Source organism: Manihot esculenta, chromosome 5, assembly GCF_001659605.2.
Source record: "Manihot esculenta cultivar AM560-2 chromosome 5, M.esculenta_v8, whole genome shotgun sequence".
NCBI classification, from domain to species: domain Eukaryota; kingdom Viridiplantae; phylum Streptophyta; class Magnoliopsida; order Malpighiales; family Euphorbiaceae; genus Manihot; species Manihot esculenta.
This window is the reverse complement of record NC_035165.2, coordinates 15,710,829-15,855,007: the sequence shown is the minus strand read 5'-3', so window position 1 is coordinate 15,855,007 and position 144,179 is coordinate 15,710,829. Positions and strand designations below refer to the sequence as shown.

The window sequence follows — 144,179 nt, the reverse complement described above, 5'->3', positions numbered from 1 at the left end:
GGACTTCCTCTTAAACATAACATAACATATCCAACTGTGCCAGGGGCGTAGAATGGGCCTCGACCTGGACTTCCATATCATATCATATCATATCATATCGAGGGCTAGTGGGTCATCCAATATCCATCCACATCAACAGCAAATTATGCAATGCAGCATATTCGTGAATTCTAATGCAAACAACCTATAGTATAATATGACATTCATGATGCATGAACATGCTTAAAAGTTTGATTACTTTAAAATAATAAGTAGTTCTGTTCTACTCGCCTATGGCTGACTCCGGAACAGCTAACTCACTGCTGGCCTCCTTGGTTCCTCGGGTCCGATCCTACACAGGTGGACTCAAATGAGGGACCGAACCAACTCTAACATGACACTACACATCTCCCCAAAAACCCCCTAAAACATCATAAAACATGCATAGAAAACAAGCAAAGGAAGGCTGGACAGAGGACTTTCGGCGGCAGCTCCGGCGGCCGAAAGCCCCTACAGATCCAAAAGTCAGGCACTTTCGGGGGCAGGTTCGGCGGCCGAAGGCCTTCATAGATCCGAAAGTCACTAACCTTCGGGGGCAGGTTCGGCGGCTGAAAATCCCCCACAGATTCGAAAGTCCATCTTTCGGGGGCGAGTTTAGGCGGCCAAAGCTGCCTCCCCTAGCAGGTTCGGCGGCCGATCCTTGCTAGGGCGGCCGAACCTGGGTCTTCCTGGGTGACATAACCCGATTCTACCACCATGCCCAAGCCACCAAAACTCTCAAAAACACACATCCAACTATTCTAAAACATGCATACACATTTCAACATACATAAGGGGCATAAAACTAGCCTAAACCCCTACAAACAACACATAACATCACATTAAGCATAAAGCTAACATAAACCCTAACATAATATCCTACTAAAAAACATGAAATATATGCCCTTAACCCCTTTAAAACTTACTTAAAACATAAGAATAGATGAGGATCTACACTTACCTCTTGAAGATCAAGAGTAGATGTGATCCGAACTAGGAGATGAGGAGAAAATGGTCTCCGGAGGTCTCCAAGCTTAAAAACTTTTATTTAAGCTTAAAATCTTCAAAACAAAGCAAAAACTTATAAAAATCTTGAAGGAAAAACATAAAATCAACCATGGAAGGGCAGAACCTCACCTATACTCGAAAATGGAGAGAGAAAACTCGTCCATTTTCGGATAGGGGGCCTTTTATAGGTGGTTGGCCAGACCACCTTAGGGGAAGAGCTTCCGCAACCGCACCATGTTCGACGGCCAAACATGAGGTTCGGTGGCCGAACCTGGGCTTTTCCCTCCAAGGCTGTAACGACCCGAAAATGGGACCGCTACCGGCGCTAGGATCCAGATCGGCATAAGGCCTCCGGGACCCGTAGCAAGCCTGACATATAACCTGTAAACCTATTTAATCCCATACATGATCAACAGCATACATAAAAATTTGAACTTTTCTTTTCTTTTACCAAGCTCAACCTGTGCATGCACATAAGCATATACATAAACATAAACATAAACCTCACACTGGAGCTCTAACTAAATGCTCCAATGGGGTATCTCATCATACACAAGCTTGGTGGAACATAAACATCATAAAGCATAGATCATGTTTACAAAAGGGATTACTATACAAACTCGGTCAAGCACAATTTCTAAACCTCAATCTCAAAATCAACATTTATATCATTTTACAATTTATCATGTCCACATTTTAACTATTACATACACATGACTTCATTCATCTTGACTTCTCTGTCTAGCCCGTACCTGCAAACCTGGGGGATTAGAGAGAGGGGTGAGCTACTAGAGCCCAGTGAGCAGAATAATAAAAACATTTAAAATACATGCTATCATGGAATGCATCACATCACAGGTAAATCACATCAAGGATGGTATTGTCACCTATAGTCCTCTACATTCCAAAGTGCCGGGACGTAGAATGGGTCAACCGGTCTTTCTCTTACATAGTGCCGGGACGTAGAATGGGTCAACCGGACTTCCATACCATACCATACCATATCATATCACATCGCATCATATCGAGGACTAAGGATCATCCAACATCCATCCACATCCATCATAGAATTATGCAATGTAGCATATTCGTGAATTCTAATGCAAACAACCTAGGATATCACATGGCATTCATGATGCATGAACTTACTCAAACTTTATAATTTATTTGCTTTAAAACATAAAGGCTTATTCTACTCACCTCAGCTAGCTCTGACAATGACTGAAGTAGCTGACTCACTGCTGGGGTCCTCGGTTCCTCGGGTCCGAACCTACACAGGTGGACTCAATTGAGGGACCAACATACTATAACATGACTCTAAGAACATCCCCTAAAAACCTCCTAAAACACCTCAAATCAAACATGCAAAACATACAAAGGAAGGCTGAACAGGGCACTTTCGGCGGCAGGTTCGGCGGCCGAAAGTCCCTCCAGAGCCGAAGGTCAGGCAAGTTCGGCGGCACCTTCGGCGGCCGAAAGTGCCCTCTAGAGACGAAAGTTCATTTTCGGGGGCATGCTTCAGCAGCCGAAAGGCTTGCCTCCCAGGCAGGTTCGGCTGCCGAAGGACTTTCGGCCGCCGAACCTGGTCTCTGCCAAAAGGGCAGAAACTCGGCTCCTCATACACATATGCCTCCCAAAAACTTCAATCAAGCATACAACTCATCCAAAACATGCATAGATACATACATCAGCTCCTAGGGGCTTCAAACTATCCTAAACCCCATCTACAACACATCAAACATGCAAAACCAACATACATTGTCCATAAAACACATAAAACCTAACAATGCTCAACTAACATAAACATACATTTCTACCCCATGAATCAACTTAAAACTTGTTTAAAACATATAGTGAGCTCAAGATCGGCCCTTACCTCTTGAAGATCGAGAGGAAAATGACCCTAGCTCGGCGATGGGAGGGATTGAGTTTCTTGAACCTCAAAGCTCCAAAACTTGCTTTATACTCGAAAATCTTCAAAACAATGTGAAAACTTGTGAAAATCTTGAAAGATTTGAAGGAAGAAACTCAAGATCGGTGAGGGACGGCGGAGAGCTCACCTTGGCCTTAAATGGGGAGAAAAGCTCGCCCATTTTCGGCTAAGGGACCCCTTTATAGGTGGCTAGCCAGGCCACATTCGGGAGCCGAACGTACCCCCGCATGCATGCCATGTTCGGCGGCCGAACATAAGGTTCGGCAGCCGAACCTGGTTTCCCTCACTTATGCCTTCAGGGGCCTAAGGCACACCCGAAACGCCTGCATGTTTGGCAGCCGAACTTGAGGTTCGGCGGCCGAACCTGAGTTTTTCTCCAAGGCTATTTTCATGCAAAAACTCATTTTCATTCTTGATTAAAAACATAAAACTCATTCAAACATTTTATGAAAACATGGTTTTACCCTTCTAGAGGTCTCTAACACCCGAGATTCCACTGGACAGTAGGAATTCCGATACCGGAGTCTAGCCGGGTATTACATTCTCCCCCCTTAAGAACATTCGTCCCCGAATGTTCACCAAACAACACATAGCATGGCATACACATAACATACATACAAAGCACATAAAACTTACTTTAGAAAAGATGGGGATATTGCTGGAGCATGGACTCCCGTGTCTCCCAGGTACATTCCTCAATATTGTGGTGATTCCAAAGGACTTTCACCATCGGGATTTTCTTGTTCCTTAGTTTTCTGATCTGGGTGTCTAGGATCTGTACTGGCTGCTCAACATAGGTGAGATCTTCTTGGATCTCCACATCAGGCTCACTAAGAACCTTGCTCGGATCTGACACAAATTTCCTCAACATAGAAACATGGAAAACCGAATGGATTCTCTCAATTGAAGCAGACAAGTCCAGCTTGTACGATACATTCCCAATCCTTTGCAAGACTTCAAAGGGTCCGATGTATCGTGGAGCCAGCTTACCTTTCTTCCCGAACCGAATCACCCCTTTCATTGGAGACACCTTGAGCAAAACCAAATCCCCCTCCTGAAACTCTACCTGCCTTCTGCGGATGTCTGCATAACTCTTCTGTCTGCTTGCAGCAGTCTTAATCCTTTCTCTGATTATGGGTACCACCCTGCTGGTGATCTCTACTAGCTCAGGCCCTGCCAAGGCCTTTTCTCCAACCTCTTCCCAGCAAACAGGTGATCTGCACTTCCTCCCATACAAAGCTTCATATGGAGCCATCCCGATGCTAGCATAATGGCTGTTATTGTAGGCAAACTCCACCAAAGGTAGATGCTGCCTCCAAGAACCGCCAAAGTCCAGCACACACATTCTGAGCATATCCTCTATTGTCTGGATGGTCCTTTCTGATTGTCCGTCCGTCTGTGGATGGAAGCAGTGCTAAAATCCAACCTGGTACCCATGGCATTCTGCAGACTCCGCCAAAACCTGGAGGTGAACTGGGGTCCTCTATCGGACAGTATCGAAACAGGAAACCCATGCAGCCTGACAATCTCATCAACATACACCTGCGCCAACTTGTCCACAGAATAGCCACTCCTGACAGGATGAAGTGAGCAGATTTGGTGAGTCTGTCCACAATCACCCATATGGAGTCCAATCTGTTGGATGCCGCCGGTAACCCCACTATGAAGTCCATAGCTATATTCTCCCATTTCCACTCTGGAATAGGTAGCGGGTTAAGCATTCCAGCCGGCTTCTGATGTTCCAGCTTCACCCTCTGACACACTTCGCAGGCTGACACAAACTGTGCCACTTCTCTCTTCATAGCTGGCCACCAATAAACCTTCTTCAGATCTTGATACAACTTGGTGGCTCCGGGGTGAACGCTGTATCTTGCATTATGAGCCTCTCTCATAATGTCTCCTTTTAGCCCTATGTCGTCTGGTACACACAATCGGCTCCCATAGCGGAGGATTCCCTTGTTGTCGAATTTGAACTCACTATCCTTGCCTGACTGAACAGTCCTGGCAATCTTCACTAACTCTGGGTCCTCATGCTATTTCTGAGCCACCTGCTCCAGAAACACGGGTGCCACTCTCATCTGGGCAACTAAAGCACCTATACCAAACAATTCCAACTGTAGACCTTCATCAATGAGCTTGTAAAACTCCTTCACCACCGGTCTCCGCTCAGCCGTGACGTGGGATAGACTGCCTAGTGATTTTCGGCTTAGGGCGTCTGCCACAACATTCGCCTTACCCGGATGGTACTGAATCTTGCAATCATAATCACTCAGCAGCTCTACCCATCTTCTCTGTCTCAAGTTCAAATCTCTTTGACTCAGGATGTACTGCAGGCTCTTATGATCTGTGAAGATCTCACATTTAACCCCATAGAGGTAGTGCCTCCACATCTTGAGTGCAAAGATTACTGCTGCCATCTCCAGGTCATGTGTGGGGTAATTCAACTCATGCTTCTTCAGCTGTCTAGAAGCATAAGCAATCACCCTTTCATTCTGCATTAGCACACAACCCAATCTCACTCAGGATGCATAACAGAAAACTGTGAAATCCTCATTGCTAGCTGGCAAAGCTAACACTGGTGCTGACGTTAACCTTTTCTTAAGCTCTTCAAAACTCTCTTCGCACTGGTCAGTCCACACAAACTTCTGATTCTTCCTGGTTAGTCTGGTCAGAGGAGCTGCAATTTTTGAGAAGTCCTGAACGAACCTCCTGTAGTAACCTGCCAAACCCAAGAAACTCCTGATCTCTGTCACTGAAGTGGGTCTAGGCCAATTATCCACAGCTTCTACTGATAGAGCATATTTTAGTCCATATTTTCATGATCTTATTGATGTTTATTTGCACCTATTCTACCTAATTTTGTGGTTTTAATCATGTTTTGCAAATATTAGGTGTGAAGAAACAATTTGAAGAAAATGCTCTTAAAAGTGCCAAAGAATGCCCAAAAACAGCCACTTTCGGAAGCACCTTCGGAAGCACTTTCGGAAGCCAAAACTCAACCACTTTCGGGGGCACCTTCGGAAGCACTTTCGGAAGCCGAAAGTCACCCACTTTCGGGGGCACTTTCGGCGGCCTAAAGTCCAGTCCAGAGGCGAAAGTCACCCACCTTCGGGGGCACCTTCGGCCGCCGAACCTTGGCTCCAGAGACGAAAGTCCTGCCCCTGAAACTTAACTTAGGCGGCCGAACTTGCCCCCGAACATGCTCTTCCCTATTTAATGAGCCAAATCTTGGAGATCACATGTTTCCTACATAGTTCCATGCTCATTCAAAATTCAAATCAAGGCTCCACCTTCCTCTTTAGTGCATGAATCTTCTTGGACACACCTTGGACATCAATCAAAAGACCAAAAAGGGCTTGCAACTCCACACATGCACAAAGAAAACTCAAGGGCACTATGGGGCAATCACTCAAAGATACATGGACACTAAAAAGGAAAAAGGCAGCCTCTCAAGATCTATTTAAAGGCCTCAAGAAGACCAAGAATCATAATCTTCCATCAAGGGATTGATCAAGGCTCTCCAAAGGCTCCTCCACCTTAGTTCTTCATCTTTTCTTCTTCTTTTCTTTTATTTTCTGTTTTGGTTCAGCCATGAGTGGCTGAAACCCCATTTTTAGTTGAAGTTTGGTTGAAACTAAGGTTGTTTAAAAGGTTGTGCGATCTGAACATAAAGTGTTTGCTTTTGATTTATTCAATATTCATGCAATTGTGCTTAATTATAAAGATTGCTTTGTTGTTTTGATCAAATTGGCCACTTGACTCTTAATTGCAAAGTTAATTGATTGTTGATTAGGATATTTGTTAGTCCGTAATTGCTGGAAATATTCTGATCTAAGAACACTTGGTGTAAAAACTAAGGAATTGCATGATCTAACATCATCTCATGCGTTTGAGTAGTTAGGGTTTGGATCTTTCTTGTTCTTCATGCAATTGGCAATTGTTTTGATGCCTATGGCCCAAGGACGTTCCTTGGCAATTTGTTGATTAGTAATTGGTTAGAGGACGTTCCCTAATCAATTTGTTCATAAGGAAAGACATGGTGGTGAGAAGCGTCTTCCACCCCCATAACCAACCTATTGAGTTAATCAAGATTACCATGTTTCAATGATCAACCCAAACAACCAAAGTGGATCCATATCTTCAACTAGACCTTTCTCTTATTGATTTCCTCTTTATTTTTATTACTTGTTGTTTTAATTACTTTCATTAGTTGTTAATCAAATCATCTCAAAACCCCCCTTTTTACTTTCCTTGCACTTTACTTTTGTTCTATTTGCAATCACTTGCTTTCACTTGTGCTTTCAATTGGTTTGATTGGTCTTGATTAAGATAAATAAATAGGTAATCAATTCTCTGTGGATACGATCCTTCACCACTGTCTACAGTTGTATTTGTAGGTAACCAAGAAGGTTATTTTTGACCGGCTTCGACAACCGCTCCTGTCAAAAATTGGCGCCGTTGCCGGGGAGTTGATTTCACTTGTTTGTTTATTTTCTTTCATGACCAGATCTGATTCATGGATAAAGCTCGACGACTTCAGCAATCTCAACCATATGAAGGATTCTATGAATAGCCAAGACATGATCTCCACCATGGCTCATACAATCCATATTGGGGAGACCCTCAGAATTATGGCTATGCAAGAGACCAACCAGTTCATGCATATGGAGGATACTATGAACAGCCAAGGCATGATCCATACTATAACACATATAGTTCATATTGGGGAGACCAACCGAACTATGGCTATGTTGAGGCTAACAACTACCAGGATTATCAAGAATATCAAGCCCAACCAGCACCTCCAGTGGACAATAACACTATGAATGAGGTAGTGAAGACCTTGCAAATGATCCAACAACAAATGGATCAAATGGCCATCTCATTGAATGCACTCATGTTAAGAAGAGAGCAAGAACTTCAAGATGTGGAGGATGATGAGGAAAGTTGGCAAGTACAAGAACAAGCTGCTGAAGAGACACAACCAGAATACTGTTTGTCCAAACAAACGGATCAAACAGAACTTGTTGATAATTCAAATATCATTGATTGTTTGAGCAAAGATAATTTTGATATAAAAGATGATACTCTAACCAATGATTCATGCAGCATCCAGCAGATTGAGGTTGTGCAGACAGAAGACATTCGGCCGCCGAACATGGACAACTTTCGGCCGCCGAACCCTACTGCCCTTCAAACACCAGATTCTGTTGCACCACTTCAGGAACACATTGAGCAAGACGTCCTTCGGCCGCCGAACATCTTTCGTCCGCCGAACCCAAGCAATCTTCAGACGCAGAATCCATCGCCGCAGTTCACTCCACAAACTGAAGACCTTCGGCCGCTGAACTCAGACACTTTTCGGCCGCCGAACCTTGTTCCACAGATTCCAACACAGATCAGTCTTCCACTTCAGTTAGGTCCTATGCAAAAGGAGGATACTGAACCCAATTACACAATTCATCCAATGCAAACAGCCCATGCTCACAAGGAACAAGTGGAGGTCCAAGAGCCAAAACCAAAGGAGCATGCAGATCAATGCCTTCCCAAACCTCCAGATAAGGTAGAGTTTGTTTTGCCAGATTTTAGTACTAAATTGCAGCTACACATGGAGAAACATGAATTGGAATTCAAAGTTCTGCCCAATCATCTCCAAAGTACAAACATAAAGGCTAGAGGCACACCTCATCTAAAAGAGGAGAAGCTAATCATGTTACTTCATGAGTACATGGAGAAAGTAGGATGGTTCATGATCAAATCAAAAGGAGTGCTACACTTTTTGCTCAATGCAGTTGGAACGCTTTTCCCTTCCCCAATTACTTGAGCCTTGATCAAGAGGATCGGACCATGCACACCACACCCAGGGAAGTACTCAGTTTCCTTTGTTCTTTTATGTTTCTTATACATTGAGGACAATGCATGATTTAAGTGTGGGGGTGCATATCTCTGAATTTTTACTTTTAAGTTTATTTTCGCTTTAATCTTTTTTAAGTTTATTTTTGCTTTAATCTTTAGTTTGCTTGCATTAGGCAAAAATTTTTCTTTTTTTTTAGTTTATGCTTTCAATAAAACACACACAACCACAACCTTCTTCTTCCTTTTTGTTTTGCTCTACTCAAACGGATGAACTATGTTGGATGAGTTTTTCTTTCCATGACCCCATTAATGTGATAACTCTTTAAACTTATGTTGAATCACTTGCAGTGAGTTGTATTCATGTTTGAGAATTGCCTTTTGAATTGAATCTTTGAGTTTGCCATGGTGAAAAATATATTGATGACCCTCAATCGATTGAGAAAAATCAAAATTGTGTGAATGAACTTAACATGACTTGCTTTAGCAATTGGTGTTGATTTGCCCAAATCATTGAGAGAGAAAATTCAGCAAAGGCAAAGACCTCAAAAGCACAAATTGAAAATTGTTTCAATGGTCAAAAGACTATGAACAAGGCAAGTAGCCACTTGGATAGGTGACCAACTGAAAAATATAAACCATGACATCAAAAATAGGTTGGTGACCTTTCCAAGCAAGATCTAAAGTGCAAAAGCCTGAATAAAGTACTTCAAGGTAAGGGCAAGTCAATCCAAAAGCTAGGAAAAGTCTTAACATATTAATGTGCATGATCTCTCTTGAAGAAAACAAATCCTAGCCATGGTAAGCAAAGGGAGACAAGGAAAAGAGGTAAGTAATCTTCATGCATATATTCTTCACTGCAATGCTTCAAAATAGGTGTCTAGAGTAAGAGCTTAAGTGGAAATAAGGATCTAGAGCAAAGGAAACTTATTTGACTATGTTTGTTTGCTTGGGACAAGCAAAAGCTTAAGTGTGGGGGTATTTGATAGAGCATATTTTAGTCCATATTTTCATGATCTTATTGATGTTTATTTGCACCTATTCTACCTAATTTTGTGGTTTTAATCATGTTTTGCAAATATTAGGTGTGAAGAAACAATTTGAAGAAAATGCTCTTAAAAGTGCCAAAGAATGCCCAAAAACAGCCACTTTCGGAAGCACCTTCGGAAGCACTTTCGGAAGCCAAAACTCAACCACTTTCGGGGGCACCTTCGGAAGCACTTTCGGAAGCTGAAAGTCACCCACTTTCGGGGGCACTTTCGGCGGCCTAAAGTCCAGTCCAGAGGCGAAAGTCACCCACCTTCAGGGGCACCTTCGGCCGCCGAACCTTGGCTCCAGAGACGAAAGTCCTGCCCCCGAAACTTAACTTAGGCGGCCGAACTTGCCCCCGAACATGCTCTTCCCTATTTAATGAGCCAAATCTTGGAGATCACATGTTTCCTACATAGTTCCATGCTCATTCAAAATTCAAATCAAGGCTCCACCTTCCTCTTTAGTGCATGAATCTTCTTGGACACACCTTGGACATCAATCAAAAGACCAAAAAGGGCTTGCAACTCCACACATGCACAAAGAAAACTCAAGGGCACTATGGGGCAATCACTCAAAGATACATGGACACTAAAAAGGAAAAAGGCAGCCTCTCAAGATCTATTTAAAGGCCTCAAGAAGACCAAAAATCATAATCTTCCATCAAGGGATTGATCAAGGCTCTCCAAAGGCTCCTCCACCTTAGTTCTTCATCTTTTCTTCTTCTTTTCTTTTATTTTATGTTTTGGTTCAGCCATGAGTGGCTGAAACCCCATTTCTAGTTGAAGTTTGGTTGAAACTAAGGTTGTTTAAAAGGTTGTGAGATCTGAACATAAAGTGTTTGCTTTTGATTTATTCAATATTCATGCAATTGTGCTTAATTATAAAGATTGCTTTGTTGTTTTGATCAAATTGGCCACTTGACTCTTAATTGCAAAGTTAATTGATTGTTGATTAGGATATTTGTTAGTCCGTAATTGCTGGAAATATTCTGATCTAAGAACACTTGGTGTAAAAACTAAGGAATTGCATGATCTAACATCATCTCATGCGTTTGAGTAGTTAGGGTTTGGATCTTTCTTGTTCTTCATGCAATTGGCAATTGTTTTGATGCCTATGGCCCAAGGACGTTCCTTGGCAATTTGTTGATTAGTAATTGGTTAGAGGACGTTCCCTAATCAATTTGTTCATAAGGAAAGACATGGTGGTGAGAAGCGTCTTCCACCCCCATAACCAACCTATTGAGTTAATCAAGATTACCATGTTTCAATGATCAACCCAAACAACCAAAGTGGATCCATATCTTCAACTAGACCTTTCTCTTATTGATTTCCTCTTTATTTTTATTACTTGTTGTTTTAATTACTTTCATTAGTTGTTAATCAAATCATCTCAAAACCCCCCTTTTTACTTTCCTTGCACTTTACTTTTGTTCTATTTGCAATCACTTGCTTTCACTTGTGCTTTCAATTGGTTTGATTTGTCTTGATTAAGATAAATAAATAGGTAATCAATTCTCTGTGGATACGATCCTTCACCACTGTCTACAGTTGTATTTGTAGGTAACCAAGAAGGTTATTTTTGACCGGCTTCGACAACCGCTCCTGTCATCTACCTTCTTGGGGTCCACCTCTATTCCATTTTCCGACACCACATGCCCCAAGAATGAAATGCTCCTCAGCTAGAACTCACACTTGGAGAACTTGGCATACAAGCCATGTTCCCTCAAGGTCTGCAGAACTAACCTCAGATGATGGGCATGCTCCTCTGCATTCCTGGAATACACTAAGATATCATCTATGAAGACAATAACAAAGTGATCCAGGTATTGGCTAAACACTCTGTTCATGAGATCCATGAATGCTGCAGGGGCATTGGTTAACCCGAACGGCATAACAAGGAACTCAAAATGCCCATATCTAGTCCTGAAAGCAGTCTTTGGCACATCTTCCTCTCTTATCCTCAGTTGATGGTACCCAGATCTCAGATCTATTTTGGAGAAACAACCCGCTCCTGCTAGCTGGTCGAATAGATCATCGATCCTTGGCAATGGGTACTTATTCTTGGTAGTGACCTTGTTCAACTACCTTTAGTCGATATAAAGTCTAAGGGATCCATCCTTCTTTCTCACAAATAATACTGGAGCACCCCAAGGTCAGGTACTCAGTCGGATGAAGCCCTTGTCTACCAGCTCTTGCAACTGTTCTTCCAATTCTTTCAACTCAGCTGGAGCCATCCTGTAGGGAGGGATAGAGATCGGTCGGGTTCCAGGCATCAATTCTATCTCGAATTCTATCTCCCTAGCAGGTGGTAAACCTGGCAGCTCGTCTGGGAACACATCTAAGAACTCTCTGACCACTGGCACCGAGGCGGGCTCTCTAACCTGACTGCTAAGCTCTCTCACATGAGCCAAATACCCCTGACATCCCTTCCTAAGCAACCTACGAGCCTGAAGAGCTGATATCAGACCTCTAGGTGTACCCCTCCTGTCTCCTCTGAAGACAACCTCTGACCCATCCTGACCTCTGAACCTGACTACCTTGTCCCTGCAGTCCAAGGTAGCACCATGGGTAGATAACCAGTCCATCCCTAGAATGACGTCAAAATCAGTCAAATCTAGAACCATCAGGTCGGCGGACAAGCATCTTCCCTCAATAAATACTGGACTGCACTGGCAGACTGACTCTGCCATTGATGGATCACACTTGGGTCCACTGACCCAGAGAGGACACTCTAACCCAAAGATCATTAGACCCAACCTCTCTACGGCTCTCGGAGCAATAAAAGAATGAGATGCACTAGGGTCCATCAAGGCATACACATCTGAACAACCAATGACTAAGTTACCTGCCACCACGGTGTTAGATGCATCTGCCTCCTGCTGAGTCATCATGAAGATCCGTGCTGGAGCTGATGGACCTTCACCTCTGAAACCTGCTGAAGAAGAGGCTGACCCTCTCCCTCTGCCTCTGCCATTGGCCTGAGTCGTGGCTGGAGCTGCTGGCTGCGCTACACTACCTGAAGCTGTCTGCTGGGACTGAGCCATAGGTACTGTCCTAGGACACTCCCGAGCCATGTGTCCCTCTTGCCCGCATCTGAAGCAGGCTGCTATCCCAGCCCGGTAAACTCCCTTGTGTGGCTTACCACACCTTGCACATACTACATTATCCGCACCAGAGCTTAAGCCACTCCCTAGTCCCAGACTGGACTTGATCTTGTTCCAGAACTTGTTCTTCTTGGGCTTCCTAGTGGTGTTACCCCACCTTTTGCTACCTGAAGCTGCTGTACTTAGAGAAGAAGAGCCTGGGGTGTGCCACTGACTGTTTAACTGTCCCCTGAATGATGGCACTAGCCTCCATCTTCCGGGCCATATCCACTATGGCATGGAAGCTCTCCCTATCTGCTGACTGGATCAAGGAGGAATATCTAGAGTGGAGTTTCATGATATACCTCCTTGACTTCTTCTGGTCTGAGTCAAGATTTTGCCCTGCAAATGGCAACAGCTCCAAGAATCTGTCTGTGAACTCATCTACACTCATCTCTTCTGTCTGCCTTAACTGCTCAAACTCGATCATCTTCAGCTCCCTTGAACTATCAGGGAAAGCCCATCCTGCAAACTCGTTTGCAAACTCTTCCCAAGACATGCTGTCCATCCTCGGGTTCACATAATTCTTAAACCACTCTCGGGCCTTCTTGCACTTAAGTGTGAACCCAGCCATCTGAATGGCTCTACTGTCATCAGCCCCAATCTCATCTGTGATCACCTTGACCCTTTCAAGATACACAAACGGGTCATCCCCTTTTTCATACTGAGGAGCACCCAGCTTCATGTAGTCGGTCATCTTGACCTTGCACCCTCCAGATGAGCTAGGCTTAGGTACTGGGGTTTCTGGAACTGTGGGTTCTGCTGGTGGAGGAGGAGGAGCAGCATCCCCTGGGGTAGGGTTTGCTGGATTTGGATGGTAGGGCAGGAGTGGATACATTGGGTACTGTGGGTATGGTGGATAGCAAGGTGGGTATGGCATCTGTGTGGGATAAGGGTTAAAGCTATGGTAATCCGATGTGCCTCCCATCGAATACCCGGGGTTTTGTGAGAAGGGTGGGTAGTAAGGTGGCTGAACAAATCCCGAGGCTTGAGTGCCTCCTTGGGACTCTCCCATTCCCTCTTCTGACATGCTAACTCCCAGACTGCCATCCCTCCTTTGCTCCACATCCATATCATCCCCCATGTCCTCTGACATTCCTCCCTGAACTGTTCCCCTCACTGATCTGCTCCTACCCATATCCAAAGACCTTCTAGGGTCTCTTACTGCTCTTTCTCTGCTGGACCTACTAGGCATTGCCCTAGGCAATGCAGGAGGACGGGCGCTCATGCCCTCAACCTCATGTGGTACTCCAATCAATCGTGCAGATCGACGAGTTCCTCTCATCCTGTTTCTGAAAAAACAGTACACATCACATAAACAATAGCATCAAATGGTTCATGTGGAAACACATGAACCCGTATCACATACATCACATATCATAACATATCATTAATGCACATGCATATAATCATGGCATTTCACATCATCATGCAAGACAGGACTCCACATCCTATCCTAGTGGACATGATCTTTCCTATTGTGCTTGACCTCCTATAATATCTATAAGCCCGACACTCTAGGTCTGACCATATGAACCTGGGGCTCTGATACCATTCTGTAACGACCTGAAAATCGGACCGCTACCGGCGCTAGGATCCAGATCGGCATAGGGCCGCCGGGACCCATAGCAAGCCTGACATATAACCTGTAAACCTGTTTAATCCCATACATGATCAACAACATACATAAAAATTTGAACTTTTCTTTTCTTTTACCAAGCTCAACCTGTGCATGCACATAAGCATATACATAAACATAAACATAAACCTCACACTGGAGCTCTAACCAAATGCTCCAATGGGGTATCTCATCATACACAAGCTTGGTGGAACATAAACATCATAAAGCATAGATCAAGTTTACAAAAGGGATTACTATACAAACTCGGTCAAGCACAATTTCTAAACCTCAATCTCAAATTCAACATTTACATCATTTTACAATTTATCATGTCCACATTCTAACTATTACATACACATGACATCATTCATCTTGACTTCTCTGCCTAGCCCGTACCTGCAAACCTGGGGGATTAGGGAGAGGGGTGAGCTACTAGAGCCCAGTGAGCAGAATAATAAAAACATTTAAAATACATGCTATCATGGAATGCATCACATCACAGGTAAATCACATCAAGGATGGTGTTGTCACCTATAGTCCTCTACATTCCAAAGTGCCGGGACGTAGAATGGGTCAATCGGTCTTTCTCTTAAACATAACATAATATAACATTCCAAGATGCCGGGACGTAGAATGGGTCAACCGGTCTTTCTCTTACATAGTGCCGGGACGTAGAATGGGTCAACCGGACTTCCATACCATACCATACCATATCATATCACATCGCATCATATCGAGGACTAAGGATCATCCAACATCCATCCACATCCATCATAGAATTATGCAATGCAGCATATTCGTGAATTCTAATGCAAACAACCTAGGATATCACATGGCATTCATGATGCATGAACATGGTCAAACTTTATAATTTATTTGCTTTAAAACATAAAGGTTTATTCTACTCACGTCAGCTAGCTCTGACAATGACTGACGCAGCTGACTCACTGCTAGGGTCCTCGGTTCCTCGGGTCCGAACCTACACAGGTGGACTCAATTGAGGGACAAGCATACTAGAACATGACTCTAAGAACATCCCCCAAAAACCTCCTAAAACACCTCAAATCAAACATGCAAAACATGCAAAGGAAGGCTGAACAGGGCACTTTTGGAGGCAGGTTCGGCGGCCGAAAGTCCCTCCAGAGCCGAAGGTCAGGCAGGTTCGGCGGCACCTTCGGCGGCCGAAAGTGCCCTCCAGAGATGAAAGTCCATTTTCGGGGGCATGCTTCGGCAGCCGAAAGGCTTGCCTCCCAGGCAGGTTCGGCTGCCGAAGGACTTTCGGCCGCCGAACCTGGTCTCTGCCAAAAGGGCAGAAACTCGGCTCCTCATGCACATATGCCTCCCAAAACCTTCAATCAAGCATACAACTCATCCAAAACATGCATAGATACATACATCAGCTCCTAGGGGCTTCAAACTATCCTAAACCCCATCTACAACACATCAAACATGCAAAACCAACATACATTGTCCATAAAACACATAAAACCTAACAATGCTCAACTAACATAAACATACATTTCTACCCCATGAATCAACTTAAAACTTGTTTAAAACATATAGTGAGCTCAAGATCGGCCCTTACCTCTTGAAGATCGAGAGGAAAATGACCCTAGCTCGGCGATGGGAGGGATTGAGTTTCTTGAACCTCAAAGCTCCAAAACTTGCTTTATACTCGAAAACCTTCAAAACAACGTGAAAACTTATGAAAATCTTGAAAGATTTGAAGGAAGAAACTCAAGATCGATGAGGGACGGCGGAGAGCTCACCTTGGCCGAAAATGGGGAGAAAAGCTCGCCTGTTTTCGGCTAAGGGACCCCTTTATAGGTGGCTGGCCAGGCCACATTCGGGAGCCGAACGTACCCCCGCATGCATGCCATGTTCGGCGGCCGAACATAAGGTTCGGCGGCCGAACCTGGTTTCCCTCACTTATGCCTTCGGGGGCCTAAGGCACACCCGAAACGCCTGCATGTTCGGCGGCCGAACCTGAGTTTTCCTCCAAGGCTATTTTCATGCAAAAACTCATTTTCTTTCTTGATTAAAAACATAAAACTCATTAAAACATTTTATGAAAACATGGTTTTACCCTTCTAGAGGTCTCTAACACTCGAGATTCCACCGGACGGTAGGAATTCCGATACCAGAGTCTAGCCGGGTATTACAAATGCAGTTTTCTTCATTTGAAAACTTTAATTCAAAAACTTAGCATTAAAACCATAAAATCATTTCATAAAACCTTATTTTACCCTTCTAAGATGTTCCGACATCCGAGATTTCGGATTCCAACGGAGATTCCACCGGAAAGTTGGAATTTTGATGCCGAGGTCTAGTCGGGTATTACATTCTTCCCCCCTTAAGAACATTCATCCCCGAATGTTCAACAAACATGCATAACATAACATCAAGAAAGCACACATAACCTAGAACACTTACTTTAGAAGAGATAAGGGTATTGCTGGAGCATGGACTCCCGGGTCTCCCAGGTGCACTCTTCCATATTGTGGTGATTCCAAAGGACCTTCACCATCTGGATTTCCTTGTTCCTCAGCTTTCTGATCTGCGTGTCTATGATCCGCACTAGTTACTCAACATAGGTGAGATCTCCTAGGATCTCTACATCTGGCTCACTAAGAACCTTGCCCGGATCTGACACGAACTTCCATAACATGGAAACATGAAAAACAGGATGGATTCTCTCCATTGAAGCAGGTAAGTCTAACTTATATGATACATTCCCAACCTTTTGCAAGATTTCAAATGGTCCGATGTACTTTAGAGCTAGCTTACCTTTCTTCCTAAAACGAATCACTACTTTCATAGGAGACACCTTGAGCAACACCATATCTCCCTCCTGGAACACAACATGTTTTCTGCGGACATCTGCATAGTTCTTCTGCCAGCTCACAGTAGTTCTGATTCTTTCCCTGATAATAGGCACTACTCTGCTGGTGATCTCTATCAACTCTGGCCCTGCCAAGGCCCTTTCTCCTACTTCTTCCCAACAGACTGGTGACCTGCACTTCCTCCCATAAAGAGTTTCATACGGAGCCATCCCTATGCTAGCATGATAGCTGTTATTGTAGGGAAACTCCACCAAGGGTAGATGTTGCCTCCAAGTACCACCAAAATCTAGCACACACATTCTGAGCATATCTTTAATGGTCTGAATGGTCCTCTCTGACTGTCCGTCAGTCTGTGGATGGAAAGCAGTGCTAAAGTCTAGCCTAGTGCCCATAGCATTCTGCAGACTCCGCCAAAACCTGGAGGTAAACTGGGGTCCCCTATCTGACATTATTGATACTGGAGCCCCATGCAGCCTTACAATCTCTTCCACATACACTTGTGCCAATTTGTCCACAGAATAGCCACTCCTGACAGGGATGAAGTGAGCAGATTTGGTCAGTTTGTCCACAATCACCCATATGGAATCTAATCTGTTGGACGTTGCCAGTAACCCTACCATGAAATCCATAGCCACATTCTCCCATTTCCACTCTGGAATCAGTAGTGGGTTAAGCATTCCAGCCGGCTTTTGATGTTCCAGCTTCACCCTCTGACATACCTCACAGGCGGACACAAACTGTGCCACTTCTCTCTTCATAGCTGGCCACCAATAGACTCTTTTCAGATCCTGGTACATTTTAGTGGCCCCAGGGTGAACACTGTACCTGGCATTATGAGCTTCCCTCATAATGTCTCCCTTCATATTCACGTCATCTGGTACACATAACCTATTCCCATAGCGGAGGATCCCTTGGTTGTCGAATCTAAACTCCTCATTCTTGCCTGACTGAACAGTCTTGGCAATTTTCACCAACTCGGGGTCCTCATGCTGTTTATGCGCCACTTGTTCTAGAAACACGGGTGTCACTCTCATTTGAGCTACTAAAGCGCCTATACCAGACAACTCCAACTGCAGACCTTCATTCATGAGCTTGTAAAATTCTCTCACCACCGGTCTTCTCTCTGCTGAAATATGGGATAAACTGCCAAGTGATTTCCGACTAAGGGCATCTACCACAACATTTGCCTTACTCGGATGGTACTGGATCTTGCAATCATAATCACTAAGTAGTTCTACCCATCTTCTCTGCCTCAGGTTCAACTCTTTCTAACTCAAGATGTATTGCAAACTTTTATAATCTGTAAAGATCTCACATCTTATCCCATACAGGTAATGCCTCCACATCTTGAGTGCAAAGATTACAGCTGCCATCTCTAGGTCGTGTGTAGGATAATTCAACTCATGCTTCTTCAACTGTCTAGAAGCATAAGCAATCACCCTTTCATTTTGCATCAATACACAACCTAGTCCCACTCGGGACGCATCACAAAACACTATGAAGTCTTCATCACTAGTGGACAGAGCTAACACCGGTGCTGACGTCAACCTTCTCTTTAGCTCTTCAAAGCTTTCTTCACACTGTTCTGACCAAACAAACCTTTGATTCTTTTTGGTCAGCCTGGTCATAGGAGCGGCAATTTTAGAGAAGTCCTGAATGAACCTCCTGTAGTACCCTGCCAAACCCAAAAAGCTATTGATCTCTGTCACTGTAGTGGGTCTAGGCCAGTTAGCTACAACTTCTACTTTCTTGGGATCTACCTCAATTCCCTTTTCTAACACAACATGTCCCAAGAAAGAGATGCTTCTCAACCAGAATTCACATTTGAAGAACTTGGCATACAAGCCATGCTCCCTCAGAGTCTGCAACATTGTCCTCAGATGATGGGCATGCTCCTCTGCGTTTCTGGAGTACACCAAGATATCGTCAATGAAAACGATAACGAAGTGATCCAAAAACTGACTAAAAACTCTGTTCATGAGGTCCATGAATGCTGCAGGGGCATTGGTTAACCCGAACGGCATCACTAGGAACTCATAGTGCTCATATCTGGTCCTGAAAGCTGTTTTCGGCACATCTTCTTCTCTAATTCTTAACTGGTGATACCCGGATCTCAGATCTATCTTAGAGAAACAACCTGCTCCTGCTAGCTGGTCGAATAGATCATCAATCCTGGGTAATGGATACTTGTTCTTAGTAGTGACTTTGTTTAACTGCGTGTAGTCGATACAAAGTCGTAGGGATCCATCCTTCTTCTTTACAAACAAAACTGGAGCACCCCAAGGTGAGGTACTGGGTCGGATGAAACCCTTATCTACCAACACTTGCAACTGCTCTTTCAACTCTTTTAACTCTGCAGGTGCCATCCTGTAGGGTGGAGTAGAGATCGGTCTGGTTCCAGGCATCACTTCAATTTCAAACTCTATCACCCTAGCAGGTGGTAAATCTGGCAGCTCGTCTGGGAAAACATCTTAGAACTCTCTGACTATTGGCACTGAGGCTAGTTCCTTGACCTGACTATTCAGCTCTCTAACATGAGCTAGATACCCCTGACAACCCCTCCTAAGCAACCTACGAGCCTGTAGGGCTGATATCAAACCTCTAGGCATACCCCTCCTGTCTCCCCTGAAGACAACCTCTGACCCATCCTGTTCTCTAAACCTGACTACCTTGTCTATGCAGTCCAAGGTAGCACCATGAGCAGATAGCCAATCCATCCCTAGAATGACATCAAAATCAGTCAAATCTAGAACCACAAGGTCGGCTGGAAGGCATCTACCCTCAACAAAAACTAGACTGAACCTGTAGACTGACTCTGCTACGGATGGATCACACTTAGGCCCACTGACCCAAAGGGGACACTCTAATCCAGAAGCTATCAAACCCACTCTATCTACGGCTCTCGGAGCAACAAAAGAATGAGAAGCACCAGGGTCCATAAGAGCATACACATCAGAACAACCAATAGTGAGATTACCTGACACCACGGTGTTTGACGTGTTAGCCTCCTGCTGAGTCATAGTGATGATCCGAGCTGGAGCTGACGGACCTTCTCCGCGGGAACTTGCAGAAGAAGAGGCTGACCCTCTCCTTCTGCCTCGACCACTGCCCTGAGCCATGGCTGGAGCTGCTGGTTGAGCCACACTGCCTGAAGCCGTCTGCTGGGGCTATGCCAACAAGGTCGCAGGGAGACACTCATGTGCCATGTGCCCCTCCTGTCCGCATCTGAAGCAAGCTGTAGTCCCAAACTGATAAACCCCTTTGTGTGGCTTTTCACACCTCATGCATCCTGAACTGTCTGAACCAGAGCTCGAGCCACCACCTAATCCCAGACCAGACTTCAACCGGTTCCAGAACTTGTTCTTCTTTGGCTTGGATTTATTCCACTTTTTGCTACCTGAGGCTGTTGCACTCAGAGAAGAGAGATCAAACTTTCCTGAACATGGGGTCTTAGAACCCGAGGGCTGTGCCACCTACTGTTTCACTGTTCCTTGGATGATGGCACTAGTCTCCATCTTTCTGGCTGCATCCACTATGGTGTGGAAGCTCTCTCTCTCTGCTGCTAGGATTAAGGAGGAATACCTAGAGTGAAGTCTCATGGTATACCTCCTGGCTTTCTTCTGATCCGTGTCATATGCCTGTCCCACAAACTGCAGCAACTCCAGGAATTTATCTGTGTACTCATCTACACTCATGTCCTCCGTCTGTCGCAGCTGCTCAAACTCTATCACTTTAAGCTCCCTTGAACTATCTGGAAAAGCCCATCCAGCAAACTCATTGGCAAACTCCTCCCAGGATAGGCTATCCAGCCTTGGGTCCACATAATTTTTAAACCACTCCTTTGCTTTCTTGCATTTTAATATGAACCCCGCCATCTGAATGGCTCTACTGTCACTTGCCCCCAGCTCATCTATTATCATCTTTACCGTCTTGAGGTACTCAAACGGATCATCACCTGTTTTGAACTTGGGAGCATCCAACTTCAGATAATCTGTCATCTTTACCTTGCTGCCCATAGATGAGCTAGGTTTGGGTGTTTGGATTTCAGGGACTTTTGGTTCTGCTGGTGGAGGAGGAGGTGCAGCATTCCCTGGGTTAGGGTTTGTTGTATTTGGATAGAAGGGTGAGGGTGGAAACATGGGGTATTGTGGATATGGTGGGTAAAAGGGAGGATAGGGCATGAAGGAGGGATATGGGTTATAGCTAGAGAAATCTGATATCCCACACATCGGATACCCTGGCCCCTGTGGGTAGGGTGGATACTAGGGTGGGTGAGCAAACCCTGAGGCCTAAGAGCCTCCTTGTGACTCTCCCATATCCTTTTCTGACATGCTCACACCCAAACTCCATCCCTTCTCTGATCATCTTCCTCTATTTCCCTCACCTCTGCTGACATTCTACCCTGATTTGATCTCCTCCTGTTTACATCAAAAGACCTTCTAGGGTCCCTTGATGTTCCTTCTCTGCTTGTTCTACAAGAACTTGCCCTTGGAAGAGCAGGGGGAAGAGCATCCATGCCCTCATTCTCAGGTGGAGCTCCTGTCAATCTAGCGGGTCGACGTGAGCCTCGCATCCTGTTTCTGAAAAACAACGTATACACGAAACATTAGCATCATATGGTTTATGTGAATACACATGAACCCACATCATACGTAGCATATCATTAATGCACATGCATATAATCATGGCATTTCACATCATCATCAAGGCAGGACTCTACATCCTATCCTAGTGGACATGATTTTTCCTATTGTGCTTGCCCCTCTATGACATTTATGAGCCCAACACTCTCTAGGTACGACCATATGAACCTAGGGCTCTGATACTACTCTATAACGACCCGAAAACTGGACCGCTACCGGCGCTAGGATTCAGATCGACTTAAGGTCGTCGGAACCCGTAGCAAGCCTACTATGCATCCTGTGTACCTGATAAAATCCCAAACATGAACATACATTTTCATAAAAATTTTAAGCTTTTCATATACCAAGCTTGACCTGTACATTCTCCATATACTATAAACATAAAACCCACACTAGAGCCCTCATCAAATGCTCTAGTGTGGTCAACATCATATACATCAAGCTTGGATTAACATAACTCATCATTAAACTTTTACATAATAATCATGTTCAAAGGGATTTTACAAAAACATAAACTAGGGCAAAGCACAAATCTAACCATTACATATTACATGTCCACTACTATCTATTACATCAACATAAACATCACCCTTGCTGATTTTCTGTATTATCTCTAACCTGCAAACCTGAGGGTTAGGGGGAAGGGGTGAGCTACTAAAGCCCAGTGAGCAAAACAATAAAAGCAATTTAATAAACATATGCTTTTAGGAAATGCGTCACAACACAAAAAATTTACATCAAGGATGGACTTGTCACCAGTAACCCTCTACATATCCAAATAATGCCTGGCCCTCGATGGAGCTCCTCAGAACTTCCTCTTAAACATAACATAACATATCCAACTATGCCAGGGGCGTAGAATGGGCCTCGACCTAGACTTTCTCTTACATCGTGCCAGGGGCGTAGAATGGGCCTCAACCTGGACTTCCATATCATATCATATCATATCATATCATATCGAGGGCTAGTGGGTCATCCAATATCCATCCACATCAACAGCAAATTATGCAATGCAGCATATTCGTGAATTCTAATGCAAACAACCTATAGTATAATATGGCATTCATGATGCATGAACGTGCTTAAAAGTTTGATTACTTTAAAATAATAAGTAGTTCTGTTCTACTAGCCTTTGACTGACTCCGGAACAGCTAACTCACTACTGGCCTCCTTGGTTCCTCGGGTCCGATCCTACACAGGTGGACTCAAATGAGGGACCGAACCAACTCTAACATGACACTAAACATCTCCCCAAAAACCCCCTAAAACATCATAAAACATGCATAGAAAACAAGCAAAAGAAGGCTAGACAGAGGACTTTCGGTGGCAGGTTCGGCGGCCGAAAGCCCCTACAGATCCGAAAGTCAGGCACTTTCGGGGGCAGGTTCGGCGGCCAAAAGCCTTCACAGATCCAAAAGTCACTAACCTTCAGGGGCAGGTTCGGCAGCCGAAACTCTCCCACATATCCGAAAGTCCATCTTTCTAGGGCGAGTTTAGGCGGCCAAAGCTGCCTCCCCTAGCAGGTTCGGCGGCCGATCCTTGCTTCGGCGGCCGAACATGGGTCTTCCTGGGTGACAGAACTCGATTCTGCCATCATGCCCAAGCCACCAAAACTCTCCAAAACACACATCCAACTATTCTAAAACATGCATACACATTTCAACATGCATAAGGGGCATAAAACTAGCCTAAACCCCTACAAACAACACATAACATCACATTAAGCATAAAGCTAACATAAACCCTAACATAATATCCTACTAAAAAACATGCAATATATACCCTTAACCCCTTTTAAAACTTACTTAAAACATAAGAATAGATGAGGATCTACACTTACCTCTTGAAGATCAAGAGTATATGTGATCCGAACTCGGAGATGAGGAGAAAATGGTCTCCAGAGGTCTCCAAGCTTAAAAACTTTTATTTAAGCTTAAAATCTTCAAAACAAAGCAAAAACTTATAAAAATCTTGAAGGAAAAACATAAAATCAACCATGAAAGGGCAGAACCTCACCTATACTCGAAAATCGAGAGAGAAAACTCATTCATTTTTGGACAGGGGGCCTTTTATAGGTGGCTGGCCAAACCACCTTCGGGGGCCAAAGGAGCTTCCGCAACCGCACCATGTTCGGTGGCTGAACATGAGGTTCGGCCGTCGAACCTGGCTTTTCCCTCCAAGGCAGTTTTCTTCATTTGAAAACTTTAATTCAAAAACTTAGCATTAAAACCATAAAATCATTTCATAAAACCTTATTTTACCCTTCTAAGATGTTTCGACATCCGAGATTCCAGATTCCAACGGAGATTCCACCGGAAAGTTGGAATTCCGATGCCGGGCTCTGCCGGATATTACAGTCAGCATTGCAGATCTGAATCATGGATGAGGTAAGTACATCTGTTCTCTATTCTCAACTCACATCTGTTATGAAAGATTTTACCATAGGACTAGTTAGACAGGTTCAAGCATCCCAGCCACCTAGGCCATATGGGATTTGTGCATATGTGCGGCACCAAACCGATCAATGTCCTACACTTTATGAGTATAACCAATCAGTGCATGCATTTGGAGGATTCTATGAACAGCCAAGACATGATCCCTACTTTAACACATACAATTCAGGTTGGGGAGACCATCCAAACTATGGCTACGCTGGAGCTAACAATTACCAAAATTACCAAGGATATCAAGCCCAACCAACACCTCCAAGTACCAACCAACACCTTGAGAAGATGATGGAGACATTGGCAAGTTCTATGCAAAGCATCCAACAATAGATAGAACAAATGACCACCTCGTTAAATGCAAATATGTTAAGAAAAGAGGAAGAGTTTCAAGATGATGAGACAGATGATGAAAGTTTGCAAGTACAAGAACAAGCTGCTGAAGAAAAACAACCAGAATACTGTTTGTCCAAACAAAGTGGTCAAACAGAACCTGTTGATAGTTTAGATATCATTGATTATTTAAGAAAAGATATTTTTTATATGAATCAAGATGATATTCTGAATAATGATCTTTGCAGGGAAAAGAGCCAGAAAGAGCCAGAACTAAAAGAAACTGATTGTTGCATCCAACAGATGGATTGCAGCCATGCGCAGAATGAACAGAAGCAGACCACACCACTTCAGCTTGGTGCGCAGATCAACCTTGCACAGACAGAGAGCATTCCAGGCATGCCTCTTCAGCTTGAACCGCAAGACAGTCATCCCTTTCAGGTAAGTCCTGCGCAGAAAGAGGAACCGAAAACCAATTTAGCCAGATAGCCAACACAAACAGCCCATGCTCACAAGGAACAAGTGGAAGTCCAAGAGCCCAAACCAAAGGAGCATGAGGATCAATGCCTTCCCAAACCTCCGGATAAGGTAGAGTTTGTTTTGCCTGAATTCCGTACTACATTGTAGCTAGCTGTGGAGAAATATGAATTGAAGTTGGAAATGCTCAAGAATGCAAACATGAGAGCTAGAGGCACACCTCATCTGAAAGAGGAGAAGCTAATCATGTTACTTCATGAGTACATGGAAAAAGTAGAATGGGTTATGACCAAATAAAAAGGAGTGCTACACTTTCTACTCAATTCAGTTGGGACCCTTTTCCCTTCCCCAATTACTTAAGCCTTGATCAAGTGGATCGCACCATGCACACCACACCCAGGGGAGTACTCAGTTTTCTTTTGCATTTTAATATTTCCTATACATTGAGGACAATGCATGATTTAGGTGTGGGGGTGCATATCTCTAAATCTTTTCCTTTCAACCTTTCAGTTTTTGCGAAATTTTTTCTTTTTTTTCCTTTCAGTTTTTTGCAATTTTTCTTTTTTTTCTTTCAGTTTCTGCATTTTTTTTCCTTTAAGCTTTCTTTCAGTTTTTGCTTTCAATAACACACACAACCACAATCCTCTTCTTTTTGTTTTGCTCTACTCAAACTGATAGACTATATTGGATGAGCTTCTCTTTCCATGACCCCATTGATGTGATGACTCTTTAAACTTATGTTGAATCAACTGCAGTGAGTTATATTCGTGTTTGAGAATTACCTTTTGAACTGAATCTTTGAGCTTGCCATGGTGAAAAATGTATTGATGACACTGATTAGAGAGAATGAATTGAAATTTGTGTGAATAAACTTAACATGAGATTCGGCGGCCGAACCTGGATTTTCCTTTCAAAAACATTTTTCTTCTTTTAAAAAACTTTAATTCAAAAACTTAGCATTAAAACCATAAAATTATTTCATAAAATCTTATTTTACCCTTCTAAGAGGTTCTGGCATCCGAGATCCCGGATTCCAATGGAGATTCCATCGGAAGCTTGGAATTCCGACACCGGAGTCTAGCAGGGTATTACAGTAAACATCACATGCCTCAAGCTTAGTTCAAACATAACTCATAATTAAAACTTTTACATAAGAATCATGTATACAAGGATTACAAGGACAAAACTAGAGCAAAGCACACTTCTAAAACCATAGAATAATACATATCCACATCTATACTATTGCATTTGACTATACCAGCAACTATGTTGACTTTCCCGAGCTATCTTTGGCCCTACAAACCTAGGGTTAGGGAAAAGGGATAAGCTACAAGAGCCTAGTGAGCATAACATAAAAAAAATAGTTTAATAAACATATGATCGAATGAAATGCATCACAACACAAATAATACACATCAAGATAGACTTGTCACCAGTAACCCTCTACATATTTCAATAATGCCCGGCCCTCAACGGGAGCTCCTCAGGACTTCCTCTTAAACATAACATAACATATCCATCATGCCAGGGGCGTAGAATGGGCAGCTCTAGTCTTTCCCTTACATAGTTTTAGGGGCGTAGAATGGGCAGCCCCGATCTTTCCATATCTATTGTAACGACCCGGAAACTGGACCGCTACCGGCGCTAGGATCCAGATCGGCTTAAGGCCGCCGGGACCCGTAGCAAGCCAAACATTCATCCTGTAAACCTATTTAATCCCATACATGATCAACACATACATAAAAATTTTGAACTTTACTTTTCATTCAATCACCAAACTCAACCTGTGCATGCACTATTCATAATCATAAACATCAACCCCACACTGGAGTCCTCATCAATTGCTCCAATGGGGTAACATATCATAACTTAAGTTTGGTTTACATAAATATCATTAGAATCATGTACTCAAGGGGATTAACAACATACTAGGGTCAAGCACAATTCTATCCTCAATAACACCATTACATTACATAACTGTTTAACACTACTCATTACATTTCAACATTTATCATGTCCACCACTAGTTATTACATGATTATAACTTTACTCTAGCTGACCTCCTGGTCTATCCCGTACCTGCAAACCTGGGGATTAAGGGAGTGGGGTGAGCTACTAGAGCCCAGTGAGCAGAATAATAAAACATTATATTTAAAACATATGATATCATGAAATGCATCACATCACAGACAATTCACATCAAGGATGAACTTGTCACCAATAGCCCACTACACATTCCAATAGTGCCAGGGGCGTAGAATGGGCCTCCCTGGTCTTTCTCTTACATTAACATAACATAACATTCCAATATGTCAGGGGCGTAGAATGGGCCTCACTGGTCTTCCATACCGTATCATACCATATCATAACATAGTGCGGGCTAAAGGATCATCCAACATTCATCCGCATCAACAACATATTATGCAATGCAACATATTCGTGAATTCTAATGCAAGCACCCTAGTATATCTCATGGCATTCATGATGCGTGAATCATGTTAAGAACTGATTTATTTACTTAAAAGCATAAAGAGTTATTCCACTCACCTTAGGCTAGCTCTGACAAGACACTGAGGCAGCTGACTCACTGCTGGGGTCCTCGGTTCCTCGGGTCCGAACCTACACAGGTGGACTCAAATGAGGGACCAAACATCCATGAACATGACTCTAAAATACTCCCCAAAAACCTCCCTAAACACCTTAAAACAATCACATAAATCATGCAAAGGAAGGCTGAACAGGGCACTTTCAGCGGCAGGTTCGGCGGCCGAAAGTCCCTCCAGAGCCGAAAGTCATGCACCTTCGGTGGCACTTTCGGCTGCCGAAGGTTTCCTCCAGAGACGAAACTCATGCATGTTCGGCGGCACCTTCGGTGGCCGAAACTCCCTTCCAGAGCCGAAAGTCCACTTTCGGGGGCAGGGTTCGGCAGCCGATACATGCTACCACAGGCAAGTTCGGCGGCCGAAAGGGCCTTCGGCAGCCGAACCTGGGTCCTCCCAAAGTAGCAGAACCCAGCTCTTTTCATGCACAAAAGCCTCCCAAACTCATTCAACATGCATTTACCTATTCTACAACATGCAAACTCAAGCATATAAGCTCCTAAGGGCTTCAAACTATCCTAAACCCCAACTACAACACATCAAACACACAAATATAACTCACATTGCTCATAAACACAACATAACCAAAAACTCAACATAAACCTATACATGCATTTCTATCCCATGAAACAACTTAAAACTTACTTAAAACATACAAGAAGGGTAGGATCTAGGCTTACCTCTTGAAAATCGAGAGGAAAGATGATCCTAGCTTGGAGATTGGGAGAAATCAACTCTTTGGTCTCCAAGCTCTCAAAACTCGATCTTTGCTTGAAAATCTTCAAAACCAAGTTAAAAACTCATGAAAATCAGAAGAGATTTGAAGGAAGAACTCAAGATCGGCATGAGGGCGGCGAAGACTCACCTTAGGCCGAAAATGGGGAGAAAAGCTCGCCCGTTCGGACATGGGGACCCCTTTATAGGTGGCTGGCCAGGCCACTTTCGGGAGCCTAACGTGCCTCCGCATGCATGCCATGTTCGGCGGCCGAACCTGGGTTTTTCCTTCATTCCCTTTCTTTCTTTTCTTTAACACTTTAACTCAAAATAATCTTTAAAAAAAATCATGAAAACATTTATAAAAATATGATTTTACCCTTCTAGAGGTTTCCGACATCTGAGATTCCACCAGACGGTAGGAATTCCAATACCGGAGTCTAGCCGGGTATTACATCTATCATAACATATCATACTTGAGGGCTAGTGGGTCATCCAACATCCATCTACATCAACAGTAAATTATGCAATGCATCATATTCTTAAATTCTAATGTAAACAACCTAATACATATACATGGCATTCGTGATGCATGAGTATGTTTAAACAGTTTGATTTCTTTATAGAATAATAGATCAGTATAGTTCTACTCACCTCTGGCTGACGCTCGCCTAACACTGACGTAGTTATATCACTGTAGGCCTCTATGGTCTCCCAGGTCCGATCCTACACAGATGGACTCAAATGAGGGACCAAACATAACTATCACAGGACTCTAGACAACTCTGCAAAAACCCCTAAAACATACCAAAGCATGCATATAAAACAAGTAAGAAAAGGCTGGGCAGGGGACTTTCGGCGACAAGTTCGACGGCCGAAGGTCCCTCATAGATTCGAAAGTTAGGAACTTTCGGGGGCAGGTTCGGTGGCCTAAACTCCACACAGATTCAAAAGTCAGGGACTTTCAGGGGCAGGTTCGGCAGCTTAAATCCCACACAGATCCGAAAGCTGGAACTTTCGAAGGTGGGTTAGACGGCCAAAAGGCTACCTCCACAAGCAAGTTCGGTGGCCGAACCTTGCTTCGGCGGCCGAACCTGGGTTCTCCAGCAAGGCAGAACCCGATTCTGCCCTATGTACACAACCATCAAAACACTCTGATCCTCACACCCAACAACTCATAAACATCCATACCCACTCAACATGCATAAGGGACATAAAAACTAGCCTAATCCCCATCAAGCAACAACAAAAACAACACAAGAGCAAACATTCATTAACAACCTAACTCAAACCCTAAACTTTAGATTTAACCATTTCATGCATTAATAACCCTTAACCCCTTCTTAAAACTTATTTAAAACATAGGAAAAGCAAAGATCTAGAATTACCTCTTGGAGATCTAAAGGTAGCAGCAACCCAAACTTGGAGATGAGAGAAAATCAATCTCTGGGGGTCTCCAAGGTTTAAAACTTAGATTTAAACTCAAATTTTCAAAAACAAAGAAAAACTCATGAATTTTCTGAGAAAATTGAAGGAAAAACAACAAGAGCATCAAAGGAATGGCAAGGACTCACCTCTGGTCGAAAATGGAGAGAAAGTTCTCTCATTTTCGGGCTGAAGGCCTCTTATAGGTGGTTGGAGAGACCACCTTCGGCGGCTGAATAGGAAGGTCCTGCGGCGGCATGGAGGAACCACCTTCAGCGACCGAACTTGAAGGTTCAGCGGCCAAACCTGGGGTTTGCTCGAAAAACTTTCCTTTTTCTTTTCTCAAGATTAAAATAAAAATTCAAATTCATTTTATGAAAATCTTAATTTTACCCTTCTAAGAGATTCCAGTCTCGAGATTCTGGATTCCAACGGGGATTCCGTCAGAAGATTGAAAATTTCAACGCCGAAATTTAGTCGGGTATTACATTGCAGCTTTTTTTTTTTTTTTTGAAATGAAAATTGGGGGAGTAGAACTTGAGACTCTTACTCATATGCACTTACCACCAAATTAAACCTGTGAGTGTAGACTATTTGTGTAACATCCTCAAATCCATAGCTAAAGTAGTGCCATCACAAGGTAGGGTTAGGCTATTTTACTACTAGAGTAAGTGGCATTAAGGGAGGTGCTAGCTTAACTCTAAGCTGCTAATAATTGAATCATAGAAAACTCAAATAAAAAAATGGACATATCCAGAAATGAAGTAGCCAGTGTGATTAGTGAGTCGGGAACGAGTCACTTTCGGGAGGTGCTTAGGGTTTTCCGATGTGCTTGCTTGAGGTGCTTATTTATGTAACGACCCGAAAATCGGACCGCTACCGGCGCTAGGATCCAGGTCGGCTTAAGGCCGCTGGAACCCGTAGCAAGCCTAACATAAAACCTGAAAACCTACTTAATCCCATACATGATCAAGAACATACATAAAAATTTAAAACTTTTCTTTCATTCATTCCCTCATACACCAAACTCAACCTATGCATGCACTGAACATAATCATAATCATAACTATGACCCTTCTGTGGGATCTCATCAATGTCCCAATGGGCGGTACAACATATGTTGAGTTGGTTTACATAAACATTATAAAAAGATCTAGGATCATGCATTAAAAGGGATACCTTATACATAGGTCAAGCACAACCTCTAATCCTCAATATCATTACATTACATAACTATTCATAACTTTACAATTCATCATGTCCACATTCTATCTATTACATACAAAGACTTCAATACTCTTGCCGACCTCCTGGTCTACCCTGTACCTGCAAACCTGGGGAATTTGGGAGAGGGGTGAGCTACTAGAGCCCAGTGAGCAGAATAATAAAACATTCAAAACTTATGATTACATGGAATGCATCACATCACAGCTAATCACATCAAGGATGAACTTGTCACCAATAGCCCTCTACAAAGTCCAACTGTGCCAGAACGTAGAATGGGTCCTGGTCTTTCTCTTACATAGCATAACATAACATAGTCTAACTGTGCCAGAATGTAGAATGGGTCCTGGTCTTTCTCTTACATAGTGCCAGCGAACGTAGAATGGGTCCCACTGGTCTTACATTCCGTACCGTACATATCACATCGTCACATCATAGATCGAGGGCTACGGATCATTCAACATTCATCCACATCAACATCATAATATGCAATGCAACATATTCGTGAATTCTAATGCAAACAACCTAAATCATCGCATGGCATTCATGATGCATGAACATGCTCAAAACTTTATAATTGATTTGCTTTAAAACGTAAAGGTTTATTCTACTCACCTCTGGATAGCTCTGACCAGACACTGGAGCAGCTGACTCACTGCTGGGGTCCTCGGTTCCTCGGGTCCGAACCTACACAGGTGGACTCAAATGAGGGACCAAACAACTAGAACATAACTCTAAAAACATCCCCCAAAAACCCTCTAAAACTCCCCAAAACATCCATGCAAAAACATGCAAAGGAAGGCTGGACAGGGCACTTTCGGCGGCAGGTTCGGCGGCCGAAAGTCCCTCCAGAGCCGAAAGTCAGGCAGGTTCGGCGGCACCTTCGGCGGCCGAAACTCCCAGACAGAGGCAAAACTCATGCATGTTCGGCGGCACTTTCGGCGGCCGAAACTCCCAGACAGAGACGAAAGTCCTCTTTCGGGGGCAAGCTTCGGCAGCCGAAGGCTGCCTCCATAAGCATGTTCGGCGGCCGAAAGTTCCTTCGGCTGTCGAACCTGTTTTCTCCCCTAGTGGCAGAAACTCAGCTCTTCTATGCACATTTGCCTCCAAAACTTTCCAATCATGCATAAACCTATTCTACAACACACATACACAAGCATACAAGCTCCTAGGGGCTTCAAACTATCTAAAACCCCATCTACAACACATCAAACATCCACATTGTTCAAAAACGTAACATAAACTCATAAACGTAACCATAAGCTAAACATGCATTCTATCCCATAGATCTACTTAAAACTTACTTAAAACATGCAATGAGCTTAAGATCGGCTCTTACCTCGTGGAGATCGAGAGAGAGACGACCTAAACTCGGAGAGGGGAGGGGTTGAGTTTCCTTGAACCTCAAAGCTCCAAACTTGCTCAAAACTTGAAAATCTTCAAAACAAAGCAAAAACTCATGAAAATTTTGAAAGATCTGAAGGAAGAACTCAAAGATTGGTGAGCGACGGCGGAGAGCTCACCTTGGCCGACAATGGGGAGAAAAGCTCGCCCGTTTTCGGCTAAGGGACCCTTTTATAGTGGCTGGCCAGGCCACGTTCGGGGGCCGAACGTGCCTCCGCATGCATGCCATGTTCGGCGACTGAACTTGAGGTTCGGCGGCCGAACCTGGACTTCCCTCACTTGTGCCTTCGGGGGCCTAAGGCACACCCGAAAGGCATGCATGTTCGGCGGCCGAACTTGAGATTCGGCGGCCGAACCTAGGTTTTCCTCCAAGGTTGTTTTCATGCAAAAACTCATTTCCTTTTTACTTAAAATCATGAAATACATTAAAACATTTTATGAAAACATGATTCTACCCTACTAGAGGCTTCCGACATCCGAGATTCCACCGGACGGTAGGAATTCCGATACCGGAGTCTAGCCGGGTATTACATTCTCCCCCCCTTAAGAACATTCGTCCCCGAATGTTCCTCAACTAGTTCATGCAAAGCATACAACATATCATACACATAAACACATGAAACATATAAGAAAACTAACCTTAGAAAAGATAAGGGTATTGCTGGAGCATGGACTCCCGTGTCTCCCAAGTGCATTCTTCCAAATTGTGGTGGTTCCACAGGACTTTCACCATCGGGATTTCCTTGTTTCTTGGCTTTCTGATCTGGGTGTCTATGATCCGTACTGGCTGTTCAACATAGGTGAGATCCTCTTGGACCTCCACATCAGGCTCACTAAGAACCTTGCTCGGATCTGACACAAACTTCCTCAACATTGAAACATGGAAAATCAGATGGATTCTTTCCATTGAAGCAGGTAAATCCAGCTTGTACGACACATTCCCAATCTTTTGCAAGATTTCAAAGGGTCCGATGTATCGTGGGGCTAGTTTACCTTTCTTCCCGAAGCGAACCACTCCTTTCATAGGAGACACCTTGAGCAATACCAGATCCCCCTCCTGAAACTCTACCTGTCTTCTGCGGATGTCTGCATAACTCTTCTGTCTGCTTGCAGCCGTCTTGATCCTTTCTCTGATTATGGGTACTACCTTGCTGGTAATCTCTACTAGCTCAGGCCCTGCCAAGGCCTTTTCTCCAACTTCTTCCCAGCAAACAGGTGATCTGCACTTCCTCCCATACAAAGCTTCATATGGAGCCATCCCGATGCTAGCATGATGGCTGTTATTGTAGGCAAACTCAACCAAGGGTAGATGCTGCCTCCAAGAACCGCCAAAGTCCAGCACACACATTCTGAGCATATCCTCAATGGTCTGGATGGTCCTTTCTAATTGTCCGTCCATCTGTGGATGGAAAGCAGTGCTAAAATCCAACCTGGTACCCATAGCGTTCTGCAGACTCCGCCAAAATCTAGAGGTGAACTGGGGCCCTCTATCTGACACTATCGAAACAGGAACCCCATGCAGTCTGACGATCTCATCGACATACACCTGCGCCAACTTGTCCACAGAATAGCCACTCCTGACAGGGATGAAGTGAGCAGATTTGATGAGTCTGTCCACAATCACCCATATGGAGTCCAATCTGTTGGACGTCGCCGGTAACCCCACTACGAAGTCCATAGCTATATTTTCCCATTTCCACTCTGGAATAGGTAGCGGGTTAAGCATTCCAGCCGGCTTCTGATGTTCCAGCTTCACCCTCTGACACACTTCGCAGGCTGACACAAACTGTGCCACTTCTTTCTTCATAGCTGGCCACCAATAAACCTTCTTCAGATCTTGATACATCTTGGTGGCTCCGGGGTGAACGCTGTATCTTGCATTATGAGCCTCTCTCATAATGTCTCCTTTTAGCCCTATGTCATCTGGTACACATAGTCTGCTCCCATAGCGGAGGATCCCTTTGCTGTCGAATCTGAACTCACAATCCTTGCCTGACTGAACCGTCCTGGCAATCTTCACTAACTCTGGGTCCTCATGCTGTTTCTGAGCCACCTGCTCCAGAAACACGGGTGCCACTCTCATCTGGGCTACCAAAGCACCTGTACCAGACAACTCCAACTGTAGACCTTCCGCAACAAGCTTGTAAAACTCTTTCACTACTGGCCTCCTCTCTGCTGATATATGGGATAGACTGCCGAGTGATTTCTGGCTTAAGGCGTCCGCCACAACATTCGCCTTACCTGGATGGTACTGAATCTTGCAATCATAGTCACTCAGTAGCTCCACCCATCTTCTCTGTCTCAAGTTCAAATCTCTTTGACTCAGGATGTACTGCAGGCTCTTATGATCCGTGAAGATCTCACATTTAACCCCATAGAGGTAGTGCCTCCACATCTTGAGTGCAAAGATTACTGCTGCCATCTCCAGGTCATGTGTGGGGTAATTCAACTCATGCTTCTTCAGCTGCCTAGAAGCATAAGCAATTACCCTTTCATTCTGCATTAACACACAACCCAGTCCCACACGGGACGCATCACAGAAAACTGTGAAATCCTCATTGCTAGCTGGCAAAGCTAACACTGGTGCCGATGTTAACCTCTTCTTGAGCTCTTCAAAACTCTCTTCGCACTGGTCAGTCCACACAAACTTCTAATTCTTCCTGGTTAGTCTGGTCAGAGGAGCTGCAATCTTTGAGAAGTCCTGAACGAACCTCCTGTAGTAACCTGCCAAACCCAAGAAACTTCTAATCTCTGTCACTGAAGTGGGTCTAGGCCAGTTAGCCACAGCTTCTATCTTCTTGGGGTCCACCTCTATCCCGTTTCCTGACACAACATGCCCCAAGAATGAAATGCTCCTCAGCCAGAACTCACACTTAGAGAACTTGGCATACAAGCCATGTTCCCTCAAGGTCGTAGAACTAAACTCAGATGATGGGCATGCTCCTCTGCATTCCTGGAATACACTAAGATATCATCTATGAAGACAATAACAAAGTGATCCAGGTATTGGCTAAACACTCTGTCCATGAGATCCATGAATGCTGCAGGGGCGTTGGTTAACCCGAACGGCATTACAAGGAACTCATAATGCCCATATCTGGTCCTGAAAGCTGTCTTTGGCACATCTTCTTCTCTTATCCTCAGCTGATGGTACCCAGATCTCAGATCTATTTTGGAGAAACACCCCGCTCCGGCTAGCTGGTCGAATAGATCATCGATCCTTGGCAGAGGGTACCTGTTCTTGGTAGTGACTTTGTTCAACTGCCTGTAGTCGATACAAAGTCTAAGGGATCCATCCTTCTTCCTCACAAACAAGACTGGAGCACCCCAAGGTGAGATACTCGGTCGGATGAAGCCCTTTTCTACCAGCTCTTGCAACTGCTCTTTCAACTCCTTCAACTCGGCTGGGGCCATCCTGTAGGGAGGGATAGAGATCGGTCTGGTTCCAGGCATCAAATCTATCTCGAACTCTATCTCCCTAGTAGGTGGTAAACCTGGAAGCTCGTCCGGAAAAACATCCTGAAATTCTCTGACAACTGGCACCGAGGCTGGCTCCCTGACCTGACTATCTAGCTCTCTCACATGAGCCAAAAACCCCTGACATCCCTTCCTAAGCAACCTACGAGCTTGAAGAGCTAATATCAGACCTCTAGGTGTACCCCTCTTGTCTCCTCTGAAGACGACCTCTGACCCGTTCTGATCTCTGAACCTGACTACCTTGTCTCTGCAGTCCAAGGTAGCACCATGGGTAGATAGCCAATCCATCCCTAGAATGACGTCAAAGTCTGTCAAATCTAGAACCACAAGATCGGCGGAGAGGCATCTTCCCTCAACAAAAACTAGACTGTACTGGCAGACTGACTCTGCCACTGACGGGTCACACTTGGGTCCACTGACCTATAGGGGACACTCTAACCCAGAGACTATCAGTCCCAACCTCTCAACGGCTCTCGGAGCAATAAATGAATGAGATGCACCCGGGTCCATTAATGCATACACATCAGAACACCCAATGACGAGATTACCTGACACCACGGTGTTGGATGTGTTAGCCTCTTGCTGAGTCATGGTGAAGATCCTGGCTGGAGCTGATGGACCTTCACCTCGGGAACTAGAAGAAGAGGCTGCCCCTCTCCCTCTACCTCTGCCACTGCCCTGAGTTGTGGCTGGAGCTGCTGGCTGTGCCACACTACCAGAAGCTGTCTGCTGGGGCTGGCCCATAAAAGGTGCTCTAGGACACTCCCGAGCCATGTGTCCCTCCTGTCCACATCTGAAACATGTATTAGTCCCAGCTCGACACACTCCCCTGTGCGGCCTCCCACATCTTTGGCATTCTGTACCATCTGAGTCTGAGCTCGAGCCACCGCCTAATCCCAGACCAGATTTCAACTTACTCCAAAACTTGTTCTTCTTCGGCTTCTTGGTGGTGTTATCCCACCTCTTGCTACCTGAGCTCTGAGAAGAGGGACCTGGCCCTCCTCTGCCTGGGGTCTTAACCCCTGAAGACTGGGTCACTGACTGCTTCACTGACCCCTCAACTATAGCACTCGCCTCCATCCTTCGAGCCATATCCACCACAGTGTGGAAACTTTCCCTCTCAACTGACTGAATCAAAGAGGAGTACCTAGAATGCAGCTTCATAACATATCTCTTGGCTTTCTTCGTATCTGTATCTAGAGCTTGCCCTGAAAAAGGCAATAGCTCCAGGAATTTATCTGTGAACTCCTCTACACTCATGTGCTCTGTCTGCCTCAGCTGTTCAAACTCGATCATCTTCAGTTCTCTAGAACTGTCTGGAAAAGCCCATCCAGCAAACTAATTCGCGAATTCCTCCCATGTCATATCGTCTAGTCTCGGGTCCACATAACACTTGAACCATTCCCGTGCCTTTTTGCACTTTAAGGTGAACCCTGCCATCTGAATGGCCCTGCTGTCATTTGCCCCTAGCTCATCAGTTATTGTCTTCACTACTCTCAGGTACTCAAAGGGATCATCCCCTGACTTGTATTTGGGAGCATCCAGCTTAAGGTAATCTGTCATCTTTACCTTGCTCCCACCGGCTGAGCTAGGTCTAGAAGGTTGAGTAACTGGGGCTGCTGGTTCTGTAGGTGGTGGAGGTGGGGGTGCAGCATTCCCCGAGGTGGGGTTTGCCGGGTTTGGATAGAAGGGTGAGGGTGGATAAGCTGGGTACTGTGTGTAAGGTGGATAGAAAGGTAGATAAGGCATGTAAGTAGGGTAGGGGTTAAAGCTGGAGTAATCCGATGTGCCTCCCATCGGATACCCTGAACCCTATGGGAAGGGTGGATAATGGGGTGGAAAACCATACCCCGAGGCCTGAATGCCTCCTTGTGACTCCCCTGTCCCTTCTTCCGCCATGCTGACATCCAGATTCCCATCCCTCCTCTGATCCTCTTCCATAACCTCCCTCACATCTGAAGAACTTCCTCCTCTATGAGTCCCCCTTTTGCTAGCATCAAAAGACCTTCTAGGGTCCCTTGACACTCTTTCTCTGTTTGCTCTACATGACATTGCCCTAGGCAATGTAGGAGGACGAGCGCTCGTGCCCTCATCCTCAGGTGGTACTCCAGTCAATCTTGCAGATCGACGGGTTCCTCTCATCCTGTTTTCTGAAAAAAAAAAACAGTACACACCACACAAACATTAGCATCATATGGTTCATGTGGAAACACATGAACCCGCATCACACATATATCATTCATATCATAGCATCAATGCACATGTATATAATCATGGCATTTCACATCATCATACAAGACATGACTCAACATCCTATCCTAGTGGACATGATCTTCCTATTGTGCTTGACCTTCTAGAACATCTATGAGCCCGACACTCTAGGTCCGATCCTATGAACCTAGGGCTCTGATACCATTCTGTAAAGACCCAAAAATCGGACCGCTACCGGCGCTAGGATCCAGGTCGGCTTAAGGCCGCCGGAACCCATAGCAAGCCTAACATAAAACCTGAAAACCTGCTTAATCCCATACATGATCAAGAACATACATAAAAATTTAAAACTTTTCTTTCATTCATTCTCTCATACACCAAACTCAACCTGTGCATGCACTGAACATAATCATAATCATAACTATGACCCTTCTGTGGGATCTCATCAATGCCCCAATGGGCGGTACAACATATGTTGAGTTGGTTTACATAAACATTATAAAAGGATCTAGGATCATGCATTAAAAGGGATACCTTATACATAGGTCAAGCACAACCTCTATCCTCAATATCATTACATTACATAACTATTCATAACTTTACAATTCATCATGTCCACATTCTATCTATTACATACAAAGACTTCAATACTCTTGCCGACCTCCTGGTCTACCCTGTACCTGCAAACCTGGGGAATTTGGGAGAGGGGTGAGCTACTAGAGCCCAGTGAGCAGAATAATAAAACATAAACTTATGATTATATGGAATGCATCACATCATAGCTAATCACATCAAGGATAAACTTGTCACCAATAGCCCTCTACAAAGTCCAACTGTGCCAGAACGTAGAATGGGTCCTGGTCTTTCTCTTACATAGCATAACATAACATAGTCCAACTGTGCCAGAACGTAGAATGGGTCCTAGTCTTTCTCTTACATAGTGCCAGCGAACGTAGAATGGGTCCCACTGGTCTTACATTCCGTACCATACATATCACATCGTCACATCATAGATCGAGGGCTATGGATCATTCAACATTCATCCACATCAACATCATAATATGCAATGCAACATATTCGTGAATTCTAATGCAAACAACCTAAATCATCGCATGGCATTCATGATGCATGAACATGCTCAAAACTTTACAATTGATTTGCTTTAAAACGTAAAGGTTTTTTCTACTCACCTCTGGATAGCTCTGACCAGACACTGGAGCAGCTGACTCACTGCTGGGGTCCTCGGTTCCTCGGGTCCGAACCTACACAGGTGGACTCAAATGAGGGACCAAACAACTAGAACATAACTCTAAAAACATCCCCCAAAAACCCTCTAAAACTCTCCAAAACATCCATGCAAAAACATGCAAAGGAAGGCTGGACAGGGCACTTTCGGCGGCAGGTTCGGCGGCCGAAAGTCCCTCCAGAGCCGAAAGTCAGGCGGGTTCGGCGGCACCTTCGGCGGCCGAAACTCCCAGACAGAGGCGAAACTCATGCATGTTCGGCAGCACTTTCGGCGGCCGAAACTCCCAGACAGAGATGAAAGTCCTCTTTCGGGGGCAAGCTTCGGCAGCCGAAGGCTGCCTCCACAAGCATGTTCGACGGCCGAAAGTTCCTTTGGCTGCCGAACCTGGTTTCTCCCCTAGTGGCAGAAACTCAGCTCTTCTATGCACATTTGCCTCCAAAACTTTCCAATCATGCATAAACCTATTCTACAACACACATACACAAGCATACAAGCTCCTAGGGGCTTCAAACTATCTAAAACCCCATCTACAACACATCAAACATCCACATTGTTCAAAAACGTAACATAAACTCATAAACCTAACCATAAGCTAAACATGCATTCTATCCCATAGATCTACTTAAAACTTACTTAAAACATGCAATGAGCTTAAGATCGGCTCTTACCTCGTGGAGATCGAGAGAGAGACGACCTAAACTTGGAGAGGGGAGGGGTTGAGTTTCCTTGAACCTCAAAGCTCCAAACTTGCTCAAAACTTGAAAATCTTCAAAACAAAGCAAAAACTCATGAAAATCTTGAAAGATCTGAAGGAAGAACTCAAAGATTGGTGAGGGACGGCAGAGAGCTCACCTTGGCCGACAATGGGGAGAAAAGCTTACCCGTTTTCGGCTAAGGGACCCTTTTATAGTGGCTGGCCAGGCCATGTTCGGGGGCCGAACGTGCCTATGAATGCATGCCATGTTCAGCAGCCAAACTTGAGGTTCGGTGGCCGAACCTGGACTTCCCTCACTTATGCCTTCGGGGGCCTAAGGCACACCCGAAAGGCATGCATGTTCGGCGGCCGAACTTGAGATTCGGCGGCCGAACCTGGGTTTTCCTCCAAGGTTGTTGTCATGCAAAAACTCATTTCCTTTTTACTTAAAATCATGAAATACATTAAAACATTTTATGAAAACATGATTCTACCCTACTAGAGGCTTCCGACATCCGAGATTCCACCGGACGGTAGGAATTCTGATACCGGAGTCTAGCCGGGTATTACAGTTTAACTCCGTCATGCTTGCTTAAGTGAAAAGGACTTCTAAAAGGCTAAATGTATAGTTTAGTAGGTCAATCTATGATTATTGAAAGTTTAAAAACTAAATTGAAACATGGTAAAGAGTTTAGTAGGTTAAAGTGTAAATATGGAAAGTTAAAACATAAAATTAAGTTTATTTCCATGTGTCACCTAACTAAGGAAAGGAGAAATGATAAAGCAAAATGAAAAAGGGATTATCTTCTCCACCATTTCACTTTGTCGTAGCTTCCACCATTGAAAACCAAAGCTTTATTTTGTCTTCCTTCCACCAAAGCCAAGCCAAATCTCACCCAATCAACTTCTTCCTTTAACCAAAATTTACCCTAAGACCAAGAGCTAAAGGAACAGCCATATATTGAAAGAATTGAAGAAGAAAAGTTTAGGGTTCCATATACATCAAGCTTGAAAAGCAAAGGTGAGCTTAGAAATGTGTAGAAAATGGCATCTTCTCATTTCTTCATGCATAAATTTGAATTATAAAGTTTTAATTTACATTTTATTCAATCCTTTCCTAAGACATAAATTGACCTAGGTGAAGGAACATTAAAGGGAAAGGAGATAGCTAGAGAATAGAAGAGGAAAAGAAAGAGGAATTCAAGAAAGGTTTGGTGTTTGAATGATTTTCTGTTTTCCTTGAATTTTATCATTGATATATGAAGTTGGGGATTGATTTTACTTGCTGAAAATGTTGCTTTAATTGTATAAATATGTCATATAAATGTTAAAGTGGTGTTTGAAAGGCTTAGAGTAAAGAAATTTAACATGAGAGCTAAAAGTGCAAACCTGGCAGAATAGGTTGTAACAGGGCAGCTTGTGTTGACAACTTTATAACTTATTGTGTATTTATTGAAATTAGGCCTAAGATATACCAAATGAAATCTGAGACAAAGATCTAAAACTTTCATGAATTGACCAAATTCTGAATCTGTAGGTAAGATGATGAAAATTTTAAGTGAACTTAAACTGGACACAGAGTTAGTGCATTTGAAACAGTGTGTATTGATTGTACCATAATTAATTATGTACTCAGTGAAATTTATTAAAACAAGTGCCAAATGAATCTTAAGAAATATACCTAAAACTTTGTAGAAGATACTTAAGCTTGAATTTGTATGAAAATGCATGAATCTAATATGTTTTGTGATACTATAAACAGGTATCAATACTGGACTATTTAATATCTTATTGAGCAGCTTGTAAATAAAAATTCATAACTTAAGTTAGAGTGTTCAGAATTGCATGAACCATACCTTGTTGGAAAGATAAGACATAAATGTACATTTGTTAGCAATTTCTTGGCTGTCAATATTTGTATGAAGTAATAACCCACCACTGTTTCTTGTGGTTCTCTTTGTGAATGATTTGTTCAATTTATGATTCGTATATAAAATTGACAATGTAAAGAATTAGAATAGCCAATAATAATAATAATGAGACATTGTATGTAGAAAACTGAAAATGATAGCATGATTATGCTAGATGAGTAGCATGTTTGCTTTTTCTTAATAGATATGAAGTCAAATTGTAACTCTAAACTACTTGAAAAATTTATGCAATATAAGACAAAATGCAGTTTTCTCAAATTGGAAGGCAGAATGCAGTTTTCTCAAATTGGAATGCTATGTTGACAAGGTTTTGCACCATTTGCCATGAATTTCTCATCTTGTTAACTTTGACATATGATATGTGTATTTTGGAAATGAATTCAAATAGCTTCAAATGATGTACATTTACATTGAATTAATGATACTTGGCCCTGGTAAACGTAATAGGAGTCGAGGTTAGTTTAAGGGTATGGCATGCCATATATACATACAGAGTTCGCAGTACTGCTACCGATACATGATCTATGTTTGAGGTTACATATCAGGTACCTCATAAGCATGGCCACAAAACCCTGCTATTACAGTTTTGGCCTTTGAGCCTACCGTTTGGCACCCTGTGCCTACCGTTATAATTCCTTATCTACCTAGTCGACCCTACTATGTGGTTATAAGGGCTAAGGACCTAATTAAGGTTGATACTTGTTTTGTGAAATTATCAGTGAATGTTAACAACTTTTGATTAGCTTGAAATTGTTTACTTGATTATATGTATAAGTGAACTTGTTTGCTTTATTTTGTTATTTGTTTTCTATCACCCACTGAGCATTAGCTCAGCGTGTTGGTTCTTACCTCACGCAGGTTGTAGATAAAGTAGATAGGTGGAGTTCATCAGAGGTCTACATCAGATATCAAGGCCATTATCATAGCTGGTTGTTTTGAGTCTCTGAGTCGTAGTATCATTTTATTTTGGCATGTACATATTAAATAGAGTGAGATATGAAGGTTATGTAAATCAAAGAATAGTAAGATGTCAAATATCAGTTGATAATTTTTCATGTGCTTTTCATATGTGCTACAGGTTGAAATATTGATGAAACAGATGGGACTCTGCTAACTTTTTTGTTTAAAATCTCACATTTATTTTAATCACATGATGAAATTTACATGCATTACCTAAAAACTTGGTATTTACAGATAAAAAAAATTGTTTAGTCTGGATATATCTAAAAAGGCATAGTTTGTGACATTTCTTGCTCTGTCTACACTTTGATAGGGTAAAGGGTGTTACAATTTGCAACTTGGCTGCCATTAATATATGCTCCTACTTTTACCTAAAAAAAATTACTTTTGAATATTTAACTATGAGTTTAAATTTTAACATAAATTATTATAATATTAAATTTTATATATAAAAAATTATTATAATACAAATAAAATAAGAAAAAATATAACTAAAATTGAAATTAAAAATATTATATAAATAATACAAATAAAATAAAAGATTTATAATTTTTATTGATAACATAGAAGCTAAAGAAATTATAACAATTAAAATCAAAGTCAATTATTTACGTATTAAAATTTTAAAAAATAATAAATAAAAAATAGTGTATTTTTATTGTTTCTTAAATTCAATACTTTCAATTATCCGTAAGAAAAAAGAAATAAATAAAATATTAAAACACGAGAGTTTTTTTTTTTTTTTTTGAAATTAGATTTTTAATAAATTTTAAAAATAGCCATTGTAATTAATTAGTAAAATAATATATAATAAGATAAAAAAATATAAATTATTTATCAATTTGTGGAATAACTAACCATTTAGCTCACAAAATTTATATATATATAAACGCTATGAGAAACAACAAAAGTGAATTATATATATAAATTTAAGTAATTTGTGTATGATAAATAAATGTTAATCAAATTTATATCTTATCAAAATAAATTTTCTTCAATACCTCTTTTCATTCCTTTATTTTTCGGTATTTGCTTCAAAAATCAGTAGAATTCTCCCCAACAGCTTGTTGGAGCTCATCAAAGTCCACTTATGATTTTTCTTCACTCTCCAAATTAATAAGCTTTAATTTCACGTATTGGTCCTCTTATTTTCTTTTTAATACTATTTGTAACTATTACAATAAATAAAATTTATTTAATTTAATTAATGAATCACATACACACATATTAAGTATCATATTAAGAATCAAGATTTTTAGAAGGCATAATTTGATGCACTGCTCACAAGTCCAACGATTTCTCTGTGGACTGATTGTACCATCTCTTCATAGCTATTACTTCTAACAACATATTTTTCAATAATAGTAGTTACAACATCATATTGTCTTAATAAAGTATATGTCTCCGTTGGTTTTCAATTATATTTTTTTATAGCTTTAAAGCATATCTTGCATATTACCATCATTAATGATTTCTACCGGTCCATCATGATAAAAAAGATGAGTGCTCATTGCTTGGCAATTAATAAAATTTATCACCATCCTAAATTCAAATTTCTTCTTTCAATAATGATCATATCAAAATATGCAATAAAGTCAATGCCAATAATTTTTTTTATTTATATAATTTTTTCTAAATAAAAATACAAAATATCTCTCATAAATGATAGTAATTATTTTGGTTCTGAGCATATCCAATTTTTTTATAAAAATTGAAGAAAAAAGTCAATATCCAAAATTATACCAATAATTATTAAAAAAAAATAAGTTTTTCATCTCATAAAATCTAAGAAAAATTAAAAGTTTGTTTTTTTTTTTTTTAAATCAAGATTGGAGATTGGAGGAGTAAAATCTGAGATCTCTCAAATTTATTCAGATATATTTATTACCATGCTAAACCTATGAATGGAATTAAAAGTTATTTATTAAAAGTATAATAATTAATAATATAAAAATTGAAACTAATAATCGTATTTGAGAAAAATATATAATCTGATTAATTTTAAGAAAAATAATTGAAAAATATTAATATTTGAGACAAACTTAAATAACCTACATATTGTAATTTTTGTAAACAAATTTATGAAGTGATAATTCCTCTTTAATTATAATATTAAATATTTGCCATATTTTTTGAAATAAAATTATCTCATTATATAAATTAACTCATATATTTTTTATAAAAATTGAATAAATTAGTCTATTCTACACAATTATTAAATTTATTAATTTATGTGATGCATAATCTATGTTTGAAAAAATCGAGGATAAACATTTTTTAATTTTTAATAATTAAATTTGAAATTTAATTTTTTAATACTAAATATAATGATATTTAATAATTTAACTATTTTACGTGATGATTAGGAATTGATGTATATATATATTTATTTATGCATTAGCTTAGTAAATAAATTATTTAATTTTCCTCTCTATGAAAAGTGAAACTGTCACTTGCTAGATTAATAACTTGCATTAGTGGATTAAAATTATTAAATTTATTAATTGAAATAATACATAAAGTATATTAAAAATATGAAAATTTTTAGTTTATAATAAATAAATTTAGTAAACTTTAATATAAATAAAAAAATATTTACAGATTTAATTTGATAATAAGTGCAATTAAATAAATTTAATAGATTTCAGATTTTACTCTCTTAATTTTCAATTTTAATTAAAATATATATATATATATATATAAATAAATAAATAATAATATTATTAAAAATAACGGTGCAGATTAACTTGATTTAATAGTTGAAGATAAATAACTATTAGATTTAGATTTGAATTTCAATCTTCTAATTTAAAACAATAAAATAGTATTAAAAGAAGTAGTTCAGTTTGACTTATCTATTAAATTTGAATCCCAACCCTCTAATCTTCAACGAAAAAATTAATAAAATTGGCGACGGATAAAATCACTCTATCTAAATTAAAGTGAATTTAAATTGATTCTAAATTATTTGAGTCAATCTTAAACTTAAATATTATTATTTAAATAATGTGAAACTATTTAATTTTATGTATTTTAATTAATAATTCATATAAAATAGTACATCTCATTAATAATTTATATTTATAAATTTAATACTTATATAAAATATCTTAATTAATATTAGAATGAAAAAAATTTACGATTGATTTGTATGATTATTTAAAAAAAATAAAGAAATCGACAATTTACGTTGATATGTAGTCTAGTAATTAATCATGTTGTTTGTATATTAAAACTAGATTTATTCCAACGCTTTGCTATAGAATTTAAATTTTTGTCTCCTTTTTGTTATTTTCAAGTGAAAAAATTAATTTTTTTATTTAAAAAATTATTTAAAAATAAATATATATATATATATATATATGTGAAAATTTAATTGAATTTTTTAGATTGATTTATTTCCACCAGAATGTTATTCTTTAAATTTATATAATAAAAACAGAATGAATACATAAAATGATGCGGAATACAGGACCAACATGTGATAAAAAATTCCATCACATCACTTATAAAAAAACAAATCAGAGATATCTTCCAGAAGATTACTTAACTACACTCTTATCCAATAAATATGATTAAAAACATAAATAATGGAGTGAATGTTACTGTACCACACCTCTAACCAACCAATGTGATTAGAAATATAGATAATCAAGCGAAAGTTACTCTACTACACCCCTAACCAACTAATGTGATTAGAAATATAGATAATCAAGCGATTTTAGCTTTGAGAATATCACAAGAAATTTTTGATAAATTAACTAAGTATGAAGGAAAAATATTAGAACGCCACAAGGTTAAATTTTGATAAGTTGCTAAATCATGGAGAATAACTAAATATTATTCATAATATCATCTTTATTCACTGGCTCCATGGCTGCTACCTTAAAGGTATTTTTATAATCTCTAAACCCTAATTCAAGCGTGGGAATATGTAATTACAATATATAAGGTGTATGTAGTCAAATCTAGATTATATTAAAGATCATTTTTCTAAATTGTATTGGAGAAATCTCCTTTTTAAATGGCTGCACGAATTTGACTTCTAATTTAAGTCAAATTAATTTGAAACAAATTCTACAAAATACTAAAATACAAAAATAACAAAATTGACCTAAATGCAATTTGATCATACATGCATTACGTGATTTAAAATTGTATTGTGCGTCAGCATGTGTTGAAGAGAGTGTAGCTTATTTTCTTATTATCCCATACTTCTCAAATATAGTTCCTCGTAAGCCTTGAATTAAGTAATGGTCGCTTGATTTGTCATGATTTGGAGTTTTCCCTTTTACATCTTTAAAGTATCATGTTATTTCCTTACTCGTATCATTCTAAACGCCGCCATATAACTTGATAAAGAACAAAATAAAGTTTACTATACCTCTAACCAACGAATGTGATTAAAAATATAAATAATAGAGTGAATATTGCTCTACCATATCACTAACCTACCAATGTGATTAGAAATATAGATAATAGATAATCAAGCGAAAGTTGCTCTGCTACACTCCTAACCAATCAATGTGATTAGAAATATAGATAATCAAGCGATTCCAGCTTCGAGAACACCACAAAAAATTCTTGATAAGTTCACTAAGTATGAAGGAGATTCATATAAGAACACTATAAGGTTAAATTTTGATAAGTTGCTAAATAATGGAGAAAAAATAAATATTATTCATAACATCATTTTTATTCATTGGCTCCGTGGGTATTTTTATAGCCTCCAAACCCTATTTCAAGTGTAGGAATGTGTAATTATAATATAGGAAGGGTATCTAGTGAAATTTAGATTACATTAAATATCATTTTTTCTAAATTGTATTATAGAAATCTCCTTTTTAAATGGGCTGCACGAATTTGGCTTCTAATTTAGGCCAAATTAATTTGAAACAGATCCCACAAAATACTAAAATATCAAAATAATAAAATTGACCTAAATGCAATTTGACCATACATGCATTACGCGATCTGAAATTATATTGTGCGTTAACATGTATTGAAGAGAGTGTGACTTATTTCCTTATTATCCCATACTTCTCAAATATAGTTCTCATTTTAAGCCTTAAATTAAGTGATAGTTGCTTGATTTGTCATGATTTGGAGTCTTTTATCGAAAAGATTCATACTTGAATATTCAATTATAATGACAAGAAAAGAATCGACGTATATGGGATTCTCTTTGAATTCAGTATGATATTTCGCGAGTAAAACACTAAATTTTAACATCTCTCCTCTTTTATTTTTCTTTTTAAATCAAACAACCGAAACGATTTTTTTTTCATCCATTTTTTTTTATCTCACTTTTTTTATTAAAAAAAACTCACTACTAAAATAAATTTTTTTACATAAATATAACTGAATTTTTTTTATTTTATTTTTTTTAGAGAAATTAGAAAAAAATTCTTTAAAATTACATTAAATACCTTTATATAAAAAAGACAGTTATTAGTTTTTATTTATTTTTATTATTAATTTATTAATTAAAATTTAAAATTTTTTTAATTTGAATTCAATTAAATCCTTGGCTATATAAGCTCGATTATTTGTTTTTTTATTTAAAAGTAAATTTATACATAAAATAATATTATTTTTTATAATAAAATATTTTTTATATTAAAATAATATTTTTATTAATAAAATTTATTTTTATAATTTTTAAAATTATTTTTTTAAACATATTAAAATATTAATTTCATAGGACGGTGAATTTTATTTAATAGAGATCAATTTAAACATATAAAAAAAATTTTAATTTTGACAAATAGACTAACAATAAAAATAGATAAAAATTAATAATTTTTTAATTAATAAAATAAAAATATAAGAATATTTTAATATAATTTAAAACTAAAAATATTCTAGTTAGTTAGGACACACTACAAACACAATATCAAAAATACTTTTAATTTTGATTAATAAATTAATAATAAAATTGATAAAAATTAATAAATATTTATTTAAGTGAAGAAATAAAAATATAAAAATTTTAATATAATTCTAAAACTATAAATGTATTTTAATTGGTTAAAGTAAATTATAATGATACGATAATAATTATTCCAACTCTTTATCTTTTAGCTATTTTCCACATAATTGCTCTCTCTCAAATATGGAGAGCTCTCTCTCTTAATAAGAAACACAGAAAAATGTAGTGTTGATTTCCTTATTGAAGAGGAAAATAAATTGATTATGAATACCATTTGATGCCATAAAGCTATTGGCAACACTTGATAATCAAATTGAAGTCTTTACAAAAGTAAATACCATAATTTTTTCTTTTATCCTACAATGAAGAAGTGGCACCTAGAGTCGGTTTTATTCATAACCATATATTTGAAACTTGGAAGTTCATTTGTAGAATTGTGTGCTTGGACTGGTTTCATTTACTTTTCTTTTTCTATCAAATTAACTTTTGTTTTTCTTTTGTTTAGTTACTGGGATAGTACTTCACTTTCAAGACTAAAGCCATATGCAAGAAGTTTACCAAGCACCAGAGATCGTTAAAGACAGAATGAGAGAAGAGAGAAATGTAGTCCCTATAGGAAAATAAGCTATTAAGGTTTAGAATGGTATATGTGGAGTACAATATTTTCATATTTTGCAATTAGAAACTAATTTGCTTGATAAGTTTTGACTATTAATTATCTTTTTGTTATGACTAGAACACTCGATCAAATATTGTGTCTGTAAACTTAGAAGAGAATGTCTTAAAAAATTCTATGGCACAGCTCCTCAATGGTGACTACGAAGTATTTGAGAAGAATTTTTTTATGTTTTAAGGTTTTGGACTCATTAGTATTGTTTTGTCCTAATATGATTTGGAGTTTTATTTTGAATAAGGTTAATTAAAATCTTTTGCAATGTGACTAGCATGCGAACAGCAGTTAATGGACGGATGTCTCAAAAATTACAATAATTAAATCGTGAAGGCTTTTTAATATAATTTCATTAATACATAGATATTTTAATTAATTAAATTAAATTTCAAAAATATAGTGATATTTTACTCTTGATTTCTCATACTTCAAGAACTCATAGCAATTTCCTATATACATTAATTTTTTTGCAAATTATATAAACATGTCGTAATATTTATTATTCTTATTTTTTAATTTTAATACCCTTAACGCGCCTTTGTTATACTTTCTTCCAATTATTTTAGTACACTAGACACGGTAAGAATTACAGGTTTTCTTCCATTTCAAAGAAAAAAAAAAAAGAAAAAACGTTGCCTAAAGTGCTCGGAAATTTCTCCTTTTTAACCTAATTAAGCAAAAGGCCCCTAATTTCAGTTCCTTCGTTTAAATCAAAACTATTTACCTACTTTGTCACAATTCAAATTCAGTGTTCTTGGGGCGAATTTTACATTTCATTGTACAATTGAAATGATATAACCAACCTCATTTATCCAGCTATGCAATTCAAGGAGCTTACAACATAAACATTGAATTAGATTTTTGTTTTAAAAAAAAAAAAGAAAAAGAAAAAGAAAAATTGTATACCGAGCTAAAAAATTATATTTGTTATTACTATAAACATATAATACAACAGCAATGAACAACATTGACCTGGTTTCTTGTCAGCATAAATACTCTTAAGATAACCAAAAATGTGAAATACTCATCGACAGTGCCTGAAAGGATCTCACAAGGACCACCTCTGAATTGCCTTTTCTTTGAGTGATGTCACTAATCTGCGAAACACTTTAAGTCTGCGGCCAACTTTGTCCTGTAATAACATAACCATCATTTAGAAAGAAAAAAGTTGTCGGGCAAAAAAAACACCCAATAGCATGACTAATAGGATTGAAGACGCATGTGATTTATGCTGAAATCCCAAGTCTATTAATAGTTCTAGCAATCCTTTATAACAAAGCTTAAATTTCAGTGCTATAAAAAATATTATAATAAAAACGGGTTTAAAGCTGCGGCTGTAATTACTGCCTTATGTACATAAGACAGTAGCTATAAATCAAAAGTAACGGTTTGAAAACCGCTGCTTCTCTCCGTTGTAGTATAAAATAAAACAACGGTTTACTTATCTTTTCAAAACAGATAAAAAAGTGCAGCAGCTAGCATTATAATCGTATTATGCATTCAAAAATTATTTATTACAATATATTAATATACATAGTGAAAAATTAAATTTTCTTTATAATAATTTTAAATTGTTGCCAAACTATTGCATCAGCAGTAATAAGGCAATAATCTTATAACCTTTGCTACAATGCTGCTGCATACACTAAAATGTAGCAGTGAAAACAAACACAAAATTTCAAGTGTGCTCGGATAGATGGCATTGGCATGAGCTCCAACCGCACAAATAACAATTGGGAAAAAAAGAGGAAGCAACCAGAAACATTCCTATACTTGCACAACACGAAGAGTCTCAATTGCTCAAGAAAATTTCCCTCTCATTGGACAACTTCCGATAACCAATATTTCAGTAATTTGAATATCCCACCTAGCTATAAGCTGTAAACAGATATTTCAGGAAGCTGCATACCTCACTTATTAGCTCAAGACGTTCTAAAGCTGGAACCAATTTTCCGCACAATGAAGACATGTCCTGTTCTGAGTCGGACTTTATACCAATTGCTTTCATAGCTCCATTAGCATTAGCATCAGATATCACAGAGCTGGCAAGAAAAACCACATCAATAAGATAAACTTTAGTTGTTATACTCGACCATTCTACCAGTGATAGGTCATCCTCAGCTAAATACTACCAGAACTGCTTTGCAATTAAATGTCCGAGCAAATTTCAAGACAAGCCATGTGTTTGGCAAGAAGATTGGTCACTGCAATCTGCTGGTAAGAAATCAGGGTTTAATTTGTAGAAACAATCTACTCCAGCACGAAAGAAGATATGCATATATTTAACCTTTCTCAAACCCCTAATGCAAAAAAGTGTCATGCATCTGGACACTTTAGCACCACAGAAGTTGCAAAAATTCTAACAGCTATAATGCAACACCCTCTAATTTGTAGAAACAATCTACTCCAGCACGAAAGAATATATGCATATATTTAACCTTTCTCAAACCCCTAATGCAAAAAAGTGTCATGCATCTGGACACTTTAGCACCCCAGAAGTTGCAAAAATTCTAACAGCTATAATGCAACACCCTCCCAGACTGAAAACGTACAAGAATGGGAGAACATTGCTTAAAAACAGGAGAGAGAGAGAGAGAGAGAGAGACCTGTCTTGAAAGTGAATGAGAATAACATTTAGCAATTGCTCCACTAGTGGAAGTAATATGGTAATTAGCTGATTGCGATTGCCAGCCACCTGGCACATTTCCACCATTGCGGTATATCTCCTGCAAATAAGAGAACATATTGATGGTTTTTACTCCAACATGAAAAGCATATTCCTATCATGTTCCACCATGAAGACCTCAGAAACAGTATAATGAACCAACTGAGAGGGTGATAAGACATTAATGGCCAACTTTCATCAGTCACATATGAACCACTTAATTGCAAAAAAACAATAATGAATGATTGTGCACCTCATTCATAGAAACAGAAGATTAAAAGTACACCAAGAACAAACAATAAAACCTATAGTCAATAGAGTACATCATCAGTTGGGGAGAAGAAAATATTGTGAGTGCTAATCTCTTATACACCAAAACACTAAATGAACCCAATTATAAGAACTGAAAAAATTCTTAAATACCGCAGAACAGAATGTTATATGATGAGATAGAATGCAATAGAAAGAATGCCACAAGGAACAAGTTATCTACTCTCGATGGTTAAAGCGAACTCTTTTATTTTTCAATCCAAATTAAAGAATTCGCAATGAGCTATCATATCCAATCCACTCCACCACAAGAATGTTATTAGGAATACGAGGACAGCAGAGCAACATTCATCATTCCATTTAAGATTTACAGTAAATGAGTTTTTATGAACAGTCAAATTGTTGGGCTACAACTTTTCCCCTTCGGATCTATACTACTACTCTTTGATGATTAAACATTGGATGGCACTGGTGGAGGGCATGTGAATTTATATCACTCTGAAACAACTATCTAAAACAGCAACCAACATACAATACATTGGACTTTTTTACTTCTTTTTTCTTCCTTCCTTCCTTCTTTCTTTCCTCTTCTCTTTTCTTTTCTTTTTTTTTTTTTTTTTTTCTTTTAATGGGGGGAGGGAGAGGTAGAGGGAGTGTAGGATATCACACTCCTCCCTCTTCCCCAAGGTTCTAGAGTAATCCATGTCCCATCAAACTCTCAACAACGTCGACCTGTTTGGCCTGACTAGCACTTATTTTCCTTGAGAAGGATTGCCTGAAAGCAAAAGTTAGTACCTATCCAGAATTCAGAATGTTGCATGAATCTTTAGACAACTCCATTTTATGGAGCTACTAGAAGAAATCACGGAAATACCTTTATGTTACAGCATACAAACAAAATAACTAAATGTTGGACAAAGTGTTTGACTGAGTATAGCACATAAGGGCAGAGTTTAATCTTCTCATTTGCAAATATTAATTTTAAACCAGTCACCGTCTTTTTGAAGTATGGTCTACATTATTAGTTATTTGTTTCTGTTATAGGTTATAGGAAGTAAATATGTTAATATAGGAAGTAAATATTGATAGATGGGTTAGTTACTTAGTCTTAGGGATTGTATAATCATAGACTTGACTGAGTATAGCACATAAGGGCAGAGTTTAATCTTCTCATTTGCAAATATTAATTTTAAACCAGTCACCGTCTTTTTGAAGTATGGTCTACATTATTAGTTATTTGTTTCTGTTATAGGTTATAGGAAGTAAATATGTTAATATAGGAAGTAAATATTGATAGATTGGTTAGTTACTTAGTCTTAGGGATTGTATAATCATAGACTTGATTTCCTTTCCTGTTTAGATACTGTCTCTCATGTATAAATAGGTTGTAATCTTTATTGTGATACAACAACAAATATTATATTTCTACATGGTATCGGAGCCTTTCTCATAGAGATTTAATTTTTTTTTCTCTCTCGTCAAAGTTTAAATTTTTTTTTTTGAGACTTAGAGCTCTATTCATTTAGGTCACCCATAAAAAGTAACATTTGGATCTCACTGTCGCTGGAGTTGCCACACCGTCCCCTTGTCAGATCTGAGGTTTGTTTACCGTTCGGGTGTTGGGTGGTGGTGGTGTTTTTTTTGGTACTGCTTATCGGTACTGTTCACGAGCACCGTTCATCGGTTGTTCACGAGCACCGTTCATCGGTTGTTCACGAGCACCGTTCATCGGTTGTTCATCACTACTGTTCACGGGTACTGTTCTACAGAATAAAAATCAGCGCACACAAATGGCGCATATGGCAGTTGAGACCCCTTCAGATGAGTATGCACAATTCATCCAATACCAGGCATCTTTGAAATCCTCTAATTCCTCTATCACTGCAATTGCAAACTCAAGTAACTCTACTGCATGTCTTGTATCTTCATCCTCCAAATGAATTATTAATTCTGGCGCTACCAATCATATGTCAGGTAATTCTACCCTTTTGTCCAATATCGAGTCTCATGCATCGCCTTCTTATGTTACTCTTGCTGATGGTACTAAATCTTTTGTCATGGATTCTGGTCATGTCAACTTAACCCCTTCTCTTTTTGTATCCTCTGTGTTATGTCTCCCTAAATTCGCATTTAATTTGCTTTCTGTTAGTAAAACTCACTCTCGCATTGAATTGTTGTGTCTCATTCTTTCGTGATCACTGTATTTTTCAAGATCTTTCAACGAAGCATATTATTGGTAGAGGGCGTGAGTCAGAGGGTCTCTACGTCTTGGATCAGCAACTACCCAGATCTCTTGCATGTTCTACGCGTTTAATACCTTTTGATGTTCATTGTCGTTTGGGGCATCCTTCTCTCTCGGCTTTGAAGAGGTTATATCCACAGTTTCATTCTTTGTCTGTTTTAGATTGTGAGTCTTATCAATTTGCCAAACATCATTGTTTACCTTTAGTGTCTCGAGTCAATAAACGGGCTTCGTCGCCCTTTGAGTTAGGGCTGTGCAATTGGTCGGTTCGGTTTCGAGCCGAACCGAAAAAACCAAAAAACGAATTGTAAAAATATTAAAAACCGAAAAAACAAATTATAAAAATATAACCAAACCGAATCGAACCAATAAAAATCGGTTCGATTCGGTTCAATTCAAACCGAAATTTGTAATTTTTTTTAATTTTCTACTTTTAATTTCAGTAGAATAATTTAATAAATACTTCACATAAATTTACCAATAAATATTGTCTGAATACATAATGATAATATTTAAAAAATCCATAAAAATCCATAAAAATCCATATAAAATTTAAAAATACGTATAAAATCAGTATTTCACATAATAAAATTATATATAAAATCGGTTATTCGGTTTGTCGGTTATTTAATATGTTTAAACCGAACCGAACCGAAAACCGAATAAGTTAGAAAATACTAACCGAACCGAACCGAACTGAATATTCCGATTAACCGAACCATTAAACCGAAATTGATCGGTTCGGTTCGATTTTTCGGCTCAAACCGATTTATGCTCTCCCCTACTTTGAGTTAGTACATTCAGATGTTTGGGGTCCTTGTCCTACTGTGTCTAAATCTGACTTTAAGTACTTTGGTACTTTTGTTGATAACTTCTCTTGTACTACTTGGTTATTTTTAATAAAGAGTCGTTCAGAATTATTTTCTATCTTTTGTGCGTTTCATGCTGAAATCCAAATCCAATACAATATTCTCATTCGTATATTGCAAAGTGATAATGCTAAAAAGTATCTCTCTGGGGAATTTTAATCTTATTTGATTTCTGCAATGATTAAGTGTTAATGTTTTAACCATGGGCATGCAAGTTTGGTGCTCAACAGCACCAATTGCATTCCAAAAGAAGTGAAGCCGGATTTTCTTTTTACGAACCAGGCTTCCTTGCCCCAAAAGTTGATACCTATTTCAATGTTTTCTTTTGCTTGAGTATACATAGTAATGATTGAACTTGATGCTGTATTACTAAAACAACTACTTTTGTACGATAAACAAAAATAAAATCTATATATCTATATAAATTTGGGATCTAAAATAGGTTATGAAGATATTGATAAGTAGCATGTTTAAGTTCATGTACTTATACCAAGCTACACATCTAAACTTATACATTTGTGCCATTTATTTTTAAATTATATTTTTATATTTAATAATGTTACAAATTAATATGCCCATAATAAATACAATTTATTTTCTTTATTGTTACAATTTATATATGACTTTTAAATTTCTTACCATTATTATTGGTACGTGACTTTTTAATTTCTTATAATATTTTTAATATAATAAATTAATTTATAATTAAAAAAATCTAAAACTAAAAACTAGCTATATCTTTAAAATAGTCAATAAAATATTAATACATATCTATCTTCCTAACAATAAAATGTGAAAAATAATATATTTAAACTTATAACATGTCTTTTTAATTATATTTCTATCATTAATAAATTTATCTCTCTATAGATAATTGAACTTTAAAATAGATTGATAAGGGATTGATAAGTGTTACTATTAAACTTATAAAGACTGCCAAGTGACACAATTAATCCTATATATATGTAACACAAATATATTAATAATTTTATATATATTTTTAATTTTATTTCTATATAAAATAAAAATTAATGTATGTGTAATAAATACAATTTATTATTTTTTTAATCACTATTAATGTATGACCTTTTGATTTTCTACTACAATAAATACAATTTTTATTATATTTATTGTGACTATTATATGACCTTTTGATATCCTACTACTTTTTAATATATTATATTATTAATATTGCAATAAAAAATTTATTGTATTTTTATTGTTAAAAAACTTTATTGTATTTTTTTATTTTAATAATAAATAAAATATTAAAAATATATTTATAAAAATTGAGTAAATATCATATAAAAAGATGTTTGGACAATAAAAAAATATTTTTACCGTATAGCAATAATTCTATAACAAAGGGCCATATAAAAAGTTTTTATTATCTTACAGTATTGTTGTTTATTTATTTGACAATTTTATAAAATCATAACTAATATAATTTAATTACAAAAGCTTTATACGATGTGTATAATTATATAGAATAAATATATACAATTGATTAAAATTATTAATTGTGATGAAAATATAAAATAATTAAAGAATTAATAGAACTAATTGTATAAAATATTATCAAATTAAGATTTTATTCAATTCAAATAACTATAAAAAGTTGATAAATATAAATAATAAAAGTATAATAAAAAATAAAATTGTGATTCTAATACTCTAAATCAAGTGTTATAAATATTAAACAACCACATTATTACACCTAAATTATTGCAATTTATTATATTAATGATTGTAATACTTTTAGTTTCTTTACTTTCCACAAAAATGTAACCTTCATTATCCATTCTATATAAAACTCATCAGCATAATCCTTATTTCATGTATTTCTTCACTCAGCTCTCTCCATTTCATTTTTTCTCTTTCATTTTTAATTCAAATGGCTCGTGTGCTGAAACTTTTCTTTTTTATTATTTTCTTAGTATTTAGCATGAGATGCATTATTGCACAACCCTCGACAACTAGCTCAACCCTCGACAACTAGCTCACCCCTATTGGCTAGATTAAAATTGGATAATGAGTTATCTACATATTTTGAAGAGATCATCCTATTCTTTATCAATATTAAAATATATTTATACCATGTTGTGTCATTCGCAACATTACAAAATAGTATTCGCCTAACATAATTGACATATTAGATTTTAACACTCAAGAAATTGCCATATATGAAAAGTATTATGATAAATCAGATGATTCTCCTCCTCCATCACCACTGTCATCTGTCATCCACCACTGTTGGAGTTTAATAAACTTTATTTTCCTAAGAATATAGTTCCTTGAATAGAATTTATTATTAGATATTAATAATATATGATAATTAGTACTAAAATTTTAATTTTCTTTGCTGCAATAGAGTTTGATATATAGTGCATGGATTTGTGCTTGATTACTATTTTGAGTTTAAAATTTTAGAGGAAATATTTTGTTTTTTAGTAGGCAGAGTGAATTTATACGAAAAGAAATATTATTTTATAAAAATATTATCATACAATAGTAATATAAAAAATTTTACTATCCACACAGCGTACAGGCAATCGCATAAAAAAAAGTGGGTAAATAAGGCAAAAAGCAAATAACCTTTTTTGTATATCATCAGATGATGATACACATTCTCTCCGAACGCACAGGTTGATAATTTCATCCACCTCCTGCCTTGATAGCTCATTTATGTCCCGAACCTGCAACACCACACACATCTCGATCATTTTTAACTAATGACCAAAAAGTGCTAGAAGCATTGTAAGAGGGAGAAAAGGCTAATGCTTATTCTTAACGATGCAATACCTTATTAAGTATTAAAGATTTTTCGTCTGCTGCTCTTTCAAGGGAACTTGTTATAGAACTAAGAAGAGAACCAAGTAAAATCAATGTGGGCTGCTGCAGCCCAGTGGGAGAATGGTAGTCCACCGGGTGGTCTGAAACCTGTGATGCATAATATTCACCAGAAATATCATATTTTTTATTCATTAAGCATAATGATACCATAAGTTTCACAAGCATGAAAAATTATACACCAAGGCTACTTGCTCAGTATTCATACACACACCTGGAGTCGCAATGATTTCTTTGTGACCAGAAAATATAGATAAGAGCTCAGACTGAAGCACAACCGCCATGAGTTCAATTCCAACTTCCTCTTAGCCTGATAATTTTTCAACAAACAACCAAACAAGTTAAAGACATAATCCACAAGCATATTTTACTGCTGTTTGAATCAGTTTTCCCAAAAAGAAACATAAGCATATACCTCTGAAGATTGCACTGATCTCCCTAAAGTAAGTGCCTCTGTCTCAACAGAAAAAAGAGCATGCATCATACTGAAAAGCTCTTGAACAAAACCAAACTCATCATTCTCCTCATAAGGCCACACCTACAGACAAGAAAAAGTGCAAACTGAAACTATGAGAACAGATTATTTGAGCACCATTCACATTTCCCACCACATCATAGATATCAGTTGCAAAGGCCACCCAACTTGTTTTACCATTATACTCACGATCCATGCACTTTCAACGTCCTTACCTTGCTAAGTATGCCAACAGCAAGATTTATCTGCTCCATTGTCAAATCATCTGCTTCAGAGATATCTTCCTGAAGAATTTGATCAAACAATAATTGGTGTCCTTTGACAAAACCTACAAGTTCACGAACAATTTTGTTCTTCACCTGCCAAACACACAGTTCAAATCAACTCAGCTATATTTCTGCACCAAACAAACAAATTTGGAGAAAGAAGTGCTTTTTTGAACAGAATGAAAAGAACAAACAATAAGGAAAGAAAGAATTTAAAAAATTGACATCAAACTCAAGCACAAATATGCATGAAAACACCAAGTATGATTGGGGCGTGAGGAATCCAAAATTGTCAACAAACTGCATGAGAAACCAACAGCAGAAAAAAGAAAGATGACCAACCTCAAAAATATCAGATGTATCAACCAATGAAGTCAATGAAAACACCAATCTCAATATTGAAGTTGTGATCATCCGTTGTTTGTCAATATCCACAGCTGCATCTCGTCGAATCTTTGGATCAAGCCGCCTCAAACTTCCCTGCTAGTTTGGTTAGCTTTAGTCTATATGAACAATTGCCACAATTACAACTTTGGAAGATAGAAAATATTATCACCTGCAAATTAACTGCCCTGCATGAGGCAATATGCTCCAAAGCCCCCATTGAAAATAATACTTGTACCCCAGATTTTCCATATTTATGGCTAATTCTCAACAATAATGCAAGTTCAGCCTCAACAGTGCATGCTCGCTGCAATGAGTCTAGGGAATGCCTAAAATCCTAAATAAAAAAAATAAAGAAAAAACTATTAATCCAATACACACAAACAACTTGGAGTATATCAAGCAAAGTAGACACAAAAATGAGGAATTTAGGAGCGGAAACCCATAGCAAATTAAAACAACAAATAAGACTGTTATAAGTTATAGAAAGTAAATATGTTAATATAGGAAGTAAATAGGGATTGCATAATCATAGGCTTGATTTTTCCTTCCTGTTTAGATACCGTCTCTCATGTATAAATAGGTTGTAATCTCTACTGTGAGACAATAACAAAATATTATATTTCTATATGGTATCAAAGCCTTTCTCGTAGAGATTTAATTTTTTTCTCTCTCTCGTCAAGTTATAAATTTTTTTTGGAGACTTAGGGCTCTATTCATTTGGGTTACCCATAAAGGGTAACATTTGAATCTCACCGTCGTTAGAGTCGCCACACCGTCCCCTTGTCAGATCTGAAGTTTGTTTGTCATTCGGGTGTTGGGTGGAGGTGTTTTAGGTACTATTCATATTCGGGGATACTGTTCATCGGCACTGTTCACGGTGCTGTTCATTGGCACTGTTCATCGGTACTGTTCACGTGGTACTGTTCATTGATACTGTTCACGCCGGGTACTGTTTTTTGATTTTGTATTTCTTTTGTTGCTATGGTTTTGGGTTGGTTGTCCTTATGGCTGAAGTTAAAACTACCACCGTAACTGATGTGATTCCTATGATGACTAAAATCATGAAACACAAATTGAATGGATCTTCCGATCAAGAAATTTTTATATCTGCAGATGAGTATGCACAATTCATCCAATACTAGGCATATCTAAAATCCTCTAATTCCTCCTCTATCACTGCAATTGCCGAGTCAGGTAACTCTACTGCATGTCTTGTATCTTCATCCTTCAAATGGGTTATTGATTCTGGTGCTACCGATCATATGTCAGGTAATTCTACCCTTTTGTCCAATCTTGAGTCTTATACATCGCCTTCTTATGTTACTCTTGCTGATGGCACTAAATCTTCTGTCATGGGTTTTGGTCATGTCAATTTAACCCTTTCTCTTTCTATATCCTCTGTGTTATATCTCCCTAAGTTTGCATTTAATTTGCTTTCCGTGAGTAAACTCACTCGTGCATTGAATTGTTGTGTCTCATTCTTTCCTGATCACTGTATTTTTTAGGATCATTCGACGAAGCAGATTATTGGTAGAGGGAGTGAGTCAGAGGGTCTTTACGTCTTGGATTAGCAATTACCTCGATCTCCTCGATCTTTGGTATGCTCCACGCGTTTAACACCTTTTGATATTCATTGTCGTTTGGGGCATCCTTCTCTCTCAGCTTTGAAGAAGTTATACCCGCAGTTTCATTCTTTGTCCATTCTAGATTGTGAGTCTTGTCAATTTGCTAAACATCATCGTTTACCTACACTGTCTCGAGTCAATAAACGGGCTTCGTCCCCCTTTGAGTTAGTCCATTCAGATGTTTGGGGTCCTTGTCCTGTTCTATCTAAGTCTGGCTTTAAGTATTTTGTTACTTTTGTTGATGATTTCTCTCGTACTACTTGGTTATTTTTAATGAAGAGTCGTTCAGAATTATTTTCTATTTTTTATGCATTTTATGCTGAAATCCAAACCCAATTCAATACTTCCATCCGTATATTGCAAAGTGATAATGCTAAAGAGTATCTCTCTGGGGAATTTCAATCTTATTTGTTACAAAAAGGGATTCTTCATCAGTTCTCTTGTGTTGCCACTCCTTCACAAAATGGAGTTGCTGAAAGAAAAAATCGACATCTTCTTGAAGTAGCCAGGACCCTCTTATTCCAAATGAAGGTACCTAAATGTTTTTGGGCTGATGCTGTATCCACTGCTTGTTTTTTGATCAATAGCATGCCTTCCTCCATCCTTCATGGTGATATCCCTTATAACATTTTGTTTCCCACTAAATCTTTGTTTCCTATTGAGCCACGTATCTTTGGTTGTACTTGTTTTGTTCGTGATGTTCGTCCACAGGTTACTAAATTGGATCCCAAATCACTCAAATGTGTCTTCCTTGGCTACTCTCTACGTTAGAAAGGGTATCATTGTTTTTCTCCTGACCTGAATCGGTATCTTGTGTCTGCGGATGTAACATTCTTCGAGTCCACTCCGTTTTTTCCGCCATCATCTGTTTATAACACCCAGGAAGAGGAAGATGACCTCTTGTTATACATTGTTCGCTCTCTGTCTCCTCAGACTACTCCTACACCTTTCGCTCATGTGCCAGGTCGCTCTCCCATCTTTCATGTGTATTCCAGACGCTTAGAAGACTCTGACTCTGTTCCGCTACCCGCTTCTTCGTCGACCGATCCTGCTCCCACTGATCCTTCACTGTCTGATTTGGATTTGCCCATTGCTCTTCGCAAAGGTAAACGTACTTGCACTTATCCTATTGTATCTTGTGTCTCTTATGATCAATTATCCTCCTCTTCTCGTTGTTTTGTCACTGCTTTAGATTCTATTTCAATTCCCAAAACTGTTATTGAGGCTTTGTCCCATCCTGGTTGGCGTGCTGCAATGGAAGAGGAAATGATGGCCCTTGACACTAATGGTACTTGGGAGTTGATGTCCTTGCCCCCAGGAAAGCGGGCTATTGGGTGCAAATGGGTGTTTGCAGTGAAAGTAAACCCTGATGGATCTATTGCTCGCCTCAAGGCCCGTTTAGTGACCAAAGGTTATGCACAAACTTATGGAGTTGACTATTCTGATACATTCTCCCCAGTTGCCAAGCTCGCATCTATCCGATTGTTTATTTCCTTGGCGGCTACTCATGATTGGCCTTTGCATCAACTGGATATTAAAAATGTTTTTCTTCATGGTGATCTTCAAGAGGAGGTTTATATTGAGCAACCATCTGGTTTTGTTGCTCAGGGGGAGTCAGGTAAAGTTTGTAGACTTCGAAAATCCCTTTATGGCTTGAAACAGAGTCCTCGGGCATGGTTTGGCAGGTTTAGTGAGGTGGTCCAACAGTTTGGAATGAAGATGAGTAAGTATGATCACTCAGTGTTTTATAGAAATTATGTTAGTGGAGTAATTCTACTTGTAGTATATATGGATGATATCGTTATTATAGGAAGTGACATTGCTGGCATCACATCCCTAAAAGAATTTCTTAAAACACAGTTTCATACAAAGGACTTGGGTTCGTTGAAATATTTCTTGGGGATCGAAATTATCCGGTGTAAGAAAGACATCTTCTTATCTCAAAGAAAATATGTTCTTAATTTGTTGGCAGAAACAGGAAAATTGGGTGCTAAGCCTTGTAGTGCCCCAATGACCCCTAACCTTCAACTTACCACAGAAGACAGTGAGCCATTTGCAGATCCTGGAAGGTATAGAAGATTAGTTGGCAAGCTGAATTATTTGACGGTGACTCGTCCTGATATTGCATATTCAGTGAGTGTGGTAAGTCAGTTTATGTCTTCTCCTACTGTTGCCCAGTGGGATGCTCTGGGACAGTTTCTTTGTTACCTTAAAGGGGCCCAGGGCGAGGCCTATTCTATGGTAACCATGGGCACTCAAATATTGAATGCTTTTCTGATACTGATTGAGCAGGCTCGAAAGTTGATAGGAGGTCAACTATTGGGTATTGTGTTTTTGTGGGAGGTAACTTGATCTCATGGAAAAGTAAGAAGCAAAATGTGGTCTCCCGTTCTAGTGCTGAATCTGAATATCGAGCCATGGCACAAGCCGTTTGTGAAATCTTGTGGATACGTCAACTATTGAAAGAAGTTGGGTTTACAAATTCAATGCCTGCTAAGTTGTTGTGTGATAATCAAGCAACTATCCACATTGCCTCTAATCCAGTATTTCACGAGAGGACTAAACACATCGAGATTGATTGTCATTTTATTCGTGAAAAGGTCCAACAAAAGATAGTATCAACAGGACATATCCGAACTGGAGAACAATTAGGAGATATTTTCACTAAAGCTCTGAATGGGACTCAAGTTGATTATATATGTAAAAAGTTGGGCATGATTAACATTTATGATCCAACTTGAGGGGGAGTGTTATAAGTTATAGAAAATAAATATGGTAATATAGGAAGTAAATATTGATAGATGGGTCAGTTGCTTAATCTTAGGGATTGTATAATCATAGGCTTGATTTTCCTTCCTGTTTAGATACCGTCTCTCATGTATAAATAGGTTGTAATCTCTATTGTGAGACAATAACAAAATATTATATTTCTACAAAGACCAACAATCGACTGGACCCTAACAACATTCAATGCCATGCAAGCATTGTCTTTTTCTTCCTTCTCTTTGTTATTTATGTGTAGCTTGGCTGCCAAGTATACACACACAAACTTGCAAATCTCAAAGGCATGGACTTTTATGAGAAAATGAAGATGGTTATTCCCCGAGAACCTGCTTAGGAGAAACTAGGTTAGTAAAGAGTTTTTTATCCACTGTTTCACATTTATAAAAGAGAATATAGAAGATGAGAACACAGATCAAACTACAGGGTAGCAGTGTATATGCTTGTAATAAAAACAGCATATATCATATGCATTCATTTTCTTATTTATTTATTTATTTCAATTTTTTTCTGCAAAAACATATCTAAACATAAAAAGAAGGATAATATTAATAGAAAGCTCCGACAACAAAGTTTTGAACCCCATAAAATAATTGAAGTGGCTCCCTAATGAATATATTGTTGAAATGTATATATTCTTGTTATCTTGAGTCTTCATTGAAGAAAGATTTTCAGATTGGCAAGCTCCCACATGGGCAAATATGTACTTATTAAATATAAGCCATCTGTAACTAGTGTATAAATATTAAGATTTATAATATACTTTTTCCATGAATCAGAACATATTATGGCTCAAAGAAGTAACACCTGATAGGAAACGTTGCTGATGCTCATCAGGCAAGACCGCAAAAAACCCCTGCTTTGAAGTTGGCTTAAGAAATATCTCTCGTGATCAATACAAATCAATGAATCCAGAACATAAAGTGCTATCGTCTTCCCAGGTTCGCTGCCTTGAGTTGCATCTTTTATTACCTGAAGATTTGAGAACAAACATAAAGTTTGTGAAAAGAGAGAGGGTAGGTAAGGGTTTTACAGTACAGGACAAGAAGAACATGAAGACAACCCTAAATAGCAGCGACAACGTGAGGCTAACAGTGAATCAGAAAATTATAAGAACAAATTAAATATTCAGTTTTCATTAAGTTTGAACAGTACATCAAAACAGAAGTCAGTGAATATGAATTTTTATAGCTTGAAAACATTTAAGCTGCACACTATTAACCAGTTAACCATCCATTATAGTCTTAGAAGTCTTAGAAAACAATCAAGTCCAAAATAAAAATAGCATATACTCATCATTCACTGTTCCACTCAGCTTCCATATGTCAGAATATATGATATAGTAGGAACAAGGAAGCCTACCAAATCTAAGATTGCCTGAGCTTCCTTTCTTAAAATGGAAAAAATGGCATGAGCTAATTCAGCCTGTTCTCTGTTAATCTGGACACATGCCAACAGGTCAAAATTCATAAAACATTAACTGAAGTTTATTAAAAAAAAAAAAAAAAGCGTGCGTCAGGATTGTCTAATCTATGCACCTGTCGAAGGTCCATATCTTCACTATCTTGCTCAGTAAGCAATAATGACTGCATAATTGTTGTTGGAACATCTGGATCAAGTGTATGCTGACAGTATTGAAAATAGCTAAGCAGCAAGGCATATTGGCTGCACCCCAAAAAAAATGCATGTACATCCACAAAGAGAGAGGAAGGTGGATCAGAATGCAACCTAGAAGTTCAGAGTAGATTGACAGCACCAGCTTAATAATTACAAAAACATACCGTCTCCTCAAGGCCTCTGATGATTCATTTCTCAGAATTGCCATTACAAGCTTAAACAATATAGAGTGACAAGCACCATTTGATAATTGCTTTACCGTGATAATATCAAGACATGTGATACTATCAGGATTTAGACCAGCAGGGCATATAAATCTTTCATCCCGAAGTTTAGCCATGCATGTAAGTGCAACCTGGGGACATCCCAAGAAAAAGCCAAAATAGAGATTAATAGTTGGTAAATAGCCCAGTTAAAAGGAGGAAAATTTTAACGAATGAATCATACCTGACTCAATATGAATGACATCCTCAATGAACAGTCTGGAGAAGCAGAAGCACTCAAAGAGGCATCAAGAACCCTGTGAATGACCAGAAAGCAATTACAGAGTGTCCACGAACAAAGTGGAAGAAAAAAGAAATAATGGTAATAAGGTCCCACTGATATAAAATTTCAGATCTATTTTCCAGAGAGGACATCCTTCTTGATGCAGAGACCTGAAAAAGAACATGGATGCACACGACGCAAAATTAAAGTGACTGAAGATTTAAAATATCAGCTTTGCAGATATAGAACTTAAAAGAATCCAAAAAAAAGCCCTATGAAAGACCAAAAACCTCAACAATCTGTGACCAGCCAGTCAACATATGAAGTTGTGCAGCTTGTTCCTCGAGGTTCTTATTATACTTCCATCCCCATCTCAACAACCGTTGAATCGTCTCTCTTACATCATTTAGCTCAGCTTCATTGCCAAAGTTACTCAACTGGGGATACAATGAATTGAATTTCTGAGCAAAAACACAAGTCAGGACCACCACCATGAAAGTTTGCATGTTAGAAGTTAATAGGAAAAATATTATTACACAAATCAATTATGACTTCTGAGGGCTCAACTAATCACAGATGTGGACCTGCCAAAGTTTATCACGGAAAGAAGTTAGGTCTATCAGACGATCACCGCGCTCCGAATAGTAATAAACACCACCCTTTCCAGAAGCAGTTGGATCTCCAAGTACGTCCTCTGCCTAACACACAACAAAAATCCTCATGTAAGAAAAAAAATTGAACTATACAACAACCACTTTCACACATTAAGGATCTTACCAGCAAGTCATACTTCATATTAGAGACAATCTGAGAAAGCTTCATGCTAGTATCTGGATATCTAAACTGGACTACTTCAAGCAACTCTAACACCTGGATTTGATAAAAGCAGAAAACAACCAAATTTTCAGCAGCATCAAAATGACAAAATAAATTTTGCTCTAACAATAATCCGTAATGCCTCTTTAAGGATCAATATATATTCAACATCTCCAATATTGCCTGTGAGGGAAATTATAAATAGGCAACAAAGAAAAAAAAATCCATACCATTTATTTAACTTTCACAAAATAGTTGCTTTAACTCTTGATTTTATCCTAAAGCACCAATAATGCACAAGGATTGCTGGACATGAATATGACTGACCTCTAGACAAATTAGAAGAACAAAGTGTCCGAAGTGCATTATAAAATCTCTAAATATAAGTAACTCAAAACATAGGGCAGATCATCCTCAAAACAAGCATAGACATGTAGTAGAGAATCTATGCTCGCCTCCTAAAATGAGCTAAAGAAATAGAATTCTTTTACAGATTTATTAAAGAAAAGACATCAAAAGCATGCTAAGGGGCACCAACCAAGCACACTAGATGAGTATCAGAGGCACAGCATTAAAAGCATGAACAAAAATGAGCAAGAACAGATCCATTATGGCAGTGCCTATACCAAAAGATATGGGTATAGTATGCAGGCCAAATTACTTGACCTTCAAAATTTTAAATACTTCTATTCATTCATTAAATTGCAAATACCTTATTTTCGATTCTATATTCTCGGCCTTAACCATACAGTCAAATTTTAAATATAAGTATCTAAAACAGTACATTTCAAATTCAGTTATCCAAATGCAACATAATAGAAATAAGATTCCTTTAGGTGCAATATGTAGTATGAAAATCAGCTCTACACAGAGTTTGACCCAATATCATAATTTTAATTTGATAATAAAGGATCTTTCACGACAGTCTAGCAATTACAAGGCATAATCAAAACCATTATAGATAAGCAGATGCTAATTATCAGCTATAATTAGGACATGACAACACCGAAATACAAGGCAGCAAAGTTTTTCCCATTTGAAGCTACCTGTTAGCAGTTTAAGCCTCAACCACCACAGAATTGGGATTTCACAAAATGGAAAACAAAACTCGGCCTTGAAATGTTTAAAGCTCACTTTTAATTTTTATAACTGAAAACTGTAAAAGCTAGAAATCATAGCTTTTAGCTGGCTTCCTTAAAGTATGCTATTGAATCCAAAATAATTATGACAATATTGAATATAACAATAAAACGCACTATTCACTTGTAATTTTTAACACGCATTTATATAGCCCAACACATACCATGACAACTCATTAAAATATGACAATAATTAATTAAAATATGAAAACATTTAAGAATAATTTTGTTTGAGTAAATGGCTCTAATTCTAAATTAATTAAAAGAGAAAATTGAATAATAAGTCATATAGGTAACAGAAAAGGAAGTAAAAGTTAAAAAATTAAAAAAAATTAAAAATAGAACACATTAGTATTTTACAATCCAAAAAAACCCCAACTGCTATATAAGCAAATGCTTAATAATCAATTACCGGCGCTGATCACTAACCATTCACTGTTAGCTGCCGCCACTTAACCAAAGGGTCTTCTAGACTACGAAACATAATGGCACACAAAAATAAAACACAGTGTGACTGAATGACTGCAGGAAATAAAACACTGAGACTGCATGACAGCAGGAACCACTCTTGCAGGAATCAAAATTCAAAAACCATAACAGTTGTTTCTTAATGTAAATAATAAATACACAATTACACATATTGACCGATTCAAACCACCAGTCAGAAGCAACTTTTCAATACCTTACTCTTGCTAATTGCTTGGGTTCCCGCATGTTCACTGCTATTTTGAAAACCGAAAGAATCAGAAACTACTTGATCAGACCCAATTTCAATTATTTCCCTTCCAAAAAGATGAGCAAGTATATTCTGACATGCTTCTCTGTGAGTAGGAGTACCCATATCACCAGAATGCAACTCTACAGCTAAGAGCTTTAAGAGCCATGCTCTCTGATAAAAAAAGAAAAAAGAAGACAAGCAATTAATGTGTGCAAACAATCTAACTAATTGAAAAGAGCAACAATTACTAGCAATTATTCAAAATTATGTTGTTTTGTGGTGAAATAAAAAAGCAGTACACATTGAGTATGAAAATTCAAATATTAGTCAAATTTTTCAGCAGGTTTTAAATAATTCAAAAAATCTGGAAAGAAGATCCCAATAGGGGGTTCAACATAATAAAGATGAATTTGGTTAGTAAATTCAAAATTTTCTAGTTCCAATTTTCTCAATAAATATTTGGACTAGATAGAAAGGAAGGGGCAGCAGGAAGAGGGAAGGAACAGAACAAAGCAATTATCCACCAAATATTTGCATAGTGTAGTTGAAATTATACATTTTAGAGCCATTTCAAATCACATTCATAAGTTTTCTAACTGAAGAAAATCTATGCATTATAAATCTTGTTTGCAGAATTTAATCAAAGGTATCAAAATGAAATCCCTTCATTTCATATCTCAACCCTATTCAGATAGCATTTAAGAAAAACACAAAGGAAAGAATAAACAAACAAATCAAGACAATTCCAGTTCAGGGGAGAAGAATCCTTAACAAATTAGAAGGCACCTAAAGTGGAAAAACAGAAAACAAGTAGGTGTGATTTTTATCCCAGTACCAGCTCATATATCTGCATTACCAAGAAAGCAAGGCAACTGGTATGAGCATTGCCTAAATCCAAATATTTTGTCATCAACGATCACTCCTATTTTTTCTTTGGTCAGTTCACAATCCTTCCTAAAATAGTTTTCAAAGATGTGACCTCAAAGAAGAAAAAGCTTTAAGAGAAAAAGGAAAAAGATCTCCATTTCCAAACCATGAAGTGCCCATCAGAAAGCTTACTAGAGAAAAGAAGACCTACTTTTTATTATAAAGAGACATGCATCTGTATCATCAACTAAAACCAATATAGCTGACCCCCAAATAAGTAGTAGGAAAGCAAGTAGACTGATAAATAATAATGATATAGTTGCATAAACATAAAAATAAAGTATATAGCAAGAAACCTGGTGAAGGGAACTGATGCGAAGTGGCAGGCCGCTATTTCGTTTAGGAAGGGGAGCAACACCAAAGGTGTCAAGATGCTGTCACAATGAAGATAACTAAAATTTTAAAAACGCAAGATCTAAAAGGATTATTATAAAGAAGATACAAAGTGGTAGCATCACAGGGATATTAATCTTGATTTTGCAGTTCACCATGCACCTTCACAAAAAATTGATACTTTTTATTGCTCAACAAATCCATGGTAGGGCCACACGTTAGTGGATCCAAGCACAACTCATAAAGAAGCTGCACAAGGCAAATGGACAATCCTTTCCATTATAACAGGAAGTGAAACAATCCAAATAACCAAAAATAGTATAGAACAATTTCAGATCAAAAGATGAGAATCCAACCTGAAAACCAAACTCATGGAGTAATGCATTTATATCTGGCTTTAAAAGTTTATCCAAGACTTCAAGAATAACCTTCAAGCAACTACATGTGAGACAAAAAAAATGTAAAAATGATTTCATAAACAATAGAAAAACAAATAAGAATATACTTGAGTAACTCGCAACCAAAAAAGAGGGGCAAAAACCTGTAGTGAAATTTTGGTTGTAGAACCGTTCGTTCAATTGGGGTGTCAAGGTCAAAATTAAGCAGTAAATGTGTAACATTTGGAGCTGGTCTACCAATATTATCTATCAGAAGCTGCACGGAGGTTCAGGCAATTAACGCAAGCATTTTATAGTAGCACTTATGGGAGCAAGTCAGGGATCAGACTTATCATTTACCTGCATTATCAAAACCCCTGGATCATTAGCACTATTTTCAATAATCTGACACTCTTCCGAACGTAACTCAAGGCAGGCTGCATAATCCTCAACCAAACAGGTTGCAGCATTGGATTTTAACAGTAACTGTACGAGCCCAACCATACGAGAACTGTCATCCATGTAATGATCCAACAGTTAAAGATCTTTGTAAGGATGTATGACCAAAAAATAGCCATACAGGCAAACAAACACAGAGGGCCACAAGCAAACCATATCAGCCACAGCTCCTCTTCCACCTCGTTTACTTTGCACATAAACGACATGCACACATTTAAAGACACAGATGCAATTACATGCACACACATGCAAACGTACACAGATGAACATACATTAGCAATACTAATTCACAATCACGACAAAAATAAATAAGAAACTAAAGCAAAAAGAATACCTCAGAATAGACATGATTTTGATAGAGCACTGCTGAATTTGTGGTAAAAAATCATATCTGACATACTCCAGCAATGCCACAATTTGATTATGATCCTGAGAGAGTATAATATCCAACGGCTGCAAGCAAGATGAGGAAGAGAAGAGGAAAAAGAATATCATTTGAAGGTCCATTGTAACATAGATAGGCTCAAACAAAGAAAACAGTAAAATTAGCTGTCAAGAAATCTTTGTCAAAAACACAGTTCATTATACCTATTGGTTAAATAAACACCGACTTAATTACAAAGATCTACAGAAGATTAGCCTGTTTAGGTTGTTCAATGTATCAGAATGCTTGCTGTAATTTTCCCTACGATTGTGTGATGTTATTATGTGCTATGGTCACGTATAGCGCCTGTACATATGTTGTATAATTGTGTATTCTTCCATTCTTGATGTACAACTCAATTATTGATGTATACAACTCATCAGTATATAGGTACCCCAATTGCTTAAGGGAATAATCAAGCAGAGACTACAAATTCCCTTGTAGCCCTTCTTCATGATATCAAAGCAAAGTCTAAATGCTTGTTGCTCTTTCTTCTCCAATTTATGAGAAACGCTATTGAATTTCTAATTGACAGGTCTCTGAGAATTATTAACTTCACCACCAACTCCATAAGTATGCCAATTGGCAATCGGCCTACACTCAAGAGTCCCACATAGTTAATAAAGTCACTTAGGCTCAAGGCTTACCAGGTTCCAGCCTCAGCATCTTTATAGGGTAAGCAACATTCACCAAGAACCCACATTATACGCCAATGCGTGCATTGTGTTCTAGGCATAAGGCTCCAGAAAGGTGCCCCTTTAATTTTAGCTTCAACAAGCACTTCCATTGGCAAGACACCAACGCTCATTGTCCTTTTAATATCTTTACTCATGCATTGTTTTCAATACTTTCTCATTATCTCTTATCTGAAATTGTCCTTTTTCAAATACCGTTAGCATAGCACTAACATGTGGGTCCTTGTTTTAGTATTCTTATAATATTGCTTTTGTTTTTCTCAAATAAGTCTTCATAATTTGCCATCTATTTCTAAATGAGAGAGAGAGAGAGAGAGAGATATGTTATTTAGTTCTCCATTTCTAGGTTATGTAAAATACCTATCTCTTTTCTTTTTCTAACAACACTAGTAGTACAACTATTTGGATTAGTTTGTGACTATATATATATATATATATATATATATATATATATATATATAGGCAGCTTGTTTTTTATTATTTTATTTTCTAGCAAGGACTATAAGATTATATTAGTGATAAAGTCTACATTTATTTTATATTTTCTATGCTTATTAAAGCTTTGTAAATTGGTAATTTTAATAATTTTGGTTAAATAGAGCTATGTCTATTATTATTTTTATTTTAAACTTATTAAATTTTACCTTTTAATTTTGTAGCTTCACAACACTTGATTAAGATTGATAAGTGGCTTTTTTTTATACAATCATGTGCCGTCCAGTACGTGTTGTCAGTCTAGTCCATAGGAGTGCAAATGAACCGAGTCGAGTCGAGTTTTGAAGAGCTCAAACTTGGTTTGTTAAAATTTTTTCAAACTCCAGCCAAACTCGAGCTTTACTCATTTCGAACTCGGGTCAAGTATTAAGAAGCTCAAACTTGGCTCGTTCAGTAAATGAGCTAAGGTGAATTGAGCTTTCATCAAGTTTAGTCTCAGATAATTCACGAACAGTTCAATTTATTTACATGTATAACGAGTTTTAATATAAAACTAATAAATTTCAAACTAAATAATTTTAGTTAAATAAATATATATACAAATTAGCTCACAAACTTGTAAAGAACAAGCCCTTAAATCTTAACAATCCGAATATCTATAAGTTTTAATAGTGTAATTAAACTATGTAGAGTTGAATTTTTCAAATTTTAGGTTTGGCTTATGAAAGTATATGTAAGGTTTGAGTTTATTCCCCTTATAATATTATCTCAGCATGCTTAACGAGACTATTCACAAGTCTGTTTGCGAGCCTAATCATGAACTTGGAAACGAATCGAGCTTATGGGACTTAACGAGCCGAATACTATAGAGCTCAAGTTTAGCTGGTTTACTAAACGAGCCTAAAAATTAAACTCGAACTTGACTCGTTTAGAAATCAAGTCGAGCACGGTCGAGCAAAAATGAAGCCGAACCTCGAGTAGCTCATAGACAGTTTGGATCATTTACACTCCTATCAGCCCATACTACCCATGGTGATAGTTTTCTTTTCCTAACAGTGGCAACATATCAATTACCACATTTTGTCATTGTAACAAGCTCTGAATATGAGAATACTTATTACTAAACAATATTGATATACCAAATAGCAGTCATCCTCATTTCTTGTATACACTGCCCAATATGGTGATTTCTTTGCCTATCTAAAAATCATTGATTCCAGTGCTTCAAATCTTCTTTCTTGCCATAAAAATATTTTCTCAAAGAATTGTTTCTTCTCCCACTCTCCCTAGTGTAACTTTAGCTATCAAAAAGGTGATTAAAGGAGCAAGGGAGGCACATCCTCTTCCTTCCATTCATTAAACTTCAACCTTATCTCCCGAAGACCGAAGCGCCCATACAATTTTATCTCCAACAGCAAAATAATCAAAAACCTTAATTGTTACTTTTGCTGATTATGTTCTCGTGCATAACTAAAGTATGGGAATTTCTACTTTACTTTTGCTGCTTCTTTTGATCTTCTTTATAGTATTTTGTGTTATCCAAGCATCTCAAAAATCCAAAAAACGGTTCCCAATCTTTCCAATTTATCTTGGTTATAATGTGAGTCATATTATCTTGGAAAACAAACTCGTACTTTGTTTCTCAAGTGGACTAATTAGGCTACATCTGTTCTCGACATTATTCATTCAAACATATGAAGTCCTAGTCATGCTAATTCAATTTTGGGTTTTAATTATTTTGTTAGTTACATTGATGACAATTCTTGTTCCACTTGGTTATTTTTAATAGGCTATCATTTTTATATATTATCTTGCAAAATTTTTATATTGAGATTCACAAGTGATTTTGTGTTAACACCAAAGTATTACACAATAATTAATGAGGATATTTTTCTACTCCCAAAATTTCATGTTTCTCAAGTTCTTTATTAACCTCTTGCACTCCTATTATGCAGCAAAATGGAGTTCATAAGTGTAAGAGTCAGACGCTTATTGAATAACTTGCTTTTACTAATTAATCATTTGTCCTTTTTGAAGAATTATTGCTTAATGCTTGTTACAAAATTAACTGTATGCCTTCATATGTTTTGAAGCTTAAAAAACTTCATTCTTTCTTATTGCCAGACCAAACATCTTATCCTTATCCTTTTACTCCATGGATGTTTGGTTGTATCTACTTTTGTCACAATCTTAACCCAAAGATAAACTTCAAATCCATTAGATGTATCTTTCTAGGATATTCGTGCACAAAAATGTTAATGAGTCCCAAAAATAACCCATATTTTTCCAGTTTGAACTTGAGCATTTCTATACACAAATCGCTACTTATACAAACAGCTAAATTGAAGACAGTGAATAAAATTAACCGCCAAATTAACATCCAAATGATCACCAATAATTTGAACACAGATAAAACTACAATAAATTATTTGACTGTAAGAGACATAACCTGACAAACTGTAAAAATATGCAATGCACACCCACACTCAATATATCGATTTAGAACTTCCATAACAAAAAGCACAATAGTGAAACATGAAATCTTAAATTTTATACTCTTTTGCAATCCTAAATTGAAACAGGAATCGACCAACAAGAAAGAATCTAAAAATTTCAACAAATAGTAATAATAATGATAGTGATAGACACCAAATAAATTAAGCTACCAATTCAGAGAGAGGGGAGAGAGAAAAGTGAATAGGCACCTGGTACAGAGGACGCCAGTAATCAGAAACAAGTATATCCTTTTCCAGGACAATAATTATTATTTCCAAAGCGAGTTGCACTGCCTTTTCTAGAAGTTGCCCATGAATTTTACTGGTCCTTTCAGTGATGATTGAATTAACCCCTGGTAGAAGAATACCAATAAGATTGCGGAAAACAGTCTTCCCACTCATGAAATCCTGCCCAATAAAATGATACAAATCTAAGATATTTACAAAAGGTATGCAGCTAAAGAAAATCTCACAGCCATTACAGAAGATGTAGTACAATGTAGAGCTACTCAAAAGCTTAACAGAAACAAAATGGCCAGAAGTCATTATATACAATACAGCCAAAACAAAATGCAAATATATGAATATAGATGAAAACAGATTCTTAGAGTTTACCAGATCTCATGGAATAACAAGTTTATTAAGGAAAGGGAGGAGAGAATTGTCTTGAGTGTTTTCATAGCAAACTCATCCGAATTTGCAGTTCTGCCAATTTCTATTCAATCCGAGCAAAATACTTAACCTTCCACTCAGAAAGCCTAGAATTTAGAATAAGACATTAATCCACTAATATATAGTTTCAATGAGTACCAAGGAGATCATGGTTTTAAATCGCGATCGCGGTCGCAAGTAACAGAAACAGGCCTGTAACGGCTGTAACATAACGGTGACGACCTAACACTACGCAAATTTTTCAAATAAATTTGCAAAGTTCATAAATGAAATGATATTGATTAGATTTAATTCAAAATAATATATACAAATGCATAATAAACATAAATACATAAAATATAGATTATTTAACTGAAGTTAAACATCATATAGTTTAAAATAAGAAAAATCAATATAATCTTTATAGATCAAGTAAACTAACAGCTCAAAGTACAATTTTAACTCAAAATTAACACTTTAATTCACAAAAACACTTCTAAAAAAGGAAAAAAAAAACAACAATTAAAGATTAAAATAGATAAAATTTAACTAACTTTTTAGAAGAAATAAGCTTGAAAATAGAATAGTTTATCTTGGATCTAAGTTTATATGAGAAATATGCAGGGAAGATTGAAATTTAAAAGAGAAAGGGAAGAGAAAACTTAAAAATATAGCCTTTGAAGCTGCTAAAAAATATAGAAACTAATGAAAATGAGAATAGGAAGTAGAAGAGGAAGGATATAAAAGAATTCTAATTATTGATAATGGCTATTACCGTTACATAACGGCGGTAACCGTTATGCCTGCAAATCAAGGGAGGCCTTTGTATAACAGCGTAACGGGTAATGGCCCCCCCAAAACCTATTACATAACAGTTGTTATGTTACGTAACGGCCATTATTTAAAACCATGAAGGAGATAGATAAAAGCAGACACCATTTCAGGAACCCTAAACCTCCAAAACAAAAAGGGAGACCACCATTCCTAGTTTGTATCCAAGGAAAAAACTCATTCTGTATCCAGTGAATATAATAGATAACAGGTCTCAAAATATTATAACGAACTTTGAAATTTAATTACAATCACAATCAGGGAAACAATACCCTAGTAACAGTTAACCATCACAGCCATCATGAGGCAATTTCCCTTCTCTAGGAAAAGCAAATTGCATTGAATCCATGGATTTAAGAGTTTGAGCATTAAAAATACATGAATAAAAGATGTCAAATTCATAATTTGTACTGGTTATCTATTAAACAAGTCCATACCTAAAGAATAAAATAAAATAATTTGAAAATCTAGTCTTGTCATGTCAAAGAACAGAAAAAAAAAAAAAAAGGAAGAAAGAAAGAGAAATGGCAAAATTATTATGAGATAAAGAAATGTTTGTGCAGTAACATAATTTGCCTTAAAAATGAGATTAAACACACTGAAAACACGATTGAATAGAACAGGTTTGCTGTTACAGAACAGTAATTTCATAATGAAGGGGATTTCTATGGTTATTTGGTCTAAAACAAAGCAAATTTACTTTGCTATAAAAATAAGTTAAACTTTACAGGAAATTTTTATTTTTTATAATAAATTTACGTAAAATGATTCTTCTTTTCGTAAAGTAATCACTTTGCGGAAAATATATTAAATTTATAAAAATTGATGTTTCAAATATATAAATATATTTTTATACAAATTAATATAATGAAAATTATACTGAATTAATAACATTATTAGTAATTAATAATAATATTTTATTCTATTATTTGTAAAAGGTATTTATCTTTATAAAATGTAAATATTTTTTATATTTTTTGTGTGTGATTACTTTTTATTAATTTAATATTTTTCATAAATAGATATCATTGCATATAAATTTATAAAATCTACAACACAAATATTATGAATTTCAACTTTTAATTTTTTTTTAAATTGTTATGTTTATATGTTCTTTAGAATTATTTTCATTTTCGTTACTATCAAATATTTTCTGCAATATGATTGATTATGAAAAAATCAATTCATTTTACAAAAAATTTAAAGTAAAATATAAAATATTTGTAAAGTACAATTAGTTTACATAACAAAGTAATGGTTACTTTGTTTTGAAGCAATTATACATAAAAGTCACAGTTAAGGAAGACATTTCACTTGCTACTTAAATTATATACCAGTTCTGGAATTCAAAATTTATTTAACAGCAGTAGAAGAATAAATTAACCAATTACAGTGATAAAGACACACCTTTAGCAACTCTAGGACCGGAAGCTGCATTTCAAGAGAAGATGATTGTGTCTGTGACTGGTCAACAACGCTGTCAACATCCTCATCTTGGACGTTATACATGCTCAACATCCTGCACAATAAATTAAGAAGATAATAATTTCCTTGTTAACTAGTCAATTAATCTTTTTGTTGAGGAATTGAACAATGAGCTGCCAACTAAGAATTAAACTAGTAGCTTAAATGGAAGCTCATCAAATTAAAGGCACAATGAGATTGATGCAAATATCAGATAAAACAGATCAAAAATTTTCAGGACAAGAATAGTGGGGCAACATTGACATCGTCCAAAATTTAGGGGCAGAAAGATAAACAAATCCTAGATGCAAAAAAGTTTACCAGGTTGGAATGGTGAAGTCACTTACATATAAAAATTCTGAAGACAAGCAACAACCAACTGCCATTTCTCACAAGAATCAGCATAGGCTCTCTGAGGAAACTGCCCAAACACATCATCATATATGAACCTAAAGATACCTATAAATCTGCAAGGAGGCCATCAATGTTAAAGCTAGCAAGAAAAGAGAATATATTAATTATGGAAGAAGCCCAAAAAACAGAAATCATTGACCAATACCTACGCCCTCTATCACTTGTATCTTTTTCCTCGGCTATAAGAGCATTTAACAGGTTAAGGAAAGATATCGTCGAAGGATATCGCTCTATTCTTGCTTCTATTTCATTCAACTCATATCTCATATCATAAACCTGTCAAAATAGAACTTCATAAGAATCATATTGCCACCTCTTAAAGGACCAAACACTTCTGCAAGTCCAAGTTGAAGGAAGTATCCTCATAAAGGTTACTTGGCTTCCTAAATAACTACACAATTAACTGTCCTGGATCTTAATTTACTTGTACAACATCATATGTCATTTACCATATTCTCTAGCATTCGGACACAGCAAATACATGAAATTTACACATAAATGTGAAAAGAAGAAACCATGTTCAGATACTACAGAGATTAATACAGTTACATCCAACTTAACCAAGAAAGAACAGGTGAGAAAATTGACTGAGCCACCAAAGTTGACATAAAATTAATAAAGAAGAAAACCAAAAACTGAGCATTCTGTCACATTAGGAGTAATAATATTATGACAATCTGATGCATTCTGATTCGCAATCAATTTCAATTACGAGAGTCAACTTTAAATTACACATTGAAGCTAACCTGTGCTGCCATTGGTTTACTGTTTCCAACACGAGTGCCAACAACTAATGGCAAATCATACTGCTCAAGATAACCCCAAATAGTGTCTTTTAGGACTGGAGAGACATGAACAAAAGTGGCTATGGCATTCCGTAAAGCACCCTGGAAAATAACTTAGCGAGTTTAGAAAGGAACAAAAAGCAGATGGAAGATTCTACTATCCAAAGAGATTCTGTAACTATTCAAACACTAGTTAGGCTTAATCCAAGCTGACTTAACCTTCAGATATGGAGGCACGTTTTCATAACTAAGAAGCTTGAATAATGGTTCAATGTCAGGGAACCAGTTCTTTCTTTCAATGGGATGTCCATTTTCGATAACCTATAGCACATGGCAAATCAAGAACAACCACAACAGTATATGTGTCAAAAAAAAGGTCAAAGAAAAAAGAACTTTGTAATTATCAACAGACAGGAAACAAAGAGCCCAACCCTCTGGATATGGAGAAGTAATGAGTTTCTCAAATTTCAATAGCAACAACAACATTCCCTCCTGCCCATCCCTTCCCTTCCTCAAAAGAAAACAAGTACCCAACAAATGGACACAAGACAACAAGACAGCACTTGACTAATTCAAGAGAAGCAAAATTGCGTCACTGAATACTTGTACAGCTGTCACATGAAGCTGCAATGTGGCTCACTAATCCTTTTATTTTATACATGTTTTGGCTAGATTGGATAAAATGAATAGGTGTGCTTTTTCTTTTTCTTTCTTTCTTTTTTTTTTTTTTTTTTTTTTGGGGGGGGGGGGGGGCGGCGTTGAGAACATAAGAAAACTCACCAACAAAGAATGGCATTTTCATTCAATACTCCATTTGTAACAGGACATTCTTTACTCAGAAGCAAATAAGAAGAGAAACTAATTTGCTCACCCAAAGAGTTGGGATGGAACTTCATACTTGATCATTTGATCAAAGATTATCCTATTCTTTTCATGCAAGTTCAGTTTTCTCGCACTCACAACAACATACCAAGCCTTATTCCTAAGAAGTTGAGGTCAGCCACACATTTATTCCACACTCCACCAGAAACAATGCTAATAAATCCTTGCTCACTACTTCCCTCCACAACATCTGAGGTTTGCTCCTCCCTTCATATCTCCCACCAGGCCACCACTTCAACATGAAAAATATTGAATCCATGTGAATTTGAATCAAAGCCTATCCACAATCATTCAGCGTAGAAAACAGACCACCATACACAAATCTTTAAACTACAATTTCTCTCCAACACCAGCATAACATTCATATTAGACTAAAATGTTAATATACCAAATCTCATGTAGATCAGAAATGATGGCCAAATTACCGACCTATTTCTTTCTTCTGTTAAAAAAAAAAATCCAAATATTCAAATAATTGTTCTTAGTACAAAAGAAAAAAGTATTACGAAATTAAAGGGGTACAGAACTATGCTAACATAGATTTTATAGAAAGCAATAATTTCACATGCAATTATAAAATTTACTTGTAACACTTGACAGCAACAAAAGGGAAGATGTTATTGAAAAAAACTATCAGATTGACCAACTATCATCTTTAGTCCATAACAAGATGCTTGGGAGAAAGATGGGAATTGAGTAATCCTTAACAAACTATCAAAATCAAGTAAAGTCACAAATTCCCCTAGCCAGATCAAGAATCAATTAATGTAATATGGTACTAGTATTACAGTGTTGAAAAAAATATCAACAATGGTGATAAAGACACAAAAAGAAGATAACTTGCCACATAAGAGGCAATCAAATGCAAGGAAGTACAAGATCAATAAAATATTTTTGAGACGAAGACAAGTCCAAACCTTCTGAAGAACACTCAAATATGCAACAAGAGCTTTTGCATCACCCTCCTGAAACTCGGGTAACACAGTCCCAGAAGTCTGAAGGGATTGTTTAAATTTCTCATCATAGATCGTCAAGCAATCAAATAAAGTGCTCCACCCAACAGAGCGGAATGCTTTTCCCTGAAGTAGTTCATAAACCTTTGAAGCACCTTCTTGGCTAGAAGCCTAAAAGAAATGTTACAACAAGAGCAATGATGCCTTACTTTGCATAAACATGCTAAATTGTGCTCCATTGACTAGTATAAATATTGCCACATACCAAAGTACTCAGCATTTTCAAGAAAGCTACTAGTGTTTGGAAATTAGTATGATCCTCTCCAGCAAAATTCACAAATGTCCATAAAACATCATTGCCGGATAACAATTCTGGCTCTTTCTGAAAATAAATTCAGAGGGGTTACATAGAAAGAAGAAACCTTCCAAGCATTAAATAAATAATTAAAAAAAAAGGTCTGCTAGCAAGTGCTTCCTAGTCCCTACACTATTTGCATTATAATATGATGACTACTTCTTCTATACGTCAAACTTAAACAGACATTTTAAAAAGCATTCAATTAGATTCAGCTAAGAAAGCATTTACATTTTTGAAACATCAAGATTCCCTTTGCATTCACAAACTTGTCATTTGATAATCATAAAGTCAAAAAAACCTGATAAATTTCGCTCACGAACTCCAGTAGGGAGACAAACGATAAAGGGCCAATTTCAGTGGCTTGTTGAGAATGCATGTTGCTATCATGCATGACATCACGTGGAGCAGACAAACGGTATGAATTAAGCGCGCCCATTGCCTTCTCCTTTGAATCTTTTACCTTTAAGAAAGTAATATAGTAAGTTTCTCAAAGTGATAATGATAAGAACACATTAAGAAAGTATAATATATGTGTATGCATACATCATGATATTAATTAAAAAAATGACAACGTTAGAGAAATGCACACCTTTTGCCAGACTTTTTCCCTCCACACAAAAACTTAGGATTCTTACCAGGTTCCATAGATTAGAAAACGCACACCAATCTGCCCGGATGATGCTCAAATTGAGAAAATTTATTAATGCACTCAATATGCAGATTACTCTTGCAATCCACAACCATTTTTGGCCCCCACCATCAAAATTTTAAGAATAAACCCCCAAACAATATAATTTTCGCAAAGGAATAGATGGAAATAAGTGGCAGGACACAGAACAGCTCATGGGATGATATGTTATATCAAACCGGTCGACTATAATAGATGTTTGAGTTAGCAGATAGCATCTGCATAGTGTTTGAAACTCGAATCATCTACTTGCACACATGATTCATGGAGATTTTCCATACAAACCACACTCACCATGCAAAACAATAAATCTTAAAACACTATTAACAACTTGACACTTTAAATAACAGAATACACTACAAATGAGTGGAAATCTATATCCTTTACGCGTCCTATTTTACTTGGAGTCAACAAAAATGTCCAAATTGAGCATTGTGGCATGAACAGAAACATTTGTCATTTGTTTATTTATTTACTTCTTACTGCATTATTGTTGTCATATAAACCATCACATTTGACAAACCAACTGCAAAGATAGCCATAAAAGCTAGAAAATAAATTATAGTTATTGGAACAGGTATATTATGAGCTACAAACTTCCCTTCTTTGTTCAACTAGAGGCCCATTAAAATCACATAAATATGGGACCCAAGGACGCAAAATTGGACATGGTTCATGAACATGATCCAGATGAAACACAAAATTGGAGGGTTTGAATTGATGTAATCATGTCCACAACTCCACATCCCCAAAATTTTGCTTTCTATGCATGATTAACCCACTAAAGTAACAAAACAACTTTAAAAATACATACACTTTAAACTACTAAGGATATATGCCATAGTTAGAAACTAGAAACTTAGCATTAAACGTATCAACTCATGTCAAACAGATCTTGTTGAGTTCAATCGTTATACAATCATGTGCATCGCAGCATGTTATCATTTAAAAATTAGGATGTATTGTAGGGTCATGTTCATTTCAAGTTTAATATACAAATGTGAAATGACTAGCTGTGCCATGTTTGTATTGACCCAAATATTGATTTTTCAACAAACAAGCTAACCCAAATTGCTTCCCCACAAGAAACAGTGGAATTCTCCCGCGGCCTAAAGCCCATCTCACTTCCAAGTCCCAATCAATAAGAAAACCATTTTATTCCACAAAGAGTTGTTTCTTGAAGATAAGAAATTGTTATGGTCCCGAGTTGTGGATTTGGTTATGGGTCTGTGGGCTAAGGGTATGGCTAGAGTTTGAGTGTTTGGGTTAAGAGTCTTTTTACGACCTTGGGTCATTAACAATTCAGGCTCTAAAGAGGGAACCTGAAACCTCTGAGACTTAAAGCGCTCAAGACTTAATTGATTTTGGAAGCTCCCCTCTTCATTAATGTTATTGCTTAAATACAGAAAGGAAGTATAACTTCTTCCTACATTAAAGGAGCACTACTTCAACATGGAGGAACACCCTCCTCAACTAACAACATGAAATAGAAAGTGGAGGAATACCCTCCTACAAACAGGGAACAATTTAACTAAAAGATAGCTGAAAAATAACTGAAATATTTGACTAATTTAGAGGCTCAATATGTGGCTGCTTTGACTTGGGTCCATGACTGAATCGGCTATAGACTTGCAGTAGTTTGGTAACAGAAACTCATGCTGAAGAGACTTAAACAGATAAACCAATGGCGGGGTTCATGTAGTATGAATTTATTAGATCCCTTAGCCCATATTCTTTTCTTAAAAGAATGAATGAATGAATATCTACGATTCTCACATTCATGAACTTGGGAGTTGAGACAACAAACAAAAGTAGTGGATCATACCTACAGTACATTATGTCAATGTATCCACCATATCAATAACAATTGGCAAGATATGAAAATCCCTCTCCCTCTGTTCATGTATTATGAATTCATTAGATCCTTCGGCCCATATTCTTTTCTTAAAAGAATGAATGAATGAATATCTATGTTCTCACATTCATGAACTTGGGAGTTGAGACAACAAACAAAAGTAGCGGATCATACCCACAGTACATTATGTCAATGTATCCACCATATCAATAACAATTGGCAAGATATGAAAATCCCTCTCCCTCTCCCCTCTTTCTCTCCCACTGTGCGTATAACATGTTGTCATGTACCTACTTTAAATATCTCATTTAAAAATATATACTAATATATGATATAAACAACATGGACACATTCCAAGGCACGCTTTAGCCAAACTTTTGGGCATGGTGCGAATCAAAGTACTCAGTAACATACCATCACGTATTATAGGGAAAATGCCAAGGGAACATAAAAGGAATGTAATGGGTTAGAAATCTCTAGAATATTGCTATTACAAATAACAACCAGCTGTTACAGCTGTTTTGCAGTACAGTTGGAGTTAAGTTATTATAGCTAAGATCTATAAAATCTCAGTATGTTCCACATGTAAAGGCATTATGAAATTCAATACAGAACAATACTACTTTCTCCAACTCTGAATCTTATTCTCTCCTATCCTCTCTAATTCTTCTCCCCTCTTATTCTTCTTCTTCTTCTTCTTCTTCTCTCTAAATTTCCCTGTTAGAATTTCAGTTCTAACACATACTTGCATAAAATCATCAAATATAGAAGCTAAAACTATTTCAGCATATAATTAGCCAATTTCATTAAAGAGCACACCCATGCATAAACATATCATGTAAATTGTGTACTTCCAACACATTTGTAAACATGCAAAAAATAGAAAGGGAAAAACTTAAGACAAACCATACACAGCAGATGAAGAGGCCAAACCACAAAGCATAGAGCACTCATATACATGCCCATCCCATGCCCATGCAAATGCAAACAAAAAGAGAAAAGACCTTAGAAACATAGAAAAGGTGGCAAACCACAAGCACAAACAAGCACAGATACATGCAGCACCAACAACAAACACCACAAAAAATAAAATAGAACAAAACAACAGCAAAAAATTGAAACACTGAACAAGGATTTAAATCGCAATCACAGCACATTTATGGTTGGCGGTCGCACCACAGGTAACAAAAATAGCACTGTGACGGAAGTAACATATGAATATGGCATATCGCTAAACAAATTTTCGAGAGAATTACCATTTGGTCCCTGGGTTTTAGAAAATTCATTAGTTCATCTCTATAATTCTTAAGTCTAATTAAAAGGCCCCTTACTAATTTGAAATGCAACTACCTAGTCCTGTTAATGTTTGCATTAGTCAAAGGGCTAAATAATTTATAATAATGAAATGTGAAGGATCTTATAGTAATTTGTTTAAAATATCAGGAATTAAATTTTAAAAGACATTTATAATGTTTATCGAATGTCTACAGAAGCTGTCAATATATATAACAGAATAACTAATTAGTTGCATTTGAAAATAATAAGGGAACTTTCAATTGGGCATAACAATTATAAGTATAAACTAACGAATTTTTTAAAAACTCGAGGGACCAAATAATAGTTCTCCCCTAATTTTTTTGGGAAATTTGCAAAGTTCATGAAATGAGTACATATTTTAAGATATTAAGAAAAATAAAAGGCTAAAGCACTAACACATCAATTTCAACATTCTTAGACATCAATGGCATTAATCGATTTGAAGCTAAAATAATCATGTAGATAGTAAAGAATGATGCTTCATACTATGAATTTAATAAAAGCCTAGCGTCAAACAAATTTTTCTTCAACACATAAAGAACACCAAACATAAAAACAAATTACTTACTTTTTGTAAGATATAGATGTCTAGAGACTATAATGATAAAGATAGTTGATGATCTTAGCTTAAGAAAGAAGAAGTGAGAGATTTGTTGAAAGATAGAAAAGTTCATGTGGAAACTGAGAGAGAAAGTGAAATATAACGGCTTAAAACCATCAAAGAAAGGAAATGACGAGAGCTGATAGTTTCTGCCCCCATCTGGCTTAAAAAAAACAAAGTAATGAACCGTTACTATTACATAATGGTAAATAACTTTCTGCCATTGTTATTAAGCAACAGGTATAACAACCAGTGTAGGAACAAAACTTTTTTACCATTAAACAACGGGTGTCATGGTAATGGGAGAGCAAAAACCAATAAACAATATAAAATAGTAGTTATGTAACATACAGCCTTAAAAAATCTAATAACTAAAAATGGCATACTAATTACTGCAACTCATCATCGGACATTTGAAGTTGACCATCAATTTTACCCCTTCAAGTGCCACCAGAAATTAAGAAGATAATTCAACGTACCTTGTCCCTAGCAGATGGATGAGACAGGAAGCAAGTGACCAGCTTGTGTAGATAAGCATTGTACATGTATTTCATATCCTCATCATCATTCTGTGGACATCAAATTGACACCAGACTAATCATGACTGAAATGTTCATCATTATTTATTCAAGAGACTAGATAGAATCCATAGAAAAAAACATTTGACTAAAAGGTGGGTGGGAGGGTGTGCGCGTGCACATGCAGTGCAGGTGTACATTCGTCATATATTCCCACCACTACAATGAAGGACCGGTTGGAAAAATTCAAACCCTGGCTTCAAAGACATCTTACAAAATAAAAACGTACATAAAACAATCAAAACAAGAAATCAACCATTTTAATTGCTTCTTTTAGATGTGCTTATAAAACAACATTAGTCGAGAGTAAAGTAAAGACTTGTGCTAAAATGATAGTTCAACTAAAAAGACTAATTGCCGTGAGGTTGAACCTGATGAGAGGAAATTAAGCTCCGAAAAAAAAAACTTGGGAGATGAGAAACATTCTAACAACAAACCTGGTAAGCTGCCGTTCGAAGAACATTATCCAGCAAAAACTGGAAAACATTGTTCATGAAAATGGATTCCAAGCATGAATTCAAATATCCCAAATCATTTGATGAAGCGCTTGATAATGTGTCCCTTGCAGTAATCCCATCATTTATTAACATCAAATGTACAGACCAAGCAAGCCTAACACCACCAATGAAGCCCTCTACAACTGGAGCATTTACAGTAGCCATCAGCTAGATCATGCAAGGTAGACGAAAAACTTGCATGTCAACTCAAAATTCACAAACAATGCACAAAGAATCATAAATCACTGTTCATCTTACAATTTCATGAAACTCTTTTCTAAAAGATGCGTCACGAGACAGGATAGAAGCTTTATCAGGTACTGCACCCAGAGCATCTGATATGAATGCAATGATAAGAGTGAAAAGAAGACTGAACGTAATCTGCATAAGAGAAACAAAGAATTATTTGGCAAGGCAGCATCACATTTTAAAGATACAAAAGTACACACACACATTAGATATAAGCATATATCATAAGCAACCTCATATATTTTACTTATGATGGGAAGCAAAAGAAAATCCAAATCATATCAGATGATATTCAAGGTTCACAATGTAAACATTGGGAATAAAATTGCCAAAAGACATCAGAAGACAAGGACATGCCTGGTACTTCAATGTGTGGTTGACCTCCATAAGCTCAATTGCACTATCTTTTAAGACATAAAACACATCCTTCACATCTTTAGGGCCTGCAAGAAGCAAATATTATTTCACTGTTGCAATAAGCAATCTCGCTCATTATTATTGAACTTATGAATCTTAAGGCCACTTTGGCAGCAAGGTGGGCGCCTGCATTTCAATGTTCTTTTAATTACCCAGCTTCTCCCAGACCATGCTTGGAGAAAATCTGGATTTTCCAGCTTTTCCGGAAGAAGCAGGTCAGAAAAATTAAAAAATTAAAAAGCAAAAGCAAGTGTCACCAGACTGCTAAACTGGGATTATAGGCTCAAACTCTGGTAAACACAATGTTTTCTAGAGAGAGAGGAAGAATATGTAAATTCACAGAGATTGATGTAAGCACAACCAACTAACACAAAGAATGATGAGCTAGTATTGTCTCAAGGACCGATTACAAGATTGAGATCCAAGAAGTTGAAAAAAGCACTTCAAGGATTCATGAAGAAATATGTTGAAGTTTTGCAAGTTCATTTGAAGTTGAAGAATAATCTGGCAATTTCAAGTCAATTAGGTCGAATGTGTCTTTATTGACAGTTCAAATTTTGCATTTGCATCAACGGATTCCTCTTCAATAATTCAGTAGTGGGTAATTATCTTGTACTAACTAGTTATCCAATAGTGAGTAGTTAACCAGTAGTAAGTAGTGACATAAATCATGGGTTTATGATGTTGTCACCATATTCTATTTAGTTAGTATAGTTTTTTTTCCCAATTGGGCTAAGCTGCCCTAGAATATACAAAGCATCTCTTTTTCCATGTTGCATACAAATTATCAATTATTCAATACAATTACCTTACGCGATTTTTCTTTGAGAGCTTAAGGGAAATCTTGATACTTAATATTGCATCACGAATAAAATTTAATATTAACTTACAAGTTCTTATTTTTGCTGCTCTTAAAATCAATCAGTTATAAGTGTTCTTACTTGCATATTAATCAAGGGTGCTTTAGATTGGAAATTGTTTTTAGAACTAAGTTCTAGTAACTAGGCAATGTATCGTTTCATTATCTAATAAGCTAGAGTTCCGCATCAATTAGTATCAAAGCCTGATTTAGTGATAATTTCTTAACTATCCTTTATGTCTTTGTATTCAATTTTAATTTCATTATTAGCCAAATATATCACTTTGGTTATTTCATGTATTTTCTTCAATTTTTTTCGTGACCTAAATCTTTCCGTTTAGGATATCTATTAGAGTTGAATTCATTGTTTAGTTACTATTCAAATCGAATTTTACCCTAAATTCTTGTCTAGACCGAATTACTGTCTTTAGTGAGATTGAATTGCTCACACTCATTGTTTGACAGGTGGTAAAGTCTATTGCATGATAATAGATTTCGGTAGTAAAGTTAATTGTGCTAGTATAATTTTAGTCAATAAATTAGAACTAGAAACTATTAAACACTCTAATCTGTAAAGGTAACCCAATAATTATAGATATGGGACTTATAGTACAAGTAAATCTTCAATGGAAGCAACCTCTACCGGTGATTATGGATATGGAGGAAATTCTCAATGGAATACTCAAATCCATATCCATATCAGCCTCCTCCATCATATTCCGATTTGTCTTCATCAGAGCAATCATTCTCCCACACCCAAACCCAGTCCAATCCTAGTGATCGATTTGATATGGGTTCATTCTTCAGCTTTGACCATCATCATACCATCAATATCATCAAGGTCAAAGCTCCTAATCACAAAATAAAGGTGGTGAATCTACTCAAGAACCTGCTAGACGCTCATTCTGATGGTAATTGAGGTAAGTTACTACATATAATATTTAAAATTTATGTATTTTATATTTATTTGATATATTTGTACTTATTAATAAGTTGAATAACTTAATTTTCATTATATCTTTCAATATATTTTAATTTCATGAACTTTACAAATTTTCTAAAAAATTTGCGCCGAAACATGTCGTTACTGTTACGTTATAACCATTACAGACTTATTTTCGTTATCCGCGACCGTGATTTGAAACCATGATTGACTCGTTTAGGAAAAGAAACTCGAGTTTGCTTCTCAAGTTGACAAGACTCACATTCTAAAGAAGGCAAGGAAGAGAGACTATGAACTAGTTTTTGTAACTTGTTCAGACTTGGATGTCTCCAATGACTATGCATAAGTTCAGCAGAAGGGTCAGAAGTAAAAAAAAATAGTACAGTCCGTGTGACTCATATCCTGCTCCAATCATCTTCCAATACTCCAGCCTGCACAACCACCTGAAGATTAGGTTGTATGGACATTCAAGGTGAATAAAACATTAGTCAAAAGGATAGAAGGAAAGAAATATAAGTTACTTATCCCTTTAACTTGTGTTTGTGAACCATTAGGTAATGTGACTTTAAATGGTGTAAAAAGTGAAACAAGAGTGAAGAAAAGATTGGGATTACTAGAGATATGATCAGAAGCACCAGAGTCAAGGATCCATGAACTAATGGGTAAAGACTTGGTTAGATAAGCAAAAGAATTATCAAAATGAGCAATATTTGAAGAAAAAGGTTGCTGAGTAGCTCGAAGCTGTAGATATTCTTCTCTGTACTCTACTTCATTTAGAGTGACTGAATTCGGTTTGGAACATGACTTTACTCTATTTGATAGGGCCATGTGAACTGTATTTAGGGTTACCTGCTTCTCAGACATGTTGAGAGAGAGTTTGAAGAGGAAAGGAATCTGCTTCAAGGATGTGAAACGATGGATAAACTTCAGGGACGTGAACAATAAGTTTATTGCTTATTCATAACATCACTCCATCACTGCGCTCCTAGAGATCACTCCTCTCCTAGAGAAAGAGCTTGTCCTCAAGCTTAAATTTTATACAAGTTTGACTAAAGTGACAGTGGGTTCCTTCTTTGAGTGCCATCTTCTATTGTAGGCATTTGATGTTCTTGATTCTCCACTTCTAGCCCAAAACAATTTCTTGCATTAATGACCAACAAAACAAAAACCATAGCCATTGTGAGAAAGACTATTGGTCGTTCTTTCTGCCATTTATGATCTAGTGAGCTTTTTAATAAAAAGAGAAGCAATACTTCTTAATCTAGAACTTGACATATTGCTCACATTTGTGCGAAATGCCTAATAATCTCAGAAGAAACCACTACAGATTGTGCAGTGGACTAGGAAATTGTATCCCATCCACTATTCACCAATTATTGCTCACAGTCAAATACTCGTGCTAGATTCTTGGCAGTCATCTTTTACTTCTACTTTAGTGTCAGTTATATCTTTGATTTGAATGCTTGTATTCGGCATACTACTAGTGCTACTTATTGAACAGGGTTCTATGGTCGGTCCGCAACCCCTGGATGCCAAAGGCGTCCTTGGGGTGATCTCGTAGTTCCTACGGGGTGGAGACGATGGGGTCGGTCCATGGATTTTCCTTCCTTTTGCCGCATTTCGCTAAAGGGTTGAAGGGAGATATTGCATCAAGTTGTTCGCAAGGGCCAACTTGATCCTCTTCCCCAGGGATCCCAGATGAGGGAACCCTAGGAGAGCCGCCGACTCCAACTATCGTCCATGTACGATCCATACTAGATCTGACCAAATGCCCATCTTACCTTGAGTTTTTGTTGCAAGTATCATTGGGATTACTAATAAAATTTGCAAATGGCAAAACATGCTTCCATCCTTGCTTCTAACTAAACCAATCTAGCTCATTTTGTGCATGCATTTTGTGAGTTTGTCAAATCTCCCATAACGATAATGAATTGGGAAGTAGCTCATTAGAGAGAGCTCTCAACCCCTTAAGACTCAAGAAAAAAGAGTCAATCTCACAATAGAGCTCTCCCTCAAGACTCAAGAAAAAAGAGTCAAATCTCACAATTTCAGGAATAAATTTGCTCACTTCATTACTCCTAAATTAACCCATATATATAATAAAGGTTATGCAATAGCAAAAGGATTCCTAACAAATTAAAAAGTCCTACAATACTTGATAATAACTAGAAAGTTTATCCCAATCTAATCAATAATAAAGATTGATAATAATTAAAAAGTTTATCTTAATCTAAATAATGATAAAGATTGACAATGATCAAAAAGTCTATCCTAATCCAAATAACAATAAAGATTGATAAATCAATAAGTTTATCCATTATCCATAACACACCGCTTCGCTCACCCTCTCAGCTTAAATTTCTTTTCTTATTTGTCTTTGACAGCAAGTGTTTCATGGATTACTAACATTGTTCGTGTTGCTGATTCCCATTGTCTATTTCTGAATGGAGAGAACTGTTGCTGACTTTTTGTGCTGATTCAGTTGTTGCTTGCTCCAAATCTGGTCAACAACTGCTAAGTAGTAAATTAGGGCTCATTTAGTGCAGATGTTTTTGGTTTTTGATTCTTGGTTGTAGTTGTTAAATATAATTACATTACACTTTAAATAGAAATACAAAAAATACTAGCACACGACTACACACATTTTCAAATCAGGGCCTAAAATTAAGTTCCTGACAAAGTGGCAGCTTATGGTTATGCGATAGCAAAGAGAGGATTTTGTACAAATAATGTTAATTTAGTAACAGATTTGCAATTAAATTGAAAATATATATAGATAATCATTAAAAACAGAGCTATTCAAGCTATTCAAGTGGCAATTTTGTAAATACTATGCAGTGGCAAAATCGTAATAACTTTGTAATCATGGTGTATTGACTAAACTAATTTTCTTCTTCCTCCCTATTTGTTCTTCACACAGGCAATTCAACTTTTCCATCAGCAATAGCCCAGTCCAAAAGCCAATGCTTGGCCATGCTATGGCATGGCATGTGCAAGGACATTCACTGGCTTAGATCAATCTATAGTTTTCAATTCTAATGGACCAACATGAACATAGATTCTAAAGTCAACATGTATTTTTGACTTATTTTTGTGCATGAATTTCTGGCTACATTCAACTGAGCTTTTAGCTTGAAGTTTCATAGGATACATCCTCTGACAACTCAGGTTACACTCTTCAAATTTGTTTTTTATTTTTATTTTTGCAACAGTGTAACCAGCGTGCATGAATCACTCACATCTAAACTCTTGAGGATTGATTCAAATATTAATGTTATATAATATTAGTTTTGTGAGCACTTCTCAAAGTGAAACCCACCTGGGCACTTCTGGCTCAAGTTTCATGTAACTGTGTTAACTACCCATTCTGTGTTTGCAAAGTTATGTGGTATACTTGCTGACAAGACCTTCCAGTTGTAAGTTTGTAACAGCTCTCAACCAAGGGTGGCTAGTGGCTATTTAACATGCAGTTTTCTTCTCTTAGGATGTTATGTTTTTGTACTCTTGTCTCGCATATTTATAACTTTGTGTTCTATGTTCCTGAGAATATAGTGGAGATTAGTATGTTGCAAGATCATTTTTGTGATCGCATTCCATGCTAGTGATCTAAATCATATATTAAGTTGTTGAAAATTTTGCAAGTGGTCTCCATTTTTAATTATGGCAATGACGATTTTGATGACTAGACAAGCCAACTCCAACTACATTTGAGAAGCATTCTACAAGAGAGACATGGAAGAACAATGTCTTGGTTGTAGTTAACAGTGAAAAGGTTCCTTATATTTTGATCCTTGATCCTCTAAGCCATTTCAAAAATGTAAAGCAGATAGTTGTTCTTGAGTGCATTAGTATATCACTTGTGAAACTGTAACTCATGCCATATCAACTCATAATGAAGTGTGCAGTTGAAATCAGTATAGTATCCCCACTCCATGGGAACACCATGAGAAACATCAACAATCTCTGAGTTGCTGCCCACAAACTCAGCTCCACAAAGCTGAAAAAGAACGCTTGTATGGTTGATGTTGATGTTTCTTCAAGAGTAGAGTACAGGACACTGATGAAGGATGGGTGAAATTGCATTGTTATCCGGTGAAGGAAGGTAGTTTTAGATCAACGGAGAATATTTACTTTTCAAATGACCAATATTTATAAATTAAATTACTTCTAATTAAATAACTAATCGCATTCCGGCAAATATGACGGTAGTGGGGAAAAAAGCCTTTCTTTCCCTAATAGTGTGTGACCACAAGATTTACTTTGTCACAAGCTTAACCTCAGACCCTGAATTAAAAGGCATGAAACCACACGACAATTTTTTTTGTAATATCCCCTATATGAAAACATTTACTTCCATTACTTGATGTCTTAAAAGAAAGAAACTGGTTGTTATAACAAGCAAAGTCTAAGTGTTTTTGGTTTTACTTATTGCATCACACCCCACTTCCCAATGTACATTTCTTCGGGACTAGATAATAACTAAAAACAGCCAAAAAAAAAAATGATACCAAACAGACTAGCCAAAATTTTCTAATTTTGAAGGCCTGGCCATCAGTATTATTTGAACCAATATAATCAGTTTAGTTTGTAAATATTTATCATGGTATGGAAAACTGAACCATGATATCATGCAATCCAGAAGCCTGTGTATTGCATTCATAAAGCTATGCTTCAAAAACTAGTCCTTAATTTCTTATAGCACTACAAAACATTATCATGCAATGTACCCAAATATGGAAGAAGGATAATGAGAACTCAGGAAAATCATTAGCAGCTTACTTGTTCGAACAACCAGAACAGAGAGGACAAGGCAGTGTCCAAGAACATGCCTCTCCTTCTGAACCACAGATTGCCGCTCAACAAGGGTGCCTCTAGAGTCAATGATGTAGCGCTCACATAGAGGCCCACCTAAACCAGCAGGTTCTTCTCGATTGAGTTCCTAGAATTAAATAGATATTTATTTGCTCAACAAATCACCAAAATAACAAATATAATAAATTCTAATGCAAAAATGCAGGAGAGATATCCTTTCAAAAAAAATAGTGCATAAATAACTGAAGAAACAGCTCAGTAGCCATTTAATCATTTTGAAGATAAATGATAGTAAGTCCACACTTGAACGACTCAGTAACTTAATAGCATAAAATGAAAATCAGAAGAACTAAAACTTAACAAGTAAATATATTTTTTAGACTATTACTCACTGATCATTTAACTTTGAAAAGCATACTCATGACTGCATACTAATTTAAAGCAAATATACAAATGCAAATAACAAGAAATTTGAGAAAATCAAGTTTCTCAACTTTAAAGGCTTAAGAAACTGACAAGTTTGTCTTAAATCTTAACCCTTAAAAAGTCGCTTACTCAAATAAATAAGGTCAGGTCTAGTATTTTACAATTTATAGTCATAGGACAAATGTTTTAATTTCAGTCTTTGCTCAAAGAAAGGGAAAACAAAAGGGAAAGGGAAAAGATGAAAACTGCCTGGATGTGTTTAGAAGTCCTTGTCTATTTGAAGTCTTTTTTTTTTTGTCCTCCTTATTGAGAGCATATACCGTAAAAGTTTAGGATTACTGAGTATGCAACTAATCATGCTTGTAATGTTTTATCATTCAGTTTTTCAGTTGATAGAACTTCCAGCAAATATGCTCTCTTTAGATAATGTGATGCCCAAGCCCGAAGGAGTTCCAGTTGAGATGTTTAGAATCTTTTATATCTTTCTTTCCTTTAATTATTTACTGCAACCGGATCAAAAAGCTTCGAATAGTTCCATATTTCAGCTGCCAACAGTTACCTATTTCAGTTTCCACACTTTCCTAGATTAAAAAGTGATTCAAAGCAATCTAGAAAACAGAACTTGCAAATTGTGCTGTTTCATGCATTCAATCATATAATTGCCATTATGAAATATCATGCAATCAAGTCGCATCAACTTCTCTCTAGTCAGCTGGAAACAAAAACCTAAGAGGCAGTCTACAAATCATAATTCGCATCTTCTAAAATTGCAAGCTGCAACTACCCTCAAATAAATAGAGTAAGTTGATCAATCATATATAAGCTCAAATTTTTCAAGCCTTTCTGAGCTCCCTCGACACTGAAAGTCACCTAGACACAGTTTGTTGCAGATCAAGTAGATGTGTTCAAAAGAAAGAAGTATGTAGGTTCATACCTTTATAAGAGAAATGAAACGTTCTCTAAGACCACCATTGATAAGATCTTCTAGGCACTTCTGAATGTCTACAACAAGATCAGCTTCAAGTTGTTGATCAAGTACAACAGCCTGCAAGAAGTGTAAAAGTTATAGAATGTGAAGATGATTTCGAGGGGGGAGGAGGCACGCACACATGCGTGCGTGCACAGAGAGAGAGAGAGAGAGACCCTTAAAAGCATAAAGAGTGATGTTATAAGATCCCGTCTCTCAGTGTACCAAAGTCCTGCTGCCAGACGCAAAATTTCCGATCGTTCTCGTCCCATGAGAACCCACTAAAAATAAGATATAAAAAGAAAACATAAATGAGATCCTTATAGGCTTATACTAAAGCAAAAGCTATGAGACGATCAAAAGTCAAGAAAAATAGAGAATAGAAATCCACCTCCTGGTTCGCTGAAACAAGCAATCGAACACAATCTATTTCATTGAGATGGAGCTCATCACTCAATTGCAAAGCCTATTGCATTATGACACCGAATGTTAAGTGTGAAACAAGATAATGGGGATAGCAAAAAACGATTGTATTTCTGATTATGTTGTAGATACCTCCACAGAAAACAAGCTCTATAACTATAATCAGTAACTCGTCGAAATTTCATTATGACAAAACTGAGTAGACTGTAATGAACATCAAGCATACTTGCATTATTCAAAACTACTACAACTAGTGCAATTAAAAAAAAAAATTAAAAATCAGTTATTTGTTTAATCAATTAAGGGAAAGAAAAAAGTTCCACATAACTATTCCAGCAAAATCAATGCAGTGGCAAACCAAGTGATGACAAAGCAATAAACATCACTAGACCAAAAGCATAGCAAATAATGCAGTAAAGAAATGTGCCTGGTCAGAGTTGAATTTAGGAGGACAATGTAACCTAACTACCCTGAGAATCAGCCATACATTCGAAAAAAGGTCTATACAGCACTATAGATATGTGCATGGTCAGAGTTGAATTTAGGAGGACAATGTAACCTACCCACCCTGAGAATCAACCATACATTCGAAAAATGGTCTATACAGCACTATAGATCCTGAAAATCAGTCATACATTTGAAAAATGGTCTAACCACAGAGAATATTATTGTATGGGATCAGCCAACCATTAAATAGAAGATACTGTTACCAAACCCAATATATTCAACGAAAAGACTATCCCCAAAGGCCCAGACCCAATATATTCACACAAACATATGCGGCGTTCGCCACTACCATTGATTGACTTAGAACCATAAGTTGATCACTTATATGATAATGACATTGCCAAAAATATAATCATTCTTTTGGCTTGCCAAAAATATAATCATTCTTTTGGCTTGCCAAAAATATGATATCATTCTTTTGGCTACTCTAAGGCTAAATTAGACTTGGAAGGATCAAATTTCAAGGGTTACAAAAACTGTGAAACTCGTATTTCTGGGATCAAAATGCGGAGACAGCACATTGGGTAGATTATTTTGCTCAAATAAATCTTGTTGAAGGCTTTCCTGAGAAAGTAAATAACTACGTTTACCGCACATGGTTAGCACCCATCTGGTGCTCAATTAATAATAATACAGTTCTTTTATTAAGTATTAACAAACAAAAAGTGGTTATATGATAAAGAAGAGTAAGAAAGTTCATTATTCCAAAGAACAGAACATGTTATAAGATAATTTTACTTGCGAGCGACTTGGAAGGGGTCATCACACATAGCTTGCAGAGTACAAATGTAAGGAGACAAGTTACTTTCAATTACATTATCAACTCAATACATCAAGTATGACTAAAGGTTCCAGGATAGCAAATCCAACACTATAATTTGATTCATTTCCATCCAGTCATTTGCCAAGGAAAGAAACAGAAATTCAAAACTTACAATCTGTACGTCCTGATCATCCAACGAGATAGGCGGTGAATCAGGCAGCCTGACTTCTTTGGACTGAACTTTAGACCGGTCTGATGGTTTGGGAGGCTACAAGACATAAAAATACATGATAATTAAATGTCACAACTATGAATGAACAGAAAATAATTTTGGGAAGACCTGGAAAATTAAGAGTACCGGATAGGAGAGGAGAGACTGTAGAGATGAAAGGGAGCTGCGAATGGCGTGCAAGAGCTCGATTCTCTGCGCCGGTGACAGAGGCGACGGACTTAGGAGACTGGATTCGACAGTAGAGAGAAGTTGCCTTGGAGATACCATTGTAGATTTTGAAAACCTAGCAGAAAGGAGAAAGAAGAGTAAAGCATATAAAAGAGAGAAGCTTAGTGAGAAGGAGGGAAATGAAAGGAAGTTTGGGCGTCCAGAAAAAAAAACCGAACTATTTAAAATGAAAATCAAGCCAAACAGAATGGAACCAGTTCGGTTCAGTTAATTGGTTTCACTGCAGCTAAAACAAAATGCACAATCGCAGTTGAACAAAAAGCATTTCAAGTTTCCAACGAAGAAAAAATCTCAGTACAAATTAAGCAAAATACAAAAGCATGAACTGAAAAAGTCCCCACTAAAACGGAACAAGCACCGAAACAAACAAGTACATAATCACCAAAATAAACAAGTACCCGCGAAACAATGGCTGTTCACCTTCGTCTTCAACTAAGAAAAGAGTGCAGAGGCTGTTCCCCCAAACAAACAAGCATCCACGAAGAAAAGGCGCAGGCTACTGTGCCACTGTCGCACTGAGAACTCTGGCGAGATTAGAGCTGAATCGATGGATAGTCGCGATGAGACGTAGCCCGGACCTCGTAGGCGTTGCCGCGAGAAGGGCACTGGGTGCGTGAGGTGCGGCACAATCACAGAGACGAGGGACGGGAGTGGGAATGAGAGAGAAAAGGGAGGGATTGGCTGGGCTGAGATTTAGGTTTAGGGGATTGAGTGGGAATGGGTTGGGCTTCTCTTGTTTGATAAAGTAAGAAAAAAAATTTTTCTTCTTGTTTTCTCTCTCTTTTAAAACATAAAATAAAATAAACTTATTTTTTTCAGTTTTTAAACAATATAAAGGAAAATAAAAAATTTCACTAACTTTTTGAATTTTTTTATCAAAAAAAAAGTTTCACTTCCTTTCCCATCCTTTTCCTTCCCCATAAAACATTGAAGGGAATGTGAGGCCTTGTTTGGGAAGGATGTTTTTTAACCCATTGTTTGGATTCTTAGTTGTATTAGAGAAATTAGGAGAAATTAAGGAGGACAAATCAAGAGGAAATAATGGAATAGAACTTTAATTTTCTTTTTATTGTTTAGATAAATTTCTCTCTCAAAAAATTTGAAAATAATTATTATATCCTTATAATTTTAAAAAGAGAATATTTTAAAAAAAGAGCATTAAAGGACTTTCAATATGAATAATCTTAATTATTTTCATTTCTTCCCATTTTCCATCAATACGGTGGGAAATATTTTGAACTCATTTTAAGGGAGGAGAAATACAACTTCTCTATTTTTTTTTCGTCTTTTTCTCTTTTATTAGTTATCCAAACAATCCAATTTAAAGAAATTGAATTTCTTTTTTCTCTCTAATCCTCTCAATTCAAATAAAGCATGAAGAAATGAAATATTTTTCAAAGTTTTAAAATTTTAACTGAGCTTGGGTTTTTGAAATATAATTTTTTGGAGATTCATTCAATCTCAACCCATCAAATTAGTTTGATAAGATTTTCTCTAAAAATTTTTAAATATTTTTTAAAAAAATTTCTTCCTCCTAAATGATAAAAAATTATTAAAATTTAAAAATCATAAAACACATGTAACGACCCGAAAACCGGACCGCTACCGGCGCTAGGATCCAGATCGACTTAAGGTCACCGGGACCCGTAGCAAGCCTAACATACAACCTGTTGTACCTGATAAATCTCATACATGATCATACATTTACATAAAAACTTTAAACTTTCCATCTACAAAACTTGACCCGCGCATTCACCATAACTATAAACATACAAACCTCATACTAGAGCCCTCATCAAATGCTCTATTTGGGTCAACATAACATATGTCAAGCTTGGTTCAACATAAAGATCCATTAAAACATTTCATAAGATCATGTACAAAAGGGATTAACATACATTAGGGTCAAGCACAATACTAATCCTCAATACAAAACTGTACAATACTTTACATTACATTACATTATCTTTCACGTCCACAACTAACTATTACATATATAACACTTTTACTCTTGCTGACTTCCTAGTCTATCCCGAACCTGCAAACCTGGAGGTTAAGTGAAAGGGGTGAGCTACTAGAGCCCAATGAGCAAAATAGTAAAACAATATATTAAAACATATACTTTCATGGAATGCATCACATCACAAAAAATTCACATCAAGGATGGACTTGTCACCAATAGCCCTCTATATATCCAACTGTGCCAGGGGCGTAGAATGGGCCTCACTGGTCTTTCTCTTACTCTATGCCAGGGGCATAGAATGGGCCTCACTGGTCTTCCATACCGTATCATCGTCATCACATCATATCGAGGGCTAATGGGTCATCCAACATCCATCCACATCAACATCATAGTATGCAATGCAACATATTCGTAAATTCTAATGCAAACAACCTAGTATATATCATGGCATTTGTGATGCATGAACATGTTCAAAATTTATTTACTTTGAAACATAAAGGTCCATTCTACTCACCTCAGGCACACTCTGAAAAGACTCTAAAGCAGCTATCTCACTGCTGGGGTCCTCGGTTCCTCGGGTCCGAACCTACACAGGTGGACTCAAATGAGGGATCAAACATACACTAACATAACTCTAAACATCTCCTCAAAACCCCCCTAAAACATCATAAAACATTCATAGAAAACATGCAAAGGAAGGTTAAACAGGGCACTTTCGGCGGCAGGTTCGACGGCCGAAAGTCTGTCCAGAGCCGAAAGTCACCAACCTTCGGCGGTAGGTTCGGCGGCCGAAACTCCCCTCCAGAGCCGAAAGTCTAAACTTTCGGGGGCAAGTTTAGGCGGCCAAACTGCCTCCACAGGTGTAATACCCGGCTAGACTCCGGTATCGGAATTCCTACCGTCCGGTGGAATCTCGGATGTCGGAGACCTCTAGAAGGGTAAAACCATGTTTTCATGAAATGTTTTAATGTTTTTAATGGTTTTAAGTTAAAAGGAAATGAGTTTTTGAATGAAAACAACCTTGGAGGAAACCTCAGGTTCGGTCGCCGAAACTCTAAGTTCGGCCGCCGAACATGCATGCATTTCGGGTGTGCCTTAGGCCCCCGAAGGCATAAGTGAGGGAAGTCCAGGTTCGGCCGCCGAACCTCAAGTTCAGCCGCCGAACATGGCATGCATGCAGAGGCACGTTCGGCCCCCGAACGTGGCCTGGCCAGCCACTATAAAAGGGTCCCTTAGCCGAAAACGGGCGAGTTTTCTCCCCATTGTCGGCCAAGGTGAGCTCTCCGCCGTTCCTCACAAATCTTTGAGCTTTTCCTTCAAATCTTTCACGATTTTCACAAGTTTTCATCTTGCTTTGAAGATTTTCAAGTTTTGAACAAGTTTTGGAGCTTTGAGGTCCAAGAACTCAAATCTCTCCCATCTCCGAGTTTAGGTCGTCTCTCTCTCGATCTTCAAGAGGTAAGAGCCGATCTTAAGCTCATTTCATGTTTTAAGTAAGTTTTATGTAAGTTCATGGGGTAGAAAATGCATGAGTAAGCTTATGTTGAGTTTAGGGGTTTTGATGAGTTTTTGAGCAATGTGGCTTGTAATGTGTGTTTGATGTGTTGTAGTTGTGGTTTAAGGTAGTTTGAGACCCCTAGGAGCTTGTATGCATGTTTTGGTTGAGCTAAATGCATGATGGTTTGAGTTTGGAGGCATTTGTGCATGTTTGAACCAAGTTTCTGCCCTTTGGGAGAAACCAGGTTCGGCAGCCGAAGGGACTTTTGGCCGCCGAACCCTCTTGTGGAGGCAGCCTTCGGCTGCCAAAGCTTGCCCCCGAAAGGAGACTTTCGTCTCTGTCTGGGAGTTTCGGTCGCCGAAAGTGCCGCCGAACATGCATGAGTTTCGCCTCTGTCTGGGAGTTTCGGCCGCCGAAGGTGCCGCCGAACCTGCCTGACTTTCAGCTCTGGAGGGACTTTTGGCCGCCGAACCTGCCGCCGAAAGTGCCCTGTCCAGCCTTCCTTTGCATGCTCTTGCATGGATGTTTTGAGATGTTTTAGGGGGTTTTTGGGGGATGTTTTTAGAGTTATGTTCTAGTTGTTTGGTCCCTGATAGAGCATAATTTAGTCCATTTTATATTAATATTATTGATAAATATTTACATGATTTCTGCTTAATTTAGTGCTTTTAATATTATTTTGCAGAAAATGGTGTAAAATGACACTTTGGAGAAAATACCCCTAAAACTGCCTTATTTGGAGCAAAAGAGAGCAAGCCTGCCAAGTTGAAATCATGTCAAGCTAAATATGGAAAGTTCTAAATAAGGAAAGTGGCAAAGAAGGAAAGAACATTCAGCCAAAGCAATTTGAAATTCAAATTTCAAATCACCAAGTTGCCTTTTCCTTATTCTAGAAGCCACATCTCAAGCTGCCATAATTGAAGAGCCAAAGAAGGAAAGTATTTTGAAATTCAAATCTCCAAGATTCATATTCAGATATTGGATTTCAAGATCCCACTCATTAAGGGAGCCAAATCTCAAGATCACATGTTCCCCACTTTATGCCATGCACATTCAAGTTTCCATAAAAGGCTCCACCTTCCTCTTTAGTGAATGGGCACACTCCAAAAACGTGGGCAGCCTCTTGGACACACCTTGGGCAGTATCTTGAAGATCTTGGACAGTAATTAAAAGACTAAAGAGCCCCCACTTGTATGCTCCACGTTTTTGCCTTCACCCATACACAAAGAAGGCACATAACTCACCAAGGGCACTTTGGAAAGTCTCCAAAAGACTCATGGATACTAAAAAGGAAATAGGCAGCCTCTCAACACCTATTTAAAGGCCTCAAGAACACAAGAAGAGGCACAATTCAACTCTCCAAATTCGGCCAAGCAAGGGCAGCCACACTCCAAGGGGCTTCTCCCCTCAATTTCGGTTCTTCTTTCTTCTTTTCTTTAATTTTCTGTTTTGGTTCAGCCATGAGTGGCTGAAACCTTTATTCTAGTTGAAGTTTGGTTGAAACTAAGGTTGTTTAAAGGGTTGTGAGATCTGAACATAAAGTGTTTGCTTTTGATTTATTCAATATTCATGCAATTGTGCTTAATTCTAAAGATTGCTTTGTTGTTTTGATCAAATTGGCTACTTGATTCTTAATTGCAAAGTCAATTGATTGTTGGATTGAATATTTGTTAGTCCGTAATTGCTGGAAATATTCTGATCTAAGAACACTTGGTGTAAAAACCAAGGGATTGCATGATCTAGCAACATCTCATGCGTTTGAGTAGCTAGGGTTTGGATCTTTCTTGTTCTTCATGCAATTGGCAATTGTTTTGATGCCTATGGCCCAAGGACGTTCCTTGACAATTTGTTGATTAGTAATTGATTAGAGGACGTTCCCTAATCAGTTTGTTCATAAGGAAAGACATGGTGGTGAGAAGCGTCTTCCACCCCCATAACCAACCTATTGAGTTAATCAAGATAACCATGTTTCAATGATCAACCCAAACAACCAAAGTGGATCCATATCTTCAACTAGACTTTTCTCATATTGATTTCTTGTTTTATTTTAATTACTTGCTGTTTTAATTACTTTAATAGTTGTTAGACAAATCAAACTCAAAACCACCCTTTTTACTTTTATTGCACTTTACTTTGTTCTGTTTTCAATTACTTGCTTTCAATTGTGTTTTCAATTAGTTTCTTTGGTCTTGATTGAGATAAATAGATAGGTAATCAATTCTCTGTGGATTTGATCCTTCACCACTATCTACAGTTGTAAATTGTAGGTAACCAAGAAGGTTATTTTTGACCGGCTTCGACAACCGCTCCTGTCAGTCCCTCATTTGAGTCCACCTGTGTAGGTTCGGACCCGAGGAACCGAGGACCCTAGCAGTGAGTCAGTTGCTTCAGTCAGTGTCAGAGCTAGCCAGAGGTGAGTGGAATAACTCTTATGCTTTTAAATAAATAAATCAGTTTTGAGCATGTTCATGCATCACGGATGCCATATGATATTTTAGGTTGTTTGCATTAGAAATCACGAATATGTTGCATTGCATAATATGTTGTTGATGTGGATGAATGTTGAATGATCCAAGCCCTCATATGTTATGACATGATGATATGGTATGGAAGTCCAGGTGTGGCCTGCACTACGCCCCTGGCACTATGCAAGAGAAAGACCGGACGTGGCCTGCACTACGCCCCCGGCACCATGGATTATGTATGTTATGTTATGTGTAAGAGAAAGACCGAACGTGGCCTGCACTACGCCCCTGGCATGATTGGAATATGTAGAGGGCCAAATGGTGACAAGTTCATCCTTGTTATGATTAGTTGTGATGTGATGCATTCCATGATAGCATGTGTTTTAAATGCTTTATGATTCTGCTCACTGGGCTCTAGTAGCTCACCCCTCTCCCAAATTTCCCAGGTTTACAGGTACGGGTTAGACAGAGAAGTCAAGAAGAGTAATGAAGTCTTATGTATGTAATAGTTAGAATGTGGACATGACAGATTGTATTATGATGTATAGATATGTAATGTAACGATATTAAGGTTAGAAGTGTGCTTGACCATAGTATATTGTAATCCCTTTTTGATACATGATCTTAATGTTTATTGATGACTATGTTTAGCCAACTCAACACTTGTTATGCCACCCTTTGGGGGCATTGATGAGATCCCACAGAGGGGTCAAGTTTATGATTATGGATATGTTCAGTGCATGCACAGGTTGAGTTTGGTGTATGATAGAATGTATGAAAGAAAAGTTTTAAAATTTTATGTATGGTTGTTGATCATGTATGGGATTAAACAGGTTTACAGGTTACATGTCAGGCTTGCTACGGGTCCCGGCGGCCTTAAGTCGATCTGGATCCTAGCGCCGGTAGCGGTCCAATTTTCGGGTCGTTACAGAATGGTATCAGAGCCCTAGGTTCATATGGTCGGACCTAGAGTGTCGGGCTCATAGATGTTATAGAAGGTCAAGCACAATAGGAAGATCATGTCCACTAGGATAGGATGTGGAGTCCTGTCTTGCATGATGATGTGAAATGCCATGATTATATGAGTGTCGGGCTCATAGATGTTATAGAAGGTCAAGCACAATAGGAAGATCATGTCCACTAGGATAGGATGTGGAGTCCTGTCTTGCATGATGATGTGAAATGCCATGATTATATGCATGTGCATTAATGATATGCTATGATGTGTGATGCGGGTTCATGTGTGCCCACATGAACCATATGATGCTAATGTTTATGTGATGTGTACTGTTTTTCAGAAAACAGGATGAGAGGAACTCGTCGATCAGCAAGATTGACTGGAGTGCCACATGAGGATGAGGGCACGAGCGCCCGTCCTCCAGCATTGCCTAGGGCAATGTCTAGTAGGTCTAACAGAGAAAGAGCAGTGAGAGACCCTAGAAGGTCTTTGGATCTGGGTAGAAGTAGATCAGTCAGAGGAACAGTTCAGGGAGGAGCGTCAGAGGACATGGGGGATGATATGGATGTAGAGCAGAGGAGGGATGGCAGTTTGGGAGTTACCATGTCAGAAGAGGAAATGGGAGAATCCCAAGGAGGCACTCAGGCCTCGGGATTTGTTCAGCCACCTTACTACCCACCCTTCTCACAAAACCCTGGGTATTCGATGGGAGGCACATCGGACTACCACAGCTTTAGCCCTTATCCCACACAGATGCCATACCCATCTTATTATCCACCATATTCACAATACCCAATGTATCCACCCCCACCTTACTATCCAAATCCAGCAAACCCAACTCCAGGGGATGCTGCACCTCCTCCTCCTCCAGCAGAACCAGCAGCCCCAGTTGCTCAACCTTCTAGACCTAGCTCAGCCAGTGGGAGCAAGGTCAAGATGACCGACTACATAAAGTTGGGTGCTCCCCAGTATGAAAAAGGGGATGACCCGTTTGTGTATCTTGAGAGGGTCAAGGTGATCACAGATGAGATTGGGGCTGATGATAGTAGAGCCATTCAGATGGCTGGGTTCACACTTAAGTGCAAGAAGGCACAAGAGTGGTTCAAGAATTATGTGAACCCGAAAGTGGATAGCCTGTCTTGGGAGGAGTTCGCAAACGAGTTTGCAGGATGGGCTTTCCCAGATAGTTCAAGGGAGCTGAAGATGATAGAGTTTGAGCAGTTGAGGCAGACTGATGAGATGGGTGTAGAGGAGTTCACAGACAGATTTTTGGAGCTGTTGCCATTTGCAGGGCAAAACCTTGACTCAGACTAGAAAAGGTCAAGGAGGTATATCATGAAACTCCACTCCAGATATTCCTCCTTGATCCAGTCAGCAGATAGGGAGAGCTTCCATGCCATAGTGGATATGGCCCGGAAAATGGAGGCTAGTGCCATCGTTCAGGGGACAGTTAAACAGTCAGTGGCACAGCCTTCTGGTTCTAAGACCCCAGGCTCTTCTTCAATGAGTGCAGCAGCTTCAGGCAGCAAGAAGTGGGACAGAGGTCCCAGGAAGTCTAAGAAGAACAAGTTCTGGAACAAGGTTAAGTCCAGTCTGGGACTAGGGAGTGGCTCTAGCTCTGGTGCGGATAACGCAGTTTGTGCAAGGTGTGGTAAGCCACACAAGGGAGTATGTCAGTTCAGGACGACAGCCTGTTTCAGATGTGGTCAGGAGGGGCATATGGCTTGAGAATGTCCAAGAGCAGTCCCGATGGCTCAGTCCCAGCAGACAGCTTCAGGCAGTGTAGCGCAGCCAGCAGCTCCAGCCATGACTCAGGCCAGTGGCAGAGGCAGAGGGAGAGGGGCAGCCTCTTCTTCAGCGGGTTTCAGAGGTGAAGGTCCATCAGCTCCAGCACGGATCTTCACGATGACTCAACGGGAGGCAGATGCATCTAACACCGTGGTGGCAGGTAACTTAGTCATAATTTGTTCAGATGTGTATGCCTTGATGGACCCGGGCGCATCTCACTCTTTTATTGCACCGAGAGCCGTCCAGAGGTTAGGGTTGATGATCTCTGAGTTAGAGTGTCCTCTCTGGGTCAGTGGACCCAAGTGTGATCCATTAGTGGCAGAGTCAGTCTGCCAGTGTAGTCCTGTGTTTGTTGAGGGAAGATGCTTGTCCGCCGACCTTGTGGTTCTAGACTTGACCGATTTTGACGTCATTCTAGAGATGGACTGGTTATCTACCCATGGTGCTACCTTGGACTGCAGGGACAAGGTAGTCAGGTTCAGAGGTCAGGATGGGTCAGAGGTAGTCTTCAGAGGAGACAGGAGGGGTACACCTAGAGGTCTGATATCAGCTCTTCAGGCTCGTAGGTTGCTTAGGAGGGGATGTCAGGGGTATTTGGCTCATGTGAGAGAGCTTAGCAGTCAGGTTAGAGAACCCGCCTCGGTGCCAGTGGTTAGAGAGTTTCTAGACGTCTTCCCAGACGAGCTGCCAGGTTTACCACCTGCTAGGGAGATAGAGTTCGAGATAGAATTGATGCCTGGAACCCGACTGATCTCTATCCCTCCCTACAGGATGGCTCCAGCCGAGTTGTAAGAATTGAAAGAACAGTTGCAAGAGTTGGTAGACAAGGGCTTCATCCGACCGAGTACCTCACCCTGGGGTGCTCCAGTCTTGTTTGTCAGAAAGAAGGATGGATCCCTTAGACTTTGTATCGACTACAGACAGTTGAACAAAGTCACTACCAAGAACAAGTACCCTTTACCAAGGATCGACGATCTATTCGACCAGCTAGCAGGAGCGGGTTGTTTCTCCAAAATAGATCTGAGATCTGGGTACCATGAGCTGAGGATCAGAGATGAGGATGTGCCAAAGACGGCTTTCAGGACCAGATTTGGGCATTTTGAGTTCCTTGTAATGCCGTTCGGGTTAACCAACGCCCCTGCAGCATTCATGGATCTCATGAATAGAGTGTTTAGTCAATACCTGGATCACTTTGTTATTGTCTTCATAGATGATATCTTGGTGTATTCCAGGAACGCAGAGGAGCATGTCCATCATCTGCGGTTGGTTTTGCAGACCTTGAGGGAACATGGCTTGTATGCCAAGTTCTCTAAGTGTGAGTTCTGGCTGAGGAGCATTTCGTTCTTGGGGCATGTAGTGTCAGAGAATGGGATAGAAGTGGACCCCAAGAAGACAGAAACTGTGGCTAACTGGCCTAGACCCACTTCAATGATAGAGATCAGGAGTTTCTTGGGTTTGGCAGGTTACTACAGGAGGTTCGTTCAGGACTTCTCAAAAATAGCAGCTCCTCTGACGAGACTGACCAGGAAGAATCAGAAGTTTCTGTGGACTGACCAGTGTGAAGAGAGTTTTGAAGAGCTTAAGAAGAGGTTGACTTCAGCACCAGTGTTAGCTCTGCCATCTAGTGATGAGGACTTTACAGTCTTTTGTGATGCGTCCCGTGTGGGACTGGGTTGTGTACTGATGCAGAATGAGAGGGTGATTGCTTATGCTTCGAGGCAGCTAAAAAAGCATGAGTTGAATTACCCCACACATGACCTTGAGATGGCAGCAGTAATCTTTGCACTCAAGATGTGGAGGCACTACCTCTATGGGGTAAAATGTGAGATCTTCACAGATCATAAAAGCCTGCAGTACATCCTGAGTCAAAGAGATTTAAACTTGAGACAGAGGAGATGGGTGGAGCTGCTGAGTGACTATGATTGCAAGATTCAGTATCATCCGGGTAAGGCGAATGTCGTGGCAGACGCCCTAAGCCGGAAGTCACTAGGCAGTCTATCCCACATCACGGCAGAGAGGAGACCAGTGGTGAAGGAGTTTTACAAGCTCATTGATGAAGGTCTACAGTTGGAGTTGTCTGGTACCGGTGCTTTAGTGGCCCAGATGAGAGTGACACCTGTGTTTCTGGAGCAAGTGGCTCAGAAACAGCATGAGGACCCAGAGTTAGTGAAGATTGCCAGGACTGTTCAGTCAGGCAAGGACAGTGAGTTCAGATTTGACAGTAAGGGGATCCTCCGCTATGGGAGTCGATTGTGTGTACCAGATGACATAGGGCTAAAAGGAGACATTATGAGAGAGGCTCATAATGCAAGATACAGCGTTCACCCTGGAGCCACCAAGATGTATCAAGATTTGAAGAAAGTTTACTGGTGGCCAGCGATGAAGAAAGAAGTGGCACAGTTTGTGTCAGCCTGCGAAGTGTGTTAGAGGGTGAAGCTGGAACATCAGAAGCCGGCTGGAATGCTTAACCCGCTACCTATTCCAGAATGGAAATGGGAGAATATAGCTTTGGACTTCGTAGTGGCGTTACCGGCGGCGTCCAACAGATTGGACACCATATGGGTGATTGTGGACAGACTCACCAAATCTGCTCACTTCATCCCTGTCAGGAGTGGCTACTCTGTGGACAAATTGGCGCAGGTATATGTGGATGAGATCGTCAGGCTGCATGGGATTCCTGTTTCGATAGTGTCGGATAGAGGGCCCCAGTTCACCTCCAGGTTTTGGCGGAGTCTGCAGAATGCCATAGGTACTAGATTGGATTTCAGTACTGCCTTCCACCCCCAGACGGACGGACAATCCGAAAGGACCATCCAGACTATCGAGGATATGCTTAGAATGTGTGTGCTGGACTTTGGCGGTTCTTGGAGGCAGCATCTACCTTTGGTGGAGGTTGCCTACAATAACAGCCATCATGCTAGCATCGGGATGGCTCCATATGAAGCTTTATATGGGTGGAAGTGCAGGTCACCTGTTTGCTGGGAGGAAGTTGGAGAAAAGGCCTTGGCAGGGCCTGAGCTAGTAGAGATCACCAACAGGGTGGTACCCATAATCAGAGAGAGAATCAAGACTGCTGCAAGCAAACAGAAGAGTTATACAGACATCCGCAGAAGACAAGTAGAGTTTCAGGAGGGGGATCTGGTATTGCTCAAGGTGTCTCCAATGAAAGGAGTGGTTCGCTTTGGGAAGAAAGGTAAACTAGCCTCACGATACATCGGACCCTTTGAAATCTTGCAGAAGATTGGGAATGTGTCGTACAAGCTAGATTTGCCTGCTTCAATGGCAAGAATCCATCCGGTTTTCCATGTTTCAATGTTAAGGAAATTTGTGTCAGATCCGGGCAAGGTTCTTAGTGAGCCTGATGTGGAGATCCAAGAGGATCTCACCTATGTTGAGCAGCCAGTGCGGATCATAGACACCCAGATCAGAAAGCTGAGAAACAAGGAAATCCCGATGGTGAAAGTCCTATGGAACCACCACAATATAGAAGAATGCACCTGGGAGACACGGGAGTCCATGCTCCAGCAATACCCTTATCTTTTCTGAGGTTAGTTCCCTGTGAGTTTTATGTGCTTTGCATGTTGGATATGTGTATGCCATGCTATGTGTTAGTTGAGGAACATTCGGGGACGAATGTTCTTAAGGGGGGGAGAATGTAATACCCGGCTAGACTCCGGTATCGGAATTCCTACCGTCCGATGGAATCTCGGATGTCGGAGACCTCTAGAAGGGTAAAACCATGTTTTCATGAAATGTTTTAATGTTTTTAATGGTTTTAAGTGAAAAGCAAATGAGTTTTTGAATGAAAACAACCTTGGAGGAAACCTCAGGTTCGGCCGCCGAAACTCTAAGTTCGGCCGCCGAACATGCATGCATTTCGGGTGTGCCTTAGGCCCCCGAAGGCATAAGTGAGGGAAGTCCAGGTTCGGCCGTCGAACCTCAAGTTCGGCCGCCGAACATGGCATGCATGCGGAGGCACGTTCGGCCCCCGACCGTGGCCTGGCCAGCCACTATAAAAGGGTCCCTTAGCCGAAAACGGGCGAGTTTTCTCCCCATTGTCGGCCAAGGTGAGCTCTCCGCCGTTCCTCACAAATCTTTGAGCTTTTCCTTCAAATCTTTCACGATTTTCACAAGTTTTCATCTTGCTTTGAAGATTTTCAAGTTTTGAACAAGTTTTGGAGCTTTGAGGTCCAAGAACTCAAATCTCTCCCATATCCGAGTTTAGGTCGTCTCTCTCTCGATCTTCAAGAGGTAAGAGCCGATCTCAAGCTCATTTCATGTTTTAAGTAAGTTTTATGTAAGTTCATGGGGTAGAAAATGCATGAGTAAGCTTATGTTGAGTTTAGGGGTTTTGATGAGTTTTTGAGCAATGTGGCTTGTAATGTGTGTTTGATGTGTTGTAGTTGTGGTTTAAGGTAGTTTGAGACCCCTAGGAGCTTGTATGCATGTTTTGGTTGAGCTAAATGCATGATGGTTTGAGTTTGGAGGCATTTGTGCATGTTTGAACCAAGTTTCTGCCCTTTGGGAGAAACCAGGTTCGGCAGCCGAAGGGACTTTCGGCCGCCGAACCCTCTTGTGGAGGCAGCCTTCGGCTGCCGAAGCTTGCCCCCGAAAGGAGACTTTCGTCTCTGTCTGGGAGTTTCGGCCGCCGAAAGTGCCGCCGAACATGCATGAGTTTCGCCTCTGTCTGGGAGTTTCAGCCGCCGAAGGTGCCGCCGAACCTGCCTGACTTTCGGCTCTGGAGGGACTTTCGGCCGCCGAACCTGCCGCCGAAAGTGCCCTGTCCAGCCTTCCTTTGCATGTTTTTGCATGGATGTTTTGAGATGTTTTAGGGGGTTTTTGGGGGATGTTTTTAGAGTTATGTTCTAGTTGTTTGGTCCCTCATTTGAGTCCACCTGTGTAGGTTCGGACCCGAGGAATCGAGGACCCCAGCAGTGAGTCAGTTGCTTCAGTCAGTGTCAGAGCTAGCCAGAGGTGAGTGGAATAACTCTTATGCTTTTAAATAAATAAATCAGTTTTGAGCATGTTCATGCATCACGGATGCCATATGATATTTTAGGTTGTTTGCATTAGAAATCACGAATATGTTGCATTGCATAATATGTTGTTGATGTGGATGAATGTTGAATGATCCATTAGCCCTCATATGTTATGACATGATGATATGGTATGGAAGTCCAGGTGTGGCCTGCACTACGCCCCTGGCACTATGTAAGAGAAAGACCGGACGTGGCCTGCACTACGCCCCCGGCACTATGGATTATGTATGTTATGTTATGTGTAAGAGAAAGACCAAGTGTGGCCTGCTCTACGCCCCTGGCATGATTGGAATATGTAGAGGGCCAAATGGTGACAAGTTCATCCTTGTTATGATTAGTTGTGATGTGATGCATTCCATGATAGCATGTGTTTTAAATGCTTTATGATTCTGCTCACTGGGCTCTAGTAGCTCACCCCTCTCCCAAATTCCCCAGGTTTGCAGGTACGGGTTAGACAGAGAAGTCAAGAAGAGTAATGAAGTCTTATGTATGTAATAGTTAGAATGTGGACATGACAGATTGTATTATGATGTATAGATATGTAATGTAACGATATTAAGGTTAGAAGTGTGCTTGACCATAGTATATTGTAATCCGTTTTTGATACATGATCTTAATATTTATTGATGACTATGTTTAGCCAACTCAACACTTGTTATGCCACCCTTTGGGGGCATTGATGAGATCCCACAGAGGGGTCAAGTTTATGATTATGGATATGTTTAGTGCATGCACAGGTTGAGTTTGGTGTATGATAGAATGTATGAAAGAAAAGTTTTAAAATTTTATGTATGGTTGTTGATCATGTATGGGATTAAACAGGTTTACAGGTTACATGTCAGGCTTGCTACGGGTCCCGGCGGCCTTAAGTCGATCTGGATCCTAGCGCCGGTAGCGGTCCGATTTTCGGGTCGTTACAGAATGGTATCAGAGCCCTGGGTTCATATGGTCGGACCTAGAGTGTCGGGCTCATAGATGTTATAGAAGGTCAAGCACAATAGGAAGATCATGTCCACTAGGATAGGATGTGGAGTCCTGTCTTGCATGATGATGTGAAATGCCATGATTATATGCATGTGCATTAATGATATGCTATGATGTGTGATGCGGGTTCATGTGTGCCCACATGAACCATATGATGCTAATGTTTATGTGATGTGTACTGTTTTTCAGAAAATAGGATGAGAGGAACTCGTCGATCAGCAAGATTGACTGGAGTGCCACCTGAGGATGAGGGCACGAGCGCCCATCCTCCAGCATTGCCTAGGGCAATGTCTAGTAGGTCTAATAGAGAAAGAGCAGTGAGAGACCCTAGAAGGTCTTTGGATCTGGGTAGAAGTAGATCAGTCAGAGGAACAGTTCAGGGAGAAGCGTCAGAGGACATGGGGGATGATATGGATGTAGAGCAGAGGAGGGATGGCAGTTTGGGAGTTACCATGTCAGAAGAGGGAATGGGAGAATCCCAAGGAGGCACTCAGGCCTCGGGATTTGTTCAGCCACCTTACTACCCACCCTTCTCACAAAACCCTGGGTATTCGATGGGAGGCACATCGGACTACCACAGCTTTAGCCCTTATCCCACACAGATGCCATACCCACCTTATTATCCACCATATTCATAATACCCAATGTATCCACCCCCACCTTACTTTCCAAATCCAGCAAACCCAACTCCAGGGGATGCTGCACCTCCTCCTCCTCCAGCAGAACCAGCAGCCCCAGTTGCTCAACCTTCTAGACCTAGCTCAGCCAGTGGGAGCAAGGTCAAGATGACCGACTACATAAAGTTGGGTGCTCCCCAGTATGAAAAATGGGATGACCCGTTTGTGTATCTTGAGAGGGTCAAGGTGATCACAGATGAGATTGGGGCTGATGATAGTATCGCCATTCAGATGGTTGGGTTCACACTTAAGTGCAAGAAGGCACGAGAGTGGTTCAAGAATTATGTGAACCCGAAAGTGGATAGCATGTCTTGGGAGGAGTTCCCAAACGAGTTTGCAGGATGGGCTTTCCCAGATAGTTCAAGGGAGCTGAAGATCATAGAGTTTGAGCGGTTGAGGCAGACTGATGAGATGGGTGTAGAGGAGGTCACAGACAGATTTTTGGAGCTGTTGCTATTTGCAGGGCAAAACCTTGTCTCAGACTAGAAAAGGTCAAGGAGGTATATCATGAAACTCCACTCCAGATATTCCTCCTTGATCCAGTCAGCAGATAGGGAGAGCTTCCATGCCATAGTGGATATGGCCCGGAAAATGGAGGCCAATGCCATCGTTCAGGAGACAGTTAAACAGTCAGTGGCACAACATTCTGGTTCTAAGACCCCAGGCTCTTCTTCAATGAGTGCAGCAGCTTCAGGTAGCAAGAAGTGGGACAGAGGTCCCAGGAAGTCTAAGAAGAACAAGTTCTGGAACAAGGTTAAGTCCAGTCTGGGACTAGGGAGAGGCTCTAGCTCTGGTGCGGATAACACAGTTTGTGCAAGGTGTGGTAAGCCACACAAGGGAGTATGTTGGTTCCAGACGACAGCCTATTTCAGATGTGGTCAGGAGGGGCATATGGCTCGAGAATGTCCAAGAGCTGTCCCGATGGCTCAGTCCCAGCAGACAGCTTCAGGCAGTGTAGCGCAGCCAGCAGCTCCAGCCATGACTCAGGCCAGTTGGAGAGGCAGAGGGAGAGGGGCAGCCTCTTTTTCAGCGGGTTTCAGAGGTGAAGGTCCATCAGCTCCAGCACGGATCTTCACGATGACTCAGCGGGAGGCAGATGGATCTAACACCGTGGTGGCAGGTAACTTAGTCATTGGTTGTTCAGATGTGTATGCCTTGATGGAACCGGGCGCATCTCACTCTTTTATTGCACCGAGAGCCATCCAGAGGTTAGGGTTGATGATCTCTGAGTTAGAGTGTCCTCTCTGGGTCAGTGGACCCAAGTGTGATCCATCAGTGGCAGAGTCAGTCTGCCAGTGTAGTCCTGTGTTTGTTGAGGGAAGATGCTTGTCCGCCGACCTTGTGGTTCTAGACTTGACCGATTTTGACGTCATTCTAGAGATGGACTGGTTATCTACCCATGGTGCTACCTTGGACTGCAGGGACAAGGTAGTCAGGTTCAGAGGTCAAGATGGGTCAGAGGTAGTCTTCAGAGGAGACAGGAGGGGTACACCTAGAGGTCTGATATCAGCTCTTCAGGCTCGTAGGTTGCTTAGGAGGGGATGTCAGGGGTATTTGGCTCATGTGAGAGAGCTTAGCAGTTAGGTTAGAGAACCCGCCTCGGTGCCAGTGGTTAGAGAGTTTCTAGACGTCTTCCCAGACGAGCTGCCAGGTTTACCACCTGCTAGGGAGATAGAGTTCGAGATAGAATTGATGCCTGGAACCCGACCGATCTCTATCCCTCACTACAGGATGGCTCCAGCCGAGTTGAAAGAATTGAAAGAATAGTTGCACGAGTTGGTAGACAAGAGCTTCATCCGACCGAGTACCTCACCCTGGGGTGCTCCAGTCTTGTTTGTCAGAAAGAAGGATGGATCCCTTAGACTTTGTATCGACTACAGACAGTTGAACAAAGTCACTACCAAGAACAAGTACCCTTTGCCAAGGATCGACGATCTATTCGACCAGCTAGCAGGAGCGGGTTGTTTCTCCAAAATAAATCTGAGATCTGGGTACCATGAGCTGAGGATCATAGATGAGGATGTGCCAAAGACGGCTTTCAGGACCAGATTTGGGCATTTTGAGTTCCTTGTAATGCCGTTCGGGTTAACCAACGCCCCTGCAGCATTCATGGATCTCATGAATAGAGTGTTTAGTCAATACCTGGATCACTTTGTTATTGTCTTCATAGATGATATCTTGGTGTATTCCAGGAACGCAGAGGAGCATGCCCATCATCTGCGGTTGGTTTTGCAGACCTTGAGGGAACATGGCTTGTATGCCAAGTTCTCTAAGTGTGAGTTCTGGCTGAGGAGCATTTCGTTCTTGGGGCATGTAGTGTCAGAGAATGGGATAGAGGTGGACCCCAAGAAGACAGAAACTGTGGCTAACTGGCCTAGACCCACTTCAGTGATGGAGATCAGGAGTTTCTTGGGTTTGGCAGGTTACTACAGGAGGTTCGTTCAGGACTTCTCAAAAATAGCAGCTCCTCTGACCAGACTGACCAGGAAGAATCAGAAGTTTCTGTGGACCGACCAGTGCGAAGAGAGTTTTGAAGAGCTTAAGAAGAGGTTGACTTCAGCACCAGTGTTAGCTCTGCCATCTAGTGATGTGGACTTTACAGTCTTTTGTGATGCGTCCCGTGTGGGACTGGGTTGTGTGCTAATGCAGAATGAGACGGTGATTGCTTATGCTTCGAGGCAGCTAAAAAAGCATGAGTTGAATTACCCCACACATGACCTTGAGATGGCAGCAGTAATCTTTGCACTCAAGATGTGGAGGCACTACCTCTATGGGGTAAAATGTGAGATCTTCACAGATCATAAAAGCCTGCAGTACATCCTGAGTCAAAGAGATTTGAACTTGAGACAGAGGAGATGGGTGGAGCTACTGAGTGACTATGATTACAAGATTCAGTATCATCCGGGTAAGGCGAATGTCGTGGCAGACGCCCTAAGCCGGAAGTCACTAGGCAGTCTATCCCACATCACGGCAGAGAGGAGACCAGTGGTGAAGGAGTTTTACAAGCTCATTGATGAAGGTCTACAGTTGGAGTTGTCTGGTACCGGTGCTTTAGTGGCCCAGATGAGAGTGACACCTGTGTTTCTGGAGCAAGTGGCTCAAAAACAGCATGAGGACCCAAAGTTAGTGAAGATTGCCAGGACTGTTCAGTCAGGCAAGGACAGTGAGTTCAGGTTTGACAGTAAGGGGATCCTCCGCTATGGGAGTCGATTGTGTGTACCAGATGACTTAGGGCTAAAAGGAGACATTATGTGAGAGGCTCATAATGCAAGATACAGCGTTCACCCCGGAGCCACCAAGATGTATCAAGATTTGAAGAAAGTTTATTGGTGGCCAGCGATGAAGAAAGAAGTGGCACAGTTTGTGTCAACCTGCGAAGTGTGTCAGAGGGTGAAGCTGGAACATCAGAAGCCGGCTGGAATGCTTAACCCGCTACCTATTCCAGAATGGAAATGGGAGAATATAGCTTTGGACTTCGTAGTGGCGTTACCGGCGGCGTCCAACAGATTGGACTCCATATGGGTGATTGTGGACAGACTCACCAAATCTGCTCACTTCATCCCTGTCAGGAGTGGCTACTCTGTGGACAAATTGGCGCAGGTATATGTGGATGAGATCGTCAGGCTGCATGGGATTCCTGTTTCGATAGTGTCGGATAGAGGGCCCCAGTTCACCTCCAGGTTTTGGCGGAGTCTGCAGAATGCCATGGGTACTAGATTGGATTGCAGTACTGCCTTCCACCCCCAGACGGACGGACAATCCGAAAGGACCATCCAGACTATCGAGGATATGCTTAGAATGTGTGTGCTGGACTTTGGCGGTTCTTGGAGGCAGAATCTACCTTTGGTGGAGTTTGCCTACAATAACAGCCATCATGCTAGCATCGGGATGGCTCCATATGAAGCTTTATATGAGAGGAAGTGCAGGTCACCTGTTTGCTGGGAGGAAGTTGGAGAAAAGGCCTTGGCAGGGCCTGAGCTAATAGAGATCACCAACAGGGTGGTACCCATAATCAGAGAGAGAATCAAGACTGCTGCAAGCAAACAGAAGAGTTATGCAGACATCCGCATAAGACAAGTAGAGTTTCAGGAGGGGGATCTGGTATTGCTCAAGGTGTCTCCAATGAAAGGAGTAGTTCGCTTTGGGAAGAAAGGTAAACTAGCCCCACGATACATCGGACCCTTTGAAATCTTGCAGAAGATTGGGAATGTGTCGTACAAGCTAGATTTGCCTGCTTCAATGGCAAGAATCCATCCGGTTTTCCATGTTTCAATGTTAAGGAAATTTGTGTCAGATCCGGGCAAGGTTCTTAGTGAGCCTGATGTGGAGATCCAAGAGGATCTCACCTATGTTGAGCAGCCAGTGCGGATCATAGACACCCAGATCAGAAAGCTGAGAAACAAGGAAATCCCGATGGTGAAAGTCCTATGGAACCACCACAATATAGAAGAATGCACCTGGGAGACACGGGAGTCCATGCTCCAGCAATACCCTTATCTTTTCTGAGGTTAGTTCCCTGTGAGTTTTATGTGCTTTGCATGTTGGATATGTGTATGCCATGCTATGTGTTAGTTGAGGAACATTCGGGGACGAATGTTCTTAAGGGGGGGAGAATGTAATACCCGGCTAGACTCCGGTATCGGAATTCCTACCGTCCGGTGGAATCTCGGATGTCGGAGACCTCTAGAAGGGTAAAACCATGTTTTCATGAAATGTTTTAATGTTTTTAATGGTTGTAAGTGAAAAGGAAATGAGTTTTTGAATGAAAACAACCTTGGAGGAAACCTCAGGTTCGGCCGCCGAAACTCTAAGTTCGGCCGCCGAACATGCATGCATTTCGGGTGTGCCTTAGGCCCCCGAAGGCATAAGTGAGGGAAGTCCAGGTTCGGCCGCCGAACCTCAAGTTCGGCCGCCGAACATGGCATGCATGCGGAGGCACGTTCGGCCCCCGAACATGGCCTGGCCAGCCACTATAAAAGGGTCCCTTAGCCGAAAACGGGCGAGTTTTCTCCCCATTGTCGGCCAAGGTGAGCTCTCCGCCGTTCCTCACAAATCTTTGAGCTTTTCCTTCAAATCTTTCACGATTTTCACAAGTTTTCATCTTGCTTTGAAGATTTTCAAGTTTTGAACAAGTTTTGGAGCTTTGAGGTCCAAGAACTCAAATCTCTCCCATCTCCGAGTTTAGGTCGTCTCTCTCTCGATCTTCAAGAGGTAAGAGCCGATCTTAAGCTCATTTCATGTTTTAAGTAAGTTTTATGTAAGTTCATGGGGTAGAAAATGCATGAGTAAGCTTATGTTGAGTTTAGGGGTTTTGATGAGTTTTTGAGCAATGTGGCTTGTAATGTGTGTTTGATGTGTTGTAGTTGGGGTTTAAGGTAATTTGAGACCCCTAGGAGCTTGTATGTATGTTTTGGTTGAGCTAAATGCATGATGGTTTGAGTTTGGAGGCATTTGTGCATGTTTGAACCAAGTTTCTGCCCTTTGGGAGAAACCAGGTTCGGCAGCCGAAGGGACTTTCGGCCGCCGAACCCTCTTGTGGAGGCAGCCTTCGGCTGCCGAAGCTTGCCCCCGAAAGGAGACTTTCGTCTCTGTCTGGGAGTTTCGGCCGCCGAAAGTGCCGTCGAACATGCATGAGTTTCGCCTCTGTCTGGGAGTTTCGGCCGCCGAAGGTGCGCCGAACCTGCCTGACTTTCGGCTCTGGAGGGACTTTCGTCCGCCGAACCTGCCGCCGAAAGTGCCCTGTCCAGCCTTCCTTTGCATGTTCTTGCATGGATGTTTTGAGATGTTTTAGGGGGTTTTTGGGGGATGTTTTTAGAGTTATGTTCTAGTTGTTTGGTCCCTCATTTGAGTCCACCTGTGTAGGTTCGGACCCGAGGAACCTAGGACCCCAGCAGTGAGTCAGTTGCTTCAGTCAGTGTCAGAGCTAGCCAGAGGTGAGTGGAATAACTCTTATGCTTTTAAATAAATAAATCAGTTTTGAGCATGTTCATGCATCACGGATGCCATATGATATTTTAGGTTGTTTGCATTAGAAATCACGAATATGTTGCATTGCATAATATGTTGTTGATGTGGATGAATTGTAACGACCCCAAAATGGACCGTCATCGGCGCTAGGACTCAGGTCGGCTTAAGGCCGCCAGAACCCGTAGCAAGCCTTCTATACTATCTGTGTACCTGTAAAACTCATACATGATCATACATTTTCTGTGAAAATAAAAACTCTTTTCTGAACCAAGGCTTAACTTGTGCATGCACTATCTCTGTACTCTGTACTCTGTACTCTTTACTCTGTACTCTGTACCCCTGACTAGAGCTTGCTCTAGATGGGTTAATTCATACCTGATAAGCCTGGTTTTTCACATACAGCAAAACATATATACATATACCGATCATGTACAAAACATACATCACTAAGTCAAGCATATTTCTAACTTTATACACAACTTTTACATCTCTTTAATATTACATGTCCACTCTAAACTATTACAAATCTCTTTACTCTTTCTCTGTGGATCTCCTCTGTATACTATACACTGAACCTGCAAAACTGGGGTTAAGGGAGTGGGATGAGCTCTATAGCCCAGTGAGTAGAACAGTAAAACAATTCATTAAAATATGATCTGATGGAATGCGTCATAACACAGACAAACCACATCAAGAGTAAACCTGTCACCACATAGTCCCAGTAACTCTGTGCCAGCATGTAGAATCAAGCACCTGGTCTTCCTGTCATATATGTATATGTGTATATAATACCTCTGTACTTACCATTGCCAGGGCGTAGTCAAAGGCTCCTGGACTTTACTATATACCTGCCAGGGCATAGTCAAAGGCTCCTGGACTTCTCTATACCTGCCAGGGCATAGTCAAAGGCTTCTGGACTTCCTGTCTAAGACTATTGGATCATTCAGCATTTACCCACATCAACAATTCACTATGCAATGCAACATATTCGTGGATACTAATGCAATCAACCTATTGCATAATCATGATGCATGGGATATGCTAAAACATTCCATTGTGCAATTAAAAGAGTTAAGGTTAGTTCCACTCACCTCTGGCTAACTGGACTGACTCTGCAGGCTCTGAACACTCTGGAGCAGTACTCACTGCTGCTCTCTCTGGTTCCTCTGGTCTGTACCTATACAGATAGATTGAAATGAGGGACCAAACTAGCTTATGAACAACTCTATTAAATTCCCCAAGAATCCCCATAAACTCACTCTAACATCCATGCAAAGCATGCAAAGGAAAGCTGGACAGAACACTTTCGGCGGTAGGTTCGGCGGCCGAAAGTCATTTCTAGAGACGAAACTCAAGCACTTTCGGCGGCCGAATCTCTACTTTCGGCAGCCGAACCCTTTCGGGGGCAAGTTTCGGAGGCTGAAAGGCATTCCAGAGACGAAAGTCTCTAACCTTCGGCGGCACCTTCGGCGGCCGAACTCCCCTCCAGAGCCGAAAGTCCAAAAGCTCGGGGGCAAGCTTAGGCAGCCGAAGCCACCTCCTCACACCTCCTCAGGGGTTCAGCAGCCGAATGTACCTTCGGCTGCCGAACCTGAGTTCATCTGCAGGGCAGAAACTTGCCCTGCCTCTCGCCCAATGCACAAAACTCACTCCACTTCAAACACCTCAATACTTCCACTTGCATATACTCATGTATATGCTCAAAGGGGTCATAAACTACCTTAAAACCCCAAACACACAACAAAAACAACACAGAAACAAGCTTTACTCACAAAATCATCAAAACCTCACAAATAACCCTATTCATGCAACTCTCTCCATAAACCCCATAAAATCGTCAGAAAACATAAAAACAAGCTCAGGATCTTCACTTACCTTGTGAAAACAAGTAGATGAATGATCCTCACGTGGAGTTTTGGCGCAACTCTCCTTCAAACTCTACAAACTTCACAACTTTGAGTTTTTAGCTAAAACCTTCAAAAGATCATAAAAACTAATCAAATCTTTGCATGATTTCATGAAAACATGAAGAAATACTCACAAAGGACAGAGTTTCACCTCAGCAAGTGAAAGAAACGGTGCTCTTACCGCTTCAACCGACTGAGGGCCATTTATAGGTGGCTGGCCAGACCACCTTCGGCGGCCACACGTGAAACCGAAAGCCATGCATGTTCGGCGGCCGAACCTCAACTTCGGCGGCCGAACCTCAACTTCGGCGGCCGAACCTCAACTTCGGCGGCCGAACCTGGCTTTTCTGCCTTGGTTCATTTTACTCAAAAACTCATTTCCTTATGCTTTAAAACTATGAAACATACCAAAACATGTTAGAAAGACATCACTCGAACCCTTCTAGAGACGTTCGACATCCGAAACTCCATCGAAAAGTAGAATTCCGATGCTGGACTCTAGCCGGGTATTACATTCTCCCCCCCTTAAGAACATTCGTCCTCGAATGGTCCTAAAACAAACAAGGAACACATAAAAAGGAGGAAACTAACTGTAATACCCGGCTAGACTCCGGTATCGGAATTCCTACCGTCCGGTGGAATCTCGGATGTCGGAAGCCTCTAGTAGGGTAGAAACATGTTTTCATAAAATGTTTTAAGGTATTTCATGGTTTTTAGTATGAAAATTTAATGAGTTTTGCATGAAAAGTCTTTGGAGGAAAACCCAGGTTCGGCCGCCGAAAGTCAAGTTTGGCCTCCGAACATGCATGCGTTTTGGAGGCACGTTAGGCCCCCGAAAGCATGAGTGAGGGAAGTTCAGGTTCGGCTGCCGAAACCCAAGTTCGGCCGCCGAACATGGCATGCATGCGGAGGCACTTTCGGCCCCCGAACGTGGCCTGGCCAGCCACCTATAAAAGGGTCCCTTAGGTCCGCACGGGCGAGCTTTTTCTCCCCCGTTGTCGGCCAAGGTGAGTCTCCGTCACCCCTCCCTCGATCTTGAGTGTTTTCCTTAGATCTTCCATGATTTTCACGGGTTGTAACTTCTGTTTTGAAGATCTGTGAGTAAAGAGCAAGTTTTGGGTACTTGGAGGTTCAAAGAGCTCAATCTCTCCATCTCCAAACTAGGATCGTCTTTCCTCTCGTTTCTTCAAGAGGTAAGCTCGGATCCACCCTTGTTATGTGTTTTAAACAAGCATTAAGTTGTTTTATGGGTAGAGATGCATGTTTAGGCTTGTGGATGAGTTTATGGGTTTTGATGTTTTGATGAACAATGTATGTTGATTTTTGTGTGTTTGAAGTGTTGTAGTTGGGGTATATGCTAGTTTGAGACCCCTAGGTGTAATGTATGATATGTATGCATGTTTTAGAACTAGTTTATGCATGATTGGTGAGTTGGAGGCAAAAATGCATAAAGGAGCCAAGTTTCTGCCCTTTGGCAGAAACCAGGTTCGGCAGCCGAAGGAACTTTCGGCCGCCGAACATGGCTGAGGAGGCAGGCCTTTCGGCTGCCGAAGTTGCCCCCGAAAAGAGACTTTCGTCTCTGTCTGGGAGTTTCGGCCGCCGAAGGTGCCGCCGAACCTGCCTGACTTTCGGCTCCGGAGGGACTTTCGGCCGCCGAACCTGCCGCCGAAAGTGCCCTGTCCAGCCATTTCTTGCATGTTTTTATGTAGTTGTTTTATGATGTTTTAGGGGGTTTTTGGGGAGTATATTAGAGTTATGTTTATGTATGTTTGGTCCCTCATTGGAGTCCACCTGTGTAGGTTCGGACCCGAGGAACCGAGGACCCCAGCAGTGAGCCAGCTGCTACAGAGTTGTCAGAGCTAGCCAGAGGTGAGTGGAATAAACCTTAAGTTTTAAAATAAATGAAATATGAATTTTGAGCATGATCCATGCATCATGAATGCCATGAGATATAGTAGGTTGTTTGCATTAGTATTCACGAATATGTTGCATTGCATTTATGATGTTGATGTGGATTGGTTATTGGATGATCCTTTAGTCCTCATATGGCATGATGATGCTACGACATGATATGGTATGGAAGTCCAGGTTGTACCCATTCTACGTCCCTGGCACAGTTGGACTGTATGATATGTTATGTTAAGGGAAAGACCGGTTGTACCCATTCTACGTCCCGGCACAGTTGGACTATGTAGAGGACTATTGGTGACAATACCATCCGAGATGTGATTAGTTGTGATGTGTTGCATTACATAATGGCATGAAATTTTAATATATGATTTCACTATTCTGCTCACTGGGCTTTGTAGCTCACCCCTCTCCCCTAACCCCAGATGTGCAGGTACAGGGTAGACCAGGAGGTTAGCCAGAGTTTGAAGTATGTCTATGTAATAGCTAGATTGTGGACATGACAATTGTACTAATGTAATGTAAGAGATTCAGTATGTTATGTAATGAGGTATATTGAGGATATAGATGTGCTTGACCCTATGAGTATTGTAATCCCTTTTGATACATGATCTATAGAAATGTTTTATAATGTTTATGTTTAAGCCAACTCATCTCATGTTGTATCGCCCGTTGGGGCATTGAGGAGATCCCACAGAGGGATCATGATTATGATCATGACTATGTACATGTATGTTCAGGTTGAGTTGGATGTTAAAAGAAAAGTTTAAATTTTTATGCATGTTGTTGATCATGTATGGGATTATACAGGTTTACAGGTTATATGTCAGGCTTGCTACGGGTCCCGGCGGCCTTAAGTCGACCCGGATCCTAGCGCCTGTAGCGGTCCGATTTTCGGGTCGTTACACTAACCTCAAAACAAATATGGATACTGCTAGAGCATCGACTCTCGCGTCTCCCAAGTGCATTCTTCGAGATTATGGTGGTTCCACAACACTTTCACCATCGAAATTTCCTTGTTCCTTAGCTGTCTGATCTGTGTATCCAGAATCCGCACTGGCTGCTCTATATAGGTGAGATCTGTAAGAATCTCCACCTCAGGCTCACTCAGAACCTGATTCGGATCTGACACAAACTGCCGTAGCATAGAAATATGAAATACCGGGTGAATTCTCTCCATAGAAGCAGGTAAATCCAGCTTATACGACACATTTCCGAGCCTCTGCAAAATCTCAAAGGGTCCAATGTATCGTGGAGCTAACTTACCCTTCTTTCCAAAACGAACCACTCCTTTCATAGGAGACACTTTAAGCAATACCCAATTACCCTCCTGGAACTCTAACTGTTTCCTGCGAACGTCTGCATAACTTTTCTGTCTGCTCTGAGCTGTTCTGATTCTCTCTCTGATCATGGGCACCACTCTACTGGTAATCTCTACTAACTCTGGCCCTGCAAGAGCCTTCTCTCCTATCTCTTCCCAGCAAACAGGAGATCTGCACTTCCTCCCATACAAAGCTTCATAAGGAGCCATCCCTATGCTAGCATGATGGCTGTTATTGTAGGCAAACTCCACCAAAGGTAGATGCTGCCGTCAAGAACCGCCAAAGTCTAACACACACAGTCGAAGCATATCCTCTATGGTCTAGATGGTCCTTTCTGACTGTCCATCAGTCTGTGGGTGGAAAGCAGTGCTAAAATCCAGTCTCGTGCCCATCGCACTCTGCAGACTTCGCCAAAATCTGGAGGTGAACTGAGGTCCTCTGTCTGAAACTATAGACACTGGCACTTCATGTAATCTCACTATCTCATCTAGATATACCTGTGCCAACTTATCCACAGAATAGTTACTCCGTACTGGAAGAAAATGAGCAGATTTCGTGAGTCTGTCCACAATCACCCATATAGAGTCTATCCTGTTGGACGCTGCTGGTAAGCCCACTACAAAATCCATGGCTATGTTCTCCCATTTCCATTCTGGAATCGGCAGTGGGTTAAGCATTCCTGCTGGTTTCTGATGCTCTTGTTTCACCCTCTGGCAAACCTCACAGGCTGTCACAAACTGTGCCACTTCTTTCTTCATGGCTGGCCACCAATAGACTCTTTTCAGATCCTGATACATCTTGGTGGCTCCTGGGTGAACACTATACCTCGCATTATGAGCTTCCCTCATAATGTCTTCCTTCACACTGCTTTTATCTGGTACACAAAGTCGACTCCCAGAGCGAAGGATCCCTTTGCTCTCAAATCTGAACTCTGCACTGTTGCCTGACTGAACAGTCCTGGCAATTTTCATCAACTCAGGGTCCTCGTGCTGTCTCTGAGCTATCTGCTCGAGAAACACAGGTGTCACTCTCATCTGTGCTATCAACGCACCTGTACCAGACAACTCTAGCTGTAACCCCTCTTCTAAGAGCTTATAAAGCTCCATCACGACTGGTCTCCGCTCTGCTGCTATATGGGATAAACTGCCTAGTGACTTCTGGCTTAGGGCGTCTGCCACAACATTCGCCTTACCCGGATGATACTGGATCTTACAATCATAATCACTGAGCAATTCGACCCATCTTCTCTGCCTCAAATTCAGCTCTCTCTGACTCAAGATGTACTGTAAACTCTTATGATCGGTGAAGATCTCGCATTTAACCCCGTTGAGGTAATGCCGCCACATCTTAAGTGCAAAGATAACTGCTGCCATCTCGAGGTCATGGGTGGGGTAATTCAACTCGTGCTTCTTCAACTGTCTAGAAGCATAAGCTATCACCCTATCACTTTGCATCAAAACACAACCCAATCCCACTCGAGATGCATCACAGAACACTGTGAAATCCTCATTACTGACAGGCAGAGCTAACACTGGTGCTGTGGTCAATCTCCTCTTGAGCTCCTCAAAGCTCTCTTCACACTGGTCTGACCAGACAAATTTCTGGTTCTTCTGAGTCAGTTTGGTCATAGGAGCAGCTATCTTTGAGAAGTTCTGAACGAACCTCCTGTAGTAACCTGCCAGTCCCAAAAAGCTTTTAATCTCAGTCACTGTAGTGGGTCTGGGCCAGTTAGCTACAGCCTCTATCTTCTTGGGATCTACCTCAATACCCTCTGCTGATACTACATGTCCCAAGAAGGCAATGCTCCTCAACCAAAACTCACTTCGAGAACTTGGCATATAAACCATGCTCTCTCAGTGTCTGCAGAACTATCCTCAGATGCTGGGCATGCTCCTCTGCATCTCTGGAATACACTAAAATATCATCGATGAAAACAATGACAAAGGGATCCAGAAACTCACTGAAAACTCTGTTCATGAGATCCATAAATGCTGCAGGGGCGTTAGTCAACCCGAACGGCATCACTAAGAACTCATAATGCCCATATCTGGTCCTGAAAGCTGTCTTAGGCACATCTGCCTCTCTGACTCTCAACTGATGATACCCAGATCTCAGATCTATTTTAGAGAAACAACCCGCTCCCGCTAGCTGGTCAAATAGATCATCAATCCGAGGTAAAGGATACCTATTCTTGGTAGTGACCTTGTTCAACTGTCTGTAGTCGATACAAAGTCTGAGGGAGCCATCCTTCTTTCTGACAAAAAGCACTGGATCACCCCAAGGTGAGGTACTAGGGCGGATGAAACCCTTATCTACCAAATCCTGCAACTGCTCTTTTAACTCTGCTGGCGCCATCCTGTAGGGAGGAATAGAGATAGGTCTGGTATCCGGCAGCAATTCTATTTCAAACTCTATCTCCCTACCATGTGGTAGTCCTGGAAGTTCATCTGGGAAAACATCGAGAAACTCTCGGACTACTGGTACTGTGGCTGGTTCCCTCACCTGACTGTCTAGCTCTCTCACATGAGCTAGAAACCCCTGACAACCCCTCCTAAGCAAACGACGAGCCTGAAGGGCTGAAATCAAACCTCTGGGTGTACCTCTCCTGTCTCCTCTGAAGACACACTCTGACCCATCCTGGTCTCTGAGACTAACTATCTTCTCTCTACAGTCCAAAGTAGCACTATATGCAGATAGCCAATCCATCCCTAGAATGACATCAAAATCTGTCAAATCTAGAACCACAAGGTCAGCTGGAAGGCATCTACCCTCTATGAACACTAGACTGAAACGACAGACTGACACTGCCACTGATGGGTCACATTTAGGTCCACTGACCCAGAGAGGATACTCTAACTCAGAACTGATCAAACCCAATCGCTCTATGGCTCTCGAAGCAATAAAGGAATGAGAAGCACCGGGGTCCATCAAAGCATACACATCTGAACACCCAATGATGAGATTACCTGACACCACTGTGTTCGACGTGTTAGCCTCCTCCTGTGTCACAGTGAAAATCCGTGCTGGGGCTACCGGATTTCCACCTCGGGAACCTGCTGCTGAAGTAGAGGTTGCCCCTCTCCCTCTACCTCTGCCACTACTCTGAGGCATGACTGGAGCTGCTGGCTGTACCACACTGCCTGAACTCATCTGCTGGGATGGTGCAAAAGTCACCTGAGGACAATCCCGAGCAATATGCCCTTCCTGTCCACATCTAAAACAAGCTGTAGATCCCAACCGACAAACTCCTCCATGTGGTTTTCCGCATCTTCTGCATACTGGAGCTGTGCCAGAGCTTGAGCCACTACCTATTCCCAGACCTGACTTGACTTTATTCCAGAACTTACTCTTTGTTCCTTTTGCTCTATCCCATCTCTTGCTGCCTGAACTGGGGGCTTTAGAACCCGAAGCCTGTGCCTTTGACTGTTTCTGAATATTGGCACTAGCTTCCATTTTCCTGGCTGCGTCTACTATAGTGTGGAAACTCTCCTTTTCTGCTGGAAGAATCAAGGAAGAATACCTGGGATGCAATCTCATAGTATATCTCCTTGCCTTCTTCTGATCAGTATCATAGGCTTGACCCACATACTGAATCAAATCCAGAAACTTATCTGTGAATTCATCAACACTCATCTCATCTGTCTGTCTCAACTGTTCGAACTCTATGACTTTCATCTCCCTAGAACTGTCAAGAAAAGCCCACCCTGCAAATTCATTGGCGAACTCTCCCCAAGACATACTGTTCATCCTGGGTTCCACATAATTCTTGAACCATTCTCTGGCCTTTTTGCATTTAAGTGTAAACCCTACCATCTCAATGGCCCTACTATCATCAGCTCCTAATTCACTGGTTATCATCCTAACTGATCTGAGGTATTCAAATGGATCATCTCCCGTGTTATACTTAGGAGCATCCAATTTCAAGTACTCCGTCATTTGCACTTTACCTCCAGATGAGCTAGGTTGATGTCTGTCCACAACAGGGGCTACTGGTTCTGGTGGGGGTGGTACTGGGTCATTTAGCTCTGGGTGTGCTGCACTTAGAGGGGTAGGGGAAGGTGGATACATAGGATATGGTGGATAGTAAGGATAAGGCATATAAGGCATGTAAGGAGGATATGGGACAAAACTCGAGTACTCCGACATACCTCCCATCGGATACTCTGGATCCTGCGGAAAGGTTGGATAACCAAAACCTGAGGCCTGAGCGCCTCCCTGTGACTCTCCCATGCCTTCCTCAAATCTGCCTACACCCATACTATTATCTCTCGACTGGTCAATCTCCATAGCCTCCCTCCTTTCCTCTGATCTTTCTCCCCTCGCTGTACCTCTTCTGCTCTCATCTACAGACCTTCTAGGGTCTATTGACGTACCTTCCCTGCTAGATCTCTGAGACCTTGCTCTCGGCAATACGGGAGGACGAGCAGTTGGTCTCTCACTTTCTGGTGGGACTCCAGTCAATCGAGCTGATCGACGAGTTCCTCTCATCTTTACTCTCTGGAAAATAACACATAACATAACATTTGAGCTCATAAACATCACAAATCAATAAGGCACATGCATAACTTATGGCATGAAACAGATAGGACTCAATACCCTATCCTAGTGGACATGATTTCCTATTGTGCTTGACCACTTCTAACCTTTATGAGCCCGACACTGTCCCTATAGGTCCGATCATGTGAACCTAGGGCTCTGATACCAATCTGTAACGACCCCAAAATGGACCGTCACCGGCGCTAGGACTCAGGTCGGCTTAAGGCCGCCAGAACCCGTAGCAAGCCTGCTATACTCTCTGTGTACCTGTAAAACTCATACATGATCATACATTTTCTGTGAAAATAAAAACTCTTTTCTGAACCAAGGCTTAACTTGTGCATGCACTATCTCTGTACTCTGTACTCTGTACTCTGTACTCTGTACCCCTGACTAGAGCTTGCTCTAGATGGGTTAATTCATACCTGATAAGCCTGGTTTTTCACATACAGCAAAACATATATACATATACCGATCATGTACAAAATATACATCACTAAGTCAAGCACATTTCTAACTTTATACACAACTTTTACATCTCTTTAATATTACATGTCCACTCTAAGCTATTACAAATCTCTTTACTCTTTCTCTGTGGATCTCCTCTGTATACTGTACACTGAACCTGCAAAACTGGAGTTAAGGGAGTGGGATGAGCTCTATAGCCCAGTGAGTAGAACAGTAAAACAATTCATTAAAATATGATCTGATGGAATGCGTCATAACACAGACAAACCACATCAAGAGTAAACCTGTCACCACATAGTCCCAGTAACTCTGTGCCAGGGCGTAGAATCGAGCACCTGGTCTTCCTGTCATATATGTTTATATGTATATAACACCTCTGTACTTACCATTGCCAGGGCGTAGTCAAAGGCTCCTGGACTTTACTATATACCTGCCAGGGCGTAGTCAAAGGCTCCTGGACTTCTCTATACCTGCCAGGGCGTAGACAAAGGCTCCTGGACTTCCTGTCTGAGACTATTGGATCATTCAGCATTTACCCACATCAACAATTCACTATGCAATGCAACATATTCGTGGATACTAATGCAATCAACCTATTGCATAATCATGATGCATGGGATATGCTAAAGCATTCCATTGTGCAATTAAAAGAGTTAAGGTTAGTTGCACTCACCTCTGGCTAACTGGACTGACTCTGCAGGCTCTGAACACTCTGGAGCAGTACTCACTGCTGCTCTCTCTGGTTCCTCTGGTCTGTACCTATACAGATAGACTGAAATGAGGGACCAAACTAGCTTATGAACAACTCTATTAAATTCCCCAAGAATCCCCTTAAACTCACTCTAACATCCATGCAAAGCATGCAAAGGAAAGCTGGACAGAACACTTTCGGTAGCAGGTTCGGCGGCCGAAAGTCCTTTCCAGAGACGAAACTCAAGCACCTTCGGCGGCTGAATCTCTACTTTCGACAGCCGAACCCTTTCGGGGGCAAGTTTCAGAGGCTGAAAGGCATTCCAGAGACGAAAGTCTCTAACCTTCGGCGGCACCTTCGGCGGCCGAACTCCCCTCCAGGGCCGAACTCCCCTCCAGAGCCGAAAGTCCAAAAGCTCGGGGGCAAGCTTAGGCAGCCGAAGCCACCTCCTCACACCTCCTTAGGGGTTCGGCGGCCGAATGTACCTTCGGCTGCCGAACCTGAGTTCATCTGCAGGGCAGAAACTTGCCCTGCCTCTCGCCCAATGCACAAAACTCACTCCACTTCAAACACCTCAATACTTCCACTTGCATATACTCATGTATATGCTCAAAGGGGTCAGAAACTACCTTAAAACCCCAAACACACAACAAAAACAACACAGAAACAAGCTTTACTCACAAAATCATCAAAACCTCACAAATAACCCTATTCATGCAACTCTCTCCATAAACCCCATAAAACCGTCAGAAAACATAAAAACAAGCTCAGGATCTTCACTTACCTTGTGAAAACAAGTAGATGAATGATCCTCACGTGGAGTTTTGGAGCAACTCTCATTCAAACTCTCCAAACTTCACAACTTTGAGTTTTTAGCTAAAACCTTCAAAAGATCATAAAAACTAATCAACTCTTTGCATGATTTCATGAAAACATGAAGAAATACTCACAAAGGACAGAGTTTCACCTCAGCAAGTGAAAGAAACGGTGCTCTTACCGCTTCAACCGACTGAGGGCCATTTATAGGTGGCTGACCAGACCACCTTCGGCGGCCACACGTGAAACCGAAAGCCATGCATGTTCGGCGGCCGAACCTCAACTTCGGCGGCCGAACCTGGCTTTTCTGCCTTGGTTCATTTTACTCAAAAACTCATTTCCTTATGCTTTAAAACTATGAAACATACCAAAACATGTTAGAAAAACATCACTCGAACCCTTCTAGAGACGTTCGACATCCGAAACTCCATCGGAAAGTAGAATTCCGATGCCGGACTCTAGCCGGGTATTACATGAATGTTGAATGATCCATTAGCCCTCATATGTTATTACATGATGATATGGTATGGAAGTCCAGGTGTGGCCTGCACTACGCCCCTGGCACTATGTAAGAGAAAGACCGGACGTGGCCTGCACTACGCCCCCGGCACTATGGATTATGTATGTTATGTTATGTGTAAGAGAAAGACCAGGTGTGGCCTGCACTACGCCCCTGGCATGATTGGAATATGTAGAGGGCCAAATGGTAACAAGTTCATCCTTGTTATGATTAGTTGTGATGTGATGCATTCCATGATAGCATGTGTTTTAAATGCTTTATGATTATGCTCACTGGGCTCTAGTAGCTCACCCCTCTCCCAAATTCCCCAGGTTTGCAGGTACGGGTTAGACAGAGAAGTCAAGAAGAGTAATGAAGTCTTATGTATGTAATAGTTAGAATGTGGACATGACAGATTGTATAATGATGTATAGATATGTAATGTAACGATATTAAGGTTAGAAGTGTGCTTGACCATAGTATATTGTAATCCCTTTTTGATACATGATCTTAATGTTTATTGATGACTATGTTTAGCCAACTCAACACTTGTTATGCCACCCTTTGGGGGCATTGATGAGATCCCACAGAGGGGTCAAGTTTATGATTATGGATATGTTCAGTGCATGCACAGGTTGAGTTTGGTGTATGATAGAATGTATGAAAGAAAAGTTTTAAAATTTTATGTATGGTTGTTGATCATGTATGGGATTAAACAGGTTTACAGGTTACATGTCAGGCTTGCTACGGGTCCCGGCGGCTTTAAGTCGATCTGGATCCTAGCGCCGGTAGTGGTCCGATTTTCGGGTCGTTACAACAGGTAGGTTCAGCGGCCGAAAGTTTAGGCGGCCAAACTGCCTCCACAGGCAGGTTCAGCAGCCGAACATGGCTTCGGCAGCCGAACCTGAGTTCTTCTAGAATGGGAGAACTCAAGCCTCTCATGCACATTTGCCTTCCAAACCCTCCAAACTCATACACAACACTCATAAGCATGCATAAACATGTATTCAAGCATATAGGGGTCTCAAACTATCCTATACCCCAACAAACATTATCCTAGCAACACATTTAACATGCATTTATCCTTAAACTACCAAAAACCCTATCATTTCTTACAACTAGCCTAATCATGCATCTTTACCCCATAACCCTTCATAACTCTTGCTTAAAATATCAAAGACGGTGAGGATCAACGCTTACCTCTTGAAGATCGAGAGAAGGCGTGACCCGACTTGGAGATTTGGGGAAAACAAGTTCCGGAGGTCTCCAAGCTTTACAACTTCGATTTTTTGAGCTTAAAAACTTCAAAACAAGATGAAAGCTTGTTAAAAACTTGAAAGATTTGAAGGAAAACATCAAAACTAACCATGGAAGGGTATGGACTCACCTTTGCCCGAAAATGAAGAAGAAAACTCGTCTATTTTCGGATATGGGGCCTTTTATAGGTGGCTGGCCAGACCACCTTCGGGGGCCAAAGGTGCTCCCTAAACTTCACCATGTTCGGCGGTCGAACATAAGGTTCGACGGCCGAACCTGGCTTTCCTTCCTTTGTGCTTTTCTTTCAAAACTTGATTTCTTTCTTCGTAAAAACCATAAAACATATAAAAACATTTTATAAAACATAATTCTACCCTTCTAGAGGATTCCGACATCCGAGATTCCGCCGGAAAGTAGGAATTTCGATGCCGGGGTCTAGCCGGGTATTACATTCTCCCCCCCTAAGAACATTCATCCCCGAATGTTCACCAAACAAGCATAACACACATAAACACATAACAACACATAGATACTAACCTTAAAAGAGATGAGGGTATTGCTGGAGCATAGACTCCCGTGTCTCCCAGGTACATTCTTCAATGTTGTGGTGATTCCAAAGGACTTTCACCATCGGGATTTCCTTGTTCCTAAGCTTTTTGATCTGTGTGTCTAGGATCCGCACTGGCTGCTCAACATAAGTGAGATCTCCTAGGATCTCCACATCAGGCTCACTAAGAACCTTGCCTGGATCTGACACGAACTTCCGTAACATGGAAACATAGAAAACTGGATGGATTCTTTCCATTGAAGCAGGTAAGTCCAACTTGTACGATACATTCCCAATCTTTTGCAAGATCTCAAAGGGTCCGATGTACCGTGGAGCTAGCTTACCTTTCTTCCCAAAACGAATCACCCCTTTCATAGGAGACACCTTGAGCAACACCATATCTCCCTCCTGAAACTCTACATGCTTCTTGCGGACATCTGCATAACTCTTTTGTCTGCTCACAGCAGTTCTGATCCTTTTTCTGATAATGGGCACTACTCTCCTGGTTATTTCTACTAGCTCTGGCCCTGCCAAGGCCCTTTCTCCCACTTCTTCCCAACAGACAGGTGACCTGCACTTCCTCCCATAAAGAGCTTTATAAGGAGCCATCCCGATGCTAGCATGATAGCTGTTATTGTAGGCAAAATCCACCAAGGATAGATGCTGCCTCCAAGAACCGTTAAAATCTAGTACACACATCCTGAGCATATCTTCAATTGTCTGGATGGTCCTCTCCGACTGTCCATCAGTCTATGGATGGAAAGCAGTGCTAAAATCTAACCTGGTACCCATAGCACTCTACAGACTCCGCCAAAACCTGGAGGTGAACTGGGGTCCCCTATCTGACACTGTTGTAACGGGAGCCCCATGCAGCCTGACAACTTCCTCCACATATACCTGCGCCAATTTGTCCATAGAATAGCCACTCCTGACAGGGATGAAGTGAGCAGATTTGATCAGTCTGTCCACAACCACCCATATGGAGTCCAATCTGTTGGACGTTGCCGGTAACCCCACCACAAAATCCATAGCTATATTCTCCCATTTCCACTCTGGAATCGGCAGTGGGTTAAGCATTCTAGCCGGCTTCTGATGTTCCAACTTCACCCTTTGACATACTTCGCAGGCGGACACAAACTATGCCACTTCTCTTTTCATAGCTTGCCACCAATAAACTCTTTTCAGATTTTGGTACATCTTGGTGGCTCCAGGGTGAACACTGTATCTGGCATTATGAGCTTCCCTCATAATGTCTCCCTTTAGACTCACGTCATCTGGTACACATAACCTATTCCCATAGCGGAGGATCCCTTTGCTGTCAAATCTGAACTCCTCATTCTTGCCTGACTGAACAGTCCTGGCAATTTTCACTAACTCTGGATCCTCATGCTGTTTCTGAGCCACTTGTTCCAGAAACACTGGTGTCACTCTCATCTGGGCTATCAAAGCACCTGTACCAGACAACTCCAACTGCAGCCCTTCATCAATGAGCTTATAGAATTTCCTCACCACCGGTCTCCTCTCTACTGTAATATGGGATAGACTGCCAAGTGATTTCCGGCTTAGGGCATCTGCCACAACATTTGCTTTATCCGGATGGTACTGAATTTTGCAATCATAGTCATTGAGCAGTTCTACCCATCTCCTCTGCCTCAGATTCAACTCTCTCTGACTCAATATGTACTGCAAGCTCTTATGGTCTGTAAAGATCTCGCATTTAACCCCATAAAGGTAATGCCTCCACATCTTGAGTGCAAAGATCACAGCTGCCATTTCTAGATCATGTGTAGGGTAATTCAACTCATGCTTCTTCAGCTGCCTAGAAGCATAAGCAATTACCCTCTCATTTTGCATCAACACACAACCCAGTCCCACACGGGACACATCATAAAACACTGTGAAGTCTTCATTACTGGTAGGCAGAGCTAACACCGGTGCTGACGTCAACCTTTTCTTTAGCTCTTCAAAGCTTTCCTCGCACTGATCAAACCACACAAACTTCTGATTCTTCTTGGTTAATCTGGTCATAGGAGCGGCAAATTTTAGAGAAGTCCTGAACGAACCTCCTGTAGTAACCTGCCAAACCCAAAAAGCTCTTGATCTCTGTTACTATAGTGGGTCTGGGCCAGTTAGCTACAGCTTCTACCTTCTTGGGGTCCACTTCAATTCCGTTTTCTGATACAACATGCCCCAAGAATGAGATGCTGCTCAACCAGAATTCGCATTTGGAGAACTTGGCATACAAGCCGTGCTCCCTCAGGGTCTGCAAAACTAACCTCAGATGATGGGTATGCTCCTCTACATTTCTGGAATACACTAAGATATCATCAATGAAGACAATAACAAAGTGATCCAGATACTGGCTAAAAACTCTGTTCATAAGGTCCATGAATGCTGCAGGGGCATTGGTTAGCCCGAACGACATTACTAAGAACTCATAATGCCCATATCTGGTCCTGAACGCCGTCTTCGGCACATCTTCTTCTCTGATTCTCAGGTAGTGGTACCCAGATCTCAGATCTATCTTGGAGAAACAACCTGCTCCAGCTAGCTGGTCAAATAGATCATCGATCCTAGGTAACAGATACTTATTCTTGGTAGTGACTTTGTTTAACTGCCTGTAGTCGATATAAAGTCTCAAGGATCCATCCTTCTTCTTTACAAACAGCACTGGAGCACCCCAAGGTGAGGTACTAGGTCGGATGAAACCCTTGTCTACCAGCTCTTGCAACTGCTCCTTTAGCTCCTTCAACTCTGCTGGTGCCATCCTGTAGGGAGGGATAGAGATCGGTCTGGTTTCAGGCATTAATTCTATTTCAAACTCTATCTCCCTAGCAGGTAGTAGTCTTGGAAGCTCATCTGGAAAGACATCTGAAAACTCTCTAACCACGGGCACTGAGGCGGGCTCCCTAACCTGACTATCAAGCTCTCTCACATGAGCTAGAAACCCCTGACAACCTCTCCTGAGCAACCTATGAGCCTGCAGGGCTGATATCAAACCTCTAGGTGTACCCCTCCTGTCTCCCCTGAAGATGACCTCCTATCCATCCTGATCTCTGAACCTGACTACCTTGTCTCCGCAGTCCAAGGTAGCACCATGAGCAGATAGCCAATCTATCCCTAGAATGACATCAAAATCCGTCAAGTCTAGAACCACAAGGTCGGTTGGAAGGCATCTACTCTCAACAAACACTGGACTATACCGGCAGACTGACTTTGCCACTGATGGATCACACTTGGGTCCACTGACCTAGAGGGGACACTCTAATCCAGAGACTATCAAACCCAACCTCTCTACGGCTCTCGGAGCAACAAAAGAATGAGATGCACCAGGGTCCATTAAAGCATACACATCTGAACAACCAATGATGAGATTACCTGACACCACGGTATTGGATGTGTTCGCCTCCTGCTGTGTCATAGTGAAGATCCGAGCTGGAGCTGATGGACCTTCACCTCGGGAACCTGCTGAAGATGAGGCTGCCCCTCTCCCTCGACCTCTACAACTGCCCTGTGTCATGGCTTGAGCTGCTGGCTGTGCCACACTGCCAGAAGCTGTCTGCTGGGACTGTGCCATAAAAGATGCCTTAGGACACTCCCGTGCTATGTGTTCCTCCTGCCCTCATCTGAAGCAGGCTGTCATCCCAAACCGACACACTCCCTTGTGTAGCTTACCACACCTCAAACATTTTGCACCATCTGAACCCGAGCTCGAGCCACCACCGAGTCCCAGACCTGATTTCAAGCGATTTTAGAACTTATTCTTCTTTGGCTTTTTGGTGGTGCTACTCCACCTCTTACTGCCTGAAGCTGCTACACTCAGAGAAGAGGGATCTAGCTTTCCCCTGCCTGGGGTCTTGAAACCCGAAGACTGTGCCACAGACTGCTTAATGGTCCCCTGAATTATGGCACTAGCCTCCATCTTCCGCGCCGCATCCATAATAGTGTGGAAGCTCTCCCTCTCTGCTGCAAGAATTAGGGAGGAATACCTATGATGGAGCCTCATGGTATACCTCCTTGCTTTCTTCTGGTCCGTATCATAAGTTTGCTCCACAAACGGCAACAGCTCCAAGAACTTATCTGTAAATTCATCAACACTCATCTCCTCAGTTTGCCTTAACTGTTCCAACTCAATTATCCTCAACTCCCTTGAGCTATCAGGGAAAGCCCATCCTGCAAATTCATTAGCAAACTCCTCCCAGGTTAAACTGTCCAATCTTGGGTCCACATAGTTTTTAAACCACTCACGAGCCTTTTTGCATTTTAGAGTGAACCCCGCCATCTGAATGGCTCTACTGTCATCTGCCCCTAACTCATCTGTAATCATTTTTACTGTCTTCAGGTACTCAAACAGACCGTCTCCCGTCTTGAACTTGAGAGCATCCAGCTTCAAGTAATCAGTCATCTTAACTCTGCTCCCTCCAAATGAGCTAGGTTTGGGTACTTGGACCTCAGGAGCTATCGGTTCAGCTAGTGGTGGAGGAGGTGCAACATTCCCTGTATTAGGGTTTGCTACATTTGGGTACAAATGTGAGGGTGGATACATTGGGTATTGGGGGTATGGTGGATAGAAAGGAGGTTAAGGGATAAAAGAGGGATAAGGGTTAAAGCTGGGGTAATCCGATGTACCTCCCATCGAATACCTGGGGCCCTGTGGAAAGGGTTGATATTGGGGTGGTTGAGCAAACCCCGAGGCCTGAGTGCCTCCTTGAGATTCTCTCATGCCCTCTTCAGACATGTTTACACCCAGACTTCCATCCCTTCTCTGGTCAACATCCATTTCATCCCTCTCAGCTGACACTCCTCCCTGAACTGCTCCCCTTCTGCTTGCATCAAAAGACCTTCTAGGGTCCCTTGACACTCTCTCTCTACTAGATCTACAGGACATTGCCCTAGGCAATGCAGGGGGACAAGCATCCATGCCCTCACTTTCTGGTGGGACTCCAGTCAATCGTGCAGATCGACGAGTACCTCTCATCCTGCTTTTGAAAAGCAACACATATACAAAACATCATCATCATATGGTTCATGTGGAAACACATGAACCTGCATCACATACATAACATAACATTAATACACATGCATAAAATCATGGCATTTCACATCATCATTCCAGACAGGACTCTACATCCTATCCTAGTGGACATGATTTTTCTATTGTGCTTGCCCTTCTAGAACCTCTATGAGCCCAACACTTTCTAGGTCCGACCATATAAACTTAGGGCTCTGATACCAATCTGTAACGACCCGAAAACTGAACCACTACTGGCGCTAGGATCCAGATCGATTTAAGGTCGCCGGGACCCGTAGCAAGCCTAACATACAACCTGTCATACCTGATAAATCCCATACATGATCATACATTTACATAAAAACTTTGAACTTTCCATCTACCAAGCTTGACCTGTGCATGCACCATAACTATAAACATACAAACCTCATACTAGAGCCCTCATCAAATGCTCTAGTTGGGTCAACATAACATATGCCAAGCTTGGTTCAACATAAAGATCCATTAAAACATTTCATAAGATCATGTACAAAAGGAATTAACATACATTAGGGCCAAGCACAATACTAATCCTCAATACAAAACTGTACAATATTTTACATTACATTACATTATCTTTCATGTCCACAACTAACTATTACATATATAACACTTTTACTCTTGCTGACTTCCTAGTCTATCCCGAACCTGCAAACCTGGAGGTTAAGTGAAAGGGGTGAGCTATTAGAGCCCAGTGAGCAGAATAGTAAAACAATATATTAAAATATATGCTTTCATGGAATGCATCACATCACAAACAATTCACATCAATGATGGACTTGTCACCAATAGCCCTCTACATATCCAACTGTGCCAGGGGCATAGAATGGGCCTCACTAGTCTTTCTCTTACTCTGTGCCAGGAGCGTAGAATGGGCCTCACTGGTCTTCCGTACCGTATCATTGTCATCACATCATATCGAGGGCTAATGGGTCATCTAACATCCATCCACATCAACATCATAGTATGCAATGCAACATATTTGTGAATTCTAATGCAAACAACCTAGTATATATCATGGCATTCGTGATGCATGAACATGTTCAAAATTTATTTACTTTGAAACATAAAGGTCCATTCTAGTCACCTCAGGCTGACTCTGAAAAGACTCTGAAGCAGCTATCTCACTGCTGGGGTCCTCGGTTCCTCGGGTCCGAACCTACACAGATGGACTCAAATGAGGGACCAAACATACACTAACATAACTCTAAACATCTCCCCAAAAACTCCCTAAAACATCATAAAACATTCATAGAAAACATGCAAAGAAAGGCTGAACAGGGCACTTTCGGCGGCAGATTCGGCGGCCGAAAGTCTGTCCAGAGTCGAAAGTCACCAACCTTCGGCGGCAGGTTCGGCAGTCGAAACTCCCCTCCAGAGTCGAAAGTCCAAACTTTCGAGGCAAGTTTAGGCGGCCAAACTGCCTCCACAGGTAGGTTCAACGGCCGAACATGGTTTCGGCAGCCGAACCTGAGTTCTTCAAGAATGGGAGAACTCAAGCCTCTCATGTACATTTGCCTTTCAAACCCTCCAAACTCATACACAACACTCACAAGCATGCATAAACATGTATTCAAGCATATAGGGGTCACAAACTATCCTATACCCCAACAAACATTATCCTAGCAACACATTTAATATGCATTTATCCTTAAACTACCAAAAACCCTATCATTTCTTACAACTAGCCTAATCATGCATCTTTACCCCATAACCCTTCATAACTCTTTCTTAAAACATCAAAGACGGTGAGGATCAACGCTTACCTCTTGAAGATCGATAGAAGGCGTGACCCGACTTGGAGATTTGGGGAAAACGAGTTCCGAAGGTCTCCAAGCTTCACAACTTCGATTTTTGAGCTTAAAAACTTCAAAACAAAATGAAAGCTTGTTAAAAACTTCAAGAAAAGTATCTATTATTAATTGATGATGGGACTATTACTCATAATTGAAACATATTATAGTAAATATATTTTTATAAGAGAATGAGAGAAACTAATCTATTTAATTATTTAAAAATATATATATTTACTATGAATCATTTATTATGAAATAATAATTGAGTGTAATGAAATTAATTGATAGATAATCATGAGGATTTTATTAAATACAATAGAAAATAGTATACCGTAGATGTATTTTAAAATAGAAGAGTAAACCACGTTAAAATTATATGTTTTTAAATTATTTGTGATTAATTATTACAATAAATCAATCTACTCATGATAAATATATTTGTTACTCTCCCATTTTCATTTATGAGTAACACAATATATATTTAATATAACTATATTAAAGTATAAAGAACGTTTAGCCATATATAATTAGAGTTAGGTTCAATTCACGTATTTTTTGTAGTCCATTGTAACTAACTCCGACTCAATTATGTATATATACATTATACATCTGCTCTATTCATTAATTTTTGAGAATCAATAAAAATTTTTCTTTCCTAAATTCATCATGGTATCAAAGCAGATATTTTCTCTTCCCTCTTTTCTTTGAATTTTCTTTTCTTTTTCTCTCATGGCTACAACAATAAATTCTGCATAGAATCCATCGAGTCTCTATTACTTGCATTCAAATAAAAGTTCTACGTTAGTATTGGTGTCACCTGACTTGCAAGCCCCAATTATCTCTCTTGGTCAAGAGTCATGAAAATGGCTTTACTTTCAAAGAACAAATTGAAATTCATTGATGGAATACTGAAAACTCCAGAAGCTACTGTACTTGGTTTGGGAACGATATAATATTATGATGCTTTCATGGATCTTACGATCTCTTTCTCCCATTATTACAAATAGTGTATTGTGGATTGACAAAGTTGTTGATGTATAGAAGGTTCTTGAAGAAAGAGACTCTAAAGGTAATGTTCTAAGAATTTCTGAGTTACAAGAAAATTTTTTTTGCTTTTAAGGTAGGGTGAAAGAACAGTTATTGATTACTTCACTTAATTAAAGAATTTTTGAGATGAGTTGTTGAATTTTAGGTTATTACTTGCACCTTATTGTGCAAATATATGTTTTTATGGTGCTTTGACCAAGATGAAGGAATACATGGATCATAATTATGTGGTACATTACTTGAGAGGTCTTAATGATCAATTTGCTATCACTTAGACTTAAATCATGATGGCTATAAATAAAGCATTCTCTTTAGTAGTTTAAAAGAAATGATAGTTAAACCAAAAATTTTCACATATAGGTAAAGCAAAGGCATTTGCTAGTAGAACTGTTAGACAAGGCATGCCAAATTCCATATTTGATCCAAGACTTTCTTTTGTCTAGTATCTTAGGCCTCCTTCTGCTATGAAACCTTATGTTAGTTCTAATGTAGACAACAGATATTACACCTACTACTATTACAAAAAAAAGTGAAAATAGTGACAAAAAATTTGATCGCTATTGAAGAGAAATTGGTTGCTATTTTTGAATAGCGACCAAAATAACTTGGTCGATGTTTGGCCAGTCATTAAATATTCAGCGACTAAACACCAATTGATCGCTAATTTAACGACCATATTTTGGTTGTTAATTGGGTGTGAAGACAAATCCACCATGAGAATTTGTGGTCGTTAAATTTATCGCAGATTGGTTGGTGTATAGTGGTTGCAAATTAGTCATTAATTGGTCGCTAAATGGTTGTCATATGGTTGCTATATGGAGAATAAATGCTATCTTTTGTTTGCTATTTTGTCACTAATTGACAGTAATTGAAGAAGGTTTGATTGCTATTTACAATTTGATTGCTAATTGTGGATAATTGATCCTTAAATTGGTTGCTAATTGGTTGTTAATTACCGCAACTAAAGCTAATTTATTTCTTTTTTTTTCTTAATATATTCATAAACATATTATAGTAATATATATACATATTTCAATCCATAATTCTACAATATAAAATACAAAAAAACATTAATATAGTCCAACATTAAAAGCCATAAACACTAAAAATACATAATAGATTTAAATAGTGTCAAGAAGTGCAAGTACTTAAGAAGTATTAAAAAGCAAAAAAGTTAAATGACCTTTTTTTGGCATACAATCATTCAAAACTACAAAAAAAGGAATTACATACATATAAAATTTTATGCTGGGATTTACAGAATGGTAATCTAATTGTAAATATCAATCCACACTAATTTGCACCGCTCTTCTAGTTGAATTTATTCCAAGCTTCTTGTAAATCAACCACCAAACAAATAATATGAGAAGCCAACTCATAAGTGTAAACTCTATAGGCTAATAGCCTAAAAGATGCCTATTTAACAGCGTAACAAGCCTTTGGCCAAAAGTGAGACAATTCGTTGCTTTTAAATAAAGGTGAGATGCATAATGTAGATGACTTCTTAATCCTTGTAGCTGTATGAGATGAAGTGAATATGCATAACATTTGTCTAAAATGCATCAAAACCTGTCTAAACTAAGGATAAATAATTGCCTCTTCATTATTTAAAACCAAACACATACAAAAGGTTATTTGCCAACAATTTTCATACAAGAGCAACTTGTCTTGATTGAGAAATTATTTTTATATAAAAATTTTTCAAAGTTAAAGTCAAAAGAAATTGGTATGCCACAAACATACTGTAACGACCCGAAAATCCGGACCGCTACCGGCGCTAGGATTCAGATCGGCTTAAGGCCGCCGGGACCCGTAGCAAGCCTAACATACATCCTGTGAACCTGTTTAATCCCATACATGATCAACAACATACATAAAAATTTGAACTTTTCTTTTCATTCGTTCGCCAAACTCAACCTGTACATGCACTATACATAAACATAATCATAAATATTAACCCCTCCTTGGAGTCTCATCAATGCTCCAATGGGGTGACATAACATGTATTGAGTTTGGTTCACAATAATCATCATTAAACATTAAGATCATGTACTAGAAAGGGATTGACATACTACTATGGTCAAGCACAACTCTAAACTTTCATAAACATCATTACATTACGTTCAATACTATACTAAACATAACATATTAACATTTATCATGTCCACACTAGCTATTACATGACCATAACTTCATTACTCTTGCTGACCTCCTGGTCTACCCTGTACCTGCAAACCTGGGGGTTAAGGGAGAGGGGTGAGATACTAGAGCCCAGTGAGCAGAATAATGGAATATTATAATTAAAACACATGATAACATGAAATGCATCACATCACAACTAATCACATCAAGGATGAATTTGTCACCAATAGTCCTCCACACATTCCAATAGTGCCAGGGGCGTAGAATGGGCCTCGACCTGGTCTTTCTCTTATCATAACATACATAACATAACATTCCAATAATGCCAGGGGCGTAGAATGGGCCTCGAACTGGTCTTTCTCTTACTATAGTGCCAGGGGCGTAGAATGGGCCTCGACCTGGACTTCCATACCATACCATATCACATCATGTCATACCATACGAGGACTAGAGGATCATTCAACATTCATCCACATCATCAACATAATATGCAATGCAACATATTCGTGAATTCTAATGCAAACATCCTATCATATCTCATGGCATTCATGATGCGTGAATCATGCTAAAACTGATTTATTTATTTTAAAGCATAAGGAGTTATTCCACTCACCTCTGGTTGAAGCTTTAATGACTCAGAAGCAGCTATCTCACTGCTGAGGTCCTCGGTTCCTCGGGTCCGAACCTACACAGGTGGACTCAAATGAGGGACCTAACATACATAAACATGACTCTGAAATACCCCCCAAAAACCCCCTAAAACACCTTAAAGCAATCATGGAAATCATGCAAAGGAGGGCTGAACAGGGCACTTTCGGTGGCAGGTTCGGCGGCCGAAAGGCCCTCAAGAGCCGAAACTCACGCACCTTCGGCAGCACTTTCGGCGGCCGAAGGTTCCCTCCAGAGACGAAACTCATGCATGTTCGGCGGCACCTTCGGCGGCCGAAACTCCCTTCCAGAGCCGAAAG

At 39.7% G+C, this 144,179-nt stretch overlaps 1 protein-coding gene across 5 annotated transcripts; it reads right to left on the bottom strand.

Annotated features, from left to right (window-relative positions):
* Positions 1-50,746: 50,746 nt before the first annotated feature.
* LOC110615646 (nuclear pore complex protein NUP205) lies at positions 50,747-98,604 on the bottom strand. Of its 5 annotated transcripts, none has more exons than XM_043956435.1 (46): positions 98,285-98,604; positions 97,785-97,941; positions 97,599-97,694; positions 96,125-96,199; positions 95,910-96,014; positions 95,701-95,811; positions 94,308-94,467; positions 87,667-87,752; positions 87,319-87,441; positions 87,001-87,228; positions 86,465-86,554; positions 81,823-81,984; positions 81,432-81,548; positions 81,131-81,337; positions 79,551-79,652; positions 79,293-79,433; positions 78,692-78,822; positions 78,480-78,599; positions 78,076-78,187; positions 75,397-75,594; positions 71,472-71,590; positions 71,039-71,189; positions 70,843-70,955; positions 70,658-70,739; positions 70,464-70,550; positions 70,265-70,342; positions 69,006-69,212; positions 67,146-67,238; positions 66,953-67,066; positions 66,659-66,805; positions 66,483-66,538; positions 66,330-66,402; positions 66,047-66,237; positions 65,804-65,930; positions 65,628-65,705; positions 65,073-65,237; positions 60,029-60,193; positions 59,815-59,952; positions 59,422-59,565; positions 59,147-59,269; positions 58,946-59,041; positions 58,684-58,821; positions 58,477-58,577; positions 52,442-52,561; positions 51,745-51,877; positions 50,747-50,967 (listed from the first exon to the last, which is right to left on the bottom strand). In XM_043956435.1, exons 2-46 carry the CDS (start codon positions 97,923-97,925, stop codon positions 50,884-50,886), a joined length of 5,628 nt encoding a protein of 1,875 aa, XP_043812370.1. In that variant the 5' UTR covers positions 97,926-97,941; positions 98,285-98,604; the 3' UTR covers positions 50,747-50,883. The 5 variants fall into 5 exon arrangements, with proteins under 5 accessions (XP_043812370.1, XP_021613328.1, XP_021613327.1 ...); XM_021757636.2 differs by having other exon boundaries at positions 66,659-66,829; positions 98,307-98,604; XM_021757635.2 differs by having other exon boundaries at positions 66,659-66,829; positions 98,285-98,603.
* Between the last annotated feature and the right edge of the window lie 45,575 nt (positions 98,605-144,179).

Excerpts from the sequence above, each read along its gene's own strand:
- LOC110615646 (XM_021757636.2), bottom strand. The coding sequence starts at position 97,925 with ATGGTATCTCCAAGGCAACTTCTCTCTACTGTCGAATCCAGTCTCCTA. Across the intron at positions 66,238-66,329 it reads TGTCATTCATATTGAGTCAG|GTTGCACTTACATGCATGGC; the intron begins GTATGATTCATT and ends GGATGTCCCCAG. Across the intron at positions 59,270-59,421 it reads CTGTTGGCATACTTAGCAAG|GTGTGGCCTTATGAGGAGAA; the intron begins GTAAGGACGTTG and ends TCTTGTCTGTAG.